Here is a 144,179-nt window from a genome sequence, read left to right as displayed (position 1 = left end):
GGTAAATATAGGGTTGATTTAAAAGGAAATGTCCTAACAATAAAACCTATAGAAAAATAAAAGTAGTTCATTTTTGAATGAATGAATGAAAGCAGGTAGTGAGTTCCCCATCACTGGATATCTTCAAGCAAAGTATGGATGATCACATATCAACTGTTCTTTATGAGAGATATTTTTTCTGGTAAGATTTAGACTAGTCTCTGATGTCTCTTCCAATTCAGATCCTGTTACTATGATGTTTGAGTAACCATTTCATACCTCATAAAATATAATTCTGAGTCCCTGAAGCATCTCTGTCAACCTTTTTCTCATCGACCATTTTTATTTAGTCAACAGCAGCAACAGTAGCCCTGAGAAATGACAAAGAGTAATTGACTAAAGGGTAAGTACTTTCCTGAAGTGGGTATTTTGGGAGAACTGGAACTATAAATTCATCATTTTAGGAAAATCCCCACTGTGGGTACTCCCTCCACCCAGTGAAAAAAGAACATGAGGTGATGAACTCACAGGATTATAGATCTAGCTAGAAAGGAAGGGAAGGGAATGAGCATTTATTAAGGGTTTATTGTATGCTAGGCAGTATGCTAAGCACTTTGCAAATATCATATCATTAGATCCTCACAATAGCTTTGGGAGATAGGTCCTATTATGGTTCCCATTTTATAGATGAGGAAACTGAGGCAGAGAGGGTAAGTACCTTTCTGAAGGTCACAGAGTTAACAAGTGTCTGAGGCTGGATTTGAACTCAGGTCTTCCAGAATCTTTCAGACTCAGCCACTTACTCCCTGTGTGACCCTAGGCAAATCCCTTAATCCTGTTTGCTTCAGTTTCCTTATCTGTAAAATGGGCTGCAAAAGGAAACGGCAAGCCACTCCAGTATTTTTTCCAAGAAAACCCCAAATGGAGACACGAAGAGTCAGATAAGACTGAAACAACTGAACAACAAACTTTCACACTCTAGGCCCAGAACTCAATACAATTGCTCCACCTAGCTAGCTGGCCTTAGGAACTTAGAGACTATCTAGTTTGTCCAAGGCCTCGTTGCACAGACAGAATTGAGGCCTTGAAAAGTTAAGGGACTTGCCCAGGGTTGCACAGCTAGTAAGCATCCGAAGTAGGGTCTGAACTGCATTTCTCTGACTTTAGAGCAATGCTCCTTCCATTATATCCCACTGTCTTCTAGCATATCTTAAAATAAAGTCTTAAAGATTTGCCTCATAGAAGTAAGAAATTAAGTAACTGGCCTCTGGTCATAAAGTCAGGTTTCTTCAAAGTGAGACCTGAACCGAAGTCTCCCCAAGACCCAAAGTCAACCCTCTCTCCACTATATCATGATGTCTCTGCTCCATAGTCCAATACAGACTTTTTTTCTGGTAATGTTAACATTTGGACACTGGTAATCTTCTGAAAAAATAATCTTCATCAAAGCTAATACTAACTCAGCCAAATGATTTCCCTGTTCAAATAATTAAAAGGTGGAAAAAAGAGCTGGCTGCATAATAACACTCAATTCTTTAGTGGCACCCGGGGGCAGAGAAAGAAGCATCCTCCTTCACAACCAGTTTCCAAAGGAACAGTGACAATAGTCACAAATGAGGAGTTGTGCCAATAACAGTTTCTCAAATATGGAATTCCTTAAAAACAGGTGACAGCAAGGACATTGAGTTTAATCAGAGCTCCAACATAAAAAAGAAGGACAGAAGTTATTGTTTTCCATAAAACACTGAGGAGAGGGGAAAAAACAAGGAAAGAAAATGAAAGAACAATGCAAGAAAACCTTGCCAGAATCTTTGCAAGAGGGATTTTCTTTCTCTAATGCTGCATTGATCTAGCCACCCACTACTCCTTTAGAATCATTTTTAAGAAACTTTTCACAAAATTCTTGTCAACTACGTCAGGCCTGGTTTCTTTACTCACTAGTCAAAGAGTCTAGGACTCAGAGATGGTAAGTAACAATGTGACCAGAGCTCCACAATGGTGGCCAAGCCTGGATGCTCTCAGATTTTGCTGGGCTATGTCACTTTTCATATGCAAGTTTTACAAAATATTCTTGCCTTCAAAAAAATATATAGCACTTTCCAGAAACACTGCCTTATTTAAGTTATTTAGAGGTCACTAAATCACTGAACATCAAATTCACTGCAAGTTAACCTTACTCCATATCAATAGTAACTATATGCACTATAACTACATCTACAAAGGTCAGTAAGGGCTCTCATGTGGAATAAGCCAATATGTAGAATGTTCAGTCATTTTGGTCTTGTCTAATTCTTCGTGACTCATTTGGGATTTTCTTGACAAAGATACTGGAGTGGTTTGCAATTTCCTTCTCCAGATCATTTTACAGATAAGAAAACTGAGGCAAACGGAATTAAGTGACTTGCCCAGACCACAGCTAGTAAGTCTGAGGAAGATGAGTCTTCCTGATTTCAGGCCTTGCACTCTATCCACTGTGACACCTAGCTGCCTCATATTTAAAATAAATATAGTTTAATTTTAAAATATCAAAACTATAGAAAAGAAATGCATCTTTGGTTTGAAATTTGAAGGAACTTTCTCCAACATTTTGAGAATGAAATCATTGTGCTTATTTCTCTTAACACAAACTGCCTAATATGCTCCTTCCCACGTTTGTTGAACCCTTTTATATAGTCTTTCTGCTCTCTAACATGATAGATAAGCTATTGAATTTAAAGATAATGAAATCTGTCATGTCATGAACCAGAAGCAGAAGAGATACTGAACAAGATTATGAATGAAAATTTCCCCAATCTATATCCTTCCTTCCCATCTTCTTTTCAGGAATTTGTATCCTTAGACTTGAAAATTCTTCAGTTTCTTCCTATTAGAAACTTGCTTTTATGGCATAATCATATCGATTTTACACAAATTAAGGTATAAATGAAACCTAGAAAGAGTAAAAAAGGAAATATTCAAATGTATCAGTGAGGGCTAACGAAGTTCCTTTCCCCATGGCCTTTGAGTTATGGGGTGTGACTGAGTTAAGAGACACTGAGTAGACGATATTTTATAGGAATGGAATAGAACACTATGCCAGTAGAAAGTGTGTGTGTGTTTGTGGGTACCAACAGTAATGGAACCTTCTGTGATGTGCAGAGAGATATTTTAAGAAGCTCACCTTGCTAACGTTGTAAATATGTTTATATCATAAATTATAGCTGGACATTCCATTAGTAGTTTATTACCGGATGTTTTTTAAAAGAAGGGAAGAGCATTTCCTTCCTAGCTGTAGTGCATTTATCTCACTGATGATGCGGTAGCATGTATATAGTACTTTGAAGTTTGTCAGACACTTTACAAATCTCATCTTATTTGATTTACACAACAACCATGGGAAGTAGATGCTGCAATTATTCTCATGTAACAGATGAGAAAATTAAAGCAGAGTTCTAGCAATTTGTCCAGGGTTGTAGAACTAGAAAGTACCCAACGTTGGACTTGAACTCAGGTCTTCTTGATTGTAGGTCCAGGTTTTTTATACACTGTACCACCTAGCTGCCTCTATACTGGGCTCCAGTATTCTAGACGGTGCCTAATTAAGGATTACCTAACTTCTCAGAAATTTCCAAAGTCTTTTGGTCTTAGACTGCCTTGACAGAAGTTGTGTTTGGAAAGAAGAGAAAGAGTTTAGCACTGTCTGGTCTGTTTCAAGGAGACCATATCAGGAGTATTGTGTTCAGTTCTGGGGTCCATAATTTTGGAAGGATATTGACAAACTGAGCATTTCCAGAAAACTGTGACCAAGATGGTAAGAGGATTTAAAATGGGGTTGTAGAGAATGGACTGAAGAAAACTGGGAATTTTATTCTGGAAAAGAGAAGACTTAACAGATATATTACTTATAGTTAAGTACTGAAACGTGTTCAATAGCAGACTACTCTTATTTGAACCTAGAAAGATTGTTGTGTTCATCCTTTGTTGCCGAAGAAGACCATGCCATCAGAGAAATGATGACATGACTTGCACTTCACTTTGTTTTGAGTAAGGGAGGCCTGTGCAAGGTCACCAACCTCATTTCTCCTCCAGAGCCATCTGAACCAAGTGACCACATATTCATCAAGATGACTGGAGATGACCCAGGATGCAATTGGAGACCTTGGTCCCTTTAGGTCAAGATCTATTCAGGTACTCACTTAGAGTGAGGTAACACCCATTCAGAGGTGAAGAAAAACAAGGACATCAGGCTAGGAAAGAGCAACAGTTACTATTGATAATCACTCTTAGGTCAACTTGGGTTTTACTGGCAAGATCCCTTCCCTTCCCTCCCCTTCCCTTCCCTTCCTTTCCTTTCCCTTCCCTTCCCTCCTCTTCCCTTCGCTCTCTTCCCCTCCCTCTCCCTACCCTCCCCCTGCTCCTCCTCCCCTCCCATTCCCTGTCCAGGATTGGGAGGACCGGAGATAGTTGTTTGTTCTGCACAATGACAAAGAATTCCTTTGCCTGGAGTCAGGAAGACCTGAAGAGAAATCAGGCCTCAGATATTTACTAGTTGTGTAACCTTGGATAAGTTGTGTAACCCTGTGTGCCTCAATTTCCTCATCTATAAAATGAGCTGAAGAAGGAAATGGTAAACTACTCCAGCGTCTTTGCCAGAACACACACACATAAACATACGAAACAAAAAATGGGGTCATGAAGAGTTGGACATGACTGAAATGAATGAACAACTAGAACATTTGCTGTCTACTATATGCCGGGCACTTTGCTAAGTGTTAGGAATTTGAAAAAAAAAGCAAAAGATGCTTCCTTCCCTCAAGGAGATTACACATAATGAAAAGTGAAATGCCATCCTAAGATGAGCGCTGGACCTGGCATCAAGAATTGCAGAGGTTCCAATCCTGCTATAAAGACTAAGTACGTACATAATATTATCTGTGGGACTCTGTGCAAGTCATTTGACTTCTTTAAGCCTCAGCTTCTTTATTTGTAAAATTAGGGATAATAAAACTGCAGCATATTGGGATCCTAGGTTGATAAGATTATAAAGCTAGAGCAGACCAGGACATTAGGGGGTCATCTGATCTACCACCTCCTTTGGTGGATAAAGACATGGAATCCTAGAAAGGGAAATAGCTTGCACAAGAGCACAAAGATTCTGAGTGACAGTCAGAATTTCAGTGACAAATACTATGGCCTCATATTCAGCACTCTTTCCATTGTAATACCACATATCAGAGCCTTCTCTGGGATATTCAATAAAAGAAATGTATCCAACAAAAGAAATGAAGGGATTTACAAACCTTAACACACTATAGAAATTCCATCTATTTTGGTCTAATGGACTGTTGTTTGACATAATGCTAGTGTAGCCTAAAAGAGCTTGAAGTAGCACTTTGGAAAATATATATTGCTGCTGAAGCATAGAAGTATGTATTTATGGAAAGAAAAGAATTCTGTTTGCTAAGACCTTCAATCAACTGAACCTTCCAGAAGGAATTGCTATTGAGTTCTACCAAGATCAATTTTCTACTTTAAAATGAAGCATGAAAAAAAAAAGATGAATAAGGAATTATCCATGGATTCAAAAAGTTGAATTATAATGCCACTAACATGCAAGCTATCACTGGTAATATATAGCAGTCAAATTGCTCTCACCATACTCTTCCCTGCTTGCCCCATTTTCCTTGGACTGCAGCCATTTTCATTCTTCTGTAATTTATATGTTGTTTCCATTAGAGGGTAAGTTCCTTGAGGATGCATATATTTGTATTTGTGTCTAGAGCATTTAGCAAAGTGCAGACAAATGGTAATTACTTCAATGAGGCTTTTTCATCCATCCATCCATCCATCCATCCATCCATCCATCCATTCATCCATCCATCCATCCATCCTCTCCTTCATTTGCTCATTCATTATGAGGAAAATGTTGATGTTGCAGTTTTTGGTTTTTTTGTAATAGTGAGCAATTTTGAATTATGGGTGTCAAAACATTTGTTCCTTGGAGGAGAGTGACAAAAAGTTTCTATTGTTCTATATTGTGATATGACTTTTTTATGACTACATACTTTCATCCATCTTTACTCTCTGTCTTGCAGGGGCAGCTAGGTGGTACAGTGGGTAGAGCACCAGTGCAGGAGTCAGGAGGACTTGAGTTCAAATTTCACCTCAGACACCTGACACTCACTAGCTGTGTGACCTTGGGCAAGTCACTTAACTCCAATTGCCTTATCCTGGGACATCTCCTGTCCTCCTGGTGAATATCTGGTCACTGGATTCAGATGGCTCTGGAGGAGAAGTGAGGCTGGTGACCTGCACAGCTCTCCCTCACTCAGAACAAAGGCAAGGGCAAGTCATGTCATTGTTTCTCTGATGGCATGGTCTTCTTTGGCAACGAAGGAAGAACACACACACTCTCTATCTTGCAGGCAGAAGAACTGAATGGAGTCCTAAATCCATTGTTTGCTAAATACGTGACCTTGGACAAGTCACTGTAGTTGTTTAAGTGTCAGTTTCTTTATCTACAAAAGGGGTGAAAATACTTCCAAGTGAACGTGGGTGTGTTATGAAGATCAAGTGAGGTAAGCAAAGAAAATATGTCTGGCTAAGCAATTGTTCTTATCAATAAAATGGAGTCTAAAAAAGAGTCTTTCATATAGGTCCACTGAAACTAACTTTTGTAACACCTTTAGAAGTGCTGAACTCACCTTGAAAGCTGCTTTGAAAGAGTGCCAACTTTGTTCAAGATACTGCCTTGATACAGTGATAGGAAAATAAAGAGTAAATTACACTAGAGAAGGTCTTGTAACATCAAAAAACAGAAGAATGTAACTTTAGTAGGTCGTAATGTTCTCTCAAATTCTGACATGTATTTATAGCCCTATTCATTCATTTTACATACTATAATACATATAGTACCCATGAATTGTCCTTTTCCTACCCTCTAATCTATTGCATTCTTATAATTTTTTTTTTTACTCGAGCAACACAACCATAGGTTTTTAATCCTAAGGTTTGCTCGTAAGAACTTTGACTTCAGACCAGGCACAGTGTTATATAGTCCTGGCTAGGGGAGGAGAGGTAGATCCCTTGACCTTGTGAGATCTGAGCTGCAGGAGGGTTGCAGTCAATTGAATGTCTACACTAAGTCTGGGAATCAATATGGTGAGACCCCAGGAGTTTCGGAACAAATGGCTGTTTAAGGGTGAAGGGCTCAATCAGCTCAGGTCAGAAATGGAACGTATTAAAGATTCCATGTTAATGTTGTACCGAAGAAGAAAAAGGAGTAGAACAATGACAAGAAACACTTTTGCCTTCAACTTTTTGAATCCACTGATAATTTCATGTTCATCTTTATTTTCAAGCTTCATTTTAAAGCAGAAAACTGATCTTGGTAGAACCCAATAGCAATTCCTTCCAGAAGGCTTAGTTGATTGAAGGCCTTACTTAGAAAACAGAGTCCTTTTCTTTTCATAAATACATACTTCATGCACCAGCAGCGATTAACATTTTCCAAAGTACAACTTCAAGCTCTTTTGGGCTGTACTAACGTTATGGTAAGCAACAGTCTATTAGTCCATAATAGATGAAATTTCTGTAATGTGTTAAGATTTACAAAGACTTCATTTCTTTTGTTGAATATCCTAAAGAATGCTTTTATATGAGGTATTAAAATGGAAAGAGTGTTGAATATGAGACCCTAGGATTTGATACAACTGGGAAATAAGAAATACAGGTAATGGGGTTTAGAAACCTATCTTGTCCTACAAGAAAAGAGAGAAGAAGGGGATAAGGGAAGGGAGGAGTGTGATAGAAGGCAGGGTATATTGAGGGAAGGGGTAATTAGAATGCAAGGCATTATGGGGTGGGGAGAGAAGAGAGATGCGGAGAAAATTTGGAACTCAAAATTTTGTGGAAATGTTGAAAACTAAAAATAAATAAAGTTAAAAAAATCTAAAAAAAACAATTTTTAACATTCATTTTTAAAGTTTTGAGTTCCACTTTCTCTCCCTTCTTCCCTTCCCATGCATCCTCATTGACAAGGCAAGCAATTACATGTGGGTTTTATGTATATATATATATATATATATAGTAAAAGAAAACACTTCTATAACAGTCATGTTATGAAAGACTAACTATATTTCCCTCTATCCTGTCCTATCCTCCATTTATTCCACTTTCTCCTTTTGCCTGTCCCTCTACCAAAGTGTTTACTTCTGATTACCCCTTGCCCCAAAATGACATCCCTTCAATTATCACCCCCTCTCTTATGCCCTTTCCCCCAGCTTTCCTGTAGGGTAAGATAAACTTCCATACCCAATTAAGTGTGCATATTATTTACTCCTGAAAACAAATCAGATGAAAGGAAGGCTCACTTATTCTTTCTTATCTTCCACTTCTTCTCCTCCATTGTAAAAGCTCTTCCTTGTCTCTTTTATGTGAGATGATAGGGTGTAGGACATGTTCAGGGAAGACCAGTACCTTTGGTGTGATGGCTGCCAAGCTCTGTTTGGGGCTCTTTTCACCTTTGGTGTTCACCTGTTCCACCCAGGTCTTACATGTGGCTCCAAGAAGCTTCAGCATGAGCAGCAGCAACACCCCAGTAAATCGTTTCAGCAGATGGGCCAAATCAAGGGGTCTCAAACCCATTGGTGTGTTGAGGGGAGTGTCTACCCCAAGTACGTGAAGACTTCCTCTGGTGGAATGGGAGGATGAGGACAATATGTTCCAACAGTCATGAAGACAGCTGAAGCAGGTGATGTGGAGCACTTAGAGCTTGGTTAGACACCTAAGACACCAAGGTCATCTGCTGCATCCTGAGCCATCACCAGCAGTCTTGACTCTGTCTTGCCACTGGACTATGACGACTCTGGAGGAAAGAGTAAGGCTGATGATTCCATGCAACTCTGCCTCGCTTAAATCCAATTTACTCACAAATCAAAAGACGTCACCAACCAAACAATGTCTCCCTTTCTCTTTCTCCTAGTACATTTCTCTCACCACTTAATTTTCTTTTTTAGATATCATCCTTTCATATTCAGCTCACCCTGTGTCCTCTGGCTTTGTCTCTATCTCTCTCTAAATATATATCTATACATATACATATATATATATGTATATCTACATATATATGTGTGTGTGTATGTGTATGTATATATATGCATATGTATATATGTACATATACATATACATGTACATTTATACTTATACATGTGTGTATGCATATGTATATTCCCTCCAACTATCCTAACACTGAGAAAGTCTCGTGAGTTACAAATATCGTCTTTCCATGTAGGAATGTAAACAGTTCAACTTTAATAAGTCCCTTATGGTTTCTTTTTCCTGTTTACTTTTTCATGCTTTTCTTGATTCTTTTATTTGAAACTCAAATTTTCTATTCAGCTCTGGTCTTTTCAATAACAATACTTGGAAGACCTATATTTCATTGAACTTCCATTATGCGTGTTATCGTGATTGTGTTTACACAATACTTGAATTGTTTCTTTCTGGTTGCTTGTAATATTTTCTCCTTGACCTGGGAAATCTGGAATTTGGCTACAATATTTCTAGGAGATTTCCTTTAGGGATCTCTTTCAGGAGGTGATCTGTGGATTCTTTCCATTTTTATTTTACCCTCTGGTTCTGGAATATTGACAGTTTTCCTTGATAATTTATTGAAAGATGATATCTAGGATCTTTTTTTTTTTTTTTATCATGGATTTCACATAGTCCAATAATTTTTGGTGGATCCATTTTCCAGGTAGGTTATTTTTTGTCCTGAGATACTTCATATTGTCTTCTATTTTTTCATTGTTTTGGTTTTGTTCTTGATTTCTCAAAAAGTTATTAGCTTCCATTATCTCCATTTCAATTTTTTAAATTAAATTTATTTATTTAACTTTTAACATTCATTTTCACAAAATTTTGGGTTACAAATTTTCTCCCCTTTTATCCCCTCCCCCCCCAAACACCAAACATTCTAATTGCCCCTATGACCAATCTGCTCTCTCTTCTATCATCCCTCTCTGCCCTTGTCTCCGTCTTCTCTTTTGTCCTGTAGGGCCAGATAGCTTTCTATACCCCTTTACCTGTATTTCTTATTTCCTAGTGACAAGAACATTACTCGACAGTTGATCCTAACACTTTGAGTTCCAACTTCTTTACCTCCCTCCCTCTCCACCTCTTCCCTTTGGAAGGCAAGCAATTCAATATAGGCCAAATCTGTGTAGTTTTGCAAATGACCTCCATAATAGTTGTGTTGTATAGGACTAACTATATTTCCCTACATCCTATCCTGTCCCCCATTACTTCTATTCTCTTTTGATCATATCCCTCCCCATGAGTGTCGACCTCAAATTGCACTCTCCTCCCCATGCCCTCCTTTCTATCATCTCCCCTACCCTGCTTGTCCCCTTATCCCCCACTTTCCTGTATTGTGAGATAGGTTTTCCTACCTAAATGAGTGTGCATTTTATTCCTTCCTTTAGTGGAATTTGATGAGAGTAGACTTCATGTTTTTCTCTGACCTCCCCTCTTTATCCCTCCACTAATAAGTCTTTTGCTTGCCTCTTTTATGAGAGATAATTTGCCCCATTCCATTTCTCCCTTTCTCCTCCCAATACATTTCTCTCTCACTGCTTGATTTCATTTTTTTTTAAGATATGATCCCATCCTCTTCAATTCACTCTGTGCACTCTCTCTCTATGTGTGTGCGTGTGTGCATGTATGTGTGTGTAATCCCACCCAGTACCCAGATACTGAAATGTTTCAAGAGTTACAAATATTGTCTTTCCATGTAGGAATGTAAACAGTTCAGCTTTAGTAAGTCCCTTATGACTTCTCTTTGCTGTTCACCTTTTCATGGTTCTCTTCATTCTTGTGTTAGAAAGTCAAATTTTCTTTTCAGCTCCGGTCTTTTCATCAAGAATACTTGAAAATCCTCTATTTCATTGAAAGACCAATTTTTCCCCTGAAGTATTATACTCAGTTTTGCTGGGTAGGTGATTCTTGGTTTTAGTCCTAGTTCCTTTGACTTCTGGAATATCCTATTCCATGCCCTTCAATCCCTTAATGTAGAGGCTGCTAGATCTTGTGTTATCCTGATTGTATTTCCACAATACTTGAATTGTTTCTTTCTAGCTGCTTGCAATATTTTCTCCTTGACCTGGGAACTCTGGAATTTGGCCACAATGTTCCTAGGAGTTTCTCTTTTGGGATCTCTTTCAGGCTGTGTTCTGTGGATTCCTTGAATATTTATTTTGCCCTCTGGTTCTAGAATCTCAGGGCAGTTATCCTTGATAATTTTATGAAAGATGATGTCTAGGCTCTTCTTTTGATCATGGCTTTCAGGTAGTCCCATAATTTTTAAATTCTCTCTCCTGGATCTATTTTCCAGGTCAGTTGTTTTTCCAATGAGATATTTCACATTATCTTCCATTTTTCCATTCTTCTCTCTTTGTTCTGTGATTTCTTGGTTTTGCATAAAGTCATTAGCCTCCATCTGTGCCATTCTAATTTTGAAAGAACTATTTTCTTCAGTGAGCTTTTGAATCTCCTTTTCCATTTGGCTAATTCTGCTTTTGAAAGCATTCTTCTCCTCATTGGCTTTTTGAACCTCTTTTGCCAATTGAGTTAGGCTAGTTTTCAAGGTGTTAATTTCTTCAACATTTTTTTGGGTCTCCTTTAGCAGGGAGCTGATCTGCTGTTCATGCTTTGACTTCATGTCTCTCATTTCTCTTCCCAGCTTTTCCTCTACCTCTCTAACTTGATTTTCAAAATTCTTTTTGAGCTCTTCCATGGCCTGAGCCCATTGGGTGGGCTGGGACACCGAAGCCTTGATTTCTGTGTCTTTGCCTGATGGTAAGCATTGTTCTTCCTCATCAGAAAGGAAGGGAGGAAATGCCTGTTCTCCAAGAAAGTAGCCTTCAATAGTCTTTATTTCTTTTCCCTTTTCTGGGCATTTTCCCAGCCAGTGACTTGACCTCTGAATATTCTCCTCACACCCACCTCACCTCCTGATCCTCCCAGCCAGCTTTTGGGGACTGAGATTCAAATGCTGCTTCCAGCCTTAGGGTTTTTGGCGGGGGCAGGGCTGCTACTCAGTGTGAGATTAAGTTCAGGTGGTCAGGTTGGGGCAGGGCCGCCTCTCAGGCTCAGTTCCCTCAGGGGGTTTATGCACAGACCTTCCACAATGGATCCAGGCTCCTGCCCCCTTGGGGAGCTCTGGTCTGCAGCCGCCTCTCAGCTTCTACCTCCCGGGGGGGGCCTGAGTTATGGGGGCACCCCACTCCCCTCTCAACCCGCCAAAGAGACTCTCTCACGGACCCCCGTCACCTGTGAGTGGAGGGACTTGTGCGGCGGCTGGAGGTCCCGTCCCTGAAGCCTGCTCGGATCTGTATCTCTAAGTGCCGCTGTCGCGGCAGGTCTGGGCTGCCCTCCGCGTCTGCAGCGTGATGGACCTTTTGCGAGAGGTTTGCAGGTCTCTCCGGAACAGCAATCTCCCTTGCTCCAATGTTCCGTGGCCTCTGGGTGCAGAAATCGCCGTGAGTTACTTCCCTGTAGCCGTTCTTTGGGTTGTGGGTTGGGAGCTATGTGTATGTGCGTCTTTCTACTCCGCCATCTTGGCTCCGCCCCCTCCATTTCAATTTATAAGGAATTATTTTCTTCAGTGAGCTTTTGGACAACTTTTTTCCATTTGGTCTGCTCTCCTTTTTAAGGCATTCTCTTCCTCATTGACTTTTTGAACCTCTTTTTCAATTTGGGTAACTCTAATTTTACAGCTATTATTTTCTTCAGCATTTTTTTTGTTTCCTTTAGCCAGCTATTGACTCATTTTTCATGATTTTCTTGCATCACTCTCATTTCTCTTTTCAATTTTTCCTCTACTTCTCTTACTTGATTTTCAAAATCCTTTTTGAACTCTTCCATTGTATAAGACCAATTCATATTTTTCTTGGAGGCTTTGGATACAGGAGTTTTCACTTTGTTGTCTTCTTCTGGTTGCATGTTTTGATCTTCCTCATCTCAGTGATGTAAGAAAATACCTCTTCACCACAACAGTAAGAATCTGTAGTTTGTGTCTTCACACACACACACACACACACACGCACACACACACACACACACACACACACACACACACACACACACCCTGCTTGCTCATTTTCTCAGCCAATTACTTGAATTTTGAGCTCTTTGTTAAGTGAGGGGCTCCAGAAGTAACCTCTGCTTCAGCAGTGGCTGCCAATCTGGGGCTGGGACTGGACCACAGTCCCCTTTCAGCCACTTTAGAGACCCTTCCCACTGAACTTTGAAGCTGTCTTTAGCATTTATGGGTTGAGAAGCTTGGAAACAGTAGCAGCCACCAGCAATTGAGTTCTCTAAGTCCTATGATTCACTCCCAGCCTGGCACAATAGATTATTTCTGTTGTCTTTCCAGATTGTCTTGGGCTGGAAATTTGCTTGAGTCTGTCATTTTGTGACTTCTACTGCTCTAGAATTTATTTAGAGTCAGTTTTTCAGGTTTTTTGAGGGGTTTGAGGGAGAGCTCTAGCAGATCCCTACTTCTACTCTGCCATGTTGGTGCCACCTCTTAGGATTCAATTTCTTTATCCACTAAATGAGGTCATTAGATCAGACAACCTCTAAGGTCATTGCCAGCTCCAGCTTTATAATATTATTAACTTATGATCTTAATATGCTGCATATACTATTATCCCTAATTTTATAAATAAAGAATCTCAGGCTTAAAGAAATCAAATGATTAGCAAAGGGTCTCACAGGCAGTATTATTTATGTACTTAGTCTTTATAGTAGAATTAGAACCCTTGCAATTCCTGATACCAGGTCCAGCACTCATTAGGATAGCATTCAGTTTTCACTACATTGTAAACTCCTTGAGGGCAGGAACCATCTTTCACCTCTTTTCATATTCCCAGCACTTAGCACAATGCCTGGCATATAACAGACATAGACATATAGACATATATGACATATTGACATAGCTTTCATTGTTGTTCAATTGTTTCTGTCATTTTCAACTCTTCATGATGCCATTTGGATCTTTTGGTTTGGGATTTTTTTGGCAAAGACACTGAAGTGGTTTACCATTTCCTTCTCCAGCTCATTTTACAGGTGAGGCACTGAGCAAACAGGGTTAAGTGATTTGTCCAGAGTTATACAACTAGTAAGTGTCTGAGGGCAGTTTTGAGCTCAGGTCTTCCTAAGTCCAGGCACAAGCATTTTTTGTCATTGTGTGGAACAAACAGCTGATTGCTCAACTGACTTTTCATTTTTCATGTAGGAATTTTCAACTTGTGTCTTATACATACCAGTACCCTATGGTAGTACACTTGGGTTGACTTTCTAGGTGAGGGAGAAAGACACTCCATTGTTTTTATTCTGCTGAAACCTATGAAGCAAGTCATCAGGTCATTGTGTATGCCCTTAGACTGAGACAACACAGTCTGGCAAACATGAGGCCATAAGCATGCTCAACTTCTCTCTTGCTTCTAACCCTAGAACCTGGACTAAGTTCTAAAATCTCTGATACATTCCTGATTAGAGGTTAAGAGAGATGTTCTTGCATGTTCTGATAGATTTTAGAATTTTTCCTTGGAATTCTGACCTATGACAGTGGAGATTCTTCAAGTGAACTAGGCTAGATCAAAATATCTGCGCTAGAGCTAAGCACATACTCCCCAAAATAACATTATCCCAGAATGTTTGAGCAGAAATGAACACTAGAGATCATCCAATGCAATCATATAAACAAGAATCCTGAACCTCAGGGAAGAGAAATAGGCATGTTCTTCTGTAATGAAGTCAGGATTCAAATACAAGTCTTTGACTCCAAAATCTGGTGCTCTTTCTAGAGTGGGGGGGTGGGGACCCAAGACTGTGCCTTCATGATTCAGATTAGAACTAGTCCCAAATACTCATCCAAATCATGATTCATTTTTAGGAACTTCAAATATGAACATATAGGAGTCCCTAACATGATGAGAGTATCAGGAAGTCTCTTTATCCCCAGAGGAGAAATACTACCAACAGTATTAATAACTAACATTTATACAGTGATTTATAAATAAATATATCCACACATATATGTGTGTGTGTCTATGTGATTTGTGTGTGTGTATGTGTACACACACACACATACGTATTATGTAAATGCTAGTTTATAGAACAGTATTGGATGATCACTATTGTTCTTCCCTGCTATCTCTATTTTACAAATAAGGCAACTGAGGCTGAGAGAGCTTGCCAAGTGTTATACAACAAGTAGGCATCTGGATTCTATGCCATTCTTGTCTCCAAGTCCAGCACGCTAGCTACTACTGCTACCAAATACATCCAGATGTTTCTGTGCCCCATAGAAAGACATACCAGAATGTCATCAAACCACATAAAGCTGTACATTTAAATGGTAGTGCTATTGCTGTTCATGGTTATACAATATCCCTCTACTTTCTTAAAAACCAATTGGCAGATTTACCACTCCTTCTACTAGAAATAATGGGTCCAATTCAAGAGCTTTCAATTGGGCAATCTTTTCATTACTCTCTTGAAAGCTAAGTATAAACCGACAGACTTAAACACCCATACCCAATTCTCTCATTCTGTTGAAGTCAATAGGAGTTACAGAGGCTAGTATAATTTAAACTCATTGACAGAAACCGTCAGCCCTTGTTAAATAGCACAAGCGGCTAATGTGGTTTGGACAGCTTAATTATATATTTGCCTGGAAACTTGTCACGGTTCTTGTGACTTCAAAGCAATGCCTTAGTCTTTAGCATTTAAAACTGGCAAAGTGTTTTCTAATCGTTTTTATTAGTCTTTCCACGCAGTGTCACTGGCTGGAAAGATGGGATACAGAGAGGTTCTGCAACATCACAGTCATTCATTCAACACACTCGTATCAAGTACCTACTAGCCACAAGACATTGTGCTTGGTGTTGGAGATACTAAGCTTAACAATGAAAATTGTCTTTGTCCTTAAGAGACTACTTAAATTTTCCTTGGAGATATAATATGTGCACAAAAATAAATGCAAACTAAATTGAGAAAAAAGCACACTAAATGAGGAGCTGGGGGACCTAGGAAGACGTGGGAAGAATCAGAGAAATTAATCACCAAGCATTTCATCTTTGTCTACTTTGTGGCAGACACTGCACTGGGTGGAGGGAACAGGAAAAGACAGTTCTACCTCAAAGAGCTTACATTCTTTTGGATTAGAATATAAAAGGGATTTTTCTTTGCATGGAAAGTGTCTTCTGAGTTGAGAACTGAAGGAGGCTAAAGCTTGTCTAATTTTCCTCCAGAAGGTACATGAGAAAGAGAAAAGTCCCCTACGTACCAAAGTACTTATAGCAACGTTTTCTTTCAAAGCACCCAAGAATCAAAGAAGATACCCAACATTTGGGGAACAACTAAACATGGTTTGCTAAATGAAACGTTAGTATGCTCTGAGGAATATTAAGGTTCATGGCTAAAAAGAAGCACGGAAAGATTTATGCCAACTGATGCAGAGTGAAGAAAATGCAAGTAGGAAAATTATATAGTCAATAAATTAATGTAAATGAAAAGAAAAATAAAAGAATCAAACCTGAATACTGTGGAATTATAATGACCAAGTTTAGTCCCCAAGAAGGGAGGTGAGAATATAGCTCTTCTTTTTTTATTTTCTTACAGAGAAGGAAATCATGGGTGTGGAACACTACATATAATGTCAGACTTTTTTTTTTTTCAAATGGTGGTTACTTTTCTTGAACTCTAGAAAAATCTTGTTCTTAAAACCCTTTACTATAAAGGATGTCTCTCTGGAAGTATAGAAGGACAAAGGTACCATGGGAGATGTAGGTGATGTTAAAAACACAATATATCAACAAAATGTACTTTGTAAAAAAGACAGCTAACACAAATCTTAATAGTCAATTCAAAGCTGAGAAATTGGACAATCAGCCAGATAATTCAAGTCATCACAGTGGATCTGTACCTTTCTTCTTTAAAGGGGGCAGATTTTACATTATCTCTATATAATAGAGGTCCAGTAGATAGAGCACTGGGCCTGTAGTCAAGAAGACTCATCTTCCTGAGTTCAAATCTGACCTTAGACACTTACTGGCTGTGTGACCCTGGGCAAGTCACAACCCTGATGCTTTAATTCCTCATTTGTAAAATAAGTTGGAGAAGGAAATGGCAAACTATTCCAGTATCTTTGCCAAGAAAACCCCAAATAGGATCATAAAGATTTGGATACAACTGAAAATGACTGAACAAGATAATATAGGTGTCATCATGGTCACTGAAAATAGCAAAACTTACAATGAAGTTCCTGATGCCTAATTCTCAAGCAAAGTGTACACTTTCTTCACACCCATACACACACACACACTCACTCACACTCACATGCATACATATGTTTGCGGATGTATATGCATATATATACATATATGTATGCATATGTATATATATAATATGTGTATATATATATGTGTTTGTATATGTATGTGTGTGTGTATACACACACACACACACACACACACACATATACCTCCACTTCATTTTGGTTTACTGTTTTAATTTTTAAAAATATCACAACACCTTTATGGGCTACATTTTCCTGTTTCTTTTACATTGCTATCACTTAATGAATTGGATTGGAAGGTAGGGGAGGAAGGAAATGAAAGAAGGGAAACTCCTATAGTTAATATAAATAACCTTTGCATTACCCCATCTCTTTTGAGGGCATCTTTAAGTTGACCCTGAATATTCTATCCTGGACATAGTCACATAGGATAAGGACACGCAAATAGTGCTATGAACAACCATATCTTGTCTCCTAAAGGAGAAACAAATGCATGATGTTCCCAGTAGTCAGGAAATCAAGAACATATGTTATAGCTACTAATGACTTCATACCTTATGTTTAACAACAAGGTATAATGACACAACTGATTTCCTTTTTTTAATTTATATGACAACTTAACAAGGACATTAATTATGAATGAGAAGACAGAAGAAATGTTACTCTTTTCTGAAATACTGAACAACTAAATAAACTCATTTTACCTTCTGATTAAAATCTCACATTTTAACTTGGAGTTATCTCATATCCCCTGCATTAAAAATGTTTTGAAGGATGAACTGGGTCATTCTTTCAACACGCCTTTCCCAATTACCCTCAGATGACTTTGCTATCCCTGAAGCAAGTGACTCCTTTCATTCAGTTAGCTACAGGGCTAAACACTGTTTCAGGGTCGAGGTCTATAAGACCATCCAGAAGTACAATATTCTTTACATGCTCAAGATGCTAAGAGTTCATTCTTAGGCCTTTAGAGACAAATATGCCCTTGTAAATGACAAGCATCTTAAAAAGAAAGAATTTTTTTACTCTTAACCCAGCCCCTCCACATCTGCTGTCGTCCTTCATGTGAGTGACTAGAATGATGAGTGGGGAGATAAACAGAAGGTAGTCTTCCTCCCTATCCTTTCTTCTTTTCTTGAAATTATTGGAGCTGAAAGAACCAAATTACAAGTGTAAAAAATGTTTACGTTGCATTTCCTGGAATGGATATTAAGCAAAATTCTTTGGAGAAAGAGAATGTGAACATGAGTTATTTCACTCTAATAAATCACAACTCCACACAAATGTTTCTTCCACTGCTTTTTAAGGGGAAATTATTATTTCTGTTGGTTGGTTAAGCACTCTAAGAAGTTTGACAAAGAGATAGCTGATGTTGCAAATCATACTAAATATTTAAGATTCAAAATCAGCTTAGGCTTCATGTAATATTTGTCTACTGCAAAATATCAGTGGATTCAAATAACAACACGAAAATGAAGATTTGCATCTGGAGTTACTGACAGAGAATTTAATGTATTGCCACTCTTGGAAACTAACAAGATCTCTATTCATAGCCTGAATGAAAATTGTTAATGTGGTCTCATCCATGAAATTTTATATCATGGTTAATCTAATGACCCTTCCTTAAAGTGAAGGCTATTTCCTAAAAAAATATATTTTATATAGAATATCACAGGGGATCTGTTGTTAGAAGTAAACTCCAAAATGGTCAAAACAAAACAACAAAACCCCAAATAAGCAAAAAAAAAACCTCAAAACTCTTTCTGGTTAATTCCTATAGGCTTTGCCACAAGCCTTGGAGGTCCTTTCACCTGATACAGTATTAAGGCGAGGGAAGTTAAGTATGGATGCTGAAGTGATATGGATATGCCTTAAAATCCTACTGTCCTTTATACTTGTGTGGGGTTGGGACACCACTGAGGTGGACACTTTCTTGACCAGGGACCAGCCTAGCCCATGTGTACCTCCTCATCACAGGTAATACTTTTTCCCATCTTTGCATAAATCCTCCACAGTCAATGTGCTTATTGCATTTCTCTTTTAATGTTTCATAGTTTCTTCTATTTTATTTTTTTAATTGCTCTCTTTTGTTTTTATGTCACCTTCCTTTCCAAAGGTATCTCTACCCTTCTCTTAGCCAGAGATCAATCCCTTGTAACAAAGAATTTTTTTAAAGAGGCAGAAGAAATGTGTACACACACACACACACACCACACATATGTATGTATGTATGTATATATCAATGGAGTAACTGAATCTGATAGTATATGGAATATTCCACAATCCACATTCCCCCATCTCTTAATCTTCATTTTCAATACCTGACCAGACTATATCTTTTTCCCCCAGACATTCCCTGAGTGATATTTCCCACCATTTCTTGAGCATAAAATATCACTGATGATGCACCACAACCAGCTTGTACCCAGCATACACTTCTTTTAGTCTTTGAGTTAAGTGCAATCTTGATTCTGCTGATACTGCAACATGACAACACTTGAAAACAAACTGCATTTCCAGGAAATAATGGTCAGCATTAAGGTCTTGTACCATCCTCCATTTTCATCAAGACCACTCATGTACCATAAAATTGTTACAAAAATTAGAAAGCTATAGCCAGAGGCGTGCTTGTAAATATTTAACAATCAGGATCTCTGGGAGAAAACGATGTATACATATACATTTTTAGGTTTAATTTGCACCATTAATACTTTCTACAATCTAGACAATAAACAAAACAATAAACCGAATCCTGATTTGTAACAACTGATTTCTGCAATGTAAATACTGAAGTTTTAATAATCACCTTCAAAGACAGAGCTAACTCCAAGCACACCTTTTAGTATAATTTTGTAAAATATGGTAATTGGTTCCAGTCCAAAGGAAATATACAGTATGAATTCAAATAATACTACCAGTCCATGGGATTCATGGTTTGCACTAATGGGGACTTATTTGGATATAGGTTGGTTGGTGCTATTATTTGCAATCATTTAGTCATGTTTAACACTATGTTACCCTATGGGGTTTTCTTGGCAAAGACAATGGAGCAGTTTGCCATATCCTTCTCCAGTGTGTCCCCATTTTATAGATGAACTGAGGCAAAGAGAAGTTAAGTGACTTACCTACAGTCACACAGCTAGTAAGTGTCTGAGGCCAAATCTGAACTCAGGTCTTCCTGATTTCAGACTGGATTTCCTATTCATTACATCCTAGCTGTCCTTATATAGCTTGGTAATCATTTTTTTTCTGACTCTTTATATTAATGATAATAATATCACCTTTAGTTTTTCTATCTTTTCACATTCTTTTCACACCTTCTTATCTTTGAGATATTTTGAAATTTGATCCTGTATTTCTTTCAGAATTGTTTCACTTGCAATGCAGATTATTTCTGTGTATATTTTATCAGGTCCAACAATTCAGCTCAGCTTCATCTTCATAAGCATTGTTTATACTTCTTCCTATTTAATATCAAGTACTTCTGGTTTGACATCTTTGTGAATCCACTCAAATGCTGGGACTCTCCCTCCATAACCACCTCAAATTTAACTACCTTGCATTTATTTGAATTTATTACCTTTCCTATGAATACTTATATGTATACTTGCTTCCAATTCAATTTAATACAATTAACATTTATTAAGTGTCTCCTGTATGCCAGGTGCTAAGGACACAATTAAGAGAAAGTAAGATAGTCTCCTGCCCTAAGGAAGCTTCCAATTTAATAAGGGAAAATAACTCACAAGAAGAAGCTAAAAAGGGAGAGGCAACAACCAGGTTCTACCCTGCAGAGCATGCAGGGTTCCATGTGGGTGTGGTAGTCTGTGCTGCTGTGATAAAATGGAGCCATCTGGAAGGTTGGAAGCACCCTGTAAAGGAAGGCTTTGGGAGGGGTTTATGCTCTGCCCTCCAATCAGAAAGAAGAAGCAACTAAGAATGAGTTGAGGGGGTAATGAGGGTCACAAAATCTGAGTCATTCTCCATGGTGACCAGATTTTGGGTGATCCATTTATCCTGAGGGTTGAACATGATGATCCCTGGACACAAAGCCAAGCAAAACTACTAATGGGAAATGGCATAGTCTTATCTGTGAGGATGCAAACTCCTTGAGAGGAGAGAATATTTCATTCTTTTTACTTGCATCCCCAGTATATAGGTGCTCAATAAATGCTTGTTGAGTAAGATTGAAATATTGCAATTCCACGGTGATCAATGATGAGATGAGATCATTATAGAAATGCTGGCACATCTGCTCCATTTGAAATTTATTTTCCTCTTTCCAAATTTATCTATAAATGCTCTTGGGATGATGTGACTTAGCTGCCTCTCTCACCAAGCTTCCTCCTGCAGGCTTGTTTTTCTCTTCACTGATTTTTTGCAGTTTTGTAAGCCAATAATACTTCTTCATAACATTTGGCAAATGAACTGATACTCTCATCCAGTGTTGCCCTTGGCTATGTGAAAAGTGATAAAGTATTTGGTAACTGAGAGGATTTAGGACTTTTTTGGCCTCCTCATGTTGGAAAAATTTTTGTGTCAGCTAAGCTTCTCTAAGAAATGGTGACAATCAGAATTAATACCTTTAATTTTATCTATTGCCCATGCAGAGACTGATTTAGGCTATCCAGTATTTCAAAAATACTGCAATGGACTAAGAACAGAAGTACTACCACCCCCCAAACATATACAGTTTTTCATTAAGTTTCTATTTTTAGATATTATAATTTCCCCAAAATTACACGTTCTTTTGTTTTAGTTTCATGAAATTATTTGCTACATTCTACTGTGTATTGACTGTTCATTACCCTATTCCCTCCCCTGCCATATAACAGTGCTCCATAAAAACAGTTTTCTCTGGTTCAAGGAGTGTTCCTCTTAACATGCTAATACATCTTTCTCATTATTTTTCTCACTTCAGTATCCTAGACTTGTTGACCTTTGACCATAGTACTAAGTAGAGGTGAATAGCTTTCCTGAGGGTTCATGCCCCATAGTTGAAATCACTCCCCTTCACCTCCTTTATAAAGTTCACAGATTGTTTCATCAGTTTGGGATAGAATTATAATTGTATAGAACTTATTGTAGCTATTCTTTCTTCAAGTGTGGTACAGATTTATTATTGTAGTTAGTTTTTTAAGGGCACAAAGAGAGCTGGTTCTAATATGACTAAATTCAATTATAAATTATTGCCTGACTGTTAAGGTACAGTTAACTCCATTTTAAAAAAATTTTCTCTATGCTTACCATATCATAGACTTTAAGCCTTCTTTTGGGAAGAAAATATCAATGAGGAGAATTGAATGTATAAAATGAAATAGTGCGAGCCTTTTTATGGGAATGTCAGTGATGATGATAATTATAAAGAGATATTAGTAATATAAAAAAATGAAGTTTCTGAGTGATCTTCGAGCCTTTGACCTTGTCCATTTCTTATTCTCCACTATATATCTCAACATATCTTTTTTTTCACCATCCTTTCTTAATATGTTTGCATTTAGGTCACAGAATCACAGAATTTCAGAGCTGGGAGGGAATTCAGAGGCTATTTAGTTAAATCCATACCTAAAAAAAATGACTGCCTGATGAGATTTTACAAACAACTGAGGAAAGAAAGAAGGCAAAAGGGAAAGGAGAAAGGGAAAGTCATACCCAACTGAATACAGAATTCCAGAGAATAGCAAGGAGAGAGAAGAAGATTTAATAAGAAGAAAATTATAGAATGGGAAAGATAGATCACTTCAAGAAAATTAGAGTTATCAAGAGAATGTTTCTTACAAAAATGGGCATGATAAAAGACAAAAATGGTGGGAACTTAACAGAAGTGGAAGAGACTAAGAGGTTGCAGTAATACAGAGAATTATGCAAGAAAGATCTTAATATCACTAATAACCATGATGGGGTATTTTCACTTACTAGAGACAGATATCCTGGAGAATTAAGTCAAGTAGTCCTTAGGAAATATCGCAAACAATAAGGCTAGTGAAGGTGATGGAATTCTAGCTCAGAGCTATTTAAAATCTTAAAAGATGATGCTATTAAAGGACTGTACTCAAAATGCCAGAAATCTGGGAAACTCAACAGTGTCCACTGTATTAGGAAAGATAAGTTTACATCCCAAACCTAAAGTAGGGCAATGTCAAGAAATGTTCAAATTACCAGACAAATGTTCTCTTTTTAAACACCACCAAGGTTATGTTTCAGATTCTGCAAGTTAAATTTCAACAATATATGAAATGAGAATTACAAGAACAGGCTGGTTTTTGAAGAGTCGGAGGAATAAGAGACCAAATTGCCAACATTCACTGGATTGTGGAAAAAACAAGGGAGCTCCTTCTGTTTCATTGACTACACTAAAGGTTTTTATTTTGGATCACAACAAAATGTGGCAAGTCACCAGATCATTTTAATTTTCTCCTGAGGAACCTGTGTGGGGGCCAAGAATCAACAGTTAGAACTGAACATGGAACAACTAATTGTTAAGATTGGAAGCGGAATATGACAAGGTCACATATTGTCACTATATTTAATTGACATATATGCAGAGTACATCATGAAAAATGTCAGGCTAGATACATCAAAAGCCAGGATTAAGGTTGCTGGGGAAAATGTTGACAATCTCAGATATGCAGATGATTCCACCCTGATGGCAGAAAGTGAAAAGGAATTAAGAAGCCTCTTGATTAGGGTGGAAGAAGAAAGTGTAAAAACTGGCTTGAAGCTTAAAAAAAGAAAAAACTAAGATCTTATCAACTGCTTCCATAACATCCTGGCAAAGAGAGAAGAAATGGAAACAGTGTCAGATTTCATATTCTTGGGTTTAAAGATCACCCAAGAAAGTGACTGCAGTCATGAGATTAAAATACACTTGTTCCTTGAGAGAAAAGGTATCATAAATCTAGACAGTATGCTAAAAAGGAGAGTTATCACCTTCCTGACAAAGGTCTGTATAGTCCAAGCTATGTTTTTTTGTTTCTTTTTGTTTTCCCTAGTAGCAGCATATGGCTGTGATAATTCATCTAAAAGGAAATCTGAACAATGTGGAATCGACACTTTCGTTATGGAGAAGACTTCTGAGAGTCCTGCAGACAGCCAAGAGATCCAATAAGTCAATACTTAAAGGAATTAATTCAGACCATCCACTGGAAAGTTAAATACTGAAGCTTAAACTACTTTAATCACGTAATGAAAAAGATAGGACTCATTGGAAAAAAATCCTAATGGGAAAGACTGAAGACAAAAGGAGAACGGGATAGTGTTATACAAATAATGCACATGAATTTGGACAGACTTTGAGAAACAGTGGAGGATGGAAGGACTTGGAAGGACTCTAGTCTACGGGTCATAAAAAATCAGACATGACTGAAAGATTGAACAACAATAATAAAACAAATCCAACAACTGCTATTGCAGGCTTGGCTTGAAGACTTAAAGTGAGGGAAAGCCCATTACTGGCATCCTGTTCCACTTATAATAGAAATAACTATTAGAAAGGTTTTTTTTTTCATTTGTTCAAATCTAAAAATGCCTGTCTGCAAATTACCTATTGGTCTGAGTTTTGCTTTTTGTGTACACACAGAACCGATTTATTCCACTGTCTAGTCAGAAGCATTTCAAAAGCTTGAAGACAGGTATCTTGTTTTCTTACTATATTCTTTTCTCCAGCCTAAATATCCTTAATTCTTTAATTACTTTCCATGTGACATAATTTCAGGGCAGAATAATTTAAGAATCATTGGATTTCCTGAAAATTACGACCAAATAAAAAGTCTAAAGAATATATTTTAAGAAATCATAAATGAGAACTACTTTGATCCAAAGGGCAACGTGAATATAGAGATAATACTCTGGTCACCACTTGAAAGAAACAGAAATTGGAAGCACTGACGAAAGATATAGCAAAAATCCAGAGTGTCCATGTTAAAAATATGCTGCAAGCAGCCAGAATGAAAGCACTCAAGCATCAAGAATCTACAGTCAGAGAAATAGTGAAGGGGCAAGGACAGACTTAGGGAAAAGAGATATTTGAGATGAAATGTAGAGTTGGTGAGGGTAGAATCACAAGTAAAATCAACTGCTTTCAGAAGATAAATGCTAAAGAGGGGATTCAAAGGCAAGAACTGGTAAAAATCAGTGACTGGGATCTGAGCATCTGGGGGAAGAAAAGAGATGGCATTAGAATGAGAGCAGATAGCTTCAAATACTGATAACTGGTGTTTGCATTTCTTCTCTTTCAAAATGAGGAGGAAGCAAACATAGGGAAAAGCATAAAAGGGTATGATAGAAATATAAAATTAATAATCAAACTTGTAAACATTAATGGGGTGAACTATAACACAGAAAGGGAAAGCAGAATGAATTTGAAAGCAAAACCCCAAATAATGCCATTTACATGAGACATACTAGAAACCTAAAGATCTACAGAGTTAAAATGAAGGGATGAAGGAAAATTGTTATACTTGCTGTGAATTAAAAAAAAAAAAAGCAGGAGCAGAAATCATGATCTCAGAGAAGGTAATCAAGGAATGTATTTATTGAGGTTCTACCATCTACCAGGCACTGTTCTATGCTCTGAAGATACAATAGAAGAAAGAAAAATTCCTACTCACAAGGAACTAACATTCTAAAGGAAGAGATCCATATATAAATAAATAAATATGTACATGCACATATACATATAAACATAAATATAAAGTTAATGAACACAAATATATATATATACAAAGTAACTAATTCCAAAGTAGTTTGGGAGGGAGGAATTCGAAAAAACTTCATTCAGAAGGTGAAGCCAAGTCCAGAAGTATTTTGAGCTATGCATTAAAGGAAGAGAAAAATTATGATGTGAAGATAAGGAAAGAGTTTATAAAAGCCATGTGGAATGGTCAATACAAAAGTGGGGAGAAAATAGAAGAATTACCATGAACAAGAAAGGTAATGGTAAAATTTTACATGTTTAAAAGTGATGAGGAAAGAAATTACATTCAGTTTAAAGACGCCATGGTCAGTGAAATATCATCAAAAAAGCATAGCATGTATCTATTTATTGGAAAAGTTACTTGAATTATAAGGAGAAATACACAGCCAAATTATGACAGGAATCTCAGCGTATCCATATTTTAGACGTGGACTAATCTAACAAAAGTTAGATTAAAATGAATATGAGGACCCAAATAGAAATTAGATACAAAGCAATGATATTCTGAGCAATAAAGGACCTTTGAAGAAATGATTCAAAATTAAAGGAAACCTCAATTCTAAGTAACGCATAAGTTAAAGGACAATTTACAGAAGAAAAGATACTTTTAAAAAAAAATTGGTGAAGATGAGAGAAAATATCAAAAACTATTAAGATTCAATTAATCAGACTTTAGGGAAGAAATGTATGTCTAATCCTTTGATTGAAAAAGTTTAGCATTAGTAGATTAATTAATAGCAATTCAAGTTTAAAATTGAAATTCAATAAATAAAACATCCAAGTAGGCAATAATATAAGATTTTTAAAATACAAGAAACTTATAAAACTGAAAACAAATAAGCATTGATTTGATAAATGCATTCAGGAATTTTTAAGAAGCTAATAAAATAGAGAAGCCATTTTATAGCTTGATTTTCGAAAAGGAAATAAAGTAAAATTGCTAACGTCCAATAGGAAAATTAACAAGAGGAAATGAAAAATATTTTAAGGTATGGTTTTTCTCAGTTACATGAAAAAAACATTGAAAACAAATGAAAGTTGGTGAATACTTTAAAAGTATAAAATGCTCAGATTAACTCAGATTAATTAGAAAAAGAAACAAAGAATTTAAATAACCCAACCTCAAAAGAAGGTTTTATTAATGACTCCCTGCCCCTTTGTACACTCCTACTATTATCCTACCAAAGAGTTCACTGTCTATGCTTCTACCTTTAGATGTAAAAGTGTATTTTTGATCAAAATGCACCCAAGGTAGGACATAGGAAGTAATTTATTGCCCCCCACCAAAAAATACTTTGTATATGCTTGACATATATTTTTGAATTCAACTATGTGTCTCCATCATGCCTAATGTCAGATCCTTGAAGACAAAGGCTTATTCATTTTTGTTTTTCCATCTTCAGTGCCTGGCACAATGCGTGGCATTTGATAATGCATACTGAATGAATTAGTTTGAAGGACAGTCAGGTTTTTGATAGGCAGGAATGTCAGGGAGTATAATTTTAGTTGTAAAACAGCATGAGTAATACCAATAGGTATAAAGGCATAGGGCATGCTTAAATGAAAGGTAGACTATATAGAGAGGAATAGAGAAAGAGGCATATTGGGACAGGTAGGTGGCTCAGTGAAGTGAACATGAAGTCAGGAAGACCTAAGTTCAAATCTGCCCTCTGACACTTACTAGCTATGGGACGCAGGGCAAGTCATTTAACCTCTGTTTGTCTTAATCCACTGGAGAAGTGAATGACAAAGCACTCTGGTATCTTTGCCAAGAAAACCCAAGAAGAGAATATGACTAAATGAACGAAGAACAAGATATTGTGGAGCACTGTGAATGAAGTAATGAATAAATGATGATGAATCTGGACATTCAAGTGATAAAAGTTAGCCATTGACAACTAGTTCTGCATTTTAAAAAATTTAATCTGGTGATGGTGTATGTAAATAGTATCAGCCCATGCTTTAAGGTGCATTGCTAGGGCCAATTTGCCATCTTAAATCAGAGTGATGACTGACAAAAGTTTAATATGTTTGCATTTCTTGCAAGTAGACGGAAGTGAACAGGTAGGAGAATATTTTAAGAAGTTGAAATCATAAATTCTGGGGCAGATTATTTCCAAGTTGACTAACTTGCTGTTATAAATGGACCCTTTTATGTTGTGGTTTTTCTTCCTGTATTGATATTGCATTTTTTTGTTTTAATATGTTCAAGTGCCTCTGATTGAATAATGTGATTAAAGAAAACCTTCCCCACCCAATAATGGATTTGGGAAGATTTAGAAGAAAGTTATTTGACCAGATGAGACTCTGGGTAGTCGTTGAGTCACCCAGCTTTGAACACTCACATGTTGGTGCTTCTGTCTCTGGTAACTATGGTCAGACAGTTGGACCTGTCTGTTGATCTATGATATATGTATTCCTTATGGTCAGACAGTTGGAAGTCTATCTGGTGGTCTCAGTTTCTCTTCTTGTTTTTCTCTATTGGTGGATGACATATGGACTTGATTAGAGGAGATTGCTAACCACTCAAAATTTGTCTTTCCTTTTCGAAAAGCAGATCAAAGAACCTGTGAAGGCAGACCTTTCTGTGTAGGGCAGGGTGCTCACTTTTATATTTCCATCTATGTGCACATGTATATATGTATATATGTGTGTATATGCACATATCACATATATGGTATATATTATATAATATACACTATACATATTTAAAAAATTCAATTCAATAAACATTTATTGAACACTTAGTATGTTCCAGGTACTGTGCTAAGCTATAAGACATATAAATAAATAAATATATACGCACACACACACACACACACACACACACACACACACATATATATGTAGTTTATTTGAGTTTGTTTATAGGCTCATAGACTGAGAACAAGAGACACTTTAGAGATCATCTAGTCCAGGTCTCAGCATCTAAGCGACATGTGACAAATATAGCCGGCTGTTTATTTTCATACTGCAATGAGTTAAGAATGGTTTACACATTTTTAAAGTTTTATCATATTTAAAAATATAATGAACATTATAAACTTGTGGGTCATGGAAAAACAGGCGGAAGGCAAGATTTTGCCAATCCTTAACTCTAGTCCAATCCTCTAATTTTACCTATAAGGGAATGGAAACCCAAATAGTTTAAATGACTTTCCTGAGGTCATATAGGTAAAGAAGGTTTTTTTTCAAAAAAAGGCAGTATTTCAACCGAGTCCTTTCACTGCCAACAATACAAAACTGCTCTTTCACTATATGGAAGGTTTAAGTGACTTGCCCAGTGTGACGCACACAGATCATCTAATCCAACACTAATCATAATCTGATTAAGAAAAGCCTTCCATTGAGTACAAACTATTTATGTTTATTTGTTTATGTATATTTCTCTAGGAAGCAACCATTTTCCAAGTGCTTGCACATGTATTACCCCATTTGATTCTCCCAAACACTTTAGGAGGTTGGCAGGTATTTTTGTAACTATTTTACAGATAAGAAACTATGAATAAGGTCCAACTATGAGAGACTACATCCAGCCAAAAATCAAAGATAATACATAAATAACCGAATTCTATTCATTGTTAGTGCATGCAAAATTCTTTAAGTGAGAAGTCTACCCGTATAGAGAAGTTGTCCTGAGGGATGCAACACGATGTGGTGGAATGTGTGCTTGACTTCGAATCAGTAGATTTCCTCTGAAATTCTAACTCTAGGAGCGTTTCTGGGCTCTGGTGCAAAATAAAAGGCTTGGATCACTAGAGGGTTTCTAAAATCCTTTCAGCTCTAAGTCCCATGAACATCTCTGCAAACTAAAAAGCTCCAGCAGTGATTGGACAGGACTACTAATAATATAGTTGCTGCTTTGATAATATGCAGACCCAAAAAAGATGCCTAGAGCCTTGATCAGCATGTAGGCCACATTTTTCACATTCATTTGCAAGCTACTAGGCTTAAGTGGCTTATAATACAATCATCTAATTTAATTAAAAGTGTATCTGGAGAACGATCTAAATATACATTTGATATTGATAACTTGTCATGTAGTCTCAGCTCCTACCATATGCTATTTATGAGTACCAACAGACCATACCTCTTGGTATTATTATTTTGATGCTTCCCACCTCTAATGGTCTAGCTCAAATTTCCAGTCAATGTCATTAGTTATTTTAAGTTTGGAGCATCGAATGAGAAGAATATGTACTGAGCTCCCATATTGTTGTTACATATACCAGGTAGCATTTTCTGTAAAATTAGCATCTAACCATTGGAAGGGTATGATGTTCTAGCCTCATTTCTCGATCAATATTCAACAGAGGTTCATCTGACTTTGCTTTCTCTCCACAAATAATTAACACCTACTTTCATTTTGTAGACAAAAGGATTTTGTATTCATTTTGTTGACAGAATGATTGGAGACCATGGAGGAAATCCCCCTTGACAATCTCTGCACATTTTTCATTCTGGGGAGAAAATGCATTCTGCTAGCTGTCCAATCAATTATGTAGACAAAATGAATTTCATCATAATTCTGTCAACAAAATGCTAACTTGCTTAAATTATTCTCTCTGCAAAATGAATTAACTTAAAATCCTTTTGTCCAACAAAATAAATTTAAGCATTTAGTGAAGCCTTGTAAATACTATGGTCTGTTAGGTTAGTGTGTCTGATGGAAATACAGGGATTAGCTGAGAGCATTTCTACCTCTTTTGAGGTGACAGGCCTACATAGTTTAGTATCTCTCTGTGCTTTGAGGTCAAGCTCAGACCAAAGTCAATGGTCTAAAGTCTAACCTGTAGTAGATAGATCAGGAACAGCCCAAAGTCAAACACAGATTCAACCTATTCCTATGTTATTTCTTCCTATATTAATTAATTCCTACACATAATTCATTAATTTTTATGTGTAATTATTTGTCAGCCAGGGCCTTATTTTATAGGTTCAAATTTAAAAATTAAACCTTTACTTAAAAAAGGACTTTAGTATAGAACTTAATAAGGCAGCTCAACTTTTTGGAAAGTTGAAGGCTGGGAGGGTTGAAAATATATATTTTTAATATTATTTCACTATGTTAAAATAAAGTTCTCATCATTACCTTTAAGGAATAATAATTTTCTTCTCTTTTCTTCATGTAAGAAAAGTACTGCAAAAATTCTTTTCACCAATGTACAAGCTATGAATTGTATTTTTAAGAGATTTTAATTATAATTTGTATCTTTGGAGCTATTTTACTCAATAGCAGGCAAGTTTAAGAAATTATTGGATTAGAAATGACCATTCAGCTTCAAAATACAAACTTTGCTTTAAAAAAGCATGAGTTACCATTAGTTTTTGTTTGTTTTCATTTCTGACTACAGGACTTCACCATGAAGTGAGCTGGCACATGCCCAGGATCTAAATTGAATCAGGCCAAGAACAGAGATGAAAATGGAAATATATTAATAACTTTTGCTTTGTCTTTATAATATTTTATTGGCTATTCATGGGCATTTCAGTTTAAGAAGAAATAATGATCATCTCCAGGAATGTTGGCTTTATCTTAGCCCAGGGAATCATTTGCAAATATTTCATTCCATGGTGGCCATGCTTCATATTGTCACTCCAAAAGTGGGGAAAAAAACATTTTTTCTGGTTTGTTACTGTTGTTTTTAAATGGAAATTTTTTTTAAATGATACAATCTAAGAAGATTATATTCAAAAGGTAGTAATTCAGTGTAATAGCCCTTATGAGAGACCAGCCCCCTCCTCCAGAGTTGTTAGCTTATTCAATAGAACACCTTGCCTCTGTGTGAGAGTTCTTATGCCAGCATCCTGAGCATGGCCTATACTCAACAAAATGTGTTGTTATTTAAAATGGTCAGGAAATGAAAGGAGTGGGGAATGGAAATGTAGTGGTATATTTCCTTAATAAGTATCTACCACCTCCCAAGCCTTTTAGCTTGGTTTTACAAACTTTAAAAAGTATTCTCTATCCTTGAATTACTTAATGAAAAAATATCAACCAATTGATGGGAAATAGTGTGAATTGCTTCCCCAGATATAATGTAAGCTTCTGGATGGCATGAAATGAACACAATATTATAAGATTTTGGTTTGACCAAGGCAAAGCACTATGGGACTATAAACTTCTTGTAACTAGAAGCTAATTTTTTTTTAAATGCAGTCTAAGACCACCTTAGGTTTCCTGGTTGCTATTTCACATTGTTGATTCACCTTAAGCCTATAGCCCTTTGAATTCTATTTACCCTTTTCAGAAAAAATGCTGTCTAGCCATGCTTCCCCCACCTTGCACTCATGAAGTTGATATTTCCTTAAAAAGCTGAAGTGAAAGACTTTGCTTTGATTTCTATTACATTGCATTCTATTCAATTTGGCCCAATGTTCCAACCTGTCAAGATCTTTTTGAATGCCAGATCTGTCATTCAGCATGATATCTATTCTTAATTGTGAGTGATCTGCAAATGTGATTAATGTTCTATCTAAGAGTTCTCCAGAATCAACAACAAAAATATTCATCAGTATACTATCAAATAGAGATTTGTGGGACACCTCCCACACTGGATGTGGGACCCTCCCTCTTTCTAAGCTGACATCAAACCATTGATAACTGCTCTTTGTTTTGGGTCATTCAACAAGTTAGGTCTATATTCACCTAAATACAGTCTTGGTTAGCCCATATCTCTCCTTTTTTATTTTTTTCTGTAAGAATAACATATAATATTTTTATCAAATGATCAAGAAGACCTGAGTTCAAGTCTGAGGCCTTAGAAACATATTAGCTATGTGACCTGGAGCAAGTCTCTTCACCTCTGCTTGCCTCGTTCTTCTCAACTGTAAAATGGGGATAGGAACAGTACCTACTTTGCAGGGTTGTTGTGAGGATCAAAGATCCCGTAAGACTATGTTTGTAAAGAGGTTAGCACAGTACCTGGCATGTAGTAGATGCTATATAAATGCTTATTCCCTTTCCTTAATAGTCAAATAAAACATACCACCTTAGCCAACCAGTGGAAGATCCTGGGCCCTATTGTGATAGAGCAGGTAAATACCAACATAAGGACTCTCCACTCTCCTCACGTACCTTAGCACAGCCAGTGGAACTGTCAGACTCCAGATAAGAGAACCCACCATATGCTTCAACGTAGCCCCAGGCAGACAGGCATCATTTGGCAGGGACCTCCACATGCTTCAGCATGACTCCAGGTGTCCTCCAGCAACTGGACCTCCATGTGCTCTGGCACAGCAAGAATTCTCCCGTGGCCAGAACTCAAGGTGCTTCAGTGTAGCCGCAGGGAAACAGAGAAACACCACATTAAGCCTCAGCACATGCCAGACACTACCACTAGGACCCCAGCTCGGCACCAGGTAAGCTGCCAAACTCCTACAGCCTAGAATAGCCCCAGCCACCATCCACTCCACTGCCCCAGCACAGCAGGAGACACAAGGGTTCCCCAGTGACTTCAGGTTAACAAAAGCATAGCGCCAGGTAAACAGCCAGGGACTACAGCCCCTCACGTAAGAAGCCTGAGACAGTGCTCCTTCCACCCTGGCTGCAGAGCTCAAATTTAAAAGAAAGGAAACAAATCCTCCCACCAAAAAAATGAACAAATTACACCAAAATGAAAGGAAGAAATTGATCACAGAAATTTATTATGACGACAGAGAAGAACAAGACACAAACTCAACAACAATGTCAAAATAACTTTGGATGAAACCCCAAAGGAAAATGGGAAGTGGTCTTAAGTCAAGAAAGAATTCAGGAACCAAAAGAAGCCTAGTTAGGGATAAAGGGAAAAGAAAACATAGGGGATTCAATGGAACTGAATGGCTTACATCCCTATATGGGAAGATGATACTTCTAATTCTTAAAAATTGTATCACTAATAGTGTGTTTGTCCTTCATTGCCAAAGAAGACCATGCCATCAGAGAAATAATGACATGATTTGCACTTGACTTTGTTTTGAGTGAGGGAGGGATATACAGGTAACCACCTTCACTTCTCCTTCAGAGCCATCTGAATCCAGTGACCAGACATTCATCAGGATGACTGGAGATGACCCAGGGTGAGGCAATTGGGGTTAAGTGACTTTGCCCAAGGTCACACAGCTAGTGAATGTCAAGTGTCTGAGGTGAGATTTGAACTCAGGTCCTCCTGACTCCTGCACTGGTGCTCTAGCCACTGCATTATCTAGCCTCCCCATCACTAACAGTATAGCTAGAAGGAATATACATAGTCAGAGGGTACAGGTAGAAGGTGCATTTGAAAGAGTACAATGGGTGCTGAAGGAAAGGAAAGGTAGAATAGGATAAATTATTTCACATGAAGTGGCACAAAAGACCTATTACAGTGGAGGGGAAGATAACAGAATAGGAGATGGGCATTACTTGAACCTTACTCTCATTAGAGAGTATTATTCCCTCACAGAGGGAATAATACACAAAATCAGTTGAATATAGGAATCTATCTTATCTGACAGGAAAGTAGGAGGAGAGGAGATTAAGTAAAGGGGAGGAGGTGGGGACTGACAGAAGAGAGGACAGATCAGGGGAGTTTGTAGACAGAAGCAAAACACTGGTGAGAAGGGAATGGGTTAAAGGAGAGAGAACACAAACAGGAGGAAGAATAAGATGGAGGGAAATACAGAGGTAGCAATCATAGCTATGAATATGAATGGGATGAATTCTCCTATAAAATGGAAGTGCATAACAGACTGGATCAAAAATTAGAATCCTATAATATGATGTTAGTAAGAAACATACTTGAAGCAGAAAGACACAAACAGAGTAAAGGTAGGGGGCTGGAACAGAATCCATTATGCTTCAACTGAAGTAAAAAAAAAGTAGGAGTAGTGATTCAGATCTCATAAAAAGTAAAAGCAAAAATAGACCCAATTAAAAGCAATAAGGAAAGAAACTACATCTTGCCAAAAGATACCATAGACAATGAAGCAATATCATTACTAAACATGAATCCACCAAGTGGGATAGCATTCAAATTCTTAAAGAAGTTAAGTGCATTATAGGAAGAAATAGACAGGCAAACTTTACTAGTGAAGAACTTCAACTTTCCCATATCAAAACACAGTAAACCCAACCAAAAAAATAAAAAAGAGAGAAACTAAGGAGGTAAATAGAATATTAGAAAAGTTAGATATGACAGACTCTTGGCATGATTTAGACATAAAGGGTGATATCATAAACAAATTAGAAGAAGGAATAATTTACCTGTCAGATCTATGGAGAGGGGATGAATTCATGACCAAAGAAGAGACAGAGAGCATTACAAAAGGTAAAATAGATAATTTTGATTGTATTAAATGAACAGGCTTTTGTACAAAGAAAACCAATGCAACCAAGATTAAAAGGAAAGCAGAAAGCTGGGAAACAATCTTTATAGCAAGTGTCTCTGATAATGACCTCAAAATATAGAGAAATAAGTCAAATTTACAAAAATAAAAGAATTTACAAGAATACGAGTAATTATCCAATTGATAAATGGTCAAGAGACATGAACAGGTGGTTTTCAGATGAAGGAATAAAAGCTATTTATAGGCATATGAAGAAATGCTCTAAATTGCTTCTGATTAGAAAAATGCAAATTAAAACAACTCTGAGGTACTACCTCACATCTATCAGATTGGCTAATACTACAAAAAAAGAAAATAAGTGCTGGAGAAGATGTGGGAAAATTTGGACACTAATGCACTGTTGGTAGAGTTCTGAACTGATCCATCCAGTCTGGAGAGCAATTTGGAACTATGTCCAAAGGACAATAAAACTGTGCATACCCTTTGATCCAGCAATGGCACTTCTAAGTCTGTGTCTCATAAAAAGGGGGAAAGCACCTACATGTGCAAAAAATATTTGTAACAACCCTTTTTGTGGTGGCAAAATATTGGAAATGGAGGGATGCCCATTAACTGGGGAGTGGGTGAACTAGCTATAGTATGTGAATGTAATGGAATATGATTGTGTAATAAGAAATTATAAACAGCTTTCAGAAAAACCTGAAAAGACTTGTATGAACTGATGCAAAGTAAAATGAGGAAAATCAGGAAAACATTGTGCCCAGTATCAGCAAAATTGTGTGATGATCAACTATGAATGACTCAGCTCTTCTCAGCAACACAATGATCCTAGAGAAGTATAAAGAACTCACAAAGGAAAATGCTATCCATAGAACTGATGAATTTGAATGCATAAGGAAGCTTATTTTTTCACTCACTTTACTCTTTCTTGTGATTTTGTTTTGCTTTTGATCTATTTCTTCTTTCACAACCGTGAATAATAGGGACATATTTTTGCATGATAGTACATGTATAGACTTTGTCAATCTGGTACCATTTTCAGAAGAGGGAAAGGTAAGGATGGAGGGAGAGTTATTTGGAACTCAAAATATAATATAAATGAATGCTGAAGATTTTCTTGTCATGTAAAGGGAAAAATAAAATACTATTTTAAGAGAAAGTTGCCAAAAAAGGAAAAATTATTCTTGATGCCAAGAAAATCTTTTTAAAAAAATTTCTAACACAGTGTCTAACACATAAAAAGGGTTCACTAAATATTTGCTGAATTGAGCTTCATAATCACCAAGGGTGATTTTTTTTTAGGGGTGGAGGGTCTGACTCCATCTTTTTCCTGTAAGAATAAATGGTTGGTTCCTAAGTAGGGGTGTTCTGATTCTCACCAAATAATATCTTGTCTTTTTATTGAGCAAACAACATCCTAGGCTAATTCAGAATTTTTGTATTAAGATATCTGATGTCACTAGAGAGTTCTGTTCTATTATCAACTACAGTCATGCTAAACTTGATGTGAAAAATTGTCTCTAATATGCTTGCTGCCTTCTGCAGACAATGGGGAGAGGGAGGAAGAATGTAGTACTTCAAAACCCAAGTTTCCCATTTAGGACTATAATTAACTATTCATCCTGGCCATTGTGCACTTGAAAGCAATAATAAGCAAAAAAGGAAGCCACAGCAAGAAGGAAAAATGTTGATGTTCATTTCACCCAAATTGTGTCAATCTCTGAAGTTGTCAACACAGCATGATAAGCAGTATTCAGGAGCTAAAATGAGAATGTGTGGTACACAACATTGTTATCCCAGGAAACATCAGTTCTCATCTTCTTTTTTGTCCTCCTTGTACTGTCAATAGAGCTCATGAATGGAAGAGAAAGTGAAAAGTCACCAGAGGAAAGCATTGCATTAATATTTAATATTGGGCTTTTCCAAGAGTGTGAAGAGAATGAAACCATTCAAATGCAAATACAGTTTGCAAAGATGAACGATGTCTGATGTTTTGCCTAAAATACCTTCATTTTGTTCAAGTTTGCCTTGAAAAAAAAAAGTTTGATGTTTTGCCCAAAATAGTACTAGTTTTGCTTCCTCTACAAAACATTTAAATAAGGTTTATGGTTATATTCTCTTTTGTCCAGGGTGATTCAGAAGGTTGGCCTCATGGCTTCGAGAATGTCAAATAAATGGGCATGTAAGTCACTCTCATTTTCCAAATTATGTATCCTCAAGATATCATCACTATGCTTTCAATCATACTTGTCCTGCCTTATGAGGTTTCCACTGAGCAGTTGAATGTTTGACTGAAAAATACCCTTTGACCACAAGAACAAAAAAATTTATAGCAGCTCTTTTTGTGGTGGCCAAGAATTGGAAATTGAGGGCATGTCCATAAACTGGGGAATGGTTGTACAAGTTGTGGTATACGAATGTAATGGAATACTCTTGTGCTATAAGAAATGATGAATTGGCAGACTTCAGAAAAACCTAGAAAGATATGTGTGAACTGATGCAGGGCGAAGAGAGAAGAATCAGGAAGCATTACACACAGTTACAGCCCACATTGTGCAATGACTAACTTTGATAGACTTGGCTCTTCTCAGCAAGGCAAGGTTCTAAGACAACTTTGAAAGGCTCATGATGGAAAATACTATCCATATTCAGATAAAGAACTAAAGAGTCTGAATGAAGATTGAAGCATACTATTTGCTCTCTCTCTTTCTCTCTCTCTCTCTCTCTCTCTCTCATTTCTTCTTTCTCATTGTTCAGTCTATTGGTTCTAATTCTTCTTTACAACATGACTGAAAATATGTTAAATATGAATGTATATGTAGAGCCTATAATCAGGTTGTACACTGTCTTGAGCAGGTGGGACAGGAGGGAGGGGGAGAAAATTTAAAACTCAAAAACTTGTGTAACTGAATGTTGTAAATTGAAAATAAATACTTTTTTAAACATGTAAAAAATAAATAAAAATATCCTTTCTCTTAATGGTTTAGCCTACATCAAATAAGATTGCATTAAGTACCCCAATTTTCTGGTTGTTATGTTATAGATCAAACCTGCACAACGTGGCAGTAGATAGGGGCCAAAATTAAAATAAGCTAAACCTCTTCAGGCTGAATATGGGGTTTTAGTGGCTCACTTTCCAAATAAAGGTATAATTAATTAGTAAGCTATTTTGCAAATAAACCACATTAAAAACTGAAATTTCAATCAATATCAATTAATTACACTTATTACTTGGGATTTTTATTTATCATGAATCACATTGATATTTTTAAAAATGCTTTGCTGAGTGATACAAATTTTAATACACTTTTTCAGGTTTTCTTACTGTTTACTCTTAGTTTGCCGTATTATACTTCTTGTTAGCAATCACTTTATGGTACTCCAGAATCACATTTGAAATAGATTTCTTTAGAAATCTGAAAACTAACTTTCATAGCCACCTGACTTTCTGAGTTTACTTTCTTGAAGAACTATTGTTCTCCACTGAAATTTTTCAACAATTTGGATGCTTTGATTTGTTTATCATTGGTGTCCAATAGATTATGTCCCTTTGGACCAGCTGTTATTTCTCAGCAAACAAAGCACAATATTTTGTCTCGTATGTAGGTAAACAAGTATGTATTTGTCCACTCTGGGTTATACAATTTATGTTCTGATTCAATCTTCCATCTCTTTTTATTACCCATTTTACAAAGTCAATCCAAAAACTGTAATGTTAAAACCAAAAAATCTCAATAGCAACTGCTCACTTACAAAGAAATACTGCATTGAGTGTCTGATTTTGAAGAGAGCACCAGACACTCATGTAGCTTGGAGGGCAGCTCTTCAGCAGAGGAGGGGAGGAAGCTTTCATGTTGTTGCCGCTCATCACATAGCAGGCATCAACTGCATTGGCATGTGGCTGTACTCACTTTGTCTCTGTTCAATGCCAGTAACAACCAAAAACACAGAAAAATATGATTCTCACTCCTCTCAGACAAGAGACAGACTGTCTATGGTTGATTGTCATGGGTCATGTGACAACTCACCCACCAAGTTCCCTGAAAGGCACAAGAGTGACTAGTAAAAGCTGGGTTAAGTGTGATACAGACAAAGCACTTACTACAGTGTTACTTTCTTTCACATCCTCTACACTTTTTGTGAGCTATTCGAAATCCTTTGGTGGGCGAAATGCAGGCTATGTGTTGTGCAGGTCTGTTATAGGGGGCAGACTGGGGTGGGGAAAGGTGTGGAAGTGAGAAAAGCCTAAAATTCAGTGAGGCAACAATGCTGCCTGAAGAAACACCTACACACCTATAAGTTAAGGAAAATTCCACAGTTTTATCAAAAGAGACTGGAGTAGAGAATTATATTCCATGCATGAAATCATATCTTTTCTTTATTATTTGCCAAAAAAAGGGAAGATGCTCCCTAATTCCCCAAACAATTGTAGCATAGCGTCTGAATTTATGCATACAGGCAGAATGGATTCTTGGGTGTAGAGAGTAGGGTATTAAAGTCAGAGTGGAGCATGATTGACTACTTTAATATGTTCCATTTACAGATTTCAAGTCAAATAAAAAAATAAGTGATTTGTAGTGAACAATTGGGTAAATACCAGTTGGAATAAATTAAACAAAAGGCTTCTTGTCTATTCTGTATTGTTCTGATGACCCAAACAGTGGAAGACTGTGTTTAGCTCTTGATATTCCGCTATAGGAAAGACATAGATAAATTAGAGGGATTTAAGTGAGAAGAAACAAAATGATTTAAAAAAATCGTTTTTGATGAGGGCCTTTTGGATTCCTCATTCAAAAAAGAAATGAAAATTTTGTATGATTCAACTAAGCCAGTGACAAAGGGAAGGTAAAAGCATCCTTATGTCTTTGTCAGATACAAATACTATTTAAACAACTTGTTTGACAAACTTGACAGAGTCACATACAGACAAAAAGAATCTGAAAAAAAATATTGAATGCATTTCTAAAGGAAAATTTGGAAGCCCCACTGCTACTGACTTTTGGGAATTGACTAAAAGCTGAATTTAGATATCAGTTCTAAACACCAAAAACAAAACAAACAGATTAACAAAAAACCCATAGACTCTCAGACTTAAAAGGGACATTGGGGCCACATACTTGAACTCAACTTGTACTTGAAAGGAATTCCCTCTACATTATCAACCAATCAACAAAGAAGTATTTAAATGCATAATATATAGTGTGCCTAAGACTGCTAAATGTTGAGAAGATGTAGATAAATATGAAATAGTCCCTGTGCTCAATAAGCTTACATTCTATCAGAGAGACAAATCGTCATTCTGAAAATTAGTTATCTAGTCTTTGACTGAAGATGTAATGAAAGTTAACCTAGCAACTCTTTCGGCATTCCATTTCCTGAGACCGGCAAGGCAAGGCAAGGCTCCTCCAGAGCCATCTGAATCCAGTGACCAGATATTCATCAGGAAGACTGGAGATGACCCAGGATGCACTGGGAGACCTTGGGCCCTTTTTCTTTGGCAGTACTCACTTAGGGTGAGGCAACCCCCATTCATTGAATAGGCCTCTGGAGTAGAAGTGAGGCTGGTGACCTGCACAGCCCTCCCTCACTCAAAACAAAGTCAATTGCAAGTCATGTCATCATTCCTCTGATGGCATGGTCTTCTTTGGCAATGAAAGACGAACACAACAACACAGTGTTTCCTGAAATAACATACACATGCCCCATTTATAGGAGCACAATTAGCCTGAAAATTCTCAGAATTTTTTTCTTATACCTTGCAGTTATGCAAAACATATTTCCATATTAGCTATGTTGCAAAATAAAACACAAATCCTCCAAAAATAAAGAAAATTAAAGTTTTTAAAAGTGTGTTTTGATGAGTATTTAAATTCTGTCAGTTCTTTCTCTGGAGGTGGAAAATAACATCATAAGACCTTCTGAGTAGTCTTGGATCATTGTAGTGCTGAGGATAACAAAGTTATTCATAGCGGATCATTATACCATATTGTTCTTACTGTGTACAATCTTCTTCTGGTTCTGCTCATTTCACTTTGTATGAGTTCAAATAAGTCTTCCCAAATTTTTCTTAAAGCCTTCTGCTCATCATTACTTATTTAGCACAATAATCTTCTATCACAATCAAACACTACAACTTGTTCAGCCATTCTCCAACTGATAGGCATCCCCTCAATTTCTAATTTTGCCACCACAAAAAAGAGCTACTATAAATATTTTTGTACATATAGAGCCTTTCTTCTTTAAAAAATATCTCTTTGGGATAAAGACCTAGTAGTGATGTTGCTGGATAAAAAGATATGCACAGTTTTATAGCCCTTTGGATATATTTCCAAATTCCTCTCCAGAATGGTTGGATGAGTTCATAACAACACCAACAGTACAGTAATGTCCCAATTTTTCTATATGCCCTTCATTTGTCATTTTCCTTTTCTATCATATTAGTCAATCTGATGAGCATGAGTAGTACCTCAGAGTTATTTTAATTTGCATTTCTCTAGTCAAAAGTAATTTAGAGCAGTTTTTCATGAGTATGATAGCTTTGATTTCTTTTTTCTGAAAACTGTTCATATCCTGTTGGAGAATGATTCATATTCTTATAAATTTGACTCAGTTCTCTATGTATTGAAAAAATAAGAACTGTATCAGAGAAACATGCTGTAAAAATAATTTTCCAGTTTCTTGCTTTTCTTCTCATTTTGGCTGCATTGATTTTGTTATGATCTTAAATAATTAACCACTATTGGTTACACTAGGGACCATTTCAAAATGCTATAAGTTTATTAATGTAAAATGTGATATTTCTTAACTCTGGATCCTGATGTCTGTTTTCCATCAAATTCTATGATGGTGTCCCTCCTTTCATAAAGAGTTCAATAAGGGGTAGGTAGGTGGTACAGTGAATAGAGCACCAGCCCTGGAGTCAGGAGGACCTGAGTTCAAGTCTGACCTCAGACATGTGACACCAGCTGGGTGACTTTGGGCAAGTCACTTAACCCCAATTGCCTTGCTTTCCCTCCTCCAAAAAAATTGTTCAATGATGACCTCACAGACTCTTTACCCCTTCTAACTCCATAATAGGGGACTTTTAACGGTTATGTTTATATTTCTTTGAATGTCCTAACATCTCAGCTTCTTATCCTATTTAGCTCTGATGAACTACTCTTTCACTACACTTCAGATACATGTAGAGATAACATAGTCATTGCCCACAAGTGTTCTACTTCCATTTTGAAGAACTATGATATTCCTTTATCAGATCATACTCGCTTACTGCCCCATCTCTTTTTATGCCATATACCTGCTAAACCTCTACTTCATCCTCCCCATGACCTTCAATTCCCCCATCCCATCTACAGTACTTGGCTATACTATCACTTCTCTATACTCTTTTCCCATTCCCAACATCTTAGTGAATCAGTTCAGCTTCACTACCCTCTCCTCTCTACCTTGTCTTTTTGCTGTTCATGCTCCAGGCCTAGATTACTCCCACTTTCACCCTCCTTTTCTGTTCATATACTACTGAATATAACTAGAGGAAAACCTCCACTCCTGTTGATTGAACTCACTTATGTGATTTAATCTCAATTGGGTTCCATTGCTTCAAGACATGCCTTTTATTCCTTCCTAATTGTTTCTTCATCCCATTCTTCAGAACCATTCTAAATCTTCTTTTCTGTATTTGCTATAGTTAAGTTCTCTTAGGCATGTCCAACTCTTTGTCTCATAACAGCCATTCCCCACTATTTCATCTAAAGTCTTTGACTTCATTCTTTACTGAGAGATCTAGGCTATTCACCAAGTCCCTCTTATTCCCTCCTCATCTCACAATTCCTTAACATCATCATCAGCTACTTTTTTCCCTTTGACCCAGTCTTTGATGAAGAGGCATCCCTTCTCCTCACTAAGGCCAACCCTAATATCTACCCTTTTATCCCATCCTGTGCTGTATTTTCCAAAAGATTGCAGTGACTATCATCTTCCCTCCCCCTATTCAATTCCTCCATCTGCTGGGTGCCTACAAACCTAACTTTTATTTCTAAAGGCAAAAAGGACTAAATCCTACAATCCCTACAAGTTACTATAATATTTAAAATTCTCCTATGGCTCAGGTCTGATCATGTCGCCTTCTACCACCACCCTTAGTTAGTCCAGTGTCAGTAAGTCTGTAAACATTCAAGTGCTTACTATGATTCAGGGACTAAGGATACAAAGAATGCAAAAGACAGTTCCTGACCACAAGAAGCTCACAATGTAATGAGAGAAGACAACAATTTTTTTTTTAAATGGGGGAAGAAAGAGGTGAGGCATGATAAAGTCCTGCAGTTATGTGGGAAATGATCAGATGGCTATCCTCAGCACCCTCATTAAATGGAGGATCTGGGAAGAACTCTCCAATGTTCACCCCCACCATCTTGAATCAAAGAAGAAGGGTTTAGGGAGGAGACATGAAATGGGTAGGAGTTTTAGAGTTGATTTGATTTTTGCAAGGAAATGAATTTCTAGAGCCCATGATGAAGTCCAAAAAGTCAGGCAGAAAATGATGAGATAATTTCCCTGGGTGTTCATCTTCAATGGATGATCTGGAAGAAGCACTCCAATGTCCATCCTCTACCCTTTCCAATCAGAGGGAAGGGGCAAAGAAACTCCTGTTTGGTATTTGAAACCTCACCTTCTTACCTTGCCAACCTTGTTGCACATTGATCCCCTCTGTGTACTCTAAGATGTGGCCACGCTGGACTTCTTGCTGTTCTGTTTCCCTGAAGCTCCATGTTCTATGTACATGCTTTTGGACTGACTCTATCTACTCCATACGTGGGGAAACTGTGGCCTTCTAGGTCCTTGGGTGCAGCCTTCTGACTAAGTTCAAGTTTTACAGAATAAATCTTTTTATTAAGTTTGTATTCAGTCAAAGGTTCACACTTGAAGACTTAGAGGGCCATGTGTGACCTTCAGACCACAGGTTCCCCAGCTCTACTCTACTTCATGCCTAAAATGCTCTCACTCCTCACCTTTATCTCTTCTGATCTTTGGTTTATGTGAAGACTGCTTAGGCATCACCTTCCACATGAAACCCTTCATGATTCCCCATCACTCCTGCCCTATATCTGCAAACTACCCTTAATTCATTTTGTGTTGATTCTGTATGTCCATGTATGTTGTCTCTAGACTTAGAATATAAGTTCCTTGAGATCAGCTACTGCATCACTTCTATCTTTGTATCCCTAACAATTAACATACTGCCTGGGAAGGCTCTTAATATATGTTGATTGACTCATTTCACTTAAAATAATGCATAACAGCTCACATCCACACCCTGGCTCTTCACCTCTGCCAGACATCTTGTTCCTACATCCAGTTGTCTTTAAGATAGAGACAAAACTCAAAGTAACATCACTCCCTTGGTTATTACACTGTCTGTCACTAATGAACTATCTGCTGAGAAAATAACTTGGGGAGTTTCTTTACTAATAGTAGTGGGTTGATTAGATAGATGGTGACTTACCTAAACTGATAGCTAATGTAGAGGGCCAGGGACAGAGATATCTGCAGATTCAAGTACACATGCCCTTGTCTTGTATCTTTACTTTTTGTCTGTTAAACCATTTTTCAGTCACGTCCAACTTTTCCTTACCCCATTTGGGGTTTTATTGGCAAAGGTACTGGAGGGGTTTATCATTTCCAGTTAATTTTACAGATTAGAAAACCAAGGCAAACAGGGTTAAGTAACTTGCCCAGGGTTAAGTAACTTGCTCAGGTACCGCTAGTACATGTCTGAAGTCAGATTTAAACTCAGGAAGATGAGTCTTCCTGACTCCAGGCCTGGCACTGTATCCACTGCACCATCGAACTGTCCTATCTTTTACTTATAAATTGTCTATTTTGGTGGATTTGCGTCATTTTATTCCCAAACCCCCTCATCCTCCTCTCTCTCTCTCTCTCTCTCTCTTTCTCTCTCTCTCTCTCTCTCATTGTTATTTTATATTTTTTTCTTCCTTATAGTTTCTCCCATTCATTCTAATTCTTCTTTACATGACTGATGTGAAAATATGTTTAATGGGAATGTATATGTATTGCCTTTATCCAATTGCATGCCATCTTGGGGAGGAAGGAGGGGAGGAAGGCAGAGGAAATTTAAAACACAAAAGCTTATGAGAGCGAATGTTGAAAACTAAAATTAAATAAATTAATTTAAATTTAAAAAGACACAAAGATAGGAAATGGAATGTGCTTTTCACATTTGAAGCTCTGGTCTGAAACAGGAATTTAATCACTTTCATGGGCAGAAGTAGAGAGACATGAAATAATCATAATTCCAATTAACCCCTTTCTCCCTCTTTCCATTTCTTAAACTCTCTCTTCTGGCATTTTCCTTGAATTTTGGATATCAGAAAACCTGGATTCTGAAGCTGTTAGGATCTTCCCTTCTTTCTACTGATATACCATGCATACTTAATGCTTCCTATATGCCCCTTTATCCTTCACTCTCAAAACTGTTATTATTTCAGTGTCTTAATTCTCAGGGATCTGTGAAATGAGTTCATTTCTGAAGTATCAGACAGCTAAACATGGCCATTTCATTATAAAATTTCTCAGGTTCCTACAGAATGCTTAAGATAGTGGGTATAGAAGTACTGCTGTCTCTGTAGTTCACTCTAAATTATTCCTCTAGGTGCTCCCTTCACAAGCTCAGCAGTATGGCCCCCAGGAAAGCTAAACAAACTAGAGAAACTCACTAATAGACAGTCACCATTGCATCATCTGCAGGGTCTATAATCTGAGGAGTAGATTAGGTAGATTAGGGATTTAAGATTCTTCCCTCTTCCTCCAAGTATTATTTGACTCCACAGATACAGTTTTATGAAGACTACTTTCCAAAAAAACTGCATGGGACATCCTGGTTTTCCCTGCTAAAATATGTTGACTGAAAACAACCCCATTGTGGGCAGGAGGTTATTGGCTACAGATTATTTACCTTGCCTTCTCTGCTGTGATAATACTAAGTTGTCAAAGATACAAAGTCTGTACTATGCTTCCCCTCCAAGTGATAATGCTTATTTTTAAAGAATGGCTAAACATACCCATAATGGAGCCCAAGGGAATAAATCTCTAATGATCTAATGCGATTCCAAGGTATTGCATTACTATATAATCCCTCCCCTTTCTCCCATAAGCACTTAACTTTCTGTGTTCTCCCTTCTGGTGTCTGACAACACCCATCTTCTAGAGTAGGTTTCTTGACACTTTAGTACAGGGGGAAAAAATGAAAAAATATTATCCTTTGCCTTCTTCCCTGAAAATAACACATAACTCTTCTTTAGGTTTTTCTATGGATTTTATTGTAAAATATAGTTCAACTAGATAATCCTAGACTTTAACTGAGGCAGCAAGGGGAGCCTGAAGTCTCAAAAGCTATTTCACCATAGCAAAAGTTCTAGCTGGTCCTATCAAGGTGGAAGAGACCATAGAGATTACCTGGTCCTTACTTCCCAATACAAATATGAAGAAACAGAGCTACTGAATTCAAATGACTAGCGGAAGGTCATTCAACTCATAAGTAGCAGAACAACTTGATTTATATAGAAGTGTTCTGTCTCTAAGATCATTGTTCTTTCCTTTATGCCAAGTACTCTTAACATTTTCTGTGTCACGGAGCCCTTTCTCCATCTGGTAAAGTCTGTAGAACCCTGCTCAGAACAATAATCTTAAAGACATAAAACAAAATGCATTGGATTACAAAGGAAACCAATTATATTAAAATATAGCTAACAAAATAATTTTAGAAATGATCATAGACCCCAGTTTAAAAACCTCTACTCTATATCATACTTTGTATTTCAAACAAGAAATTGATTTTATAGCTATACCAAAGAGATGGTATACCTAAATTCCAGGAGACTCCTCACAAGACGAATGCCCAGTATGTGTGATTTGTTCTTGTCATTACAACTCACAAAAATTGTCTCTAAAATGGAAGAGTTGTGATATGTTTTAGGGGGAGGAAAACCTTTACGATGAACTCATGTATCATTCAGGTATTCAACAACAACAAAGGAGAAATAATAGCAAATATAATAATAATACCAATAATGATACCAATATATTTAACCGTAGTAAACAAAACTCCATCCTTTGAGGACAATAGTATCAGTACTATCATCTTTATTTTTAAGATACTGAAATTGACCCTCAGTAGTTACGATTGTTACATAGTTCCTCTCTGTAGTAAATATGAGAGCTGGAATTTGAACCCTGGACTCCTGATTGAATATTACTCTTAGCTCCTTAATCTTTCCTAATAGACACACCAACTCTTAGACAGAAAATATCTATATTCTAAGGATAAAGTGAGGTGGAATGGTGGATAGAGTACTGGATCTGGAGTCAAGAAGATCCTTCTTCCTGAATTTAAATCCAGTCTCAGACATTAGTTATGTGACCCTGAATAAGTCACTTGACTCAGTTTGCCTTAGTTCTTCATACATAAAAGGAGATGAAGAAGGAAATGGCAAACCACTCCAGTATCTCTATCAAGAAAACCCCAAATGGGGTCATGAAGAGTCAGATAGGACTGATGACTCAACAGCAACACCAAGTATAAAAGACCTCCTTAAGACCTTCAGGGGAGAAAAAAATGAAGGATAAATAGTATATGTCAAAAGCATCTTGTGTCTTTTCAAAGGGAACTGCTAGGCTTGAGAATTAGTCTTCAGTAAACATATTATGTTTCTTTTAGAATCTGGATAATCTTTTTAAAACATTCAAGGAGAACTTCATATTTCTAACTTCAACTGTAGAAGCTTCCTGACTTCATTTTTGGTTTTAGAAAGTCCTCTCAATGTCCTTTGCCTCTGGTATTTGTTTAGCAAAAGAGATGATCCTATCTAAAACAGGGAGATGACTGAACTGACCTTGTTTGAGCAAACCGTTCAAGCCAGCAGTGCTGAATTTTAATATCTGGCCTGTCATTAATTTACTATGTGACCTTGGGCCAATCACTTAATCCTAGTCTCCTCTTTCGAAAAAGTGGATAGCCATGACAGGCAGGTCAGTTGTTTGGTTAGTTTTAAGCCCCAGCATCCAAATGCCGAGCTTAGACTCGTCACGCTGAAGGCTGTTAATCATATACATCACCTATCAAAAGGGATATTGTGAGTCTTAGCTAAATAGTGCTTGGAAGGGGTTTTAAGATCCTCTGATGAAAAGGCATTATAACTGCCAAACATTTGATTCATTATCGTTAATTGGAAATAAAGACTTTCCTTAAAATTTTAATCTCCAAATGGCTGAATGAGGAATGTTAAACAAGTGCTGTTCACTTGAACAAGCATTGACATTTCAAGACATCTTCTGCCTGTGCTGGAAAGGTCTTTCTCAACTCCAAAACAATGACCTTTCATGGGATTCTGATTGAACCCTGGAGTGTACCAGGAGAATGGCTCAGATACACTGATTGTGCACGAGAATTGCAAAGTTATTTGCAGTTTCTGTAAATGGATGGTCAGGAGGCGACAACGCATGTGCATGTTGCACTAAAGTAGTACTGTTTGATTGGATGATCAGGCATAGCAATTCTAATCTCATCTTGTATTATGCTGTTGATTACAGTTCATTGTGTTATGGCTACAAAATCCCAGAATAGTAGTTATGGCATGAAGAAGCCATTAGAGATTATAGACATGAATTTGACTTTATAGAGCATCTTTCATACACTCTACATTTTAAAAATGGAAAATAGAGCTCATGAAATTTAGTGGAAAGGCAAGGAATGGATAAAAAGAAAACTATTCTTGGACTCAATTTTGGCAAAGCAAGCAGCAAAGAAATGTGTCTGTACCAATTTCGTCTAAATCTAACTATACACCTCAAATATATATACAGAGAATAAATGTTACATGGTAGCTAGAGAGCTGATCGTGGAGCCAAGATCTGGGTTCAGATCCTATTTCTGACATGTGACCTTTGGCAAATTATCTAATCTCCCACTCCTATAGGCAACTAAGACTATAATTTAGTTGTAGAAAAGGTTCTGACCAGCATTAATGAAGGAAGTTCCCTCATCTGGGAGTTCCCCATATCCATAAAATCACATTCCATTTTCTGTCCCTATCCCCATATATTTCAATGCTTCTTCGACTTGTAATTTCAGTCAGTACCTTACTGAGATGGATACTTCCATCAAAAGGTACAGATTATACTCTCTCTGTAACTTGTAGATGCTCTTATACCTGGATCCTGACCAAGGAGCTCATTGCTCTTTAGTGAAATCATTGATGAGTCTCTCTGAAGTACATGAGCAAAGTGCTTGGACAACAGATACATCTCTGAATATGTTCAGAATCCATCTAGGTTACCAGAAACTGACTTAGCTTGCATCCCAATGCTATGACCTTTAAGATCACAGTGTCCCTTGAACAAACCAAGGAAACATCAGAGTTGGAATATGTATATATATATATGTATATACACACACACACACACACACATATACACACACACACATATACACACACACAGATATGTGTATATTTTTATACATATGGACATGGATATATCCATATCCATATATATACATACATATATCCATATATACATGCACACATATATATGCAAACTTGTCCTTCAGTCACTTTTCAGTCACATCAATTTCTTCATGACCCCATTCAAGGTTTACTTGGCAAAGATACTAGAGTGGTTTGACATTTTCTTCTCCAGCTCATTTTGCAGATGAGGAAACTGAGATAAAAAGACTTATGTGGCTTTCCTAGAGTCACAAATCTAGTAAGAGTCTGAGGACAGGGTTGAACTCAGGAAGACTTATCTTCCTAAGTCCAGGCCTGGCACTCCAGCTACCGCACCACTTAGCTGCCCATTGGTAAATCTATAATACACAAATATAAGGTACATTATAGATATTTCTATAAGTCAAAGGATTTCATGTTGTATAGCTAATCTTCAGTTGCCCTCTAAGATTTTTAATAAGAGCATTAAAAGTGAAGAATATTTTTTAATGGGTCTAGCTCCTTGGGACTTGAAAAATAAATTCATTCTTTGGTCAACAGTCAAAAATAAATTTGTCCCAGTTGACTTAGATGAACTAATAAATAATTATCAGCTAGGCCTGGAAACAATCTAATCTTAACAATTTTCCAACAGAGTAAAAACCTAATTCCTAGCTATTAATGCACATATATTACACTGTTCCTGAAGGAGCTATGGTTTCATCAGAATGGGTACACAACAAACATTTTTCTTTGTATCTACCTTTATATCTTTAATATTTTCTCCTTCCCTTTCACACCACTGCCACCCTGGTGCAGACCCCTATTGCCTCACACCTGTACTATTACAATACCCTGCTGATGTGACTGCCTATTTCAACTCTCTGTCCATTTCAGTCAGTCCTCCTATTGACTGTCAAGTTCAGCTTTCTAAAGTGCAGGTCAAATCATGTACCTCATCTACTCAATAAACTTCAGTGTCACCCTGTTACTTCTAGGATCATATATAAAATTCTCTATTTGGAATTCAAAGTCCTTTATAACCTGTTCCCTCCTACTTTTCCAGTCTTCCTATACTTTACCTACCTCCTCTTCATATATTCTGCAATATAGAAATACCAGTTTCCTTTCTGATTCTCAGCGGTGATTCTGCATCTCCTGACACCATGCATTTACTTTGACTATTCCCTTGTGGCTATAAAGCTTTCTCTCCTCATCCCCACTTCCTCTCTTTCCTAGTTTCCCACAAGTGCCAACTAAAATCCCACCTTCTGTTTGAGAATTTCTTGTGAGCAGGAATCCACCAACTTCCAAAGCATCCCATTCTCCTTTGGGACAGCTTTAATTATTAGAGTACTTTTTTCTTACCTCAAATCTATACTTGCCTCTGTGCAATTTCTCTCCATTGTCTCAAATGCTGCCCCCCGGGGCCAAGGAGATGTTTGATTCCTCTTTGAGATGATAGTCATTCAAATAATTGAGGACAATTCTCATACCTGCCAAGTTCTGTCTTCTCAGAACTAAATTCCTCCAGGTCTATCAAATCATCCTTGTTTGGTATGAATTGAGAAATCTTAACCATCCAAGCTGTCCTCTTCTGAATACTCTCTAATTTATCTACTTAGGTGGTTCAGTGGATAGAACCCTGGGCCTAAAGTGATGGAAACCTGAGGTCAAATCTAGCTTAATAATTATATATGACCCTGGGCAAGTCACTTGACTTGCTTCTGTTTCCTCAGCTAATAAAATGGGAATAATAAAATTTATCTCCCAGGGTTTTTGTGAGGATCAAATGAAATAATGTTTGTAAAGCATTTAGCCCCTTGACACATAGTGGACCTTTACTAAATGTTTGTTTTTTTTTTTTTTCCTTCCTTCCTAATGCTCAGATATGAACACAATGCTATACAGATAGCCTGATTGGAGTGGAGTAGAGCAGGATCATCTTCCTAGTACTGAACATGCTGCCTCTATTAATTCAGCTTAAATTTTCATTAGCTTTCTGGGTTGCCATGTCATATTGTAAGTTTATGATGAATTTACCATACTCTAACATTTCAAGATCTTTTTCTATTGATTTAGTATATAACCTGTCTACCTCATCTCCTACCTATGAAATCAGTTTTGTCTCAATCCAAGTGTAATATTTACAGCCATTCCTGTTAAATTTCATCTAATTTTGGCTTAATGTTCTTACCTATTTACTATTATTGATTGTTATTAATGTTATATCTCAATTTTGGCATGTTAACTAGCCTTCTCAGCTTTGTGTTACCTGAAAATTTGATGATAAAATAGTATTAATATCATTGTTTAAGTCATTGCTAAAAATGGCAAAATATTCAGAGTCAAAGTCAGGATTTAAACATGATCCTGGAAGCTATCATCAGCACAGAGACAAATATGCCTTTAAAATGCTGAAGTGAAAATTGGTTCATTTTTCTTTCAGGATTTATTGACAATTCTTCCATAATCCAAAGGTCAAGTGGCCTTAATTCACCACTTTTCCAAAGGAGGCTTTTTCCTTTATTGACTTGAAGTTGTCCACTGGAAATATTCTCCCAAGATGATAGCAAATCTTTAATGACTCCTCTTTGTGACCACCATACATTCATAAAGGTAAAAATCTGTTTCACTGTACTACCATTCAACCAACATCTTTCCATCCTCAAAAAAATGGAAGATTTTCATAAATGTTTTGAAAACACTCTAGGTTAATTTTACCTACAAATTTCCCTTAAACTACTTGTGAGATTACCTCATAGGAAAGAATACATATATAGCACTTATTTGTGGTTCTTGACAAAATGATGTGGAATCTTTGTGATCACTCTTTCTTTTCCTAGATGTTCACAAACCATTTCTTCAATACTACATTCTAGGATTTTGTTGGAATTCAGTGTCAAGCTCACTTTCCAGTAGTTTATAGATTCCTTTCTTTTCCTTCAAACAAAATTGGGATATTGCCATTCCCTAATCCACTGGCTCTTCCCTTATTCTTCACAAATATTCAGTGCTAGCAATGGCTCAACAATCACATCTGCCAATTTTCAGTAGCCACCCTAAATTATATTTCCTCTGTGCTCCTTGAAATTAGTTCATCAGAGGCAACTAGTTACTCTTGCTATCTTAGTTATTTAGCGCTCTCAATTCCACTTTAATAAATTTTATTCAGTCCTTTCTAATCCAAAGGTCTTCTCTGTCAGAAGAAATAATGGTAAAAATAAGAGTTTTAATTTAGTAACATTTTTTCATGATATTTCTGCAAAAAAAAAAAAATACGTTTTTCTTCATTCTTAACTTTCTTGCCCAGCCTCAGTTCCCTTTGGATTTTAGTTTCCTGTTGTAATTGGTAGAGAAATGTTGCATATTTCCATCAAATTGACTTTGTTTCTAACTTTTCAATTTTTTTAAAATTGAGCTTGTTGATGTATTGTGTACCTCTATATGCATCTCTTTAAGCAACTACCAAAACTGGTAGTTTTTCCAAAAAAAATTGGAGTTTTATCATTTTTTTCTTTTATAAATATTGAGCTTGGTATCTATGAAATTACCTATCTCTTTTTTTAGTAGGAAAAATTGAGTATTTATCAAATATTCAGTAGTTCTGATTTTGAATTTTAAAAGTCAAGCTGAATTTTTCACCTAAGCATGTTGTATTTTATCTATTTTAATCTAGCCTATCAGTCTAATCTCTGCTTATTCTTTAAGATTTGCACATTTGAGAGCTTCCCAACCTTCACAGATCAGCTTTCCCTGAAAAAATAATAAGCAATTTCTTACCAGTCTTCTGTCTGAAACCTTCTGCTCTCTTCAAAAGCAGGGCATGCTGAAATATGCCTGGCTTTATCCTTCTCACCTATCACAAACTCCATTATGAGGTGAAAACTTTTGCTCTCAATATTCCCATCATTTTTACTACTGCAACTTAACTGAGGAATCTGTCCCTCTATGGGCATGATGCATTTTTTCAATAAAATGCAAGAATAAGAGTGATGACATTTATTTTGTCATTATGTTTTATGAGGCCCTTTACATATATTTGAGTCTTTATTTTTTTGTTTCATTCTCACCGTAACCTTGTGAGGTAGGGAAATTGCATGCAACAGTTTTATACCATTTTACAAATCATGAAATCAATACAACAGAAGTTTTAGTTACTTGCCCAGAATCACACAATTAATTCCAAACATAGGTCTTTTGCCTCAAAATTAATTCTCTTCTCACTATTCCATAGCTGCCTCTCATGCCCAAACCACAACTAAAAGGCATATTTACGAGAACAAAATGGTCAACAAAAACAAGGAACTTCTGCAAATATTTATTTTTGGAAGGCAGTTTGAAACATTCCCAAATATGTACATACTCGATCTACCTTAGCTGCTTTCATACAAATATGACTAAAGGAGAAATCACCTTATAGATAATGGGGTGTGATCTATGAAAAAAAATAGCTGGTGGGTGTTCAAAAGATGCAAAGCATAGATTCTTGAATGATGTCAGCCTAGATCATTGTGTCCAGAGAAAAGGGAATTCTACTGTAGAAGTCAGTCATTCAGCTTATGCTTAATACCTATCCATTATATGGCAGGCACTTTGCTAAGTGCTCAGGTTGCAAACACAAAAGTGAAACAATTCCTTATTTCAGGAATGTTACTGTGTTGTAAGGGGGATACAACTTTTGCAAATAAGCAAATACAATATCTTTAAAAAAATAAACCCAATGTGCTTTGGGAGAGGACACTATGAAGTAAAAAGGCCCTTTGGAAATGGTTGCACTTAAGTTCAGTTTGTCACATTTTAAAGGAGGGAAGGGATGGAGACAAAAGATTGCATTCTAGATTACAATGACAATCTAAGCAAGGCATGGAGACAGAATGGAGAGGAATGTTGTACACCCGTCATAGCATGTAGGCCAATGTGGCTGTAATATGGGATTATATTAGGGTAAGTAATTATCCTGGAAAGATAACTGAGAACCAGATGGTGAAAGGCTTTAAATGTCAGACTGAGGGGTACACACTTTATCCTAGAAGCAATAGAGAACCATTGAATATTTTTAAGCAGGTGAGTGTCATGATCAGACAATGCTTAGGAACATTCATTTCCAAATATTAATTTGGAAGCTCAGCAAAGAATGGATTGGAGTGGACCTTTGGCAGAAATGGGATTAAAGTCAAGGTCTTCTGCTTCCAATTCAACTTCAGGATAATTAATTACTCCATCTGCGATTGTCGTGGAGGTAGGCAAAAGGGAGTCACTGGAGTCTGGGGGATGACATGGCCAGAAAATTAGGAAAATTGCTTTTACAATTGAATGGAGGATGAGTTGGAATGGGGAGAGAAATGAGTTAGGTAGGTCCTCCAGCATGCTATTGCAATAATTCAAGAGTTAGATGATGAGGGCATACACCAAAGTGGTTCCAGTGCCAAAGGAGAGAAGGAAGGGTATTTGAGAGATTTTGCAAAGGTAGAATCAAAAGACCTTGACAATAGATTGCATATGAGGAATTAGAGATAGTGAGGAGTCAAGGATAACACCTAGGTTGCAAGATTGAGGAAATGGTAGGATATTGTTGCCCCCTATAGTAATAGGGAAGGGAGAAGCGGTAGAGATTTGGGAAGATAATGAGTTCACTTTTGGACATGCTGAGTTTAAGATGCCACCTGAAATCCAGTCTGAGATAGCTGAAAAGAGGGACTGGGCAGGATTGGTAGATCTGAGAATTTCTAGCATAGATATTGTCATAAATCCATGGAAGCTGATGATATCACTACGTGAAGTAGTATAGAGAGAGAAGAGGGTCTAGGACAGAAATCTTTCAGACATAGGGGCATCGTCTGGCTGAGGATCCTGATAAGGAGACTAAGGAGTAATCATATAGGTAGGAGGAGAACCAGAAGAATGTGATGTCTCAAAAACCTAAGAAGAAGAAAGTGTCAAGACATGAGGATTATTAACCAGGCCAAAGGTTATAGAGGGGTCAAGGAGAATGAGGATTGAGAAAAGGTCAATAAATTTGACAACTAAGATAGCATCAGTAATTTCTGAGAGAGCAATTTTGGTGGAATAAGGGTAGAACTAGTATTGTAAGGGTTAAGAAGAGAATGAGAGTACAGCAAACAGAGGTCCCTATTGTAGAAGGCCTTTTCAAGGAGTTTAGTCGAAAAGGGAAGAAAAAATGTAGAACAATAGTTGGTTGCTGTCCTTCGCTCTCAAAAAGGACCAAAACGACATCACCATGATAAAGTGAAATTTCAGTCTGTCTGGCTGTGGCTGATGAGACAAGCTCAGAATGCTCTACCACAGGTTGAGCACAGATAGTCCATAATGATTTTATGGGGCAGATACTCTAAATCTGCACATCGTACGCTTACTTTGTGCTGTCCCAATTCTGCTTTGCTAGTAGAGCACAGCACCTTTTCTGATGTGAGCACACCATGCTGAGTGGTCCTGTGCCAGTGTCTCCCATTTTGCACAGCCAAATCCAAAGTTCTTGAGAGAGAGCTTGAGACTGTCCTTTTATTGCTTCTTCTGACCACCATGTGATCATATACCTCATGTGAGTTCTTCATAAAATGGTCTTTTTGGCAAAAATACATTTTGCATTCAAACAGTGTTGCCAGCCCATCAGAGTTGCACTCTCTGAAGAATAGTTTGAATAACTGGTAGTTCAGCTCAAGCAAGGACTTCAGTGTCTGGTACCTTTTCCTGCCAGGTGATTCTCAGACTACTCCTAAGACAGTTCAAATGGAAACGATTCAGTTTCCTGGCATGGCACTTGTGCATGTTTCATAGGCATATAACAATGAGGTCAGCACAATGGCTCTGTAGACCTTCAGTTTGGTAGTCAGTCTAATATTTCTTCTCTCCCAAACTTTTCTTTGGAGCCTCCCAAACACTGAGCTAGCTCTGGCAGTGTGTGCATCAACCTCTTTGTCAATGTGTACATCCATGGAAAGGACACTACCAAGGTAAGTGAACTTATGGACAGCATTCAAAACTTCTCCATTTGTTGTAACTGATGGTTCCACATGTGGATGGTGTGATGGTGGCTGATGGAGCACTTGTGTTTTCTTGGTGTTAATTACTGGGCCAAAATTAGCACAAGCAGCAGAGAATTGATCCATACTTTGTTTTGTCTCAGCTTCAGAGGCTGCACTGAATGCACAATTATCTGCAAACAGAAAATTATGCACCAGCACTCCCTCCACTTTGGTCTTGGTTTGTAGCTTTTTCAAAGTACTTACCATCAGTACAGTAGTTAACCTTAGGGCAGGATTCATCCTCACTGAAAGCATTTGAAAACATGGCTGAAAACATCATGCTAAAAAGCATGGGAGCAAGCACACAGCCATGTTCCATTCCATTGGTGACTGGGAAGGCATGGAAGCATTGTCTACTATCCAGAACCTGGAGAATTTGGTCATGGGAAGTGAGTAGGTTGAGGATCAATGCAAGATGGGTTTGTTTTAGGTGAGGCCAATTCAAAAATGATTCAGTTACTGTGCCACCAAAGAGATATTGTCATGATATTTTAAAGGCCCTGTGGTGTCTCTCTTCCAAAGGCACAAAAGCTTGCCAATCTCTTCTGAAATCTGCTCATCAAATTCAACATTGCATGTGCCCAGTTTTCAGCTCCTCTATGACCATCTTCTTAATATGTTTTACTTTATGCCACTTCTCTCACGTTTCCATTGCACAATATAGGTTCTACTTATGCCCACTATGTGCTTTCTCTCGCCCTTTGAGTCCCCTTCAATTTTACTTCTTCTGAGATTATGGAGCTTTCATGATTCATAGCTATATAATGTTATTAGAATTGTGGTAAAAAAAATGTGGATTTTTATAGCACCGAGAAGCTTAATATCACTAACAGCTCTGTCCAGCTTCTCAAATGCAATCCAGCCTAATATTTTATTACTGTTCAGCATTGTTACTCACTGCTCATTTGAAGGGGGTTCTGCCCAAGAAAAATATTAATCAATGAATAAACAAGCTTTTATTACCACTATTCTGTCTCTGAAAATACAAATATAGTGAGTGAAACCATCACTACTAGAAAGTAGCTTACATTCTCATGATGGAGACAATAAAGAAGGGTTTAGTTTTGCATATTCATGACAAATATAAAGTTAGTGTATATGTAAATATTTTCACTCTTTGGAAATCCGAAGAAAGTCACACAACGACTGAAAAATCTACTGTGCATAACGAACGCTTTTCCTCAACATGTTGACTAGTTTTGCTAAACCATCTCCTTCTTTTTATTCTTTATTATGAGATTGCTTTCTGTGGGATGAGGGATAAAGAGGGAGGAGGAATCTATTGTGATATGTAGGTGATATAAAAACAGAATATATCAAGAAAAAATTATTTTTAAAATAAAATAAAAAGACTGTAACTCTTATGTGCTAATTCCATAAAAGAGGCTATTCAGAAAATGTGTGATTATAAAAAGAATTGGGCCCGACCCTTAGCAAGAGAGAACTAGCAGATGGATAGCCCCAAAACTGCTGTGGTTACCTAGAATGTTTGGGTTTCTTTAAGTTCTAGAGAAAGACCTCCAGGTCATTGACTGGATCTTTAATGAAGGATTTAGGGGAGAATTTGAACAAGAGTAAGACAGAATGACAAACTGTGAATGGCTTGTGTTCCACTCTATTAAGAGTGGCCATATGCTTTGATGGGAAAATCTATCCACTGAAATATTGGAATACTTATACACACACACACACACACACACACACACTTCCACCCATACACATACATACACACTTGCAGGACCAAGCTAAGAGTCAGGAAGACTTCACTTTAAGCCCTTCCTCAGGCACATTCTAGCTGACCTGGGTCACCTTGGGCAAGCCACTTAAACTTCTCAGAGTTACAGGCTCTTCTCCAATGCAGTGAGTTACAGAGAGATCATGATCTACATTAGTGAAGAGATTTTCCACACTAGGGAGTCTCTAAACTACCAAAATCATTGGTCCCTACTCTTTAGAACAGAGAGACAGGGAGAGAGGAAATTGAACCATCCCAGAACATTGCAGTCCACTTTAGGAGTTAGAGGTTTTCAGAGAAAAGACAGATTGTACAGTGCTGCCAAAAGCCATAGGCCTTTGTTTTACATTTCCACTCACACAAAGGAAGGCATAAGGCCTAACATGAAACACTTAGAGTCATGAGAGAGGAATAAGGGGAAAAAGATTGAAGGCAAATGATATGTCCATATCACAATCCCCAGAAAAATAACCATATCACATCTCCTGTAAGGGACAAATGCATCCATAATTCAGCCAGGTGGAGAGTGACCCAGAATCTCAAGTGAGTTTTTTTAACATACAGCAAAAGGAGGATATGAATTAATAATCTTGTGTGAGGTACTTTCCTAATCCAGCATCCAGGTCATAGCAGTATCTTATCTGTCCTTCCTCTTAGTGTAGTACAGAAACATCTGGGTCCTGTGTCATATATCAGGGCAGTTTAATAATATTGATGAGGGCCAGGGGCTTCCCATAGAGAGACAGGGTATCACTGAGATGTATTTGATTGATTTCTTCCCTCTGCTGTAGCCTTGGGGAAACACATAAACACCCCACTGGCCTCAGCACATTCATGGCACCATCACTAGGACCCTGGGTCAACACCAGGAAAGCTTCCAGATCCCTCCAGCCTCCAACAGCACCAACTACCCCACACCTCATCACCTCAGCACAGCACCAGATATGAGGGCCCCCCATTGGCCTCAAGACAACATGAGTGCAGCAACAGGTACACATCCAGGGCCCAGAGTCCCTGACACAAGAAGCCTCAGACAGTTGTCCTTCTACCCTGGGAACAGAGAACATTTTATTTTACAAAAAGGAAAACGGCCAAATATAAAAGAACAAAACAACAACAAGAAAAGAATCTGACCATAGAAAGTTATTATGGTGAATGGGAGGACCAAGACACAAACTCAGAAGAAGGCAACAGCATCAAAACAACTATTAGCAAAGCCTCAAACAGAAATGGAAAGTGGTCTCAAGCCCAGAAAGAACTCATGGAAGACTTCAAAAGGAATGTTAAAAATCATATAAGAAAGGTAGAAGCAAAATTAGGAAAAGAAATGAGAGTGATGCAAGAGAATTATGAAAAAAGAGTCAATAACTTGGAAAAAGAAAATAACTGCTTTAAAACTAAAATTGGCCAAATGGAAAAGGAGGTACAAAAGCTAACTGAGAAAAATAATACTTTAAAAGTAAGAATTAGGCAAGTGCAACTTATGCCTCTATGAGACATCAAGAATTAATCAAATGTAAATGAATGGAAAAAATGGAAGAAAATGTAAAATAATCAATAAAAATAATTAATAAAAAAACACAATTGACTGGAAAATAGATCCAGGAGAGTCAATATCCAGAATCATTGTACTAACTGAAATCCATAACCAAAAGGAGGACCTAGATAGCATTTTTCAAGAAATTATCAAAGAAAACTGCCCTGATATCCAGGAACCAGACAGTAAAATAAGCATTGAAAGAATTCTTTGATCATGTCAGGAAAAAGATCCGAAAATAAAAACTCCAGGAAACATTATAGCCAAATTTAAGAATAATCAGGTCATGGAAAAAATGTAGTATGTAGTCAGAAAAAAACAATTCAAATATTGTGAGCCACAATCAGGATTGCATAATATTTAGTAGTTGTATGGAACACAATGTTCCAGAAGGCAAAGGGGCTAGAACTATAACCAAGAATCACCTACCTGGAGAAAGTAAGCATAATACTTCAAGAGGGAAAAAGGGTCATTCAATGAAATAGAGAATTTCAAGATTTCAAAAAGAGAAGACCACAATTAACCCCCCCCCCAAAAAAAATGATCTCCAATATCAAGACCCAAGACAAGCTTAAAACAGGAAAATAGGAAAAGAAAACAAAAGGGATTTAATGGACTGAACTATTTACATACCTACATGGGACGATACTAGTAATTCTTAAAAAATATATCATTAAGAGTACAACTAGCAGGAATATACATAGATAGAGAGTACAAGCATAAGGCAATTTTGAGGAAATGACATAAAAATAATTAAAGAATGAGAAAGAGGAGTACATTAGGTGCAGAGGGAAGAGAGAAGTGGAATGGGGTAAATTATTTCATATGAAGAGGTGTGAAAAACCTATTATAGAGAAGAGAACGATGAGAGGGTGAGCAATGGGCATTACTTGAACCTTAATCTCACTAGTATTGGCTCACAGAGGGAATAATACATATACTTAGTTGAAAATAGAAATCTATCTTACCTGACAGGACAGTAGGAGGGGAAGAGATTAACTAAAAGGAGAGTAGACTGACAGAAGAGAGGACAAATTTGGGGGAGGTGGTAAGCAGAAGCAAGACACTGATCAGGTGGGAAAAGGTGAAAGGAGAGAGAGACAAACAGGAGGGAAAATAGGATGGATAGAAATATGCAATTAATAACCATAACTATGAATATGAATGGGAAGGATTCTCTCATAAAATGGAATCAGATAGCAGAGTGGATCAAATTCCAGAATCCTACAATATATTGCTTACAAGAAATATATTTCAAACACAGAGTCATACACAAAGTGAAGGTAATGGGCTGGAACAGTATTTATTATGCTTCAGCTGAAGTTAAAAAAAAGGAGGGGTAGCAATTCTGATCTCAGACAAAGCAAAAGCAAAAATAAAAGTAATTAAAAGAGAGAAGGAAATTGCATTTTGCTAAAAGATACCATAGAAAATGAAGTAATATCAACACTAAACATGTATGCACCAAACAGCATACCATCCAAATTCTAAAAGAAGAAATTAAGTGAGTTGCAAGTTCAAAAATTAATGAGAGAGCATTATGAAATGTAAAATAGATAATTTTGATTATATTAAATGAAAAAACTTTTGCCCAAACAAAACCAATGCAACCAGGATTAGAAGGAAAGCATGAAGCTGGGAAACAACCTTTCCACAAGTATCTCTGATAATGGTCTCATTTGTCACATATATAAAGAATTGAATCAAATTTATAAGAATTTAAGTAATTCTCCAATTGACAAATGGTCAAAGGATATGAACATGAAGTTTTCAGAAGAAGAAATCAAAACTACCTACACCCGTATCAAGAAGCACTCTAAATCACTTTTGATTAGAGAAATGCAAATTAAAGCAACTCTGATGTACAAACTCACACCTATCAGATTGGCAAACGTGACCAAAAAAGAAAGAAAAATGATAAATATTGGAAAGCATGGAGGAACGTTGAGAAATTAATGCAATGTTGTCAGAGTTGTGAACTGATCCAACCATTCTGGTGAGCAATTTGGAATTATGCCCAAAAGGCAACAAAGCTTGTGCATACCCTTCGATCTAGTAATACTTCTACTAGGTCTGTATTCCAAAGAGTTCATTAAAAGTGAAAGGAACCTACATGTACAAAAATATTTATAGCAACACTTTTTGTGGTGGTGAAATACTGGAAATTTAGGAGATGCCCTTCAGTTGGGGAATGGCTGAACAAGCTATCCATGTCCAGATAAATAACAGATGGACTCTGAATGCAGATGGAAGCATACTTTTTTCACTTACTTTATTCTTTTTCATGTTTTTTTTCCTTTTGATCTGCTTCTTCTTTCACAACTGTGACTAATATGGAAATATGTTTTCCGTGATAGCATATGTATAATCTATATAACATTGCTTACCAGTTTAGGAAGAGACATGGAGAGGGTAGAGAGGAGAGGAGAAAATATTGAAACTCAATATCTTGTAAAAATGAATGGTAAAAATTGTCCTTGGCAAGCATGACAGAACAGGAAGATGATAAATGTTGGAGAGGATGTGGGAGAGTTGGAACACTAATTCATTCTTGGTGGAGCTGTGAGCTGATGCAACCATTCTGGAAAGCAATTTGAAACAATGCCCAAAGGGCTACAAAAGTGTGCACAGCCTTTGGCCCAGCAATATTGCTTCTATGACTGTATCCCCAAAAGATCATAAAAATGGGAAAGGGTCCCACATGCACAAAAATATTTATAGCAGCTCTCTTTGTGGCGGTCAAAAACTGGAAATCAAAGGGATGCCCAGCAATTGGAGAATGGCTGAATAAATTATGGTATATGAATGTAATGGAGTACTATTGTGCCATAAGAAATGATGAACAAGAAGACTTCAGAGAGGCCTGGAAGGACTTATATGATCTCTGGGCACAGCAACGACCACAGTGCGCGAGAGATTTTTTCTGGAACTCTTGGAACTTCATTCCAATGCAAGGACTTAAAAAAAAATTCCCAATGATCTTTTAAGGCAAAATGCCTTCCACATCCAGAGAAAGAACTACGGAATTCAATCATAGAATGTAGCAGATCATTTTCTTTTGTATTACATTTTGGTTTGTTATATGACTTCTCCCATTCTTTTTAATTCTTCTGCACCATTTGACTATAGTGAAGTTGTATTTAACAGAAATGTATGTGTAGAACCTATATAAAATTGTATGCCATCTCAGGGAGGGAGGGGCAAAAATCTAAGTTATATGGTAGTGATTGTAGAACACTGAAAATAAATAAAATTAATAAAAAATTGTCTTGACATATAATTGGGGAAAAACAAAATATTATTTTTAAAGATATATATACATATAGTTACATATAGGCATATATACACATATACATATCTATCTATAAATAGATAGATGTATGCATGTTTGTATGTATCTAACTACAACACCAAAACTTACATATAGCAGCTCCGACTGTGGAAATGCCTTACTCATCTTCAAGAATAGACCCATAAGACTTAAAACAAATATGAACTACTTCTTGAAACAGTAATTCTGAATGTAGTTCCTTGGACAGATCCTCGATTACGTCTCCTTCTTCTCTTTTTAACTTTTTCATTTTGGAAGAGTTAATACTGAACACAATGGGAGTAGGTAAGTGGGGTACCATAGTTTAAGATTATTTATCTTGTCCACAGAGTGAAGACAGGGTCATTAAATTGCCCTAGCATCTTTCCCTCTTTCATTCATCCCTCTTCTATTTAAAGATGATCTTGTACCTGCACTTAATGATACCAAATAAAAAGCTTATTGCTTTAAAAAAAATAATGACATCTACCTCACAGTATTATTATACAGATAAAATAAGCTAATGGGTGTTTTTTTCAAATGATATATCCAGTTGTGATGATGATGATGATGATGATTATAATATGTACTATTACATGACAAGTACATTAAAGGGAAATTACAAAATTGAAAGAAAAAGAAAATAGTAAATGATAAATTTTCAAAATATTTGAAAGCAAATTTTTTTAAGAGTGATTTACTTACCAAAAAAATTACCCAAGAGAAACACTAGTAACTTCTGAGCAATCAATGGCAACTTTCTCGAAAATCTGTATAAGAATCAATTATTAACATACCACAGGTATCCATGTAAATAAGACAAGAAACAAAAAGATTTTTTTCCATATTAAAATGATTTCCAAAGACAGAGAATCAAATTAAATGTATAGAGAATATAACCCCATTGTGTGATAAATTGTCTCAAAAAGCCTTTTGTTCTTGGTAGAACCTCAATGGTTCACCAACATGGTATTTCTCATGTGTAGGTTCAGATAAAAACAAATATTATTTTATAGATGTAACTGCAGAGAAAATTTTGTTCAATAATTCTTTGATTACTGAAAAAGGCATAAAACAGGGAGAAGTAAGCTGTTCACTATTGGAATAGCAGATGTCTTACACAGAATACAAATAGAAGGATTTATACCCTACCTGTGATGGGCTCCTAAGAGGTTCTTGTTTGTAGATGTTGTTGTGCTGCTTCCATTCAAATCACAGAATAAAAGATTTCCTCTAGGAGATCCATAACCATTCTAAAGAGACTGTCCTAGCATTAAATTAAATCAATGCAACAATTTAATAAATATTAATTAAGCTTTATGCTATTAAAAATGCACACAGTGCTTGGAGAATAGCTAACATACTAGATGATATGAGGAAAAGAAACCTTTAAAGTCTTGAATGTTGAGTTAGGCTTAAAATGGTTAAAATTAACAGGACTATGAAGTCTTTTATTAGGATTCAAAAATCAATTTCACAAATAAAGTATAGTAGGGACATGGCTAGACATCAGTTCACCTAATAAAACTTGGGGATTTTAGTGGATTACAAGCACAACAGGAGTCAACACAGTAATATATCATCTACAAAAGCTAATGAATGAGACTTCAGATAGCATATCGAGAGGTAGAGTTTCTGCTCTGGTCAGACTATAGCAGAAGTATTCATTCATTTCTAGGAATTGGAGATTAGGAAGGATGTTGAAAATCAGAAAGCATCTAGAAGAAGGTGACCAGGATGGTAAAGTGTCTTAAGTCTCTTCCACATGAGATTCAGTTGAAGGACCTGAGAGTATATAATCTGTAGAAGAGAAAACTGAAAGGATGTTTTTGAACATTTGAAGGACTGTTATATGGGAAAAAGATTAGACTGGTTTTGTTTGGCTCCAGAGGCAGAACCAGGAATAATAATAAGTGGGAGATGAAAAAGGCAAATTTAAGTTCAATATCAGTATCAATAGTTATAGTTATTAATAAGTGGAATGGGCTCCACTGACAATTAGTCATTTCCATTTCAATTGAAATTTTCCAGAAGACATGAGGTGATATGTAGTATGTGAGATGTTTTAGTAGAGATATCTTTTTGGCTGTGAGTTCAGTTAGATGGCTACTGAGGTCTTTTCCAACTCTGATGTGATTTCATGATCCTGTCTTAAAAACAGAACATGCTTGGCTGGCTATTGCAATCAGGTTTCATTCATTCCATTCAATAAACACCTATCAAAGATTTTCTCTATGCAAATTCTTGTTGCTAGTGCTACAGATAAGACACAGTCAAGCAATTCTGGCCCTCAAGAAATTAAAAATACAAAATAGGTGAAGAATATGTCTGTCAAGATTACACATGTGACTGAACAAGTAGACTACTCATTTAGCCAATCAAAACATATAGTTTTGGACAGACACTACAGATGAACAATGAACTTGTATTAGAAAAGCATATGGGTATGGGTGTGTGGTTTGTGTGTGTGTGTGTGTGTGTGTGTGCGTGTGTGTGTATGTGAAAATTATATGGGATTTTTAGCTTTTTAACAGCAATAGTCTTATAGTGATGCTATATGGCTACAATGTGACATAGTAAGCTCCAAAGAATCAAAATTAGGGCTAACTCAAAGAACAGTAGAGAGATATATGGAAAATATGGGTAAGTGACGGCATGTTACCAAGGATGATCAGTATATAAGAATTATCATAAAAGGCATCACCTTTTTGTATGAAATTCATGACTCAAAAAGGGGCTGGACTAGCCATGTAATGAAAGTAAAGGACAGCAGATGGCTAGCCCAAGAGCTGTGATGTTACCCACTGAATGCTTTCAAAAGTTTTAAAAAACTAGAGAAAAATCTCTAGAACATTAGGTAGATTGAAATTCTCGATGTAGAATTTTTGGAAGACATACACAAGAATTATAGAGGATGAAATATTATATGGGTTGCTAGCTACAAAGTTGTAAGAAGTTTCAACATAGGTCACATGGATAAATTGAAGATCTGAAGTTTACAATAAAATAACACATTTAGAGCAAATTCTAAAATATACAACATAATGCAGCATATGAAAACATGAATGGTCCTTACAGTAAGAAACAGACAGATAAAGTGTATCCATACAATGGAGTACTTTGAATGCCAGTCTAAGAAATGAATTTATTCAATGGGAAATGGTATTACAGATTCTTTAGGAGCAAAGTAACATATAAAAATTGGAGGAACAAGAGTTAATCTGCTAGTGACATTAAGGATTTATTATGGAAAAGACAACCTAGAAGCAGAAAGACCAAGTTTAAAGAATAAAAGACTCCATCTCTTGGCTCTGGGCATTTTTCTCTGGTTATCCTGCATGCTTAGAATTCTCTCTCTCCTCAAATCTGCCTTCTGATAGCCCTGGCTTCCTTTAAATCCAGGTAAATTTTATCTTTTACTAGAAACCCTCCACAACTCTTCTTAATTTTAGTGCCTTCTTTCTCTTAATTATTTCCTTTTTATCCTGTATATAGCTTATTGTGTATATATATTTGTTTGCCATGTTGTCTACCCATGAGATTGTAAGCTTCTTGAGGGCGAGGATTGTCTTTTGCTTCTTTTTGTACCCCCTGTGCTTAGCACAATTACTGGTACATAGCAATATTTTTTTAAAATGTTTATCGATTGATTAACCTAACAATGCATATGAGGTGGCAAAAGCATACACAATGGTAGTGATAGTGTGTCCAAAAGGACCTTCCATTCTATTGGAATCCATGCTAAAAACAAATGCAGGGAAACTTAAATATTGAATAACCTCTCTCCCATGAGTCCAGTCCCATAGAAACTGGGGAACAGGAGAGATAAGCATTTATTAAGGGCTTAGTGTCAGACATTATGATTTAAGAATATCTCATTTGATCCTTACGACAGCCCTATGAGGAAGGTATTATTATCCCCATTTTATAGCTGAAGAAACTGAAACAGGCAGAGGTTAAGCGACCTGCCCAGGGTCAAAGAGTAAGTTTTTGAGGACAGATTTGAACTCGGGTTTTCCTGACTTTAGGTTTAATACTCTATCCATTTTCCCATTTAACTGCCTTTCACAGCAGCAATGTAACTACTGTGTTCATGGCTTCATCGCCTTATCTACACTATTTACATTTCAACTTGTTTCTGTATTCTCAGGTCTTCTTCCCTAAATTCCTTCTTATAGATCATCAGCATATTAATACTCCCCTCCCAATATTCCCTTTCAATGTGTTTCTACCCTTCGGAATTTATGGCTTACTATTGCCCATTGTAATTAGTTTCTCAGCCATTTATCTGAGGCTCTCTTCACTGCTCTTAATCAATAGTACAGTCTATCCTTTAAAAATGCAGGGGCCTGACTCCATAAACGTTAGTATTCTGCTTGCTGCATATTAGACTCTAGGGAATGTCGAGTATCAGTAATAAACAGCTATTCACAGAAGGCAAAAGAATCGCACAAGTGCCTGTGATTAAAAAGTATTCTCTGGGTTATCAAAAACATTTCTTTTTCTAATAAGACTTGCAATTTCATCAGCATGGAATCTTCTGGCGAGGTTAGCAGTACTTCTTCTGAGATGTTAATGATTTGCTGGGCGTACTTAAAAGTATGTATTTACACAGGATCAAACGGTCATCATATGTCAATGTGAGGCAAGCTCACTATCTACTATATGGCATCACTGCCTCTCAATAAACATAAGGATGATGATGATGATGACAAAAGATAATTATGATGATAACAATATGATGATGACAACTATGGCATGTTGATTAAGAACCAGACAGATTCTTCCTCTGACAAATACTACATAACCTTAAGCAAGATGCTTAAAATCTAAATCCTAATAAGGAATCATAAGATGACAAATTGCAGAAAAGTTGTTGCTCTGCATAGGCAAAGGGATATTCCCCACTGGAATACTCCTACATGGATGAAATTGTGTAGTGGATAGATTCCTGGATGGGGACTCAAGAAGAAAGAGTTCAAATCCAGCCTCAGACTGTAGCAGTGTGACCCTGGGCAAATCTTTTAATCTTTTTGTGCTTCAGTTTTCTCCTGTAAAATGAGGATAATAGCATTTAAGTTCCGGAGTTACTGTGAGGATCAAATGAGGTAGCACTTTAAATCACTTAGTATAGTACCTGGTTCATAGTAGGTACGTAATAAATGGTTGTTGTTTTTTTAAAAAAAGGCACCACCAATCAACAATATATTCAGTGAATGCACTGTCTAAACAAAGGCTTATCAGCCAGGGTGATGTAGAGTGAGACTTCTGTGCTCTGAAATATCTAAAATAGATGTGAAGGTCTGGCATTAACCTTGATGCACTTTTTATTTGAGTTCTGGCAATATCACTGATTAGGTTAACACAATAGTCAAACAGTGTGATGTAGCTGCTCCTATAAGACTGTGGAAGGGTTCTAATCAAAGCCACAGGGATGATAAGTTTGACATGGAGGACAGCAGAGCAAAAATAGTGCTCCTTTGTATTCTAATACCGCAAAAAGGTAAGATACATAGAAGAAATTGGAAACACTTGCTGGAATTGTTTTTAGGTGGGTGGAGTCTACCACCAGAGCAAAAACCTCATGAGTATGTGTGAAAAGGACTGAAAACATGAATGCCTTCATTATGGGCCAATACTATATCAAAATGAAACTAGAAACAGATCTTCTTCATTAGAGGCAAAGGCTTCATACTACTCTTTGTCAAACAGACATTCAGCTCTGTCACTAAATAACATTTTAGTGATCACTGAAGAATCATCATAAGAAATAACTTTATCCTTAAGCCTAGATGAGATAAAGCAACATGAAATCAAGGATACACTAAAATTGGCAGAGGAAAGGACTAAAGATACTGAGGATTTGTAATACTTTTATTTACTGAAAATTACAGAAAGTGTACCTAAAAATAAAATGAGTGTCAAAACAGAACCAATATTTCAAAAGATCGTGAAAAGGAGATAAGCATGCTTAGAATGGAATTTGAAAAAAGTCTTTTAAAAAAATGTAATGTCATAAATCCAAAAAAAAATTGAGTAAAACAGTCTGGGATCTATATTTTGAATGCATGAACCACCCTACACTATTTGACAGAAAGTATATTTTTCAGGACCTAGGCACAATGGTACATGTAGTAGTCATTGCAACAACAAGAAAAACAAGAGGAAAAGTGAGATGTCAAAGAATATCATGAAGGACAAATGTAAAATACCACCACGGCAGAAGCAAATTGAGAGAGTTGTTGAAAGTATGTGAAAAAGCACTAGTCAATTACATCAGTATCCAGCTGTGACCCACGATGGGAAATCTGAATGTCAAAATATCCAATGAAAGGCAAGTTTGGATAGGCTGGCTGAACTGTTTAAATTCTTTCAGCCTCAGTTTCTTCATTTGCAAACTGGAATAAAAATAGAATCTACGTCACAGGTTTGTTGTGAGAATCAAACACAAAAATGTATATTCAAGGCTTTGAAAACCTTAAAGTATTGTATGAATGCTACTTGTCAGTATTAGATTGCAATTAGTTTCCTCTTTATTCTTATTCTTTATTACAAGGAACCAATGGCTCAGTGGGTTCGGAAAGAGGAGAGAGATGCATTGTGCCCCTAGTCAGCATTAAGAGCTTAAAACTGCACTGACTTTCATTTGTTATTACTATAATTATAATAATTAATATTATTAGTAGTACATCTACTATGTACTAGGCACTGTGTTCTAAGTAGTTCATGAATATTAACACATTGAATCCTCACAGTAAGGATTGGGAGGTAGATACTATTATTACCTCAGTTTATAGTGAGGAAACTGAGGAAGAGAGAACTTATATGACTTGCTCAACATCACCTACTAAGTGACTGAGGCTGGATTTGAACTCAGGTCTTCTTGATTCCAAGTCCAGCAATATACTACATAACTGCCTAAATGGGAGGTATTTTTCAAATAAAAGTTATCAGTAAAATTGTTTTTAATATAGAAAAAAGAATACTTTTGAACAGATATTTGGTATACTTAGATTTAAAAAAACCAGATTTCTTATGTGTATTTTTAGAGATTAGTAACAATTAGAAAATGAGATTAACAGGAATGGCATTGAAGTGACGCAGAGCAAGAACAAGAAAGAAAGGCTTGAAAAAACTGCAAATCTTTTGACATATTTTACTTGGCTTTTTCCTCCAGAGCTCTGGGAATTCCCTTTTAGAAAGGGAAATTTAGGAGGATATAAATAAGTGGAAATTTATATGGAAATTTATACCTAAATGCATGTGAAAAAAGAAAAGGGAGGGAAAATGGTGATTCATTATTATAGCTGAAACATCATTACATATTCATAAATTCCAAGGTAATATATTTTTCCTCCATTGTGCCAGTAATAAATCATCATTTGATTACAAATTGGGAAGTACCTGGATAAAACAGTAGACTTTTTGCAAAATATCCCCAGCAGGTAAATGATAGTAAAAAATTTATGAAACTATTATATCTGCCTGACCATTTTCTTCCAAAATGGGACCATTGTTCACCTGCAGCTCTGCTGACATCACTTGAGACATACTGATTACAGTTAACTAAGATGAGGGCTTGGAGATCCTCACCAGCACAGTGTGTGGGAAAAAAAATGTGAACTTTTTTTTCCTATGCCTCCTTAAAGCCTCCTTTTTTCATACTCAGAATTATATATTTCTTTTTTCTTTTTTAAAAAGGGATTCTATTCATGATATTTAATATACATCAGTTTTTCTCTCAAAGATTGTTAAACCAGTCTTACATAACCTCACAGTGAAATCACCAAGGGCTGATTTCAGATTTACCAAAAATCAAGGTATTTTAGGTGGGGGGACAGTGTGAATCTAAGTAAAATGATTTTATCAACCCTATACCAGAATTCTTAACTATGAAAGAAACTATGCATGTAGTAAATAATTAAATCATGGCCAGTACCTGGCTTTAAATAGGATCAAACTTAAGGCAGTTTCAAACATTTCATAGACATTTTTAAGCTTATAATTCGTGTTCAAAGCAATATAATGTGTATCAATGTGTGTGTGGAGCAGGGTAGTAGATGTGAAGCAGGTGTGTTCAGAAGACATTTTCATTGACAAAAAATGCTATCCCATTTACCATATATCTGTGTACATGACGCATACATACATATACATATACACTATACATATACATACATGTGTATATGTTATGCATATGTGTGAAACACATATTTTATTTATGTTTTCATTTATAAAAGATGCCATCCCAATCACCATATGTGCTTATACATACATGTATATACATACATTATACATATTATATACACGTTTGAAACAGATATATAATTAGGCTGACATTTTGATGAAAAAAGACATCACCCCATAGAATATAATACATTTGAGTATGCATACATAATATGTATAGTATATATACATATATAGAGAGATTTCTATATATACGTATATATACACAGCATATGTATATGTATGTTGTAATGTTTATTTATTTTTAAGTTTTAAACATTCATTTCCACAAAATTTTGAGTTCCCAATTTTCTCCCCATCTCTCCCCTCCACCCACTACAAAATGCCTGCTTACCTGATTACATTCTGGTTACCCCTTCCACCAATCTGCCTTCCCATCTAACACCCCTCCCTTCCCTTATCCTCATCTTCTCTCTTGTCTGTAGGTCAAGATAAATGTCTGTACTCTGTTACCTGTATTTCCTATTTCCCAGTTGTTTGCAAAAACAATTTTCAACATTTGTTCCTAAAGCTTTGAGTTCCAACTTCTCTTCCTTCTTCACCCCCCCCCTTCCCCACTGAGAAGGAAAGCAATTCAATATAGGCTATATCTGTGTAGTTTTGCAAATGACTTCCATAATAGTCATGTTGTGTAAGACTAACTATATCTCCCTCCATCTTATTCTACCCCTTATTCCTTCTATTCTCTCTTTTGACCTTGTCCCTCCCTAAGAGTATTTACTTCTAATTGCTCCCTCATCCCATTTGCCTGTGCTTCCATCATCCTCCCCCACCCTTCTCTCCTACTTTCCTGTAGTGTAAGATAGATTTTCATACCAAATTGAGTGTGCATGTTATTCTTTCATTGAACCAAATGTGATGAGAGTAAGCTTCATTTTTTCCCCCAAACTTCTCCCCTTTTCCCCTCCATTGGAAAAGCTTTTTCTTGCCTCTTTTATGAGAGATAATTTGCCCCCATTCCATTTCTCCCTTTATCCTCCCAATATATTCCTCTCATCCCTTAATTTTATTTTTTAAATATGATCCATTCCTATTCAACTCACCCTATGCTCTCTGTCTGTCTGTCTGTCTCTCTATATGTATGTGTGTATGTGTGTATAATCCCTCCAACTACCCAGATACTGAGAAAAGTTTCAAGAGTTACAAATATTGTCTTTCCATGTAGGAATGTAGACAGTTCAACTTTTAGTAAGTCCCTTGTGATTTCTCTTTTCTGTTTACGTTTACATGCTTCTCTTGATTCTTTTGTTTGAAAGTCAAATTTTCTTTTCAGCTCTGGTCTTTTCATCAAGAATGCTTGAAAGTCCTCTATTTCACTGAATGACTATGTTTTTCCCTTGAAGTATTACACTTAGTTTTGCTGGGTAGGTGATTCTTGGTTTTAATCCTAGTTCCTTTGACTTCTGGAATATCATATTCCACACCCTTTGATCCCTTACTGTAGAAGATGATAGATCTTGTGTTATCCTGATTGTATTTCCATAATACTCTAATTGTTTCTTTCTAGCTACTTGCAATATTTTCTCCTTGACCTAAGAACTCTGAAATTTGGCGACAATACTTCTAGGAGTTTCTCTTTTTTGGATCTCTTTCAGGAGGTGATTGGTGGATTCTTTCAATATTTATTTTTCCCTCTGGTTCTAGAATATCAGGGCAATTTTCCTTGATAATTTCATGAAAGAGGATGTCTAGGCTCTTTTTTTGATCATGGCTTTCAGGTAGTCCCATAACTTTTAAATTGTCTCTCCTACATCTATTTTCCATGTCAGTTGTTTTCCCAATGAGATATTTCACATTATCTTCCATTTTTTTCATTCTTTTAGTTTTATTTTGTAATTTCTGTTTCTCATAAAGTCATTAGCTTCCATCTGTTGCATTCCAATTTTTAAAGAACTATTTTCTTCAGTGAGCTCTTTAATCTCCTTTTCCATTTGGTTAATTCTCAATTGAGTTGGCCTATTTTTAAAGGTATTATTTTTCTTCAGCATTTTTTGGGTCTCCTTTAGCAAGTTGTTGACTTGCTTTTCATGATTTTCTTGCATCATTCTCATTTCTCTTCCCAATTTTTCCTCTGCCTCTCTTACATGATTTTCAGAATACTTTTTGATCTCTTCCATGGCCTGAGACCATTGTATATTTACCTTGGAGGTTTTGGAAGCCTCTATTTCCTCAGGAGGTATGCATTTTTCTTCCTCACCCAAAAGGATGGAAGAAAATACCTTTTCAGCAAGTAACTTTTTATAGTCTTATTTTTTCCCCTTTTTTTGGGCATTTTTCCATCCAGTTATTTGACTTTTGAGTCCTTTGTCAAGAGGAGGGTATGCTCTGGGGACCTGTAAGTTCTCAGTTTGTCCAAGGTGTCACAATCAAGGGAGAGGAGCTCACTCCTCTCTTGGCCTGCTCACTGGTCTGGGAGCAATCAAAAACTTTTCTACCCAGAATTTGTGAGTAGTAGAATTCCCTCTCCTCAACTGTCTCCAGTTTCACCAGGCCAGCAGTCCTCCTCACCCCAGGAGAATGTGAGGTCTGAGGCTCAGGGTTAAGGTTCATATCAGCTGCTCAATTCCCCCAGGGGCTTTAGGTTGGAGGGCTCCACAAATGGACCCTGCTGCTGCTGTACTGTTGCTGCTGCCACTGCCTGTATCTGGGGCTAGGAGAGGACCCTGTTCCCTTCTCATCTAGTTGAAAAAATCCTCTCACTGACCTTTGAAGTTGTCTTTGGCATTTGTGGGTTGAGGGATCTGAGAACCTCCACTGCTGCTGGGGATTCCGCACCTGAGGACTATTCCTTCTGGTGCCCCATGGCCAAGGCTGGGATTCACTCCACTCCATGTCCAGTGTGATAGACCTTTCCTGTTGGCCTCCCAGGATACCTTGGGCTGAAAATCTCTTTCACCCTCTCATTCTGTGACTTCTGCTGGTATAGAATTTGTTGAGAGTCATTTTTACAGGTATTTTATGGGCTGCAGGGGAAGAGCTAGAGTATGTACATCTTTCTACTCCACCATCTTGGCTCTGCACCTCACAACATGTATTTTAATTCCCTGAATACAAATTAAACATGGAGCTGCAATTATTTTTATCAATAGCATGTTAAAAAAAAGTGATAAAATGAGCAGTTTCAAATCATGTCTCAAAAAAAGCTATATTATTAATTTCCTCTTATATAAAATGGGAATAATATGTTCAGGGCAGCTGGGTGGCACAGTGGACAGAGCACAAGGCTTGGAATTAGGAAGACTCATTTCCATGAGTTCAAATCTGGCCTCAGATACTTACTTGCTCTATGACCCAGGATAAGTCACTTAACCATACTTGCCTCAGTTTCTTAATCTATAAAATGAGCTGGAGAAGGAGATGGCAAGTACCTTTGCCAAGAAAACTCCAAATGGTATCACAAAGAGTCAGACACAACTGAAATGACTCAACAGTACTAATATTATGTGCCCCATTTCCCAGGCATAGCTTTTGTGAGGAAAGTATTTTGTAAACTTTACAATGCAACAATAAATATAAGCATTTATTACTGTAAAGAAAGCTGAGTCAATGAATTGACTAAGGAATCTAAGGAGTTCCTCTCAATAGTTCTATGACAATTTTAAAGCCAGCACCCACATAACAAAATGTGTGGGACATTGTTGTTCCCTTCAAATTTAAGTTTCTTAATCAGTCTGATGAGATCAGATGAGATCACAGGGTGCTGACTACTGGAGGGAAGTAACTGATGGCATATAAGGGATCCTTGGTGACTGGCTAAATGGGGATAACTGATACATTGCCCGTGAAAATTAAGTTGGCCCATTTTATTCACATTCTCATGTCCCTAAGACTTGTTCTTTATCCTTTTCTTTATTCCTCTTCCAATGTATAAGTGTACAGCAAGGGTACAGAACCAGTCCTTATTGTCATCAGAATGATTAAGAGACTTCATTCTGATAACAGCTAGCAATGACTAGTAATTAGCCTGTATATGGTGGTTTAAGGTTTTCAAAGCACTTTACAATTACTATCTCATTTTATCTTCACAACAACTTGGAAAAATAGATGCTATTATTATCTCTGCTTTACAGATGAGACCCAAAGGAGTTAAACAACTTCAAGTCTTACAAGTAGTATCTGAAGTAGGATTTGAATTTAGATCCTCCTGATTCCAGGTCTGGAGCTCCATCTACCAGAACACCTAAGTGCCTCAGTAACCAACAACCTACACCCTATTATGTTATGTTATGAGACTGTTGAGGAAAATTCTCATTGATCAAAGATGCCCTTTACCCACCTCCTTTCATATTATTTTGTCTATCTTGATTATGAACAAACAGGTATACTAACTAAAAGAATGTTTATGGGGCTATAAGCTTATTGCATCTGAGTAACAACCTTTCTGTGCCACCCACCTAAGCAGAAGGACAAAACTTGACCCTCCTTTTTGGTGATAATGATAATATGTGGCATAAAGACTTGGTTACCATGATTCCCATGGTGTGATCAGCCATAAAATGTGGCTATCTGCCATCCTGCATGCTGTGGCACTATGGCAAGTCAACTCTGCACCTCCCCACTGTAGAAACACTCATAGTCCAGAAGCAATGATGAGAAAAAACTGATAGAAATGGGGAAGGCAGTGAGGGATGGAAAGGAGAGGTATTAACTGGCACTTATTATGCAACATAGATCATTCTGACTGCTCAAAGTGTCAACAAGATGACACTACTTTAGATATGGTCCCAATGAGGAGATATAGGACATTAGAAATGGAACCAGGGACACAACAAGTTAATTCAATTCTCTTCATCTTACAAGCACGGAAACTGAGGTCTACAGAATTGACTGTTCAAGGTCTTATTCATGGTTAGCTAGTGGTAAAACTGGGATTCTAATCCACCTCCTATCTAGCCACTAACACATAGGGCCCCACAGGCTAAGCTCACAGTCATAGAATTTATACTTTACGGGATTATATAGGCATAGTTAGAAGGCACCTCTTGGTAGTCTTCTAGGCCAACTCCATCATTTTACAAATGAGGAAACTGACAGGCAGAGAAGTTTTGTGACTTGTCTAAGGTCATGCAGCTAGTAAGTGATAGAGGCAGAATCTGAAACTAGATACTTTTTCTCAAAATGCATTGTTTTTCTCACTCTGTGATACTATTTTTCATTCAAAAAAATCTGTGTTGTGTGAATGAAATTTGATAGAGCAAATGTGGAAATCATGTTAGCCTGACATTTTCACTGACAGAAGAAATTGTTTCATCCCCAGTTTTATTTTCAATGAAAATATCTTCAGGGCACTAACAAACAATAATAGATTTCAAAAGGCCTGCTTATGTTATTTTATTTTTATCCTTAGAGCCTAGAACAATGCCTACATAGTTGGTGTTAATAAGTGACTATTAATAAATGCTTATTGAACAAAATGCATCAAGTATTATTGGGAAAGAAAGATAGTCTTTATATAGGGTGCCCCAAAAGTCCAAATATAGTTTTCTGGTATTAAAAGTTCTAAAATGCACTAAGGCCTTTTGAACACCCTGGATACTGGGGCTAACAGTTTTTCATGAAATAGCCAAATATCCAGGTGTCAAAGTCAGAGATCAATAACAAGAGGAAAGATAGAACCTTATCAAAAGTTATTGAGTTGAGCAGCCTTTGGCAATATGCATCCTCTAATTCCTGGTTCCCCAGTTAGCAACACATCCATTCCTGATATTACAATTTAGAAGGGATTTTTCAAGGCAAAGCAGATCATAAGAATAACAGATATGGGGAAAAAATGAGAAATCTGACCATCTGGGAATGAGTTAAAGGAACTAATAATGTTGAGTCCTGGAAATTATTCTTTTTTTCCTTTTTTTGGCGGGGGAGAGTGTGGGTAGAGGGGAATCAAAGGGAAAAATTAGGATCTCTATGTGGAAGTTATCATCAAATATCTGAAGGATTGTCATAAGAAAGACAGAACAGATTTTAAAACATGGTTTGGTGGGTCAAAATTACATTAAACTCAAACTTAAATAATAACAGAAAAAAAATCCTACTAAATAGAGATGTGCAAAAATGCAACACCTTGCCTAAGAAGAAAGTGACCTCCTTTACAGGAGGTCTTGAAAGTCTTCAAGTAAAAGATAGGTGGCCACTTGTCAGAATGTTTTCAAGGGAATTAAGTCTTTCACAAAAATCCAATTCAATGAACCTTGAGCTTTCTTCCAGCTCTCTATGATTCTCTGTACTGTAGCGAAAATATCTGGAAGACCCAAGGCAGCTGTTAGCTCCATTTTATATAGAGAGAAGCTAAACATGATGAACTCTCTTTAGGTTTTTTTCTCTCTGTCACTGTCTCTGTTTCTCTGTCTCTGTCTCTCTCTGTCTATCTCAGTCTCTGTGTCTCTCAGTATGTATGCATATACACACATATATAAATATGCATCCACCACCCACTTATCCATTCATCCATCTATTCATCTCACGTATATGGTAACTAGATGGATAGATAGATAGATGTTCATCTTTTATGTTTGTCATTATGAGGTGATGAATTGACTGCAAGTGAATTGTATTTAAGTGAGGCAGAGTTACACAAAGCTGTCAGTCTCATTTTCTCTTCCTGAATCATCAAAATTTACTGACAAGGAAAAAGACAGGATGACTGGCAATATCCTGGGGGAGGGGACAGAGAGGGACAGAGAGAGAGAGAGAGAGAGAGAGAGAGAGAGAGAGAGAGAGAGAGAGAGAGAGAGAGAGAGAGAAAGAGAGAGACAGAGAGACAGAGAGACAGAGAGAGAGAGAGAGAAAGGGAGAGGGAGAGACAGAGACAGAGACAGAAAGAGAAAGAGCACTCACAGGGAAGGGGTGGAAGAGGGAGGTAGTCAATACAGGAAAGAAGAGAGGGAAAGGGGTATCTATATTATATTGAGAGAGATATAAATATATTGATCTAGATACAAATATAGATATGAGGGAGGTATAGGGGATGGGGAAGAGGCACAGGTTTCCTTTGTCCTCCCTTGCTTTATACCATTAGGTTCATGGCATCTTCCTTGTCTATTGTTAGCTGCAACTGCATGAAAGTTAAGTCCTAACCCAGGTAACCTGTTTTTTACTTAAAGGGAGCGACAAAGAGAGCTCTGTTTGGGTCAGGTCCCATAAACGGGATTTTTCTTTGGATATTTGATAGTAAAGATCATGCTGGCAGCAAGCAGAGAATAATGCATTAATAACACTTTAATAAAACACATAGATGCAGGGGCATATGGCACAGACAGCACAGGAAATCTGTAGCACAAGAGGGAAGCAGATAACATAGGAAAGACCATGGAGAGGAGGTATCTAGAGCTAATTACATAACCCAATCAGGGTTGGGAATATTTGAACAGTATGGGCCCTTAGCAGTTTGAGTAGTGCTCAAAGGATAGGATTTGGGGTCTTATTCTTATAGAGTTCTAGTGGAAATAAACAACAACCTACCTCTTATCCATACCATTTTGGGGTTGGCACCATAGCCTATCAAGATCATCTCAAATTTATCAATATCGTTTAGTGATCCCTTATTAATATAAAGTTTATTTGGTTTTACTGTTTATGCCTGGATAAAATATCTGGAAATATCTGTATCTTGCAGAGGTGAGAGCTATTTACTGGAGCCTTCCTGGCCTCTCCCAATTTATCATATAAACTGTGAATCAGGTTTTAATTAATTTAGGAGGCAGTTTTGATAAGTGGCTTCTGTGTTCCTCTTTACACTCTTAGTTTCTATTACCTATAAATTATTGTCTTACACTGGCTACTAATCTACCCACTTAATATACTAACTGATGGGGCTGTCAGGAGTTGGAGAAAGTGGGGAAACGTAATAAACATGCTATTTCAAAACAATACCTTATAACTTTAAGATAAGTCCTAGTCACAAACAACTAAGTGTCAAAGAGTTGGATTTGAACTTAAGTTTTTCTGACTCCAGATCTGACACCCCATCATCTATGCTCCTGAGTTCATTCACTACTACAAAATATCTACAAGAAATACCATCTATGTGTTCAACATTGCGCTAGACAGTGAGGGGAATCTCAAAGAAGGATAAGGCATGTATATTCCTGTTATGGAACCAAGAATCATACATATGAAGCAGTCAGGGAAAAATTCAAGATCATACAGAACAAAGTGAAATTGAATCTTTTAGATGAAAAGGATGAAGCTGTACTAGAGTCAGAGAAATCCTGGAGTTCCTATTTGTAGTCTAGCCTCTCAATTGCCAGGAGCAGCAACCGTAGCCCCTAATTAAATGTAACAGGTCTAATAGCTGAATAGCACACAAATGAGTTTTCTCCAGTTTCCCATGTCACAATTATTTCAAGCAGTTCCTAGAGAAATGATGGCAGTGAAGGCACTGAGTTATACTTTAAAATCTTGCCCTTGTGTCAGTTTTTTAAAATTGTTTGACTGATAGAAGGAGAAAGTTCTGTCTTATGTATAAGGGACATCAAAGACATTTTTGGTCACTCCTACTAATTTTCATCTGAACAGCCTACAGTATCTAGGTTTAAAACTTTATTGTATGTTTTTGATTAACAATTTTATTTTTTAAAATTGCATGTGTGCTCAGTTGTGTTTGACTCTGTATAACTTCATGTGCAGTTTTCTTACCAAGCATGGATACAGGTTGGCCATTGTCTTCTCCAGTTCATTTTACAGATGAGGAAATTGAGGCCAACTTTCCTAGGGTCACACAGCTACTAAGTGTCTGAAGTCAAATTTGAACTCAGGTCCTCTTGATTTCAGGGCCAATGCTTTATCCACTGTACCACCTAGTTATCTTTGATTAATATTTTTTTTAAATATGTGGTAACACATAACTTACCCTACATAACTAATCCTCAACACAAAATTCTGAGAATCAATACTTTTCATAATAAAGAAACTAAACTTAAGTTGCAAAAATACATGACCTTCTCCAAGAGCATGATTTATTTTGTAGACATTGATTGGAGAGGCAACATGGCTATGGAAGCCCAGCATCTTAATCAGTTGCTGGTTTATCCCCTACTTATAAAGTAAATGGACTACTAGAGTAGGCAACAAATCATTAATTTTGCAGAACCCCAGACAACTCCCTAAAACCATCCTTGGCCACTTGAGCCAGGGCTCCATCTTGAGGCCTGGGTCCTCATTGGTGAATCTCGGGCCAGAATCTCAATTTCTTAAAGAACTCCAGCTTCAAGAAATAAAAACCCTATAAATCACTGTCTGACCTTATATGATAGATTAAAGACAGAAACATGGCAATATATGGGAATTTTAAAACCAATGGTTTCACTGAAGAATTTTATTATGAGAAAATTACACTGAAAATCCATGGCCTAAATTTCTGAATTAGGATCTCGATTCCATGTTCAAACTCACCGTGAATACTAGTTCACCTCCTCAGCAGCCTCTTGCTACCAAGAGGATACATTGTCCCACCATTTATATTTTGTCTTTCCTTATTAGAATGTAAACTCTTAGACAGTAGAAACCTTCTTATTTTCTGAATTTCTTGTCCCCAGCACTTATCTGCCTGACCTTCAGTAAATGTGCAAAATAAAGGTTCTCTGTATGCTTCATAGCAGGTGCTGATCTGCATTGGTAAAGGAAGAGTCTTTTCTTGGAGTTCCTTCTATCATTTTAATTATGTCTGGACAAAATGAAATACAAAAAAGTTGAATAAGTAAAGTTTCAACTTCATTAAAGCTCTTTTGCTACATCAATAATAGAGGTGTAGACATTGTATTATATGATCTTCTTGAAAGTGACAAGATACAAAGCCAAATTATAAAATGATAGTTTCACCTGAGGTTCTTGTTGAACACAGGGGCCCTCTGAATAAAGATCAGGCAAACATCTTCTACCACAGAGGCAATCTGAATCACACCTATGGTGTGCCAGATGAGACAATTATGAAGTTACACAAGTACTTAAAGAAGAGGGTTTAAAGTTAAAATGCAGCAAACCATCACCGAATGATTATAACTTCTCTTCCTAGAAAACCATGTTGAAAGATTGCAGTAAAGAGAAAGAAACCAAAATTTCAGATGTTCGTTAGCCCCCAAAGCCCTTGTCACAAATAGGTCCTGGAAACCCTGGAAAACATCAGATGATCAAGATATTCATTTGTTTTCTGTCCCATCTCCTTACCATAGAAGAGAACATGGTTTAAAATAATGAATCCAGTTTGAAACATAAGAATATTTTTGATATGTACTTTTTCTCATCATTAAAGATGACATTATTTTCAGAAAAATAGACTGACTGTTGCCTTCAAATAAGCATTCATTCAAATTCTAATTAAATTACTTTACAGAAACCTATTTGAAACCAATTACTTATTGGAGTTAGTAGTAATCAGAGAATACATAACCTGAATTTTCATGCAGCCCTGAATTCTGAGTAGGTAATACAATATAGTCAGGATGATTAGTTAGATGACATTAATAGGATCATATATTTTTCTTTAAAGAAATTGATGGATGCTATTACCACAACTACAAATTCATGCTATTTGCTATAAAGTGTATAGGGGGTTGGGGGGATGTGTCTGTGTGTTCTGGGATATAGGTGGTCAGGAGATGGAAGGGATATTATGTAGGTTACACAAAGCAAGGAAGTGGGCTGGACATGGTGATGGAATTTGTCAATTTTGGTTCTCTGGAGATGGTAGCATGTGTGGGCATCGCACTTTAGAAGTCATGATTTTATTCATCCCCAGACCCCTCTTTTGCTTTGCTGAAACTTCTTTAGTTTGGGGAGAAATGTAGTCAATCAACTTTGTTCATTATATCAGTCACTTCTAGATAGGTTTCTCGGGACCATTTCATCTTCTGGCCCATCAAAATTTTCAAGAATTTCTTGAACATTAACTTTTACTCTGATGAACATCATTTTCATTTTAGGAAAGTTACAGCCCCCAACTATGTCTCTGTGTTTTTAAACAAATACTGATACCAAAATATGGCATGTTAATTTCTCCATCTGGCTGTCTTCTGTTTCTTCTAGATCTTCCCCATCCCAAAAATCAATACTTCCAAAATTTTGAATTTTACTGAATCCATGGTGAATAGTATTTGACTTGAAGATGGAAGATGCAGATTGAATATGAGAATGTAAGAAGACGATTAAGATGATAGATGACAATGATTATGACCATGATTTTCAATGAGGAAAGATATGGTGTTATAAGAAGAAACCTGAACTTGGACCCAGAGCGGTATCACTGTGGGGATATCATGCTCTTTCTGAGTAAATTACTCTGAGGCTCAGTATCCTCATCTATAAAATGGGGCTAGCAGTATTGAAACTACCTCCTTCACAACATTGTTGGGAATAAGTATTTTGTAATCACACAACACTGTCTGAGCTAGAATGATGAAAGAAAGAATGAAAATCTGACAACTATTGGGATTCAGTACCACTGTATTTAAAAGTTGAATTTTTCCATACTATGATAAGGCTGGGGATCTCCAGCTTAATTTAGCCCACTAAAATCCCTTTACTTTCTGGGTAAGATTTCCAACATGTTATAAATACTTCATGACTGAATTTGTAAGTATATAAGGTTGTATGCATAAAAATAAGGTCAAGAAATAGATACTTGGGCCCCAATAATTAGCCTTTTCTCGATAAGTAGAAATGAATTAAATATAAATCTTAATAAGCCCTTCTGATAAGACTGCCCAGTCTCACAAATCCTAGGAGGATTTTTAGTCTTCATTAATAGTTACATAGTTACCAGCACAGATGAATTTCATACCTCAAATACCTCTTTAATGAGGACACTGGCCTGATGCTTTCTTGATATCCTATCAAAACTCTGATATCGCTCAAAACCCACTCGGGAACACAAACCATCCATCTTTCCAGACCAATCATTTTATAAGGACAATATGAATATGAAAATGCTCAATGAATTTGGAACTAAAAAAATCAAAATCAGGCACAAATAGTATAAAGTTTCCTTGTTGAGATGAATGCTCATTCAGGTTTTAGGCAGAAATGGGAAGTTCTTCCCCTTCAAAGCAAGTCAAGAACATGTATGAAGTTAAAGGCAGCAGGTGATGTGCAAGAAATGGATATTTACCAACATAGGACTTTTTGGTTACTTCTTCCCCCCTTTCAACCTCTTAGCTTCAAAAGAATTCCTCAGTTGATCAGCTAATGTTTATTAAGTGCCTACTGTGTGTCAACCTTTGTATTAACCTCCACAAATACAAAAAAAAAAAAAAATAAAGCTGAAAGTAAGTCTCTGTTCTCAAGGAGCTCACAGTATGAATGCCTCTCCTCCCAGAAACCTTCCCATTTCTGGGTTTTCATGATATGGCTCTCTTCTGAGTTTCCTTATGTGTCAGTCTTTCTTCTCAATCTCCATGGCCGACTCATTATCCATGTCAAGCCCACTAATTTTCTGCCCTTTCCCATTCCAAAACTCTTCCCTTGGCCCTCTTCTCTTTTCCTTTTGGAAAGTCTGTCTCATTTGTCATTATCAGCCACATTTTCAAATGACTCCCACTTTGTTTTAAAGTTTCAAAAAAACTAAAAGTTAAAGAAAATAGATAATACCGTAACTGTGCTATCATTTGAAAATACATACAAGATTCCACATCAGTAGTATACTTCCATCCCCTATACACTATTTTAAACAAATTAACCCAAAATACCATGTTTCATCATTAGTCCTCTGTAATCATGAAGCTGTAGTACTGACTATACATCTTACAGCTTCCAAAACTGTTTGTCTTTACAGTATTGCTATCATTACATAAAATGTTCTCCTTGTTCTGCTCATTTCATTTTCATCAATTTAAAATAAATAGCTCCCTTAAATTCAATTATCTTCTCTGTACATATGGTTCCTATATCTTCATATCACACCCTAACATCTTTTATGCCATTTTCTTGACCAAATTAGTAATGGTCCAATGATCCAATAGCTATTGGATAACTAGATAGCCAAGAAGCATTTTAAGCTATACATGTCCAGAATAGAACTTTTTATCTTTACTTCCAAATCTACCTCTGTTCCAAACTTCCCTGTAAATATCACAGTACTGTCCCTCTGTTGCTCAGGTTACAACTTTGGTACTGTCCTCAAATCTTCATTCAACACACATATCTTACAAGTTGCCAAATCTTTTCATCTCTGCCTCTCCAACAGCTCCCAAATAGATTTCCCCTTCTCCACTCATACAGACAGCAAAATAGTTCAGGACCTTAGCACCTTTCATCTGGACTGCTACAATACCCTCCTATTTGATATTTCTGCCTCAAGCCTCTCTTTATTCTAACTACCAAAATGATTTTCCTAAACTGCAGGAATAATCATATCTTTCCCTATTTAATTTCCAGTGACACCCTATTACTATAAGGCTCAAATATTAATTCTGATGTATGATATTTAAACTTTTCATAATCTGGCTCCTTCCTACCTTTCTAGTCTTTTTACATTTTATTACACTCCAAATTCTAGCCACATCATCCTAGTCACTGTTCTACATATAAGCATTTGATCTCGCATCTCCCTAAACTTTGTGCTAGTCAGCCCCCCATTACTGGAATTCACTCCTTCCTCATTTCCACTTTGGAGGAATGACTGTTTTGTTTTATGTGCCACTTTTTTCACAAAGTCTTTCTGGGTTCCCTTAGATGCTCATATATGTAATGCCATGTATATGTAAACATATGCTAATTTCAGATGTCTGCAATGCTAATAATTAAAAGGGAAAGTCAAATACCATGGAGGTCTTGTATGTGGAAAACCTTAAGAAAGTAGTAAGAACAAAATTACTTTCTCAGTTCAAAAGCAGATTCAAAGTTCTTTGTTAAAGTTGGTTATTTGAATATGACTGACTGGAAAGCTTTGAAATTAGTAAATGAGGAACTCTAAACCCCCAAACTGTTACTGTAATTTTTCAGATGAATGACCATTGCTTGGTTTTGACTTAGCTCTCAAACATGAGGATTTTATGACTTTTGCTGGGCTACAGTGAAATTTCATGCTTTGAGGGCCTGTTAACGTCCTAGTAAGGGAGAGTTAAAGAAAAAACCTAAGAGCTATCTATGGGGAAAAGAGAATATAGATCTTTCTGCGCTTTCATCTACTACATGAGAAGCAGAGAAGAGGCTTTGACTTTCGAGATTGTCACTTGCTACATAAAAGGTGGAGAAGAACCTTAGAGGCCAGTCAAAGGACAACTGAAGAGACTTCTGACAATTCTGGACTAGGTACCTCTGGCCTTTCCAAAAAGTCATAACACTACCTCACTTGAGGATATATAGCTAAAAGTGTCAGAGTCTACCGCTGCCACTGAGGAGCAAGCCCTGCTGAGCAAAGAGCAGCCCAACCTAGTAGCAGAAAAGCTATCAGATTGTCATCCTTTTAGAGAGTACACTCTGTAAAAGAACTAATCTAACAGAGTGAACTGAAGTCCAACTTAGTTGTGGTGCCACACAGACAACATAAATGCCATAGTCAAAGTAAACTTTGTAAGGATTGTCTTCAAAAAAAATTTAGACTCATAATTCCAGAGTTGTGAATTGCCTTGACCACATGTATTCTCTACACATGTACCTGATTACTATAGTACTCTAAGTCTGTGCCCACTGTTTCCCATAGGTAGTGTGTCCATTGGTGGGAAAATGTACCTCAACTTCCTGGTTGAAATGACATACAAATCTTGCTTTGTCTTTTTTAGCAAATGTGTTTGATAAAAGAGTAACTGAGTATAATGGATGAATTATTAATGATAAATATACTGGAGGGGGCTCAAGAGCTCTTGTGTTAGTAGGAATACGCACTCACAATGGTTATTGCTAGAATCTTGGGACTAATAGTTGCGACAGCTATCCCGTTTGGAGAAAAACAGATCTCCCAGGATAGGTGCAAGCTGAGGGAAAACAAGCTCCAGAAAGAGTGAAAGCCTGAACAGTTGGCATACTTGGCATATTTTCACATATGTAGACATTTTGTCCTCCTTTAAAACACAACCTCCTGAAGTTCAAATGTTTCATTGTTTACTAATGGCTCCAGAGTTTAGCACTGCACTTTGCATATAGGATTTAATAAACAACTATTGATAGATTTTTTTACTATTTGAATAAGAACTCATAATCACTAGAGGTAAACCATGGGTCTTTTGATTTCCTTCTGAACTTTACCACATATCTTTAGAATAACTCTATCTTGCTGCTAAATATAACTGGTTTGTGTGTATTTTCATTCCAGAAAAAAAAATCAAGCTCACTAATGATCTTACAGCTGGTCTGAGGAATTCAATTCAATTTAGCAAGCGTTTGTGACATGCTGAATCTGTTCAAGTACCTGGGGACACAAAGACAAAATGAAAAACCTCCCCTACCCTTGAGGTATTTACATTCTGATGAATAATATAGAGCATTATTAGAGACAAAGTGAAGCAAAACTTCTGCGACAAAATGTAGAACCACAGAAGGCTTATGAGAACAAGTAACATGGTCAGATCTATGACTGAGGAAGACTATAATGAGAGCAGTGAGGAGGTTGAATTAGAGAGCTGAAGGCTTGAAGGCAGGTAACCCAGTTAGGAGGCTACTATTACAAGAATCCAGGTGATTGGTGATGAGGGCTTAAACTGTAGCAATAGGTGTGTTAGTGGAGATAAGGAGAGAGAAGCAAGATACATATGGATGTTCAATGAATAAAACTTGGCAACCAAAAGGATAAGAAAGTGTCAATGATGACTTAGAGGGTAAAGATGGCAGACCACTATTATAGGGACTATGTTTAGGATAAGTGAGACAGAAGGAAGGGCTAAATAAAAATATTTATTGTTGTTGTTGAAGATGATCAGAGTCAGAGCCTGTAAGTGAAGCCCCACAAACGAGGTAGGGGAAGTGAGGTTTAGAAACAGTCATCTGGAGGGAGGGTCACTGAAAGGTAGCTTGTCTGCCAGCACTCCAGGGGATTCATCGTCTCATCACTGTGGATGCTCCTCCAACATTCCATTCACAACTGAGCCATATCTGAATACTCCAGGCAACTCTTCTCCATTTTTTCTATAAATATACCACAGAGGAACCACCTAATCTGCTGGAGACTATCCTTTCTTTTTCCAGTACTTTCCATGCCCAGTACTCTATCCATTGTACCACCTCCCTGGAGACTGGAAAAACACTGAAAGCTTTAAATGCACACCATAGTGAAGCCCCAACTAGGTCAAAAAACATAAACAGAACTGATAAGTTGAAATACAGCCCTTCTGCTAACTGATTACAGGAGTTGAAACTTTAGTATTTTAGCTTAAGTAGCACCAGACTTCTCCATTTACTGAATTAAATTTAGAAATGAACTATTGGATCCCAATGAATAAGGGTTTATCCAATGCCCTATACAAAATGTCCAGTTATTCACTTAACTATATACATGTTATTTCCAACCAAAAGAACGTAAGATCCTTGTGGTCAGGGGAATTTCATTTTTGTTTTTGTGACCTCAGTGCCTAGCATAAAGGCCTAGCCTTACAACATACACTTTACAGATGCTGGCTGAATTGGTACTGACATACAGGTTTTCTTTTTCATGTTCTGAACTTATGATTGCACCAGGGCAGAGAATTTTATGGAAGTTCCCCCCACCAAGGCTGATTCCTTAACTCCTCTATGACTGATCATCTTAGACTGATACACATGGGACACCGATAGCAGAAATAATTTGCTCACAAAACTGGTATGTATCAGAGGAAAGGCTCAGATCCAAATCTTCCATACTTAAGAGCAAATATTCTTTCCATTCTGCCACCCTGGCTCTATTTACAGGAGGGCAGGTGGGAAACACACAACAAGAAAAACAAAAAGCTTTGACCCAGATATTTAAATTAACAGCTCCTACATGCTAACAAAGAACATTAGTAGGCAGCCCATTTGAAGGGGAACTGCTCATATGTTCCCTAAGCTCTTTTCAGGTAGGCTCCAGCTTCTGTCCCCCACAGCCTACTTTCCATGGTCGCCTATTATTCTGTTGTAAATATGTTTCCTGGAACACACAAACCTCTTTTCTTGAAAACTATTTTAGTACATGAATAACTGCAAATCATCCCCCAAGTTGCTATTTTATTATTATTTGTTAAAAGAAAGAAAACCACAAAAAGTTTCTTCCTTTGCGGAAACCTCAGAAAGCAAAGCATACAGAGTGGATGCCTACTCCTTAGCAGATGATGATTTATTATTTCAGTGCCAGAAAACTGCAATAGCAAACACATGGAAACAGCTAAAAGTGCAGCCACTTTGCCTGGCAATTATACATGTGACAGTTTCATTTATCTACCTGAACAGCAGCTTAATTTACACCCCCGACTTAACAGTTAATTGTGGAAGTGGGCTTTTCTGCAGTAATAGTAGGATTTTTTTTAGAGTATCCTGAAAGAGAAAACACTTTTAAATAAACACCTTTGCCATTAATTATATAATGGGACAACACTGCAAATGCTAAAGAGAAAAGATATCCAGCAAAAAAAAGAGGAATGGAGTATACCAATCTTTGTAGAGAAATTAAAACATTATTTGCTGAAAGGATAGCTGATACCATCGATATATTTTTGGACCAGAGCTGAAGACTATCCAACATGGCTCTTAGCAATAACAAAAAATATATGTAAATCAAGGATTGACATTTATATGCGTACAATGGAATTGTTATACAATTATCCCTCCCACAGCCCAACTTTCCCTATAGGGTTTCAATATATCAGGAGTGGGCATAAGAAGCTAAATGGGTATTTTTATAAGTTTTGTGGAAGCCAAAGATGATCCAAGAAGGCCAGCAGATGACGTGGAGACTATGACCAAATACTTAACCCAAATTTTATAAGTGGTACTATAAAAACCTTATAAAAGAAAAAGAATAAAATCAGACCTTCTTTGGTACAAAGGAAGGGACAAAAATTATACAGGGATTTTCCAGATCATAGGGTGGGGAAGAGAAAGGAACATCAGACCCCTAACCTCCATCATTTGAAAGGAATAACTAAATGTTTTCTCCTAAGTATCCCTTATTCACAGACTAAATTGACATATAATTGGTGAAAATCATTAACATCAATATTATAATTCTCACCTTCAATGAATATATGTCAAAAGTTGCCAATAAATGGAGGGGTGAGTTTCAGATATTCCTTTGGGAGACAAATAAAGGAACGGGAAGACGTTCTCCTCTTCTTCAATTGAATGTAAACTCTTTGAAGGCAGGGAAAGGTTTGGCTTTGTTTTGAATCCTTGCCTCAGTTCTTGGCACATAATAGGCTGATAAAGAAGTGAATGAATGAATGAGATTCCTGGTTGTCCTACTCCGAATAGGAATATTTTTGGGGCATATCTATGGAAGGATAGAAGGAACCCAATTATACAAATTTCAGAAAAGCCTCTAATCCGTATTCAAGTATTAGAGAAACAGGGAGTCCCAGCCCTTGGGACACTGGATTTACACTCCTAGACCTCGCTCTCTACCTTCCCTATGAAGAATATTAAGATCTATAGGTGAGGTTGCTGGGATGTTAGACCCATGTTCAAGTCAAAGATTTGTAAGATAATCTCAGGGCATCCTGATTAGTGCCAGAGATCAAGCATGTCAATGGCAATTTCCAGGATGCTTAGGAAGTAGTTTGGGAAATGATGAGAAAGACCTTCAGAGCTGGGATTTGAGTAAAATAAGCAGGTTTATGCAGTACATACTCATGACCAGGAAGATTACAGGCAGAGGAAGGAATGCTGAATGATTAGGTGAGTTGTCCTCAAATGGAAAGTGATACCAGAGACTTACAGGCCATCTGGAGTGCTGAAGCAGGGTAGTTCCTAGACAAAGGGGTTAAAATGGTGGATCATAAGGGAGTGGGATACTTGGGTACTGATGTGCTAATTAATTAGGCAACTCTGAGATAGTAGGAAAGGATCCCAATAGAGAGGGTCTGGGCTGTTATGATCAACTGACAGTGAGCTCTTTGATAGGTGGCCCTAAATTCATTACATTTGTCATCCTATCTTGCAATTTTCTTGATGAACATGAGCAGAGACAACAATAAAGATGCACACAACTTATATGCCAATATCTTTTGCAGAGGATAACAAATTTAAGAAAAATTAAACAGAACTTGATAAGAACCATCCCCCACCACTACCCCAAAACAATCAACATATAGAAAAAATCTGGTACTACTTAAGAGTAAGCATTCACTATGACTCCAAGGCAAAAGCAAAATTAAGTGAAAATGGCAAAAAGTCAGGAAATATAGTTCAGGTGTAAGAAATAAAAGAACCTTAAAACTAGTAAACCACTCAGAAGCATTGTAATTCTATATCATGAGTACCTGGAAGAGAATGATATATAACACCATCTCTAACCTTGAAACTGACTATTGCCTAAAAGACAGAGAAATGATAGACCATGGTGTGGTAATCCTTTCTGAATTGAATGTCTGTGTGCAGTTGAACCATCAACCAGTCTGAAGAAATTTTTTTTTTAAATCATTAAATTAGGAGAAAGGATAAGAATAAGAAATAAAAAAATGGGTGCAATCATATCAGTTCCAACTGATACAGTTCAAAAAAGTACTAATAGATAAAATGGGACTGAGAAAAGAAAGGATACAACCTATCACCAACCCCTATGGAAGTATAATTAATGTAAATCAATGCTGCAATAAAAAGACCAGAAAAACTCAAAAAAATTGTTAGTTCATAAATATGTGGTCACCTTTTCAAGGAGAAAGGAAAGGAAGTAAAGGACAAAACTGCTTTAGAAAATAAAATCATTTGAAAGGGACGGTATGGAGGATTGTCACAATTACTTGATATAACAAAAGATAAATAAATAGATTGGAAAATAAGTCTGAAGAAAACTTGGCATTAGCCCAGCCAAGTTAGATCATGCCAAGTAAACATAGAACAGGGGACTATCAAGCATGAAAAAAAAACACTCAGAACAGATCTTGTCAGCATTTCTGTAACAAACTATTTTAATTTTCTAAGACAGTGAACCACCACATTTGAACTCTAACCATTCATTCCCCAATGTATCATTTGAGGATGGGCAAAAGACATTAAAGAAGATGAAGACAGAATGTGTAGTCATACAACATGAAGTACACAGAAGAAATACTGACAAAGATGACAAAAGAAGAAAATGACAAATGTTGAAAGAGTTGTGGGAAAAGTTACATTAGTGCTGTATTGGTAGGTCTGTGAAGTGTTCAAGCTGCTCTGAGAAGCAATTTGGAACTATGTGCAGAAAGCTACCAAAATGTTATTACCCTAAACAAAGAAAGAAGTATTCATTTGTACGAAGATACTTATAGCACCTCTTCTCATGGCAGTCAAAAATCAGAAATTAATTAAGTGTCCTGTTGAAGAATGGCAAATTGTGGTGTAGGAATATGATGGGATATTATTATTCCATAGAAAATGATGAAATAATCATTTCGGAGGAAACTGGGAAGGTTTCTATGAACTATTTTAGAGAGAAGTGAGCAGAACTAGGAAAATAATTTATGCAATGAAAACAACATCATATATTGGGCAGTGACGTGGCGCAGTAGACAGAATGCTGGTCTTGGAGTCAGACTCATCTTACTGAGTTCAAACCTGGCCTCAGCCATTTACTAGCTGTGGGATCCTGATCAAGTCACTTAACCTTGTTTGCCTCAGTTTCCCCATCTGTAAAATGAAATGAAGAAGGAAATGGCAAAATAAAAGATACTGATCTTTACTAGGAAAACTCCACATATGGTTATGAAGACTTGGACATAATTAGAAAAATGACTGAACAGAAAAAAGAATTATTTTAATCACTACTGAATTTTAATGGAAATATTAATTCATTTTAGGGATACTTTCGTAGGGATAAATAAAATGGCTCACAGCAGGTGTAAAAGGCTCATGATACAATGCAAGAAAGGCAATAAAGCATCTAGGTGGTGCAGGGGATAGAGTACCAGATCTGGTGTCAGGAAGACCCATCTTCATGGGTTCAAATCTGGCCTCAGACCCTTAATAGCTGTGTGATCCTGAGTAAGTCCCTAAACCCTATTTGCCTCAGTTTCTTCATCTACAAAATGAGCTACAGAAGGAAAAGGCAAACCACTTCAGTATCTTTGCCAAGAAAATCCTAAATGAGGTCACAAAGAGTTGGACATAACTGGATAACAAAAACATTATAGAGAAAAACAGCTTTAACAGACTTTAGATCTCTGATCAACTCAATGATAAGCCATGAACTAAAAAACTTAAGATGTTCTATGCCATTTACTTCCTGATAGAGAAGTGAACTTAAAATGCAGAGATATACATTTTTAAATGTGGTTAATGTGGGAATTTGTTTTGATAGACTACATAGCTCTATAATATATAAGATGTATATATCATATAAAATATATAGCTATATGACATATATGATATAGCTAAAAACAATACCATATGATAACATATATAGTTATGCATCATATGATATGTAATATCATATAGCTCTCTCTGTATGTATGTATATGTATAAATGCATATATACATATATATCATATAGCTATGTAATCCAGCAAGCTCTAACATTAATCTTATCTGAAAATATGTACCTTTTATATTTCTATATTTCATATATATATTTGTGTGTATGCATATATGTTGTGGACTTCACTTTTCATTTAAAAATTTTCTCTGTGTAAGTAGTGCGAGGGACAGATAAATTTTAAATGATTAATTAAAAAAAAACTTAAGAGAAATCCATGCTGGAAGAATATAATTTTGGGCACTTAGAGATTATTTTTCAAAAGTCTGAAATACGGGAGGAGATTTTTATGTCTGGGGCGAGGGGTGGAGTGGGAGTAGCATGTTGTAGTAGAAAGAATGATACTCTTAGAATCAGGACAATCTGGATTAGTAACTGCCTCTGACACACAGGGGCTATGGAACTATAGTCGTCTCCTCTCAATGTGTCGGACAACTCTCTAACACTATAAGGTACAGAACAGTTTCTAGTCTCCAGAGGAAATATCTTCAAAAGGAGTTTCTTCCGTGGATGGAAATCTTAGGATGGAAAATCACACGTCTAAAATAAAAGTTAAGACAAAGAAGAAATTGCTACACAAAAGGCAATCAAGTACACGTCATAAACTCTGAATGGAAATCCTTATTTTCTTAATTCTATGAGAGCTGTATTGTAATTATTTACATGTATGCTGAAGGTATTATGGATGGCAATCTGAGAAGGGGAAATGTAGAAATTCAAAAATAGGTTGTGAGAGAACACATCTTTACAGTCATAGCAATGACTAAAAGCACAGAAAACACAAGATCCCATTGACACATCTTTTGTAAAAAAAAAAAAAAAAGGTGCCTCTCATGTAAATATTGGGATTACACAACATTCCTTGGCAGTGACAATTAGAGAAATAATCTTGTTCAACAATACTCAAATCAATGACTTGATTATTTCAGTGGAGCCATCATCTCATGAAAGTGGAACCTCCCTCTATTGGTGCAGCTCACAACTCACCCATGTTATCTCATCCTATGCAATTTTTGCCCATGTTCTGTCTAAATAATCCACAAAGGATCATTTAATATACCAGAATCTCTTTTAGGTCTTAATACATTCCAGAGGAATCAATATCAAGAATTCAAGTGCCTCAGTGGAAGAAATTTAGAATGGGTTCTGGTACTTCTGGAATCTTCTGGTCTTGGTCTTAGTATGCCCACAAAGATGAAGCCACAATACAACTACATAGTTTAGTGTGTAAAAGAAATGTTTAATGGGAAACCATCAGAACACAGAATATAAAGTAACTCTTAACTTAGTAATGAGAACACCTGTCAAGCATAATTGAAATTATGAAGCATATGGCCCATGGGCCATCAAGGGAATCCTTAGCTCAATAACATACACACCTATGAATAATTAAATCTGTATAATAAAATTCAATTATAGTATAGAGGGTGCCCCAAAAGTCTCTTGAGACACCCTGTATAAGTCAAACAATGTTTTATATAAAGAAGAAGGGACTGAATTACCTCTCCTAGGCACAACTAATCTTTATTGGATGTATCTATGTGGACCTGAGAGAGAAAAAAAGGGAGAGAAAAAGAAAGGAAATAAAAAGCAAAAAGAAGGGAGGGAGAAACTAAGGAAGAGACACAGATAGTGAAAGAAACAGTACAGACATCACAAAGAAACATTATAAATACAAAACCAGATTTCTTCCAGTAGGTTAAGCTCCAGAACAGAATAAAATGAAAATAAAACCTTTACAGAACCCCCCACCCCAACCCTTAAACTATCATGCTACATTTTGCCTTCTTCAGCTTAGCAAAATTCATTTTTAAAAATCTGTACTCTGCCTCTACTTCTCCTCTTATGCACTCCTTAACCTTTTGCAATCTGGCTTCCAATTATATCATTCAACTGAAATTGCTCTCTCTAAAGCTGCCAAAGATTTCTTAATTCTCAAGTCTTAAGGATTTTTTTCCTCAGTCTTATCCCTCTTGATCTATTTACTGCATTTGACACTACTGACCATCCTCTACACACTCTCGTAATTCTCTTCCTCCCCATGTGACTGTGCCTTCTAAGTAAGTATCCTTTGCTGTTTGATCATCCACATCACACACTTAAATTGAGTGGTCCCCATGGCTTTCTCCTAGGCCTTCTTGTCTCTATTCCTCTCAATGACCTCATCTGCCCCTATGGATTCAATTATCATCTCTATGCAAATAACTCAGAGATCTATTTATCTATGCCATCTCTCCCCTGAGATTCAGTGCCATACCCAGTGGGTTAATGAACATTTCAGATAAGTTGTCTGGAAACATCTCAAACTCAACACGTCCAAAATAGAACTTGTTAACCTTTCCTCAAAATCCTATCCCCTTTCAAACTTTTCTATTTCTGTTAAAGACTCCGTTATCCCCTTTGTTTCATCCTGCACAGCCAATCAGTAGACAAATCTTGTTCTGTTTTGTTTTTTCTTCACAACACTTCTTGTGGTTTGGTGTCATTCCTCTACTCACACAGTTACTGCTTTAGTTCGGTCCTCATTCACCTCTCTACCAGATCATCAAAGCTATCACCTAATTGTCTCCCCATCTCAAGTCTCTCTACTCCATTTTATCCTACATAATGCTGGTCAAAGTGATTTTTCTTAAGCACAGATCTGACTATATCACTCCCTTATTCAGCAAACACCAGCAACTGTGTATTACCTTTTGAATAAGATGGTAAATTTTTTGTTAAGCTTTTAAAGCCCTTTCCAACCTAGCCCCAACATATTTCTAGCTTCATCGTATATAACTCTTACATGCAGTCATCCAGTTGGACTGGCCTTTTCTTTCTTCTACCAAACACTATACTTCTCATCTCTAGGACTTTACACTGATTGACTGCCATACAAGGAATGCATACTCTTATCCTTTGTGCCCCATAGAATCCCACTCTTCAAGATCAAGTTCAAGAACCACCTTGTACAAGGAGCTTTTATTGATATTTCCAACCATTAGTGCTCTCCCTTCCAAACTAATTTGTATTTTAACTGCTTAGTAATGTTTATATTTATTTTACTTATATTATTTCTATAGGGTGTGTTCTGGGAGGACAAGAACCTTTTGTGGGATGGTTCCTAAGTCCTCTTTGGGGCTCTTTCCACCTCTGATGTCCACCTGTTCTGCCTAACTCTCACTTGTGGCTCCAAGAAGCTGCAGTAAGAGCAGCAGCCACACTCAATAAACCATTTCGGCAGATGGGCCAAACCAGGTTGAGGGTAACCAAGGGTTCTCAGACCCACTGGTGAGTTAGGTGTTGTCCACTCCAAACATGTGAAGACTTCTTCTGGTGGAATGTGGATGGGAACAATTTGTTCCAATGGCCATGAAGGCAGATGAAGCAGGCGATATGGAGCGCTTAGAGATTGATTAGATATCAAAAACACCAAGTTTATCCACTGCATCCTGAGCCATCTCCAGCCATCTTGACTCTGTCCTGCCACTGGACTATGATGACCCTGAAGTAGAGAGTAAGGCTGATGACTTCCTGCAACTCTGCCTCACTTAAATCCAATTTAGCCATGAATCAAAAGACATCACCCATACCAGTTCACTATTATGCCTCAAAGTCCTGTGGAAACAGGCAAGTGATGAAGCAGCAGGTGTGGATACACTGGGAACTGTAGTCACAACCCTGCACACAGGTAGCACAGACCAGAAAGTCATTTCTCACTGGAAGCAGCAGTGGGATTCAGCAGCCTCGTGGGTGTCTGAGCAGCCTTTTAAGGATCACACTGCTCACCTCCTGAGGTGAGGAAGGAGGCTAGAAAAGGTGCCCTAAATATTATCTGCTTACCCAACCCTGGCCTGATTACCACAGCAGGCGGGGAATCCCACTATGTGGTCAAAACACAAAAAATGTACAAAAACATGTAAAGATGATTTCACTCACCAACGGTACATTGAAATGTGTACACACTAATAGACAACACAAAATCCAGTAGACCTGAAAGAAGAACTGCTCTTGTTGCAAGAGAACTGAACAGGTATCACATCCAAATAGCAGCACTGAGTGAAACAAGTTTGGCAAATGAAGGCCAGCTTACTGAAGTTGGAGCTGGATACACCTTTTTCTGGAGTGGGTGCAGTGAAGGGGAGCTCTGGGAAGCCGTCATGGTTTTGCAATCAAAACTAATCTAATCAGCAAACTGGTATGCCTGCCTAAAGGAGTGAATGACAGGCTCATGACAATGATATTGCCACTCACAGGAAAAATGCCATGCCACCATCATCAGTGTCTATGCTCCCACCCTGACAAACCCTGATGAAGTCAAAGAAAAAATTTATGAAGACCTAGAGACACTTATCATCAATGTGCCAAAAGAGGACAAGCTTATAATTCTGGGCGATTTAATGCTAGAATAGGTTCAGACTACCAGACTTGGCAAGGAGTCCTAGGGAGGAATGGAGTTGGAAACAACAGCAGCAATGGTCATTTACTGCTGAAGATTTGTGCATTGCATGACCTCATCACCAACACTGTCTTCCATTTACCTAAATGCAATAAAACTTCATAGATGCACTATTACAGCAAACACTGGCATCTAATAGACTATGTGATTGTAAGGAGAAGAGACAGACAAGATGTGAGAGTGACAAAGGGAATGTGTGGTGCAGAGTGCTGGACTGATCACAGACTTAGCCTTTCTAAGATGAATATTTGCATTCATCAAAAGTGCCAACCTCAAGGCAAAATGACTACCAGAAGAATTAATGTTAACAGATTAGAGCTCTTCTCTGAGCCTGTACAGTTTATTGCTGACTTGGAGGGAAAGTTGAGCCAACACACAGTTGGCAACAGGGGAGCAGAAAAGGAGTGGGCAGCTCTCAGAGATTCGGTGTACAGCACTGCATTTGCTCATCTGGGTCAGTATACTCACAAACACCAAGACTGGTTTGATGAAAATGATGGGGAAATTCAGAAGCTGCTAAATGGAAAACAAGAACTCCACAGGATTTACCAGCAGGATAGTTCATTCAGCTTTAAGAAGGCAGCAGTTAATTCCATCAAAAACAAAGTACAAGCAAAGCTTAGAGAGATACCAGATTCCTGGCTCAGTAAGAAGGCAGATGAAATTCAGTTTTATGCTGATAGTAATAATCCAAGGCATTTTATTATTCACTGAAAGCTATTTATGGACCAAAAACTTATGATCCATCACAAATACTCAGTGCTGATGGAGCCCCATTGATTAGTGATAAGGACATGATCCTAGACAGATGGGCTGAACACTTCCATAGAGTTCTCAACAGACCATCATCAATCAATGCTGAGGCCATTGACCATTTACCTCAGGTTGAAGTCAGTCCCTTCTTAGGTGAAGTTCCAACTGAAGAAGAGGTTTTGAGGGCCATTAGGCTTTCGTGTAGTAAATCACCTGGTGCTGATGTATTCCAGCTGAGATTTACAAGGTAGGGGGAATCATTGTTCATACAAAAGCTGACTGAAATTTTCCAGGTTATATGGCAAGAGGAGGTTATCCCCCAGGAGTTCAAAGATGCCTCCATTGTCCATCTCTATAAGGGTAAAGGGAATAGATTGTCCTGCAACAATCACATGAGGATCTCACTCTTAGTCATTGCTGGCAAAGTTCTTGCTAGAGTCCTCCTTAATAGGTTGATCCTTCACCTGAAAGATGGCCATATACCTGAGAGCCACTGTGACTTCAGAAAAGGCTGAAAAACAGTTGATATGGTGTTTGATGCCCTACAACTACAGGAGAAATGCCAGGAGCAGAACAGAGGTCTATATACAATGTCTGTAGATCTGACCGAGGCCTTTGACTCTGTTAGTCATGAGAGCTTATGGAAAATTATATCAAAATTTGGTTGCCCAGAGAAGTTCAGCATTGTATGTCAATGTCATGATGGCATGTTTGTTGGGGTTCTGGATAATGGACAATGCTCTCTTGCCTTCCCAGTCACCAATGCAGTGAAACAGGGGTTCATGCTTGCTCCCATGCTTTTTAGCATGATGTTTTCAGCCATGTTGTCAAATGTTTTCAATGCAGCAAGCATTTATTAAGCACCTACTTTGAACCAAACATTATGCTTGCTGCTGAGAGTATAAAAACAAAAATGCAAGTCTTTGCCCTTAAGGTACTTCCATTCTATTGAGAGAAAATAATACATACATCACATCATAAATACAAAGATATACACTAATCAGACTAAAGTTAATTTCAGTGAGGAGAGGAGAGCACTAACAACTAAGGTTACTAAGAAGAAACTTTATGAATTAGCTGAGCCTTGAAGGTAGCTGAAGTAGAACCTAAGGCAGGAGAACACTGACTGACTCACCTCTACAAAGAAAAAGAGGTGGAAAATGGAAAGTTTTATACAGCGAGCCACAAATAGATAATAAAATGTGTATGAAGGCAAGTAAACAGCCAGAGATTCCAGGTTTTAATCCTTTCATGGCTACCAGGAAGGAAAGCCGGACTCCAGAAGCTCTGCTTATTCTGATCAAACTAGGTCACATGTTCAACCACATGCAACCTCTCAGTTCCATCTTCTTAGAGGTGATATTGTTATTCATTCTGAAAGGTCAGCTGTCAGAAATTAGATTGGAAGGAAGTCTGATCTTCACTAAGTGAACAGATATTCATCTCCCCGTAAGGGTGACAGGATTGAATTAAGAGAATTGTGTATTAGAACTAGGATAGGAAGCCAGCTCCTCAAACCATGATTCCTTGGAGACTACTCATGCCCTGCTTTTATCTCCATTCTGACAGCAATGTATCATCTATTGACTATGGCATTGAGAGAAACAGCAGATTGTCAAACACCTCATAACACCTGGTACCCGCAAATTTCTAGAGGAACCCTTTAGAGTATTCAATACAGGTTCTATGGAGAATTTGCCAGGAAACATGGACAAGAATTACATGGGATGGATCAGAAAATGGATTAGAAAATCCATGAGAAAACATAGATGGATCAGACTTTGCATTGTTGGAAGAAATATCCACATGTGTGACCTAACAGACTTATTGACTCCATAAAGCAAGAAGACATAGAAACCATATTTATCAATGCTTTTAGCTGCCAGATGAAGCTGCATTGAACTGCAAAAGTGGGATCTATAGAGATTTTGGCAGGTTAAAATGTTCAGTTCAGGTGCTGCTAGTGATGCAGTGAATAGAGCAGTGGCCCTGGAATCAAGAGGACCTAAGTTCAAATCTGGTCTCAGACACTTGACAGCTACTAGTTCTGTGACTTTGGGCAAGTCACTTAATCCCAATTGCCTTGCCTTCACCCCTCCAAAACAAAAGAGAGAGTTTAGTTTGAAACCTGCATCTGATACAAAAAAAAAAAAATAAATAAAAGCCCAACATTCAGTTCAGTTGCTTTTCAATCATGTCTGATTCTCTGTGACCCCATTTGTGTTTGATATTTTTTCACAGATACTGGAGTAGTTTGCTATTCCTTTTTCCAAGTCATTTAACAAATGAGGAAATTGAGGCAAACAGTTAAGTAACTTGCCCAGGGTCACACAGCTAATCAGCATCTGAGGCCATATTTGAACTCAGGAAGAAGAGTCTTCCTGGCTCTAGGTCTTAGTACTCTATTCACTATACCATCTAACTGCTTCAGTAGGTTTAACCAAAAGAAATTTAACAGGAATAAATATAAATTTCTGCACTTGAGTTTAAAAAAAATATCAACTGCATAATTATAGAATGTGAAAGCTGTAAAGTTACAGAAGTTTCTATAAAAAACAAACAAATCACAGTATTATCGAATTGCAAGTTCAACGCGAGACATTGCTGTCAACTCGGAAGTCTCTTTTCCCTCTCCTTGCCCCATCTAAAAGCCAAGGTAATCCCAAATTGCATTAATTCAAGCATAGAGGAAGACACAAATCAACAATTTCCCTTGTAATTTCCAAAATCTTCCACCTGCATTCTGGCATTCTCCTCCTTCCCCTCTCACCCCCCTTGCTGGAAACTTGGATTCTGCTCTTGGTAAGATGTATTCTGAAAGGTCACCTTCCACCTTATCTTACCCAGAACCAGGACTCCACATCATCTTCTGAACATTTCCAAATTATGACATTAATTGCATACCCCAGCTCTTCTTATCTCCCCTTTATGGATTAAATTCCTTTGTCTAATGTAAGTTCTTTGAGGACAGGGGCCGTCTTGTTCATATTCTTTTTAATTCCAGTACCTAACACAGTTCCTGGAATATATTAAGCTCTAAATAAATGCTTTATCATTATCACAGAAGATAAAAAAAATGAATGAAGATAATAGTCAAAGTATTCCTAGATTACTGTGATCAGTTTTAGAAATCACATTTTAGAAAGGAAATTTACAAGATAAAGGAAGATGACCAGGATTGGAAAAGGACTATATGTAATGTCACTTAAGAATCCATTAAAGGAATTGGGAAAGTTGTAGTGGGAGAGGAGATTACTGAAGCGGGGCAGGATATATAAAGTCTAGCATTGATAATGCTTTTATGAGAAAAGAAATAATTGGGTCACAGATTTCAAGGTGGAAGGGCTGTAGAGGTTATTTAGTCTGACTCCCTAATGTTACACATCAATCCCAGGACAGTTCAGTAGTTTACTTAAGATCATAAGTGTAGTGAGTAGCAAAGTCACGATTATAAACCCAGGGTCCTGATTAATTCCATCAGTCTTTTACCTAATATATTACACTTCTCAGTTTCTCCAGAATTATTAGACTTTTTTTTTACTTATATCCAGAGAACAGAACATAAACCATCTGATAGAAGTTTGAGAGGGGTGGGGAAATGTGTACATATGTATGTACATATATGTGTGCACACATATACATAGGTATACATGCACATGTACATATAATTTTATGTGCATTTGTGTATGCTTTATTTATGCACACACATGTACACACATGTACATGTATATATATACCCACACATACATACTTGTGCATATACACAACTGTACTGTATATTTGAAACATACATATATATAAACACACATATGTAGGCACATGTTCATGTTTACATGTGAAAAAAGTCATTTCCAAAAGTGTAATGGAACTGGCAAAGGATGAATGATCTTCCCATCATTGGAGATCTCCAAAAAGTGGATGGATGAGTAGTTTTTGGCATATTAAGAAAATTCCTAGGTGTTCCTGGTTGTGCTAGATCATTTCTGAAGTCATTTTTACTCAAATTCTGTGATTCTAATTTACATTAAAGTCATTTACATATATTCTATCTACCCCAATAGACTAAAAATTCCTTCAGGATACGGACTCCATCCTCTTTGATCTTTACATTCTGAGTAAACACCTAGCAGGTGTTTAATGTATATTTGTTAAATGAATGGATGAACATGAAGAAGCTTTACTTAAATTGTTGGAAAATTATACCTTACTTTTTAAAATTGATATTGATAAGAATGTTGAATAAGTAAGAGCTTACCCAAAATATGTGCAGTATTCAGGAAGCATGTTTAGGTGAATGCATGAAGATGGAGCACTGTAATTCAGTATAAACTCCAAGACTTCCTCTCATATTAAATTCATTGAAATCAAGGTTTCATGAAGTAGAATAATACAGATTGTGAAGGTTTTTTTTTAATTATGAAATATTCTATTTAAGAAGTATAATCTTTTAGGAGAAGCAAAGGGAAGGAGGAAAAAAAGACATTTCAGTAATTCAGCAGTAATCATCAAAGCCATGAAAGGATTATGTGTCTTATCAGTGACAATCCCCATGAGTTATGGCAAGCAGGGTGTGGACCTGTGAGCAGAATAGTCCTTGTGGAATAAAATAGAAAGGGAACCATCTCTAGACTCAGATTTAAATTCCACCTCAACTGTTTACTACCTGTATGAAGTAACAACCTTCCTGGTGTTCAGTTCATTTATATGTAAAAATATTTTGGAGAGTGGATTTGAAGGTCTCTGAAAACCCTTCCAGCTTTACCGCCATGATTCTCTGATTCTATGGTGAGATCTAGGGAGGTGGAGATGATATCAAGAAAAGCAGATGAGGCAACTTTGTTAATGTCAGTGAGACATTCAGGAGAAGTGAAGGGCCAGATGGAGGAAAGATATGTCTCTCCTAGCTTGTGAATCAATATGTGTATATACACATACACATGTACACACATGTATACATACACACATGGCATATATATACACATATATATGTATGTTGTCTGTATATGTATAGATGGAGATCGGACAGAGATATGAAGTCTAGTGCCATATAATCAACCTATCTTCAACAAAAAGAGACACTTCCCTTCCACATTCAATTCATACTGTTCAGGCTGTATGATTTCTTTCATTAAAAGCTTTCCTATCCTTATTGTTCGTTTCTACTTGATTTCCACTCTGTATGAGAATTTTAGTGTGAAGGGGTCTATAGTATGGCTTATTCTAGTCCAGGATGGTTCTAAAGATGATTCTGGTGAAGCAGCTATATGCCTCTGTGAAAAGAGTTTTAAATTAGAGTTAGGAAGAACTCACTTCAAATCCTGCCTCAGCTGCCTGCAAGCTGTGTGACCCCAGGTAAGTCATTTGAGCTCTCTTAGTTACACGTTCCTCATTTGTAAAGTGGGAATGATAACACCTATCCTCCAGGATTGTTGTGAGAATCAAGTGAAATGTCATACACAAATCACTTTTTAAATCTTATAGTACTGCATAAATGGTAGTTATTGTTACCATAGGGCAAGCAGGTGGTGCAGTGGATAGAGTGACAGGCCTGGAGTAAGGAAAACTCATCTTCCTGAATTCAAATCCAATCTCAGACACTTGCTAACTGTGTGATCCTGGGCAAGTCACATAATCCTGTTTGCCTCAGTTTCCTCATCTTTAAAATGAGCCAGAAAAGGAAATGGTAAACCACTGCAGAATATCTGCCAGGAACACTTCAAATGGGGTCATCACAACTGAAATGACTGAACAGCATTATTATTATTATTGATAGTCCTACCTATGTCATCATCCTAACTGATGACTATGGCTGCATTCTCTCTCTGGATATCTGGAAAGAATACAATTGGTGACACTGCCAAGGCACAAAGTAAAGCTGGATTGACTTGAAGGACTTCCAAGTTCAAATATGAGAACACATGCCACGAATACTAGATTTTCAAGAGTAAGGAAGGAAATAGAGACACAGAAGCATATGAACAACTGACAATGGCTTTCCTCCTGCCTCTACCCTGCCTAGGGAATCTGTACAATGGAAGGTTCCCATTCCACTAGGAGGAAAATATGGTTAATGTAAGCAGTAGAGGTTATTGAACCACAAAAATCAAACAGCAAAATTAGAGAGATGGAAGAGGCCTTAGCAGTTCAACCTATACCAAAAAAAAAAAAAAATCTATCTTAACATATCCAACAAATAATGGTCAGTATTATACTTGAAAACCACAAGAGAACTCATCACCTCTCAAACTGGTGAATTCCACTAATAAATATCACTAATTATTAGGAAGCTGATTTTTTTTTTCCATCTAGGCTAAATTTGTTTCTTCAAACTTCCACTTGCTGCTCCTGGTTCTGTCCTGTGGTTCCAAAAACAACAAGCCTAATCCCTTCTCTGTCTAATAGCTCTTCAAATACTTGAAGACATTTATAATATATTTCTTTGGTCATCTCTTCACAGCTACTTATGTGACCAGTACCTTCAAATTATCTTTATATGACATGAACTCAAGGCCATTACCATGCTGGCTGCTCTCCTCTAGGAACTTTCCACCCAAACAGTTGCTTCTTAAATTGTGATGGCCAGAACTAAACGTAATGCCCAAGAAAAGATCTGATCAAATCAGAGTACAGTAGAACTACCTATAACATTTCTATTTCTGAAAACTGTGCCACCCAATGAAGCCCAAAATGTCATGAGCTTTCTTTTACTGTTGCATTATAGTTCTGACTCCCAAAACTTGGTAAACAGATCCCTTCCAATTAGGAAGCATCTAGAGCCAGGGGAAATAGAGTCAAGGTAGCTGCCACTCTTAAGGAACAGGCAAGAAATCTAACTTCTAACCAGTATGACTGCCATAAGTGAGCTACTTTGTTAGGTCCTTTGAAATGAACAGAAAACGGTCTGTTTCTCCTACTCTAGAGTTGGACCAAGAAAGGGTGAGACTCTACTTTGGGGACAACTGAGATGGTTGATATTTTTATATGTGTATATTACTTAAATTTTATTATCCTTTATTTAAATCTGATTAAACTCATTAGTTCATGAGACCCAACAGCTTGGTTGATATAGTAAAAGGCAGAGGGAAGCAAGAAGTATAGTCAAGCAGGTTGGGACATTAGTAATAAGAGACTGTTGTCTGGTGAGAGGTCATTATTTTATTTTTTTGTGATTTGGATCCTTTTGGAAGTCTGTGAACTCCCAAGAATAATGTTTTAAATGAATAAAATATATAGTATATATAAAACAAATGCATTAAAAATACCGAAATTTTTAAAAATTAATTTGTTTTAAGTTTTCAACAATCACTTCCATAAGTCTTAAATTTTCTCTCTCTCCCTTCCTTGTCCCTCCCTGAGATAGCATGCAATCTTATATGGGTTCTACACATACATTCTTATTAAACACATTTTCACATTAGTCATGTGGCATAGAAGAATTAAAATGAATGGGAGAAACCATGAGAAAAACCAAAACAATGAAACATAACACAAGAGAAAATAGTCTGCTTCATTCTGTGTTCCAATTTCATATTCTTTCTCTGCATATGAATGGCATTTTACCTCGAGTGCTTTGGGAATGTTTTAGGTCCTTGCATTGCTGTAAAGGCCTAAGTCTATCAGAAAGAGTCCTAGCACACTGTGGCTGTTACTGTGTATAATGTCAGTTCATATAAGTCTTTCCAGACTTTTCTGAAGTTCTCTTGTTTGTCATTTCCTATAGCAAAATAGTATTCCACAACATTCATATACCACAACTTGCTCAGCCATTCCTCAATATATGGGCTTTCCCTTGATTTTCAATTCTATGTCACCACAAAAAAGAGCTGCTATAAATATTTTTGTACATGTGGAACCCTTTCCTTTTTTTATGATCTCTTTGGAATACAGTCCTAGAAGCAATACTGTTCAGTCAAAAGGTATGCATATTTTTGTATCCCTTTGGGCATAGTTCCAAAATGCTCTCCAAATGTTTGGATTAGCTCACAGCTCCACCAACAATGAATTAGTGTTCCAACCTTCCAACATCTTCTCCAACATTTATCATCTTCCTGTTTTGTCCTGTTAACCAATCTGATAATTGTGATGTGGTACCTCAGAGTTGTTTTGATTCATATCTCTCTAGTCAGTAGTGACTTAGAGCATCTTTTCTTATGACAATAGATAGTTTTAATTTCTTCCTCTGAAAACTGCTTGTTCATATTCTTTGACCATTTATCAACTGGGGAATGACTTGTATTCTTGTAAATTTGATTCAGTTCTCTATATATTTTAGAAATGAAGCCTTTATCGCGGACACTAGTTGTAAAAATTCTTTCCCAGTTTTCTGCTTCCCTCCTAATCTTGGTTGCATTGGGTTTATTTGTGCAAAAACTTTTTAATTTAGTGTAATCAAAAATATCCATTTTGTACTTCCTAATGTTCTCTATCTTGTTTGGTCACAAATTTCTTCCTTATCCATAAATCTAACAAATACACTATCCCCTGCTCCCCTAATTTGTCTATAGTATCAGTCTTTATACCTAGATCATGTACCCATTTGAACTTTATCCTTGTGTATGATGTCAGGCATTGAATATCTGAAATTTTAAAAGAAAATAAACACCTCAAAACACAGGCAGCAAATATTTAAAAAAGAGACAAATACAGAACCCCAGGTTAAGAACTATTGTCCTAAATAGATGAAAAAGGAACAGAGCAGAGACATAATGTGGTAACTATGGACAAGCTACTGAACTGAGTAATAAGTATCTCTGTCCATGGTCCTGATAGCTAAAATGGATTCACTTTGATTGCTATGTATTCCTTTTAACATGAAAATTATATATGAGTACTGAAGTTGAGATGCTTCCTGCTACAAACTAGGGTTCCATTACATTAAACAGAAATGAAGCCCAAAAGATTGATATTCCTACTACCATAAGTTTTTAGGGAAAATCAGCTGCTGAACTTTTCCTTCCTAGAGTATTTCAGGACTTCTCTTTATCAGGAGCCCTTAAAGGAATGTTTTGTAGTGAGTAACTGAAAAGCATTTGAAATGCACTATGTTCAGCACTTCTTATTTAGGTCTAAGAGTGATTTAGGGAGGATTTTTCTACATTGCTGATTTCACAATGTTCTTTATCACCCCATACTTGAAACACACACATACAAAATCCTTCTCTTTTAACAAAGCACAGTTAAGAAAAACAAACAAAAAACAAAACATAGGCCATATTTGACAAGGCATGTCTCATTATCTTTCCATAACCACTTTGCTGAAAGACAGGAAACTTGTTTTATTATCAAAACTCAGAAGTCTTACTCCAATGATCAGAATTCTGATGTATTTTAACATTTTCCATTAAATCATCATGGTCACTGTATAAATTTTTCCTTTGATTCTGCTAATAATGGCTAGTTTAGGTTCTGCTTCATATCTTTCCTTACTATTTCTTCTGAAATTGCCTCAGGTCTGAGGTTGTTGGGATCACAGTATGCTGATCCTTCAGTATAGGGCCTGGAGGGAGAGTGCAGGGATGTTGATAGCCACATAAAGCTTTCTGTCCTTGTTGTGAAGTAGGTCAGCCAGCCAGCACGACCTGTAGTGTCTTTGAGGTACTTCCCTTCAACACGAATACAGAAGAGGATGATAGGATCCTGTCATTCTTCCTTGTAACATCTTTTGTCCCAGATCTGAGTCAAGGTAAGTAAGGTGAGCCAATAATGTCAGCCTTCATTATTTTGCCCGTGTGTGTGTGTGTGTGTGTGTGTGTGTGTGTGTTTGTGTGTATTCTTCTATTTGAATTTCTGTTAATTCATCTTTTGTTTGTTGATAATTTTCTTTGGTACCATTTCTCTTGCTGTTGATGGGATTTTAAAGGGATCTGGGTTTGTCTAGAATCTTTCATGCTGCCATCTTTACTACAAGAATCTCCAGCTTATTTCTTCAAAAGCATAGTGCTTGAATTTTTATCTAGTAGCTTTCCTTTGTGAATTTAGGCTTCCTAATCCCCACAAAAAAAAAAAAAAAAAGATTTTGTCCCAGAGGCCTCAGAACTGACAAGATTCTTAGTTCCCCTTTCCTTGCCCATCAAAAATAGTGCCTGAAGACCTGGCTAAGACAGAGCAATTACGTACATGTGCACTCAAGAAACAAAAACATAATGCTAGACCTCCCAGCTATGTTGTTCCACTAAATTTCATTACTAGGCAATAGAGTGGTTCTCACAGCAGCACTGCATTGGGAAATCCATCACCCACCAACCTAATGTGACTATGCTCTTCAAGATTTTCTTTCATCATTATTTGAATCATAAAACAAGCTCTACTATGGTGTTAGCAATTCTGTTTGTCCCATGTTCTCTTAGAAATATAAAACTTTAACGTAGGAAGAGATCAGAGTGATTAAACTATGCTCCCCCACATTATAGATGAATAAACTGAGTCATAAAGGGGTTGACTGAGTTTTCCAAAGTTCCAAAACTAGTTAGAAGTAGAGCCACAATTAATTAACCTGATGCCAAGTCCAACACTCTTTCATTACCCCATCCTAACCCTTGTATCTTATTCTGGGGCTATTTCAAAACATTTCAATTTTCAAGTAAAAGTATATCTCACATAAATTTAATATGGAACAAAATTCTTAAGCAATAACTATCGACCTATCATAAGTAAATGCTACAATAAATTTTCATAATATTGTTGTCAATTTGTTAGGTCAGTAGTCTTTCTTAACATAGACTATCCTTGCTAAGAAACAAACTTCCCCTAGAGCATTGTCATATTTAGTTTTCCAGAAAAATTAAGGAAAATAGGTGAGGGGTCTCTGTATGAAGGAGCAATAAATCAACAGGTATTTATTTAGTACCTTACAAACAGAAAAGAAATAGTCTTTGTTTCCAGGAGTTTATTGGAAAGGAAGAATAATCATGTAAATAGAGAAATACAAAATACATATAAAGTAAAAATGAAATAAATGTATTGGGGGTCAGGGGAAGAGAACGTTGTGTAATTTCTATTGCTACAGGAAGTTTCCCTCATACAGTCGTGACTGATCTCTCCTTCCTCAAATTAACTTCTATTTACTTTTTGACTTATATGCTATATTCTCTGTAGAATAAGAATCCCTTGACTACAGGATCTATATTTCCTTTCTTCCCTCAATGTCTATCAAAGTGCTTTGTCCATAGTGTGGACTTAATATGATAAATGCACATTGAAATAGCTTGTTTTCAGTCCCTTTTTAATTTCTTTATCATGTCTGTGTGTGCCTGTATGTATGTATGTGTGTTTGTGTGTATATGTATACATACATATGTATACATACAGATATAGATATATATTACATTCATATACACATATATTATATATATATATATCATGTGGGTATGTATTTGCAGCACTTTTTTAATTGAGTATTTTTAAGCTAGAATGAAATGGGGAACTTAAACACATTTATAATTATTCTTTGTTAGCTTAATTAAGTCTTACACAAATTAAGTTGTAAGTTGTTCTAATATTTAAAATTTGGTATTTTCATTAGTCAGACCCCTTTGAGGATAGAAACAGATGGAAATGGTATAGACAAAATGACTATTTTTAACAAGCTACATGCTTCACTTTTTTTAAAAGCAGGATATTAATACAAAAGGCACCATTTTCTATTTTATTGCCAAAATAGCATTTGATGCGAATAATCTTTTAAAAATCTTTCTGCTAAAGTGTAACCAAGCACTAAACTTGAACTCCAGTCTACTCCTGCTATGTACTAAAAGCATCCTCATGTGATTTCTGTTGCTAATGATAATAAAATAATTAAATGTAACAGATGCAAACTTGGAAATTGGAAAAAAATTTCCTGAACTACACATGTCATAATATACCTTAGTTGGTACAGGGGCATGAAACTTTCATTAAGAGATGATGAATGTAACTAGAATTATAGCATTCACTAAGCAATGCATATATGTAAATACTAATCATGGTAATGTGGAATATCTTGAAATTAGTATTTATTTTATAATATCATTGGTGTTTTACAATTTTTTTTGTTATTAATGATATACTGCAAAAATTGCTTTGTTCTAATATAAGTCAGACTTGTCTGGGAAATGTGGATTCTCCCTTTTGTCAGACAGGGAGATATGAATATAGATAAGTCTCTTTGACCAAGACTGAATGATAACAGATCCACCTCTAATTATAATATCAATTATCTCATTAATCATTAACCAATCAGATTTCTACCCTCAAGAGCACCTATTCTTCCAAGAGCATATAAGCATTGAGTGGATTATATGATTTGTCTTTGGTCTAAGAGATATGGCCAAAGACCACCCTTTTGTTAATAATATGATAGTACCATTGATAAAATGATTAATTATCCAGAAACTATGTCTCTCAAATTTTTTATATACTACATAAGCAGGAAAACTCTAACCTCTTTTCCATATAGAAGACCTTTAAATATGTAAAGGAAACTATCCTGTCTCCCCAACTCCTCTGTTTTGTAGGGATAAACATTCCCAGTTCCTTCATCTGAGACCCACATAGCATAACTTTGGTGCCCTTCACTCTAACTGAGGAATTTAGTGATTTCAGGATAGTTTTCTTAATTTAAAAAAATAGAGATTCCTTTTTAACTATAAAATTTAACCATAAAGCACTAGAGAAGGACCCTGGCTAATATCATGCTTTATTCATATTCACTTAAATTACCAAGTAAAATGAGAGGTTAGAGCAAAAGGTAGATGAGGTTTCTTCTACCTTAAGATATATTATTCTACATAAGTCATATAACATAATTGCTACAAATACGACGATTATAATCTGCACCAAGAGTCCTCTGCTCCAGGTGGGCTGTTCTCTTCACTGACCTGTGGACATACTGGACACATTCCCATCCCTTTGTTTTTGCTTATTTTTGTTTTTCTCACCTCAAAAGTTCTCTTTTTGTACTAATTCCTTCAAGGCATAGCTCAAGTCTCCCTTCCATGTTACCACACTAATGTCTACTTCTCTGAATCCTGGTAGCATTTCTAGTCAATGCAATTATAATTTACAGAACAGTATTTCTTGATGCAGCTCCATGCCTTCTTTACAGACATAGAAGATTACGGTGTGAAAGATTGCACACATGGTCAGACGACGTTGATGTAGTAACTGATTTTCATGTCCTGCTATTTTTCCCCCTCTTTAAAACAAATCTTTGTCCAAGGGCTCATTCAGGCCCTTGTCTTCACTTGCCATGTCATTTCAGTGGCCTCCTAATTGGTCTTCTTGTCTCCTTTCTGTCCTCAGTCTAATTTATTCTCCACATGGTTGCTATAATGATTTTTCTTGAGTAGATTTGACTAAGAGAATCCCATATTCAAACTCAAGTAGCTACTTGTTCCCCTACTTATTTAAAATATAAACTTCTGTTTGACTTCGAAAGCTCTTTACAACCTGAAATTCATCTTTCCAGTTGCATTGTTCATTACTCTCCTTCCTGCACTCTGTGGTTCAGGCACATATCATTCCATCTCTCATTTCTACTCTCACATACTTCTCACCAAAATAAAAATAAAAATAAATAAAGCATATCTAGATGACATAATAAATAGAAAGACAGAGTTGGACTCAGGAAACCCAAGTTTGAATACTGTTTCAAAAACCCGTTAGCTTTGTGACTCTGGGCTACTTGTGTACCCACTTATAAAGCCTGGTTTCATTATCTGTAAAATGATGATAATAATTAGTACCTACCTCATGGGATTGTTGTGAAGATCAAAGACAATAATAATATACAAACCTTTGTAAGCCTTAAAACACTGCTTAAATATTAGCTATTCATAGTAGTTGTAAATAATGACTAATTTCATTTTAAATATAAAGATTGACAAAGAATGTGTCCAAACATTGCTTCCTTTACAGAACTAATTGGAAGTGGGTGGGATGAGGAGTGGGAATTTGTTCCTCTAGAAAATTTTTATACTTAAAAGTTCCAGTTCCCTTCTAAATTGGCTAACTTTCTTCCTTTCATGAATAGTCTCAGGAAAATTCAATACTAAAAAAGTGCCCCTTTAAAATCAGCAGTCATTCCCTGCCCCCAAAGTATTTCAAGCTGAAAATGGCACTTTAAATTGTAGAGGCAGGTGCTCATGCAATCAGGAAAAGACCCCAGGAGATAATCTGTGTCCCTGGGAGGGATCTCTATGTCACTGAAAGTTGATGCTGTTGGAAATATGCTCTTCCTACAGCTCAATCACTTCTTATATCATATGTAAAATTTTATCCTTTCTAGCTACTATTATCAAAGATAGAAAATTTTCAGTTAATTTTTTAAATTCTGCCTAAATAGACAGAATGAGATCTCAGAGAAAAGTGAGCAGATTACCTAAAGGCCAGGGTGTTAGAAATGGGATAGAGAGGAGGTGATAGGGATGACAGAAATTTGACACCTAAACCAAGATATGTTAGGGATCGGCTTTAATCTAGTAAAAACTACGACATCTAGAAATGAGGGGCACCTACTCATGGAACGATGAAAGGGTCAACTGAACATTACCTAGAAAATGGAAACTGAAGAAATCAAATCACTCTGCCTCACTGAGTTTCAACACAGCAGAGCAAAAACAATGCTTATGTAATATACTATACACAATGCAGGTATGATGCAAGGTCAAGAAATTAATTAATATTCTTCCCACTGATGGAGAGAGAAGAAAGAGAGAAAAAAGAGAAAAAGAGCCAGTATAAGAAAGACAAAGGGAGGAAGTGAAAAAAGAGAAGAAGAAGAGAGGAAATAAAGCAGAAAAGGGAGGATCCACTAAAGATTAAAAAGAGGGATGCTATTAACTAGGAAGGACAGGATTACAAAATGCAAAACTGATGTGCCATAAAGGACATACTTACCTCAGCATTAAAATAGTTGATTATTTTTTTTAAAAGACCAAAATATCAAATTTCACATATATGTGTATATACACATACACACATACACATATACATATGTATGTATTCCTAATTGATGAAGATATTAGGCAAGGTGGATTTTAAGGTTACATTCATTGTTATCTTTATTTGTTGCTATATATTTTTTCAAAACATTCAATGAGTTATTGGGGGGAAAGAATAAGGCCAGTACTAGAGAACCAAAAGCTGATATTGTAAGCAAGAGGACAAAATAAAGGAAAGAATGAGTGCTTATGAAGTGCTAGGACATGAGTACATAAAACTAGCATATGGCTTTCTTTTTCCTCTGGCAGTTTTTCGTCAATGGTGGTTGGGGGGAGGGGAGGGTAAGTACATGGATGAAATAGCTATGAAGTATAGGGTATAGTAGGAAGAGCCCTGGTGTGGGAGTCAAGTGATCTGAGTTCAAGTTTGAATTCTTTCCTCTGATTTTAAGAAAATTATATCTGTTTCCATTTTTTAAAGAAGCATTAAATCAGATAATTTCCATGTGATTTTCTAGCTCTGAGATCCTATAATTCTATGAAAAATCTAAATTAATAAACAAATGTTATATGTTACAGGATCTATAAAGTAGATGAATAGAGGCTGAATAGTAGTGGATTGAGTTCTGAGCTTGAAGTTATAAAGGCAGGTTCAAATTCTATTTCTGACATTTGTTAACTGTATAAACCTGAGTAAGTCACTTTAACCTCCAAGAGTGCTCTGTCAAATCTCTAGGACTTATTTGCTCCATCATAGATGGATTGTGTAGACCACTGGTATCAAAATCAAACAGAAATGGGAACTACTAAACCATACATAAGGAATCCTGCACATTAATATTGTGTTTAAAAAAACATACATTAATATTATCTATGTTCTATTGTATTTTTATTCATTTTGTTAAATATTTTCTAATCATCTTTTAGTTGCATTTGTTTCAACTCAGGAATATCCAGTATGGTCCCCAGGCCATATACTTGATACCTCTGATATAGATGTTATTGGGTGGAAAGAGTTCCTACTTTGATGATGATGATGGCGATGATAACTAGCCCTTATATACTGCTTCAAGGTTTGCAAAGTGTTTTACAAATCTTAACTTGTTTTTTACGTCACAACATTCCTGGGAGATAATTATAACAATTATTCTCATTTTACAGATGAAAAGGCTGAGGCAAACTGAGATTAAGTGACTTGCCTAAGATTACACAACTTGTAAAAGCAAGACTGAATTTTAACTTAGGTCTTCCTAATTCCATGTCCATCACTTTATCTATTGTAGTACTTACCTACCACCAAGAGTTCTCCATGCAGGTGAGATCGCATGTTTGGTCAGGAAATAGAATCAATGACTATCCAAAAAGTCTGGAAATAAAATAGAAAAGAATTTTTAAAATAAGGCTGACAATGGAAATGAGAAGAAAAGAGAAAACTCAAAGAAAATGAAAAGGCAAAAAATTCTGCTCTGCCTCTTAAATAATTTATGATACTTGTTTCTATATGATCTAATTTCATAGCTCAGACCTGGAGATTAATAATAAACATGATGAGAGGGCTGTTTCTTCAGTATTGGCCAGTCAGTATTATCTTAGGACGACTTTAATTTCAACATTCATTTATTAAAACACTGGGGAAACAAAGTCAAAATGGCCTCAAGCAGCTATTATGCTAAAATTAAGAAATGTACTCGTACCTGTGACCTGAGCCAGGAGTTTAGATTCTGTTTGTTACTTCGGTTATCATTATGAAGAATAGGGAATATCATTGGCTAGAGTTTTAAGACACTCTCCATCCTAACAAAATATATAGATGTTTTTGATGTATGCAGCTCCTGATTTAGAATGAGTATATGGATAGAAGGAAGGTTTAGTAATACCTACAAAATAGGCTTCCAAGTTGACTTCCCTCTGGCTTACTAGTGGAGGTGAAATTAGAAATCCAAGAGGAAGAGGGAGATGATGATCTGGTCACAAATCAGCTTTCATAAGTGATCTTTTCTTAATGTATTATTTCTCAATTCCAACATTTCCAGTACCTCCACTATATTCTATGACATTATCCTCTTAGGGGTTTTGTTTTGTAATTTTAAGATACCTCTTATTCTGTTTTATTTTCTGGTTATTCTTCTTCGTCATAATTAGTGAATGTAGGTATCACCTACATTCTTTACTTTCACTTTCACATACTTTACTATCACTTACATACTCTTTATCTCTCTACTTCTGCCCTAACAGAGTATTTTCCTTGATTTTAACTACCACTTCTAGACAATTATTTCTCAAATTTCTGTCTCTATGCCCTCCCCCGCCCCCATCTTCTCCTTTCTGCATTACCAATTACCTGCCAAAACTTTTCAACTGCTTGTCCAAAAGCACTTCATACACAAGATGTTGAAAACTGAACTCAGTATTTTTCTTTTTCAAACCTACTTCTCAGAATTTGCCTGTATGAATAGTATTGCTGTTCTAGTCACCCAAGAACCTCTGAGCCATCTTTGATCCTTACATCTCCCTCTCCATCATCACCTAGATCAAATAAGTTGCCAAGTCTTGTTGATTCTGCTTTCACAGAATTTTCACAAGACCATCTCATTTTTACCATTTTGAACTCTCAGCACATGTACTGCAATTATCTCTTTCTTCTAATTCATCTCACTACAAACAATTAATTTTTCAAATTCATCTGACACACAACCAGCATATTTATCTTACCCATGTGTATCATTCATCTATTCAGAAATTTACAGAAGTTTTAATTTCTTAACCTTTTTAAAATGTATTTTATTTCATGAAATATTTACAAATTAAATGTAATAAATTACATTCTTTTTTTAAATTGAGTTCCAAATTATCTCCGTTTATCTTGCCCCTTCACCAATCCTTGAGAAATCAAGCAATATGATTACATGTGTGAAGTCATGCAAAACAGATTTCTATGCTAGAAAATACACAAAATAATCCCAAGAACAACAAAGAAAGCTTTTTAAAAAGTATGCTTCAGTCTCTCTCTCTGGAGATGGATAGCATTTTTTTCATGGGTCCTTTGGAATTATGTTTGATCATTTTCTTGATCAGAGTAGCTGTCTTTCACAGTTGATCATCCTCACAATATTTCTATTACAGTGTACAGTATTCTCCTTGTTCTACTTACTTCATTTTGCCCTCAGTTCATGGAAGTTTTCCCAGGTTTTTGGTCAGCCCCAATTGATGGTCATCACTTCGATTTCCAATCCTTAGCCACCACAAAAAATCTGTTATAAATACTTTTGTACAGATAGGTAATTTTCCTTTTTGTCTGATATCTTTGAAATATACACCTAGTAGTTTTATTGCTGGGTTAAAAAGTAAGCATGGTTTTATAGCCCTTTGGGCACAGTTCCAAACTATTCTCCAGAATGGATGGATCAAGTTTACAACTCTACCAATAGTTCATAACTGTCCCAATTTTTTCACTTAACTTCGAGCATTTGTTATTTTCTTTTTCTATCATCTTAGCCAGTATGATCATTGTGTTAGTTGCTTTAATTTACATTTCTCTGTTCAATAGTGATTGAGAGCATTTTTCCTTGTAACTATAAAATTGATTTCTTTTTCTGAAAACTGCCTGTTCATATCATTTAGTCGCTTATCACTTGGGGAATGAACTATTTATATTTTTAAAATTTGGTAAAGTTTCCTATATATATGAGAAATGAGGTTTTTATAAGAGAAATTGACTGTAAATTTTCCCAGTTTCCTGTTTTCTGTATAATTTTGCGTGTATTAATTTTATTTGTGCAAAACCATTTCAATATCATATAATCAAAATTATGTTTTACTTTCTACGATCCTCTCTATCTTCTGTTTGGTCATAAACTTTTCCCCTATCCATAGATCTGACAGGTACATTTTTCCACACTTACCTAATTTACTTCTAATATCACCCTTTGTATATGAATAATTTTGATCTTATCTTGGTATATATTGTGAGAAATTGGTCTATGCCTACTTTCTGCCCAACTTTTCCCAGCAATTTTTATCAAATGATGAATTCTTACCCTCGAAAGCTTGGATCTTGGACCAGAAACGCTGGTCATTTACTGCTACGTATTGTGTACCTAATCTATTCAACTGATCCAATACTGTTTCTTAGCCAGTAGCAGATTGTTTTCATGATTATCACTTCATAATATAGCTTAAAATGTGTTACTGGTACTCTGCCTTTCTTCACATGTTTTTCATTGATTCCTTTAATATTCTGGAATTTTTCTTCTTCCAGATGAATTTTATTTTTTTTCTAGCTCCATAAAATAGTTCTTTGGTACATATAAAACATGGAGACTATGGGGAAAATAAGGAATAATTTCCCAAGGTCACTTTAAGTCAATTTCAACATAGATTTAAATTCTTATAATGCAATACCTAGCCATGTCTTGTAAAAGGTAATCTTTTGTGTAACTCCTATTACCACTGGCACCACCAGGTTTCTCACAGAAGAAGGAAAATATGAGTCATGGCAGAGTGTCAGTTATGTTTGAAACTTGCATTAATCTTGAAAAAGCATGCACTTCTAAATTAAAGATTCAAGTTTCAAATGAATATGATTGCTGAAAGTCAAACAATGGGAAACTGAAACATTTTGAACTTGAGAAGACATGGATAGAAAGTTAGATAGATAGATAGATAGATAGATAGATAGATAGATAGATAGATAGATAGATAGATGGTAGATAGATACATAGATAGATAGATAGATAGATAGATAGATAGATAGATAGATAGATAGATAGATAGATGAAGGGATAGAGATATATACACACATATACATATATACAGACATATATATATATGTTTGTACATATATATATGCATATGCATTAACAAATATCAGAAAAGTAGAATACTTCTCTTGGTCTTCAAACCAGGAAACTCAGGAATTTTACAAATAATATGGGAAGGAAGCAGGGACTTCTATAGCATGTAGGCTGTGTCAGGCACTATGTTAAGCATTTTTTTAAAAACATCATCTCACTTGATCCTCATAACAACTCTGAAAGGTAGGTGCTGTTGTTATCCGTATTTTATAAATTTAATAACTTAGGCAAACAGAGGCTACCTAACTTGTCCAGGGTCACACAGATAATAAGTGTCTGAAGTTGGTTTTGAACTGGAGTTGTCCTGACTCCAGAGCCAGAACTCTTCCATGTCAACTACTTGTCTCTATGCTCTGTATCTTCTACAAAAGGTCCAGCTTAATTTCATAATAAATATAACAAATAAAAAATTTTCTATGTTCATAAAATCCAAACTAGGCAATGGAGAAATGTTATTATTATATTTATATGTACCTATTTATAAGAAAATTTAAAAAGATTAAAGGAAAACATCACTAAACATTCATATATGTACATGTATACACATTTTTCATGAGGCCTTTGTGTCAGTAGGAAACCCATACCACTCCAGTTTGTAGGTTTGCCCCTTCTCCCCCTCTAAGAAAAAAAAGATGCTAAGAGACAGACATCAAAGCTCTGATTTTTTTCTCCTAGCTATGGCAACATATAAATAATAAAATTTTATTCGTGAAGAACTGGAAAGGGTTTTTTTTGAGACTACTGTACTTTGTTCTTGTTTCCTTCCCTTGATACCATTTCCTTACTTCATGAAGGGAGAAAAATTTCTCAAAAATCTATATCCATGAGGTCCTTCCTTTAATCAATTTTTGTTTCATAGATAATTTTCTAAAATATTGTAAACAAAAAGAAGGAAAAATTTTATCCTCTTATTGTTATTGTTTAATAAAAAAAATTTGCAAAAATATTTGAATAGAGAGCTTTTGGCTTGGCAGCAAAGATCAAATAAGGCAAACCGCTGCACAAGCAATTTCGTTGTTTTTTAAGTCTTTCTCTATTACATTTGTTTTATCCAGGGATGTGCTAGTAAATGTGTAACAACCAGCTGGGCAGGTGGGGAAGACCTTGGACACACTTTTAAGTTTCATATTCATTATAAACAATTCCCCTCTCACTTTCTTCACTCTGGACAAACAAAGCAATAAATCAAAGCTTGATTTGTAACATTTGCTAATTTATGAGGTATAAATGCTTGCTGAAAACCTTACAATTGGTCTCAAAGCCGTACAAGCTTTAGGATACTATTATTTAAAACTCCAGCTATTTATCTTCTGACTTGTATCCTATTCTCACTGTCTTCCTAGATTCATATGTAGTGTTAGGAGGATGTTAGTATTAGAGGAACTATAAGAATAAATAGGAGATATGAGAAGAGATCTTCCCCCTGCTTTATGGCAGAAGTAAGAATTGATGAGTGTAGTAGTATAATACCTATAAAATCAGAGTTTTTGATATTATCAGTCCGCTAGCATTGTGGAACTCCCCCGTCCCCCCTGCCCCCCCGCCTTTCTTTATCTTTAAGGAATAGCTGTGTAGATCAGACAGAAGAAAATATATAGTGGGAAATATAAATAATGTAATAACAAAAGAAAATTCTATATTTATAAAAGTGACATTTTTTTCTTTTTTTCAGCAAACAGAAGTGGGAAGTAGAGAAACTAAATGCTTATTAATTGAAAAAAGAGAATCTATTATTTTTAAAAGAAGGTTTTGGTATAAATGATTATGTCAGATTAAACTTTTGCTTATATCGCTTTCTGATTGCCGATCTCCATAAGAAGACGGAAAGTTTTCAAGGGTAAATTAGCAGTTTAGTGTGTAGACCGTTATAACCTCTATGAATTCAATGCTATATTTTGTGTAACCTAGGGTTACTTAAATGCGACTTAAATAAATATGCCAAGCTACAGAATTATACTAGAAAGAACCCTGGAGCAGGAATCACAATTCCATTTCTATTTCTACCTTGCTTTGTAACTTGGGTAAATCATTGAAGTCCTTTGCCTTTAGCTTCATCTAAAGACAATAGATGAGGTGATTCCCGTGATTTCTTTCCAGTTCTAACATTCTGATTCAGGGATTCAAAATATTATAGTTACTCAGTCAAAAAGCCCATTGTGGGAATGTCACCTGACTGAGTTGGCACGGCATATGCATGTAATTTCCACAAATGTCAATGAACTTCAACAACCAGTTACTAATGGGATACATGAAGCCAGGTCAGAGAGAGAAGATGTTTATACCCTCTCAACTATCTTACCGAGGACAAGACCTCTAAATTTTGTCAAAATGAATAATAAAACATCAAAGACAAAAGATGCAGTCAAGACAAAAAAAAAATGAAAGTTCGGCTTCATGTTGACCATAAATCATTAATTCTACTTTAATGAGTTGTTTCAAAAGAGTAATGAATTTGCTAGGGTGACTATTTCCTCTATTAGTTTTGACCAAAATTACTCCACATCATAGAAGATGGCTTGATGAATTGCTATAATCAAAACTATTCATTACTTGACTGTTAACTTTCTGGTGACAAGAGTGCCTCTGACTTAACTGGGCTGGTCCATAAACAACAAACAATCTGTTCCAAAATGAATACAGTTATCCCTTACACATCACAGGGGTTAGAGATGTAGCACCCTAACAATCTGAAAAATTTGTGAAAAATTTTTTGGCCTTCCCTTTATACCAGAAAAAAAGTCTGAATTATTATGGTACCAAAAGATAAAATATGTTCTATACATATATTTTATACATATATTTATATACATACAGTTTTATACATATATTTTATGCATTTCTGAGTTTCTAAACTTTCTGCTGAGCTTCGTGTATGGTCTGAGCCTTTCCCAAAACCCAAAAAGAAAATCCCATTTAATTTCTTATGCCAATCTATGACATATAAAAATTACAATAGGGAATGTCATGATATGGAAGGGATAACTGTATTTGAAGACCATTCATTTTATATCATAGACCATAAGATTTGTTGTAGAGCTAGAAAGACCTTTAGAGACCTCTCAGAGAGCACCCCCTGTTTTCCTCTGTTTCCTCTTTCTCTTCCCATTTGGTCACTATGGATCTGGTCTTATTAGAAGTCAAAGGATAAGGTCTTTTCTTTAGCTATCTTAATTTTGGCCTAACAGTAATTTTCTTAGATTTAACTCTCACCTCTAGGCAATTCTTCTTCAAACTTTTTGTCTCTAGCCCCAGTTTCATCCTTCTCCTCCACACCTGCATTGCCAGTTGTGTGCTGAACCTTTTCACCTGCTTGTACTGTTGACGCCTCAAAGTCTACATGTCAAAGATTAAATTCAGTTGTTTTTCTTCCTTAAACCTATTTCTCCTCAGAATTTGCCTCTATGAATTTTGTTTCTGTTCTCTTAATCACTCAGACATGAAACTTCAGAACCATCTTTAAGCCTCATTCTCTTCTTTTCCTTTGGCACCAAATAGGTTTGATAATATTTCCACAGAGTTTTCACAAGACCTTGGAGTTTTTTGCACATGTTCTCTGAGCTTCAGTTTCCCCATCTGCAAAATTTGGATAATTTATTTGTACCGTTTACTTTGCTCTGCTTAAAGTGCTTTGTAACTCTTAAAGTGCTATTGACAATTATCTCCAAGGCAGTTATAAACTAACACTCTTCCTTTCAAATAATAGGAGTTATAAAATGCAGAATCACTGAAAGACAGAAGAAAAGACCTATTTAGGATTTGCTTTAATTATTAGTTCTCCAATTCCACATTTGTGTACATTGGGACCTAATATTGGACTTACTATGGACAGTAGACATTAATAAAATATTCTTAAACCAAGGAGCACTGAATCAAAATGAAAGGAAGAAGAGATTCATTTTAAATTGGGAATTCAATTCAATTCAATTTCAATATGCAGTACATAGTCCAAATCTAGAAAATGCCAAAAAAAAAAAATACAATACTTGAACAAAAAATACATGAATGCATTGGAGCGTCATCTAGAATGAAACTAGGAAGTATACATTGTAACACAAATAATTGTATACGAAGTAAACAAATTACAAAAATATTTCATGTGTCAATTAAAACACATGTCCACTTAAACTATCATTTTGTCTCTCACTTCCCTTTCAAAGCCAAACTTCTATGAAAAGTCATCTATACATTTTCCACTTAATTTTCTCTCAACTCTTTACAATCAGCCTTCTGACCTATTCATTCAGCTGACATTATTCTCTCCAAATTTACCAAAGTTCCTTTGATTTCCATATGCAATGACCTTTTCTCATTCCTCTTACTTCTTGATCTCTCTAAATTAATACTGATGACCATCCCTTCTCTTGACACCCTCTTTCATGTATTTTCATGACCTATAATCTCCTGGATCTCCTCCCACCTATTTCGACACTCCATCTCAGTTTTTTGGTGGATGATCATATATGGTCTAAACCTCCAGACATTCTCTTAGTGATTTCATTACTTCCTATGAGTTTAACTTTCAGTTCTATGTAGATGACTCTAAGATGTAGACATACAGTTCAAAATACTCTTCTTAACTCCGTTCTCACTTCACCAACTGCCTACCCAATATTTCCCAATTGTATGTCCCATAAAAATCTCAAATTAATCATATGGAAGACAGAACTCATTAATTTTCCTTGCCTCCAAGTCTTTTCCACTTCTTAAATTATCTATTTCATTGAGGGCATCATTCTTTCAGAGACAGCTCTCTAGGCTTCACCCTCTGACCCTCCTGACATCTCTCTATATAATATTCCAGAAACCTCTTCACCCTCCAATCTCAATCCACCTCTGAACTTCACATATTGCAAGTACTCTACCCCAGTGACCTCTCCCACTAATTTCCTGGTTCCTTTTAGAGTCTCCATTTTAAAAAGGAAGCCCAGGTCAACTACATTTTCATTCTTTTTCAAGTTTCATTGTTAACTCTCTTGGACTTTTTCTATGAAGTCCCTGTGCTGGGTACCTTTATTTATTATACTCCTCTCCTTACCTTTTCAGTTCCCTTTAATTTACTACAATATCAAATATTTAATTTTCTACTGTCTAAAGAAATCACTGTATTAAATGTTAAATATATTTAAAATATAAATACATGTATTGCTTCATTATTAACTATATTTATATCTAAACTAAACTTCATAAAGAAAAACACAACTTCCTTCTCTTCTTTTACTGGAATGTTTACTATACTCTCACAGAACTCTACTGAACAACTGACCAATATTACCAACGAATTCATTTGAAATCCTACAGACAAGAACCTATATCAGATTGCAGCAGTCTTGGGGAGGAATGAGGGGAGGAAGGAGGGAACTAATTTAAAACTCAAAAACTTGTGTAACTAAATTTCGTAAACTAAAAATAAATAAATAAAATTTAAAAACAAAGAAAATTCTACAGGCAGAAGGTATAGTAAAATAAGTGAAGGAAACTGAGAACCATTAAAAAGTTTGCTTCCACAGAATTTTGTGGTAATCTATTATGCTTGCAATATAATTCATAATTTAGATCTCCAAAGATTATGACTTTCAAAGAGCCTGATATCAGTGCTGCAAAAACATGCAAATGTCTATAACATCTGGATCACATGATTACATAGCTAATAAGGTATGATTACAGTGTAACAGAGGGGAACAACGGGGCTACTGTAGTTCAATGTATAGAATGGAAATGAAGGTATGTGCATTTGCCTGATCAGACTTGGGAAACAGTTTGTACTTAGAATTTCAAACCCTTTTGTTTGTTTGGAAACAATTTGATGACAGGTTAAGAAACAGCAAGAATACTTTTTTCTTAGAAGTTATCAGAGTTTGATATGATTGTATAAACATCAGGACCATTGGGTATATGAAGATTTCAAATCACTGCAGAAGCAAAACAATCATATTTCAAATATTCAGAGGAAAAAATACGTTTGTAATATTATTGGGCCGTTATTTTCTGATTAAATCGGTGTTAAATAATTTTTAACATGAACCCCTTGGACTATATCACACAAATCCCCATGGAATTTATAAAAACGCTAAATGGAAACCACTGCTCTACAATAAAATACCAAGTCCTCTGTTTAATTTTTAAGGTTCTTCATAATCTGCCCCTAGCCTACATTTCCAGGATTATTACACGTTACACTCCCTAATGCAATCTACATTCCTGCCAAACAGGGCTATTTACTAATCTACCCTCTCTACATGACTGGAATACTTGGGTTCCTTCAAGACTCAGCTCAGATGAATCCACAGAAGAACTATCTGAAATGCTCAAAGGTATTATTATGTACTTTGTACATATTTTATATTTAATTTTCTATGCGCATTTTTCCTCCTCCCTCCCCAATTGAATGTAAGAGACTTGAGAGCAAAGACTGTTTATATTTTGTTTTATTTTACATTTGTATGCTTTATTTTTGGATTGTATCTGGTAGATAGAAGGTGGCTTTATAAATGTTACCTGAATATTCATGTGATCAGAGACCAAGAAATTACTTTAAGGAACTAATTCAAATTTAGAAGGATGGAGTGATTGAATTTTGGTTTTATAATATTATAACTATTCCCTGTTTTTTTACAGGTAATTAATCTGCAAGCTTGAGACCAGTACTTCCACTTTGTTACACTGCATATAGTGAAATCTGAGTATGTTCTCATATTCTATCAGACTTTGGTGCTGAGTGGAATATGGATTAAAACACAATTGCTTTAGTTAAATTGGCTTAGTTCACTTCAAAGAACAAACAAATAGAAGCTATGTCTTTGAATTGGTGGAACAATAGCTTTAGTAAAAGAACTCCTAAATTTCGTTCCAAATTATGGTAGTAAGATGCCATGAGGAACCCTTAAAACATTGCCAGTTTTTATGCTTCTTTCACAGCAGTTTCAACTAGTTAATGACATACTGCATTTACTGGCATAATTTCCCTCTGTTATTTTCACTTCAAAAACAAGGGGATTAAATTACAATGAGATTATTTTGTCTTGATTTTCTTCTAAAATGCTGGGAAGGGGGAAAAAAGAGAACATTTTAGGGTGTTTTTTTTTTCCAAGTTAAGACCTGTAATTTCACTGATACAGGAACTCCTGAAAGAATGTGTGTGTATGTGTATATGTACACATATACATGTATGCGTCAGTATATGTATACATATAAATATATACACATAGGTTTATATTATTTAGAAAACTTGGAATATTTCAAGAATATTGATAAATCTGGATATATTAAAACATAAGTAAAAACAGTCCCTGATGTCAAGGAACTTCCACTCTAATAACAGAAGATTGTATACACACATATACATATATATATATATACACACACGTTCATACATATATACACATGATATGCATATACACATAGATACACATGTGTGTATGTATATATATGTGTGTGTATATATATGTGTGTATATATATATAGTCAAGGAGGGACATTATGTTTGGGAAAACTGTAGGAATGGTGAAGGTGACTGTAAGGGAGTATACTGATAGAAGCTTTCCAAAAAGTAGTAGCCCATGTAACTCAAGTTTCCAAATAAACACAAGGGATATGTGCACTGCTGTGTAAGTATAACTCTGGACTGATGGAAAGGTTATGATGCAACATTATGAGCACCACCATGAAAGATTAAAGGTTTATTAAATGCTTACTATGTTCCAGGTATTAGGCTAAGCACTTGGAATAAAAATACAGGGAAAAATACAGACCCTATCATCAAGGAGTTAACATTGTTATGGAAGAAGATGCCACATTAAACTGAGCTGGAAAGTGGGGCAGAGGAGCCAAAAGGTATCCCTTTTGAGTCAAGGTGGCAAATCCCAGAGGGAGGACTGGAGTGGGGAGAGAAGTAAGTCATGGCTTACCTGGGCATTTTCTCAGTTCCTGATAGGCATTCACTAATGGAAGGAGGGCACCAGCCACAGAGGCAGAGGTATCTCTAGGGTGAGAAGGGACCCAAGGTACAGGTGGAAATGACAAGAAAGGCAAGAGCAGTACAAGTTTATCTCTTTAAGAGAAAACATGCAGGAAGTGGCTTTTTGTTTTGAACCTACTGGCAATATTTAGAGAAGAAAATAGGGAAGATAAGCATAATCTTAGTTGATTACCTTTTCAGAGACTGGAGGAAAGAGAACCCAAGTTTTGGAATTCTCAAGGGGCTATTTTGTCTGCCCCTCCCAATGTCCACTTCTCCCTTCTATTACAGTCCTTACTCTGCCCTCTTCAGGGGCATTCCAGACTTCAGAATGTGTTTGCCAAAGCCCCTGTGAATAGCACTTAGAAAACCTATTGGGACATGCTTACCCTACAAGAGCAGAGTGAATTTTACAGCAGTACTGATATAATTTTCCAGAATGGAGAGAGTGGGAGCCCTGTTGGCTCAAGGAAGCAAAGAGGCTAGTGAGAAGATGCCTTTGAAATAATGTCAATCGTGGCAAGAGCTGGTATGAGAGAGACCTCAAGGGCTCCATGGGGTACCTACCAAGAAGAACTCAGAGGATATAAGGTAAGATGTAGCTCAGCAACCATTCCCCAAATTAAAGTCATAGAGCAATGCCTGGTACACAGAAAGGATAAGTGACCTGTCAGACATCACATGTACTGTATGCATTTCAGTGGCAGAACTTGAACCTGGGTCTTGGGAACATGAGGACAGATCTATCAATATCATGCCACACCACTTCTCATAGTTGAACTATGATGAGGAAAAACATGTTTGAATGAATGAGATTATGATTATTTTAAGTAAAAAGTTTTTCCCATGGGTTCAAATACTCCCCACCTTACCTAGAATTCATGCAGTTCCTCAGATTTGGAGATAAAAGTGATGTTAAAAATCATCTACTCCTATATCTTACTTTTACAAATGAGGAAACAAAGACTTACTGATATCACAGGGTTAAAACTGGAAGGACCCTTAAAGGCTGTCATTTTAACAATTCATTTCACAGATGAGAAAACTGAGTCCCAGAGCGGTTGTGACTTGCCCAACATCACAAAAGTAGCAAGTTATAGAGCAAGGATTTAAACTCAGGTGTTCAATGTTCTTTGTGTTTCTTTGTGCTTAAAATGGGAATATTTTGTCTATCATTAGCATGAATTCTTTGTTCCCTGTGGGAGGCATTCCCAAGAAACCAGTAAGGATTAGGGTGAAAAGAAAACATGAATTTCTAAGAGGGTTGTCAATCCATCAGGAGATATTTCTGAGCACTTATAAGAGCCCTAATCACATTATATTGGGCAACATATAAATACTTAATCTTTAAAATTCTCTTCTCTGGCCCCAGGGAATGAAGGTGATTTGGGGTTATCAAAGGTTTAAAGGTTTTGCCATCAAGATATCAGCTCTAGGTGGTCTAATCAAATTGAAAAGGCTTAAAGAATACTCCCAGAAATCAGCCAACCATGCTAAACTCATAGAGGCTTATCACTAGAGGAGACTACAAGGTGATAAATTATTTTGGCCCCAGAAATTCAATAATTTTTGAAGGGCCATTTAGTAAGATGTGGAGGGGAAGGGACCTTAGGCAGGAATATCCATAAGATAAAAATCATTATTTTGAAAAATTTGAAGTTAAAGGAATGCCATGTTAAATAAATATATTCCCTTTGTCTTTAATAATCTTAACACTTTAAACACTACAGGTGTTTCCCCTCCGCCACCCTCACCAATGCATTATCTATAATGCTATTATAATGTTGCCTAAGTGAAGAAAACTAAAGGACCTTTTTACAATCCTCAAATACTGGGACATGCTTCCACTTCATAATCCATTTTCTGTACTCAGGTAGTCCTGTTTTGCTTATCTAGCAATCCAAAGAGCTTGAGAAATGAACACACAATAGAAGTTATTATTTATCCCTTGTATCAGAAACTGCTTTTATCTAGGGCAGTTCTGCTCTTGATAATTACAGAGTTTTTCAAGTATTTCTTTCAAAGTTATGTAATTGTCATGGTATCACGTTCCTGACATCATGTTCCTCTTCCAGAATGAAGAACAAACTGCACCACCAATAATGTATGCATTAACTACCAGTGTTCTGTGTCCCACAAGCAGGTGTAACTTTCTATGTAAGTATCACACTGGTGAGTGTGATATCATTTTAGGGATGTCTTTTAACAACTCCACGTCCTTCCACAAATTCTCCCATTTGCTTGCTGAAACACAAAAGTCCAAAACTGAGACTTACTATTTTTGCCTAAAGATTCTTAATCCTCTTTAAAATGCAAATACCTCTGAGTGTTAATAGTAAGTCTTATCAATGACTTCTATTTTATTGATACATCAACATATTATAGGAAAATCAATATTTTTTCTACTTACAATTTACTCATTTTTGTTTAAATTTTTTTTAAACCTTTATCCTGGTGAGATTATTTTTGTTACTAACTCCAAGTTCTTGCAGAAAGTAGTTCTATATCTATGCTTTGTATGTGATGGTGACTTTGGGAACATTTGATGTAAATGTCAAGTTATACAAGCTTTGCCTGCAAAGAGCTAAAGGGAAGAGAGGAAAAAACTGTTTCTTCCCTGTTGGAAAAAGACCGTTGAGGAGGTTAATGTTAGCAAACTTAGAGACAGAGATTTCTGGCCAGTTTGGAACAATTGTATCTTCAGTATATCCCACAAGCTGTCACAGAGAGAACTCTTGGCCCAGCCTCCACCCTAACTCTTGGGGAAGAGACAGTTTAATTTTAACATATACTGTCCTGAAATCCCCTTTCTCAGCACTAGACACTTGCTACAAAGGTTAGATTATAATAGGTTATATTCCAGAGTATGACATCCATTATGAGGCAATATTCCTAGGGCTGATTATGTCCTTTAGGGAGAAAAAACCTTGCCTGAAAATGCAGCTGTACACGCTCATGGTGGGATCTGTTAGTTCAGAGAGTGTTCAGGAGAAATTTTGTCAAATAAGTAATTGATCACTGGAAATTCATACCCGAAGTAAATATACTCATGGGCAACTCAAGTTACAAATGAGTTTTTATTAAATGCCTCATAAATGGCAGGCTGAAAAGCTAGGGCTGAAAAACAGAGGTAAAACAATCCCTGCCTTCAGGAAGTTTTCATTTTAATCAGTCAGTAAACACTTATGAAGTGGCTACTAGGTGCCAGAAACAAGGCCTAGTGCTGGGGATACAAACAAAGGCTCTCAAGGAGCTCACGTCCTAATAGGAGAGGTAACACCCAAACATGTACAAGCAAGCATATAGTATAAATAGGGAATAATTATCACAGGGAAGACACTAGAATTAGGAGAAAGAGAAAAAAATCTTCCTGTGGATGCTAGGGTTTTAACTGGGAGTTGAAGTAAACCAAGAGGTAGAGATAAGGAAGGAAAAGCATTTCAGCATTGGGAGACAGCTAGAAAAAATCCTGGAGTCAAGAGAATGAGTTTCATGTTTGCGAAATAGTAAGGAGACCAAAGTCATTGGATCAAAGAGTAGATGAGGGTGGGGTATAAGAAGACTGGAACACAAGAGTATTTTGTATTTGATCCTGAGCACTGAAGAAGCTTACATTTCAATGAAAGGAAACAGCATGTACACAGATACTTAAATACAAACTATATTATATGCAAAGTAAATAGAGAGAGAGCCAGGCAAGGAAGTAGTAGCTAGGGCAATCAGAAAAGGTCCTATGTAAAAATGTTATTGAACTAAGTTTGGAAGGGAATAAGTGATTCTAAAGCAAGATGTAAGGAGAGAATGCATCCCAGAATTGGGAAGTACTTCAAAGGTACTGAAAAAAAAAAAAGGATAGAATAAAATGTCTTGTATAAGAAAATCGGCAATCCAGTTTGACCATGTTGTAATGTGAAAAGAAGTGGGAAGTATAACATCTAGATCTAGATATAAAGGGCTTTAAATGCTACTCGGAGGACTTTGTAATTTATCCTAAAGGTAAGAAGGAGCCATGGGAGGTTTTTGAGCAGGGGAGTGATATGGTTTAATTTGTTCTGTAAGTATAATCAATCCAGAAGCTGTGAGCAGAGTGTGTTGAGGTTTAGAGTTGGGAGAGCTGGTTCAGGTGTGAAAGAATTCACTTAGATGATTTTCCTCCTAAGGGGAGCTTTACTGATGCAAAAGCAACATGCTAACCCTGGAAGAAGGACTAGCAATTTACAGATGTACAGGGGCTTATTTTTTTTTATTTTTATTTTTTAATGTTTAACAATCACTGCCATACACTTGAGATTTTCCCCCCCCACCTACCCCCCATTACCCCCCTCCCTCCCCACGAATGCATACAATTCTGTATAGATTCTACATATACTTTCCTATTGAGTATATTTTCACTATAGTCATGCTATGTAGTCAGACTAAAATAAATGAAAGAAATCGTATAACAAATCAGAACATGATACACAAACAGGTACACATACACAAACATGATCTGCTACATTTTGTGAGTGACTTCCATATTTCTTTCTCTGAGTGTGGAAGGCATTTTGCCTTGAGAACCACCTTTGGGATTTTTTTTTTATAAGAAGTTTTTGCGTTATTACAAAATTCCAAGTCTACCAGAAAAAACTCACACACTGTGGTCTTTGCTGTGCACAAAGTTCTCCTGGTTCTGCTCCTTTCACTCAGCATCAGGTCATATAAGTCCTTCCAGGCCTCTCTGAAGTCTTCTTGTTCATCATTTCTTATGGCACAATAGTACTCCATTACATTCATATACCATAATTTATTCAGCCATTCCCCAATTGATGGACATCCCCTTGACTTCCAGTTTTTGGCAACTACATAGAGTGCTGCTATAAATATTTTTGTACATGTGGGACCCTTTCTCATTTTTATGATCTCTTGGGGATATAGTCCTAGTAGCGATATTGCTGGGTCAAAGGGTATGCACATTTTTGTAGCCCTTTGGGCATAGTTCCAAATTGCTCTCCAGAATGGTTGGATGCGCTCGCAGCTCCACCAACAATGAATTAGTGTTCCAACTCTCCCACATCCTCTCCAGCATTTATCATTTTCTTGTTCTGTCATGTTTGCCAATCTTATGGTGTGATGTGGTACCTCAGAGTTGTTTTGATTTGCATCTCTCTAATCAATAGTGATTTAGAGCATTTTTTCATATGATTATAGATAGCTTTAATTTCTTCCTCTGAAAATTGCCTGTTCATATCCTTTGACCATTTATCAATTGGGGAATGACTTGTATGATTTGGGCCTTTATCCCCGAGCTTAGCTGTAAAAATTCTTTCCCAGTTTACTACATCACAGGGGCTTATTTTTTATAAGGACAGGATAAGGAAGACAGGGGACATTTTATGACTCGGGATGAAAGAGACAAGTAATTTTGTGGTCCGGGATAAGGGGAAGTTTTATGGTATTCCAAGATAAGGGTTAAGAGGGGCCTCACAAGATACTGAAGATACTAACCCTTAGGGCACCATTTGCAACCACATCAAGTGGAGTGGAGAAAGGAAAGACTGGAGGCAGGGAGAACAATTAGGAAACTCATCCAATAGTTCAGGAAAGAAACAAAGAGTTTCAAAGAAACAAATATTAAATAAGAATCTACTCTGTACCAGGCACTGTGCTAAATATTGAGGATGCAAAGAAAGGTGAAAACAGTCCCTGCTCTTAAGAAGCTTACAATCTAATGAGGAAGAAAATAGACAAATAACTAGACAATCTATTCTTCACATTGCTATTCCACTCTCATAATTCTCAATTCTCAACAGATAGTTGGTGTTACAATGGATAGAGCACTGGTCCTGGAAGCAGGAAGTTTCCTCTTCGTGAGTTCAAATCTGGCCTTAGACACTTACTAGATGGGTGACCCTGAGCAAGACACTTAACCCTCTTTGCCTTAAGTTTCCTCATCTGTAAAGTGATGTGGAGAAGCAAATAGCAAACCACTCTGCTATTTCTGCTAAGAAAACCCCAGATGGGGTCATGAAGAGCTGGGCATGATTGAAAATAACTGAACAACAAATTTGTAGATGACTGAACTTTTTTGCTTAATCTGAAAACCATATTTTCTTCTGTTGTTAACGTTTTCCATATTGATTGTTCTGCTGACATTCAAGATTTTTGAGTTTTCTTCTTCCTGAGAATTTGGTAAATCTAGGCTTTATTTTCTTTCTCTTGATTTTACCTTATTAACTTTATGACTGTCCCCTCTGATGGTGGTGGCTTCCTTGGGTATTGGATCTCAAAGTGTCTTAATCTCCTCCCACACTGAACGATTCACAGTTTTCCAGTTTATGTCTCTCTTTCCTAGGGACTTTTGGGTAGGCAGAACTGGCCCCAGATGGATCTTGTTTTCTTTCTCTCAGGTGTAGTTCAGTACAGTATAACATCCCTCCATACAGGGTGTCCTGATGGCCTGTCATTTTCCCTCTGTTATTCAGTTCTCTGACTTGGCATCAGCACTTCAGAGTTCTGCAGCACTAGTACTATAGGGTTCAGTCACCAGCAGGCTTTTTACTTGACTATTCTACATGTACAACCAGAAAAAAAATGAATGTAGCTTAGAGTCAGATCTCTACGGTACTTAGAGGTGGTGGGAGACAGGGTTCTGTTGAAAACCTATATTTTGCCTTAGGTCTGCTAGTATAGCCTCACTGCTGGTACTGTGGGAGGTGGGGAAGGATTGCTAAGTCATCTCAAGATCAGTGAATTCATTAGTTTTATGTTGTTATCTTTAAGAAAACTTATTTTTGGTTTCTATGTGTCATAAACCATGAAGACAAAGGAAGTTGCTCTATCTTTGGGACATCATTTCTGTTTTGGAGAGGTTTGAGAGGTAATGGAGCTCATTAAAAATGTCTAGTTTTCCATCCTATTGTTCATATGATCCATAAGACCCAACTATATAAATTCAAGCTATATACAGGATAAATAGGAAGTAACTGAGGGAATGCACTAAAATAAAGAAGGATGAGGAAAGGTTTCCAATAGAAGGTACGATTTTAGCTGGCACCTAAAGGAAACCATGAAGTATAGATGAGGAAGGAGAATATTCTCAGCATGAGAGACAGACAGTACAAACATGTGGAGTTGGGAGATGGATTGTGTTGTTCAAAAAATAGCAAGGAGGCCAATGTTATTGTATCAAAGACTACATGGGGGCCTGAACTAGGGTGGTGGCCATGTGAGTGAAGAAAATGGGGAGGATGCTAAGGATGTTGTGGTGATAATATCAGCAGCAGTTGTCACTTAATTGGATATGAAGACTGTGAAAAGTCAATGATGACCCTGAGATTGCAAATGAACAGCAATAAGAATGGTGATTCTCTAAGTAAAAATAGGAAAGTTAGGAAGATGTATGAATCTGAGAGAACAGAAACATTCATTTGCATATGCTGAGTCTTTATCGAAGGAACATCCAGTTAGAATGTTCAAAAGGCAGCTAATAACAAGGGCATGGAACACAAGACTGATAGTAGGGCTAGATGTGGGAATCATTGGCATAGACATGATAATTGAATTCATATGGGGTGATGATATCACAGAGAAATAAACTGTAGAGAGAAAAAAGAACAGGGACCTGGACAAAGTTTTATGGATATGTAACTTACAGTTAAGGGATAGAAAATAGAAATGAAAATCGCATTTAGCAAAGGATTCTGAGAAAGTAACTGAGAGCAGTGCCTCTAAAGAGAGAGCAGGGTCACAAAATCCCAAATCAAAGAGAATTTCCCAGAGAAGAGAGTGCTCCCCAATGCTACACAGAGGTCAAGAAAGTCTGATAAAAGATCTTGCTTTTGGCAATTAAAAGATTAATGATAATTTTGGAAAGAGTAATTTCACTTGAGTGAATATCTGATTCTGGCATTACTGCATAGACCATTTGTTCTTATGTTTGAATGGAAAGGCTGCCTATAGACCAATATCCCATGTGATAAGAGGAAGCCTATTGATTAGGAAGGAAGGGAGGGGAAAACTTTTATGAAGTATTTACTGTGGACTAACCACCATGCTGAGAGCTAGAGATTCAAATACTAGCAAAATACAGTTCCTGCCCTCAAGGAACTTACTTTCCAATGGTTGAAGTTAAGAAAGGCAGCTAAAATGGGTAAGAGAAAGGAATGAAGGTACTCATAAGAGGATTTGGTTTTGAAGTAATGAAGTCAGAAACAGCACAGGTAAGGCATTGAGAGCTCACAGCCCGAATGCCTCCACGCAATGATAGAGTACCTCGGGAAGAATTCATCATTAGGAAAAGTGGATGGGTCTTGCAGAGGTATCTCCCAAGGTAAGAAAGACAGAGGGATAGTTGTATAGTACATTGCAGAGAAGGTCCTAGACAGCAAGGGAAATTCCAGGATGAGACAGCAGCTCAGGAATGGCTTTGAAGTCCAGAAGTCAGGAACAGAGCCAGGAGGAGAACAGGGTCTATGAAGTAGCTAAGCAACTCCAGAGAGTTGCTAAATTGCTAAGATTCCTTTAGGGACTCCCTTTGTGTAACTCAGTCAAAAGATAGACTTCAAAAGGGGTCAGTGGCAAATTACTTGAGTTTTCTCCAAAGTCTGATCTAAGATTTACTTTGCAGTCATCTTTCTTTGATGCTCAACCCATTTGGCACATGGCTATCTGATACTATACTAGCTGAAACGTCCTGAGTGGTGATGGGAAAGATCCTTACAGATATCATTAAACAATGACACCCAAGAGGTGACTTATGATCCAGTAGATTTGTATTTGAGTCAATTTCAACCTCACCTAGTGCTATGTCCAGCTCTCATCCTGACTGAGTAAATTCATCATTACTTGACTAAGAGATATCCTATGTCTTAAGAGAAAGGCAGTTTATGTTGTTGGATGCTCCTATCAGTGTATTGGCTTATGAGATCCAATTGGAAGAATGTTAAACATGTTGTTGTTATTCAGTCCTTCAATTGTGTTGGATCCTGTGGACCATAGTACACCAATACGCTTCATGGGATTTTCTTGGCAGAGATATTGGAGTTCTTGGTCATCCCCTTCCCCCTGTGGATTAAGGTAAACAGAGGTTAAGTGATTTTCCCAGAGTTACTCACATACCCAATATATGTCTGAGACTGAGGTGAACTCAGGTCTTCCTGAGTCCAGACCCAGCACTCTATCCACTGAGCCACGTAATTTCCTTTAAATATGAAAGTTGCACAGTATTAAATGAATGATTTCTTTAAAAATTGATAATCCTTTCAGTCATATATATAAAGAACTGATTCAAATTTATAATAATGAGAGTGTTTCCCTCAATTGATAAATGGTCAAAGGACTTGAAAAAGTATGTCTCAAGGCAAAAAGTATGAATTATGAAGAGTCATTTAAAAAATTCCAAATCACTAATAGTAGGAAAAATTCAAATTAAAACTATTTTGAGGTTTTACCTTACACTTATCAGATTGGCGAAGATGATAAAAAACAAAAATAACAGATTTTGGAGAGGCTACAAGAAAAACAGTTACTTATTTCATTACTGGAAGAACTGTGAATTGCATCATTTATTCTAATCAAATTTGGAATAATTCCCAAACAAGTCATCAAACCATACCTACCCTTTGATTCAGCAATACTACTACTGGGCTCTTACTCTAAAGAGAATAAAAAGTAGGAGAAAGACACATGCACATAAAATATTTGTAGTAGCTTCTCTTGTGGCAAAGAACTGGAAATCTTCAATTGAGAAAAGGCTAAACAAACATGGAACATAAATGTAATGGTAACATATAACAAAATATGATGATTTAAAGAAAAATCTGAGAACACATACAAAATGTTATGAAGTGATAAGCAGAACCAGAACAATTTATACATTAACAACAACACATTAAGGACAAACAACTGAAAGATTTAGGAGCTGTAATCATGCAGAGACAATTCACAATTTTAGGGGATTAGTGATGAAACATGCTTCTCTTTCAGAGGAAATGAATTCAAGAACGAGACATACATTTTGGGATAAGATCCATGGAGGAATTTCTTTTGCTTGATTATACATATTTGTTACAAGAGTTTTGTCTGTGTTTTCTTTTTTCAAGAGAAAGGGAGAGAAAATTAATACTTGTTGATTGAAAAAAAAAAGTTTGAGAAAGAGGAAGTCTTTCTATGGTTCTCAGGAAGTTGCTATTTCTATCCTTCAACCCTACCTCTCTAGTAGGTACATTACTCACCTTATCTCCTTTTCAGTGTAGAAAATCTAATTTAGATCTTAGCTCTTTCATCTTCTCCCCTCAAAACTCCACTTCCTTTTTCAGTGAACCTGAATCATCTGAGCACAATAGAACTAGCAACCTTGCAACATGCGAGCAACTATACAAACATGTATGGAGAGCCTTTGACCATGATCAAAGAACAACACGAGTTTTGAGACCAAATAGATATTAATGGCTGGGCAGCTGTGTGAGCAGTCCCCCCATTCTTAGCCAGTCTACCCAAATAACTTCCCCTTCACCCACTCCCAAAGTGGCCAAATGCTTTTTCACTCACTGTCTTCGAGAAGGACAAAGCCCAAAAGGTTGAGCAAACTTGGGTTTGGGGACACTTGTTGCAGTTTCCTCCTCCTGTCAAGGGGAACTGGATAAAAAAAGAAAACAGACTAACCTGATTCCCTTCCAGCTGATTGGATTTAACTGTATCTATAGCCTCTTCTGTCTCTCAGCTGCTTCCTTCATTAACCTGCTCCCTGCTCAGACAAATGGCCTCTCCACTACAACCACAACAGGGCAGCACCTGTACAGGCTCTCTCCATGTTCACCATTTGGCTGCTCCTCCCTCTTTTTCTCTGTGTTCTTCAAAACAAATCTTCTACACCTGCATCCTTGGCTTCCTTGTCTGAGTTCTTTCTGCCCCAACTCTTTTCATAATGCCTGTGCTTCATGGATATACCTACCCTCAGACATTTCCTGGGTAAGGGTCACCTTGAGATACACAGCTTATGCTTGTCAAATGGAGCATAACTATAGCCCCTTTTGCAATGTGCACAAATTCACATAATTCCCATCCTAGCATTTGTTACTTTTATATGATTCCATTTGATCAATAATATTACCTAATAATTGACAAGAGAAGCATTCTGAATAGAGAGCTGACCTCAGAGTTAGGAAGAACCAAGTTCAAGTACTGAGTCTGACACATAATGACTGTGTGACCCTGGGAAATTCATTTAACTTCTCAGGTAATTATCTATGACTATAAGTTGCAAAGTTGGTGCCAACTTTGTAGAGGAGGTTTACTCATTAGATGATCCCTATGCCAATGAAATGAAAATTCTCATTAAAAAAATAACTAGCATTTAGATAGCATTTTAGTTGTCAAAATCCTTTATATACTATGTCTTCTGTGCTTCAGAACAATTCTGTCAATTGATAACAAAAAGTCACTCTTTTATCATCTCCATTTTGCAGAAGAGAAAACAAATTGAGAAAGGTTAAGTGGTTTGCCAATGATCAAACACCTGGTGTCAGAAGTAGGATCTGAAAACAAGTCTTTAAGACTCTAGCATTTTATTTTTCCCCATGTCCCTGTGTCCATTAGACAACAGGAAAGTCAAGTTAACGTTAACAAATATTAGAATCCCTAGGAGACATATTATATAATATATACCCTAGTAGGAATCTCCTCTCAAAACTGTGTTACGGAACTTCTTTCCTCCTCCATATATTCTTTCCCATGCTCATCTAATCAGTTTCCATGAGTACAAGTATCATAACTGTGCAGATATATCCCAAATCTAAATACCTTACTGTGGTCTTTCTCTTCAGTTCTAGTGAGCTTTTTAGCATCTCAAACTCAGCTCATGCATCATCTCCTTCACATCTTCCCTGATTGCCTCATTGTTAGTTTGAGGTCCTCCTTAAATTATTATTCATTTAATTATTTAGACATATGTTGCAACCCTGAATCACAATATAATTGCCCTTGAGGACAGAGACTTCTATAGTATTGCCCTTACCCCAACTAACATAGTGCTTTTTACTATATACACTTGTAGAACTGATTTTGTTCAACTGTTTTCATTGAGAACCAAGGTGGTATAGTAGAAAGAAGACTGAACTTGGAAATCAAAAGACCTGCATTCAAGCACTGGCTCTAAAACCTACAAGTTGTTTAAGTGTTAGAAAACCCCTCATAAAGAAAAGATCATTCATTCTCCACCCCAACCTTGGGGAAACTAGTCATAATTTGAAAGGCAGTGCATTGCAGTACAGAAGTGTCTAATACAGTAAGCTGTATGAGACCTACAACACTCCCTAATATGGTCTAACCAAGATTAAAATGTAATTGGAAAATATTTAGCAGAATAAATAAAAATACAATAAAACACAGAAAACATTAACATGATTTTCTAAGTCAATATGGGGTCCACAGGGATTTCTATTTGTGGCTGTAAGATAGATAAACACAGCACACAGGATGGCTACTAGCACAAGTTCACTCTTGGTCTGGTCAGATAGGAAAGATTCTAAGAAAGAGTTAATAATCTTACTTTCTTCTTGTCTGGTTTTCTCAGGATAGGATTGCTGATAATGGGAGCATAACTCCTACAGCATTCCCTAATCAACCTTCTCACAAGGGCTGGTAAGAAGGGGACTGTGGATTGATGGGGTCAATTGAGACAGGCACAGCTTGTGCTTCCCCTAAATCTCCTCAAGCCTCAATGGGGGTCAAACGAGGCAAACACAGATTTTCCCCAACCCTTGATGGGGACTGATCAAGGCACATACAGCATTCTAACTTGTGTACTCCACCCTAAGGTTCCCCCCAAATCTCAATGAGAGCCAATCGAGGCACATACAACATTCCAGCTTGTACATTCAACCCTATGGTTCCACATTCACTGACCAGTGACGATCTACTTTCTAGGTCATCAGACAAAGAGGGCGTATTGTGAGCAAGTCTCACAAGTTTACATCATCACATCCTTATGAAACCACAGTAGATGTATATGTTATTTATCATTACATAATGCTGTGCAAGCATGGTCTAGATGTTTTCAACTGTAATTAGTTATGAGGTAACTCATATCTAATTATCTAAAACCTGGGAACAAGAGATTGTTATGGCTATGGATCCTGGGAAACTGAACTCTAAGAAATAATAATAAAAATTCACATTACACACACTAAAATCTACCTTACACTAAAATTCACCTTATATACAATGGCTTATTGCCACCTATTTTTATTTGAATTTGATGTCATTGGTGTAGCATATTTAAAAAAAAAGTAGACTAGCATGCAAGAAGACTTGGGTTCAAGGCCTGTCATTGACACATGGGAGAGCTCAAAAAAGATTTTGAAAATCAAGTCAGAGAGGTGGAGGAAAAATTGGGAAGAGAAACGAGAGTGATGCAAGAAAATCATGAAAAATGAGGGAACAGCTTGCTAAAGGAGACCCCAAAAATGCTGAAGGAAATAACATCTTTAAAAATAGACTAACCCAAATGGCAAAAAAGGTCCAAAAAGCCAATGAGGAGAAAAATGCTTTAAAAATCAGAACTAGCCAAATGGAAAAAGGAGGTTCAAAAGCTCACTGAAGAAAATAGTTCTTTAAAAATTAGAATGAAGAAGATGGAAGCTAATGACTTTATGAGAAACCAAGAAATCATAGAACAAAACCAAAAGAATGAAAAAATGGCAGACAATGTGAAATATCTCATTGGAAAAACAACTGACCTGGAAAATAGATGCAGGAGAGACAATTTAAAAATTATGGGACTACCTGAAAGCCATGATCAAAAGAAGAGCCTAGACATCATCTTACATGAAATTATCAAGGAAAACTGCCCTGATATTCTAGAACCAGAAGGAAAAATAAATATTGAAAGCAGAAAAACTCCTAGGAACATTGTAGCCAAATTCCAGAGTTCCCAGTTCAAGGAGAAAATATTGCAAGCAGCTAGAAAGAAATAATTAGAGTATTTTGGAAATACAATCAGGATAACACAGGATCTATCAGCTTCTACATTAAGGTATCAATGGCCTTGGAATATGATATTCCAGAAATCAAAGAAACTAGAATTAAAACCAAGAATTACCTACCCAGAAAAACTGAGTATAATACCTCAGGGGTGGAAATGGTCATTCACTGAAATAGAGCATTTTCAAGTATTCTTAATGTAAAGACCAGAACTGAATAGAAAATTTGACTTTCAAACACAAGAATCAAAAGAAGCATGAAAAGGCAAACAGGAAAGAGACATCATAAGGGATTTACTAAAGTTGAACTGTTTACATTCCTACATGGAAAGATAATATTTGTAACTCTTGAGACTTTTCTCAGTATTTGGGTAGTTGGGGTGATTATGTACATACAAAGAGAGGGTACAGGGTGAGTTGAATAGGAAGGGATCATATCTAAAAAAATGAAATTAAAGGGTGAGAGAGGAATACATTGGGAGGAGAAAGGGAGAAATGGAATGGGGCAAATTATTTCTCATACAAGAGGCAAGAAAAATCTTTTTCAATGGAGAGGAAAAGGGGGTAGGTGAGAGGAAAAAAGTGAAGCTTATTCTCATCCCATTTGGCTCAAGTAGGGAATAGCATACACAGTCAATTTGGTATGAAAATCTATCTTACATTACAGAAAAGTAGGGGGGAAGAGGATAAGTGGGTTGTGGGGGAATGATAGAAGGGAGGGTCAATGAGAGGAGGGAGTAATTAGAAGTAAACACTTTTGGGGAAGGACAAGGACAAAAGAGACAATAGAATAAATGGGGGACAGGATAGGATGGAGGGAAATATAGTTTGTCTTTCACAATATGACTGTTATGGAAGTCTTTTGCATAACTACACATGAATAGCCTATATTGAATTACTTGCCTTCACAATGGGGATGTGTGGGGAGGAAGGAAGGGAGAGAAGCTGGAACTCAGTTTTAGCAATGAATGATGAGAATTGCTTTTGCAAGTCAGTGGGAAATAAGAAATACAGGTAATGGGGTATAGAAATCTATCTTGCCCTACAAGAAAAGAGAGAAGGTGGGCATAAGGGAAGGAGGGTGTGAGAGAAGAGAGGGCAGATTGGGGGTAGGAGTAATCAGAATGCTCGGTTTTGGGGGGATGGGGGGAAGGGAGAGATGGTGAGAAAATTTGGAACTCAAAATCTTGTGGAAATGAATGTTAAAAACTAAAAATTAATTAATTAATTAATTAAAAAAAAGAAAAAAGAAATGTATTAAGCACCTACTATATGCAAAGCACTATAGTAGATATTCCATATACAAATTAAAAATAAAATTAAAAACAATGTTGCCCTGTAGGTGCTTGCTTTCATCTGGGATAGCTGAATAAAAGTGGGTTAGATAAGCAAATGTTATAGCTTTTAAGATTCCAGGATTCTATAAAGCAGTGAAAATTTCACAAACCATGAAGAGACAATGATTTTGGTCCTTGATAATTACTAAGCACAGCTATGAACCCACAGCACCACAAATAAGTAAGGGCCATCTAATCCATACAGTGTTGAACTCATACTAGATCAAATGAGCAATTTGAATAAGTTATTTCAGGTGAACCAGAATTCTGAATAAATCTACATTCCTCAACTTCAACTTTCTGTATCCTACCCACTATTACTCCGTGAGAGAGACATCTCTGTCACCTCAGTCCAATTTTTCAGTAATTTCCTGTTTTGCCCTCTTTCCAGTTCATAAACTGAAAATAATTTCTTTTTATTTGTCTCACTCCCGCTACAGGAATGTAGTCCCATTCCTGAACTACAACTAGCCATTACCTCTTCTTTAAATGGACGTTTGTTTAGCTTCCATTTTTTTTTATGTCTGGTCTATCTCCCAAGTTGGTAACCATATTGTCTGGTTAATCAGAATTACTTGAGTTGTTATTTATTCTTTCCAAGGTTGGAATGGAAGATCCTGTAGCCATCATTGCATACTTTCTGGATCAACTACCCAAACTCCAAAAGAAGAATATGCCTTTGCAAACTTAAGTGATCCAGCTACTATTTGAAAATGAAACTTTGGTTGGCCAGAAAACTCTCTAAAAGAGAAAAAAGTTGACTTAAGGAGAAGGTATTTGGGGTAATCACTGACTCGGTGTCCTTCCCAAACTTACAACATGAGCCCATGGGATTTTCTTATCTTTTTGTTGTTGAAAAATTATGAAAATGCATCAAAATTTATTTTATTATAAAGAGCTGCAGAGCAGCTTAATTGGTTTCACTGATGTTTAATCTTAACTGTATAATACCTCATTCTTTTTCATTCAACAAATTTTTATTTAAAAATGTTATGGGTGGCTATTATTTTGACAGCAGCTACCTTTTCCAAAAATCTGTCCTCCCCCTCCCAGCCAGCCAGCCCTTATAATAAATATGTAGAAAGAACCACCACAAAAGTTCAGCAAAACTTACCAAGACATCAAAAAAGTCTGCAATTCTATTTAGCATTTTGTACCCAGAGTCCCCAACCTTTTCAAAAATTGAAGAGGTGCCTTCTCCTATCTTTTCTCTGGATTCAGTCTTGGTTAGTGTTATTTCACAGTATTCATTTTGATTGTTTTTCTTTTTTGCTGTTCCCTTTTATTTTATATAATTTTGGAATTTAAAAATAATATTAATTAATTTTAAGTTTTCAACATTCACTTCCACAAGATTTTGAAGTTCAAACTTTCTGCCCATGCCTCCCCTCCACCCACCCCAAGTCAACGTTCGTTCTGATTACCCCTTCCCCAGTCTTCCATCCCTTTGATCACACCTCACTCCCTTCTCTTATCCCCTTCCACTCTATTTCCTTTTAGGGCAAGACAGATTTCTATACTCCATTGCCTATATGTCTTATTTCCCAGTTGCATGTAAAAACAAATTTTAACACTTGTTTTTAAAACTGTGAGTCCATTTTCTCTCCCTTTCTCTCTCCCCATCCACCCCCATTGTGAAGGCAAATAATTCAAAATAGATTATACATATGTACCCATGCAAAACACTTCCATAACAGTCATGTTGTGAAAGACTAACTATATTTCCCTCCATTCTATCCTGCCCCTCCCCCATTTATTCTATTCTGTCTTTTTTCTTTTATAAATTAATTAGTATATTTATAGTTTTCAACATTCAATTCCACAAGATTTTTGAGTTGCAAATTTTCTCCCCATCTCTACCTTCCACCCACCCCAAGAAATTGTGAATTCCAATTACCCCTCTCCCCAATCTTCCCTCCCTTTTATCACACATCTCCATTCTCTCATCTCTTTCCCCTCTATTTTCTTGTAGGGCAAGATTGATTTCTATACCCCACTGCTATATGTCATTTCCCAGATGCATGTAAAAACAATTTTTAATGTTCATTTTTAAAATTTTGAATTCCAATTTCTCTCCCTTCCTCACTCTCCACCCATCTGCACTGAGAAGGTAGCAATTTGATATAGGTTATACATGTGTAATCATGCAAAACACTTCCATAACAGTCATGGCATGAAAGAGTAACTATATTTTCCTCCATCTTATCTTGCCTCCCAATTTATTCTATTCTCTCTTTTGACCCTGTCCCTCCTCAAAAGTATTTACTTCTAATTAGCCTCTCCTCCTATTTGCCCTCCCTTCTATCATCCCCTACCTTGCAATTTTCCTCTTTCCCCTTACTTTCCTGTAGTGTAAGATAGATTTTCACACTAAATTGAGTGTGCATGTTATTTCCTCTTCAAACAAAATCTGATGAGTGTAAAGTTCAATCTTTCCCTCTTACCTCCCCCTCTTCTCCTCCATTGTGAAAGCTTTTCCTTGCCTATTTTATGTGAGAGAAAATTTATCCCATTCTATTTCTCCCTTTCTCTATCTCTATCTCTCCCTTTCTTTTTCCCAATATATTCTTCTCCCACCCCGTAATTTTATTTTTTTAGATATCATCCCTTCATATTCAATTCACCCTGTGTTTTCTATCTATATGTATATATAGACAACTTCCCTAATACTGAGAAGGGTTACAAATATTATATTTCCATGTAAGAATGTGAACAGTTCAACTTTGGCAT

General features: G+C 36.6%; 2 long non-coding RNA genes across 3 annotated transcripts; one reads left to right on the top strand and one right to left on the bottom strand.

Moving 5' to 3' along the window:
* Positions 1–33,092: 33,092 nt before the first annotated feature.
* On the bottom strand, positions 33,093–126,201 carry LOC140509696 (uncharacterized). Of its 2 annotated transcripts, none has more exons than XR_011968884.1 (3): positions 126,105–126,201; positions 114,638–114,713; positions 33,093–33,290 (listed from the first exon to the last, which is right to left on the bottom strand). It is a non-coding gene; the product is annotated as an uncharacterized lncRNA (long non-coding RNA). The 2 variants fall into 2 exon arrangements; XR_011968885.1 differs by lacking the exon at positions 33,093–33,290 and adding an exon at positions 64,312–64,717.
* Positions 126,202–126,579: 378 nt separating this feature from the next.
* Positions 126,580–128,316, top strand: LOC140511586 (uncharacterized). Its single transcript, XR_011969579.1, has 2 exons — positions 126,580–126,745; positions 128,230–128,316. It is a non-coding gene; the product is annotated as an uncharacterized lncRNA (long non-coding RNA).
* The last annotated feature ends 15,863 nt before the right edge of the window (positions 128,317–144,179 follow it).

The sequence above is a fragment of the Notamacropus eugenii genome, chromosome 6, assembly GCF_028372415.1.
Source record: "Notamacropus eugenii isolate mMacEug1 chromosome 6, mMacEug1.pri_v2, whole genome shotgun sequence".
NCBI lineage: Eukaryota > Metazoa > Chordata > Mammalia > Diprotodontia > Macropodidae > Notamacropus > Notamacropus eugenii.
This window is presented reverse-complemented; position numbering and strand designations above follow the sequence as displayed.